This window comes from Pristiophorus japonicus, chromosome 14 (genome assembly GCF_044704955.1).
Source record: "Pristiophorus japonicus isolate sPriJap1 chromosome 14, sPriJap1.hap1, whole genome shotgun sequence".
In the NCBI taxonomy this organism is placed as follows: domain Eukaryota; kingdom Metazoa; phylum Chordata; class Chondrichthyes; family Pristiophoridae; genus Pristiophorus; species Pristiophorus japonicus.
Genome location: NC_091990.1, coordinates 103,584,420 through 103,694,360, shown reverse-complemented (window position 1 = coordinate 103,694,360; position 109,941 = coordinate 103,584,420). Strand labels below are relative to the sequence as shown.

The 109,941-nt window shown below is 49.4% G+C and overlaps 1 protein-coding gene across 2 annotated transcripts; it reads left to right on the top strand.

Annotated features, from left to right (window-relative positions):
* Window positions 1-33,808: 33,808 nt before the first annotated feature.
* Window positions 33,809-106,610, top strand: ric8a (RIC8 guanine nucleotide exchange factor A). 2 transcript variants are annotated; one of them, XM_070899426.1, is made up of 9 exons: window positions 33,809-33,936; window positions 41,826-41,873; window positions 78,301-78,915; window positions 98,403-98,497; window positions 100,750-100,900; window positions 102,567-102,662; window positions 102,935-103,079; window positions 104,643-104,787; window positions 106,461-106,610. In XM_070899426.1, exons 1-9 carry the CDS (start codon window positions 33,853-33,855, stop codon window positions 106,585-106,587), a joined length of 1,506 nt encoding a protein of 501 aa, XP_070755527.1. In that variant the 5' UTR covers window positions 33,809-33,852; the 3' UTR covers window positions 106,588-106,610. The 2 variants fall into 2 exon arrangements, with proteins under 2 accessions (XP_070755527.1, XP_070755528.1); XM_070899427.1 differs by lacking the exon at window positions 33,809-33,936 and adding an exon at window positions 35,160-35,277.
* Window positions 106,611-109,941: the final 3,331 nt, after the last annotated feature.

The window sequence follows — 109,941 nt, the reverse complement described above, 5'->3', positions numbered from 1 at the left end:
TTATTGGGGGCTGGGGTTTGGTCATCTTATTGGGGGGAGGAGTGTCTTATCACATTATTGGGGAGGGGGAGTGTCTGGTCAGAATAATGAGGGAGGGGTGTCTGGTCATATTATTGGGAGGGGGGACTGGTCATACTTTGGGGGCGAGGAATCTCTTATCATATTATTGAGGGAGGTGGTGTCTGATCATATTTTGGGGGGAGGGGGTTTCTTGTCATATTATTGGGGGATTTGATCATATTATTGAGGGAGGGGTGTCTGATCATATTATTGGGGGAGGGGAGTGTATGGTCATATTATGGGGAGGGGGAGTGTCTGGCCATATTATTGCGGGGGGGTTGGTCATATTATGGGACGGGAGTGTCTGGTCATCTTATTGGGGGAGGAGGTGTCTGGTCGTATTGGGAGAGGGAATCTGGTCACATTATTAAGGGATGGGGAGTGTCTGGTCATATTATTGAGGGAGGGGGTCTGCTCATATTATTGGGGGACGGGGAGTGTCTGGTCATATTATTGGGGGAGGGGTAGTGTCTGGTCATATTTTTGGAGGAAGGGAGAGTCAAAGGTCACATTATTGGGGGAAGGGTGTCATATTATTGGGGGAGCAGGAGCGTCTAGTCATATTATTGGGGGAGGGGGGTGTCTGATCATATTATTGGGAGAGGGAATCTGGAATATTATTGGGGGAGGGGAGTGTCCGGTCATATTATTGGGAGAGGGAATCTGGTCATATTATTGGGGGAGGGGGGTGTCTGATCATATTATTGGGGGGGTGTCAGGTCATATTATTGTGGGGGAGAGCATCTGGTCATATTATTGAGGGAGGTGGTGGCTGGTCATATTATTGGGGGAGGGTTTTTTTGTCATCTTATTGGGGGAGGGGGGTGTCCGGTCATATTATTGAGGGGGCAGAAGAGTCTAGTCATATTATTGGGGGAGGGGGAGTATCGCGTCATATTGTTGGGGGAGGTGGTGTCTGGTCATATTATAGAGGGAGCAGTTGAGTCTGGTTATATTGGATGGGGGGAGTGTCTGGTCATGTTATTAGGGGAGGGAGGTGCCTGGTCATATTATTGCGGGAGCGGGGTGTCTGGTCATATTGGTGGAGGGGTTGCCTGGTCATATTATTGGGGTAGGGGGTGTCTGGTCATATTATTGGGGGAGGGATTGTCTGGTCATGTTATTGCGGGGGGATGTCTGAACATATTATTGGGGGTGGGGGAGTGTCTCTTCATATTATTGGGGAAGTGGTCTGCTCATTTTTTGGGCGGAGGGGGAGAGTCTGATCATATTATTGGGTGAGGTGTTGGCTTGTCATATTGGGGGGGGGGTTTCTGGTCATATTATGGGGGGATTGGATGTCTGGTCATATTGGAGGAGTGGGTGTCTGTTCATATTAATCGGGGAGGGAGGGTCTGGTGATATTATTGGGGGGGTGCCTGGTGTTATTATTGGGGAGGGGTGTGTCTGGTCATATTATTAGAGGGGGTCTGGTCATATTATTGGGGGAATCGCAGTGCCTGGTCATATTATTGGGGGAGGGGGAGTGCCTCTTCATATTATTGGGGGAAGGGCTGGTCATATCATTGGGGTAGGGGGGTTCTGGTCATGTTATTAGGGGAGGGATTATCTGGTCATATTATTGGGGGAGGGGGAGTGTCTCGTCATATTTTGGGGGGAGGGATGTCTGGCCATATTATTGATAAAGGATGGTGCCTGTTCATATTATTGGGGGAGGGGTGGCTGGTCACATTATTGCAGGGGGGGGGGGGAAGTGTCTGGTCATATTATTGAGGGAGGGGATATCTGCTCATATTGGGGGAGGGGGAGTGTCTGGTCATATTATTGGGGGAGGGGATGTCTGCTCATATTATTGGGGAAGGGGAGCATCTGATCATTTTATTGGAGGAGGGGGTGTCTGTCCATATTATTGGGTAGGGGTCTGGTCATATTATTGGTGGAGATGGAGTGTCTGGTTCTATTATTGGGGGAAGATGTGGCTGGTCATATTATTGGGGGAGGGGGTTAGGTCATGTTATTGGGGAAGGTATCTGGTCATTTTTTGGGGCGAGGAGGGGGGCCTGGTCATATTATTGGGCAGGGCTGTTTGATCATATTATTGGGGAAAGTGGGTGTCTGCTCATATTATTGGGGAGGGGAATGTCTGGTCATATTATTGGGGGAGTGGGAGTATCTCTTCATATTATTGGGGGAGGGGTAGTGTCTGGCCATATTATTCGGACAGAGGTTGTCTGGTCACATTATTGGGGCCAGGTTGCTCATATTATTGAGGGAAGGGGACTGTGTGGTCATATTGTTGGGTGTGGGATAGTGCCTGGTCATTTTATTGGGGAGGGGGTGTGTCTGATCATATTGGGGGAGGGGGTGTCTGGTCATATTTTTGGGGGGGTCTGTTCATATTATTGGGGGAGGTGGTGTGTCTGATCATATTATTGGGGGAGGGGGTGACTGCTCATATTATTGGGGGAGGTGGAGTGTTGGGTCATATTATTGGGGGAGAGGAAGTGTTTGGTCATATTATTAGGGGAGGGGAAGTGCCTGATCATATTCTTGGGAGGGGGTCTGGTCATATTATTGGGAGGGGGGGCTCTGGTCATATTAATGGGGGAAGGGTGTGTTTGGTCATATTATTGGGGGAGGGCGTGTCTGCTCATATTATTAGGTGGGGGAATCTGGTCATATGATTGGGGAGGGGTGGCTGGAGATATTATTGGGGGAGGGTTTGTGTGATCACATTATTGGGGGCGGGGATTTGGTCATATTATTGGGGGAGGGGGTGTTTGGTCATATTATTGACGGAGGGAAGTGTCTGGTCATGTTATTGCGGGGGGGGGATGTCTGAACATATTGGGGTTGGGGGAGTATCTCTTCATATTATTGGGGAAGGGGTCTGCTCATTTTTTGGGCGGAGGAGGAGAGTCTGGTCATATTATTGGGTGAGGTGTTGGCTTGTCATATTGGGGGGGCTTCTGGTCATATTATGGGGGAGTGGGTGTCTGGTCATATTATTGGGGGATTGGATGTCTGGCCATATTATTGGAGGAGTGAGTGTCTGTTCATATTAATCGGGGAGGGAGGGTCTGGTGATATTATTGGTGGGGGTGCCTGGTCATATTATTAGAGGAGATCTGGTCATATTATTGGGGGAATCGCAGTGTCTGGTCATATTATTGGGGGAGGGGGAGTGCCTCTTCATATTATTGCGGGAGGTGCTGGTCATATCATTGGGGAAGGGGGGGGTGTCTGGTCATGTTATTAGGGGAGGGGTTATCTGGTCATATTATTGGGGGAGGATGAGTGTCTCATCATATTTTGGTGGGAGGGATGTCTGGCCATATTATTGATAAAGGGGGATGCCTGTTCATATTATTTGGGGAGGGGTGGCTGGTCACATTATTGCGGGAGTCGGGGGGAAAGTGTCTGCTCATATTATTGGGGGAGGGGATGTCTGCTCATATTATTGGGGGAGGGGGTGTGTCTGGTCATATTATTGGGGGAGGGGATGTCTGCTCGTATCATTGGGGAAGGGGAGCATCTGATCATTTTAATGGAGGAGGGGTTGTCTGTCCATATTATTGGGTAGGGGTCTGGTCATATTATTCGGGAGGGGTGTCTGGTCATATTATTGGTGGAGGGGGAGTGTCTGGTCATATTATTGGGGGAAGAGGTGGCTGGTCATATTATTGGGGGGGGGCGGTTTAGGTCATGTTATTGGGGAAGGGGTCTGGTCATTTTTTGGGGCAAGGGGGGGGCCTGGTCATATTATTGGGCGGGGCTGTTTGGTCATATTATTGGGGAAAGGGGGTGTCTGCTCATATTATTGGGGAGGGGAGTGTCTGGTCATATTATTGGGGGAGGGGGAGTATCTCTTCATATTATTGGGGGAGGGGTAGTGTCTGGCCATATTATTCGGGCAGAGGTTGTCTGGTCACATTATTGGATTGCTCATATTGAGGGAAGGGGAGTGTCTGGCCATATTGTTGGGGGTGGGATAGTGTCTGGTAATTTTATAGGGGGGTGGGTGTCTGATCATATTGGGGGAGGGGGTGTCTGGTCATATTTTTGGGGGGGTCTGGTCATATTATTGGGGGAGGTGGTGTGTCTGATCATATTATTGGGGAAGGGGTTGACTGCTCATATTATTGGGGAAGGTGGAGTGTTGGGTCATATTATTGGGGGAGAAGGAGTGTTTGGTCATATTATTAGGGGAGGAGAAGTGCCTGATCATATTATTGGGAGGGGGGGTCTGGTCATATTAATGGGGGAAGGGTGTGTTTGGTCATATTATTGGATGAGGGCGTGTCTGCTCATATTGGGTGGGGTCTGGTCATATTTTTTTTTGGGGGGGCGGGTGTCTGTTGATATTATTAGGGGCGGGGAAGTGATTGGTCATATTATTGGGGAGGGGGTGTCTGTCCATATTATTGAGAGGGGGGGGTCTGGTCATATTAATGGGGTAAGGGTGTGTTTGGTCATATTATTGGGGGAGGGAAGTTTCTGGTCATATTATTGGGGGATTGGATGTTTGGTCATATTATTGGAGGAGTGGGTGTCTGTTCATATTCATCGGGGAGGGAGGGTCTGGTGATATTATTGGGGGGGTGCCTGGTCATATTATTGGGGAGGGGTGTGTCTGGTCATATTATTAGAGGGGGTCTGGTCATATTATTGGGGGAATCGCAGTGTCTGGTCATATTATTGGGGGACAGGAGTGCCTCTTCACATTATTGGGGGAGGGGCTGGTCATATCATTGGGGGAGGGGGGGTCTCGTCATGTTATTAGGGGAGGGGTTATCTGGTCATATTATTTGGGGAGGTGGAGTGTCTCGTCATATTTTGGGGTGAGGGATGTCTGGCCATATTATTGATAAAGCGGGGTGCCTGTTCATGTTATTGGGGGAGGGGTGGCTGGTCACATTATTGGGGGAGGAGATGTCTGCTCATATTATTGGGGGAGGGGGAGTGTCTGGTCATATTATTGGGGGAGGGGATGTCTGCTCATATTATTGGGGAAGGGGAGCATCTGATCATTTTATTGGAGGGAGTGGGTGTCTGTCCATATTATTGGGTAGGGGTCTGGTCATATTATTGGGGGGTGTCTGGTCATATTATTGGTGGAGATGGAGTGTCTGGTCCTATTATTGGGGGAAGATGTGGCTGGTCATATTATTGGGAGGGGGTTAGGTCATGTTATTGCGGAAAGGGGTCTGGTCAGTTTTTGGGGCGGGGGGAGGGTGCCTGGTCATATTATTGGGCAGGGCTGTTTGATCATATTATTGGGGAAAGTGGGTGTCTGCTCATATTATTGGGGAGGGGAGTGTCTGGTCATATTATTGGGGGAGGGGGAGTATCTCTTCATATTATTGGGGGAGGGGTAGTGTCTGGCCATATTATTCGGGCAGAGGTTGTCTGGTCACATTATTGGGGCCAGGTTGCTCATATTATTGAGGGAAGGGGAGTGTCTGGTCATATTGTTGGGGTGGGATCGTGTCTGGATATTTTATTGGGGAGGGTGGTGTCTGGTCATATTGGGGGAGGGGGTGTCTGGTCATATATTATTGGGGGAGGTGGTGTGTCTGGTCATATTATTGGGGGAGGGGGTGACTGCTCATATTATTGGGGGAGGTGGTGTGTCTGATCATATTATTGGGGGAGGTGGTGTGTCTGATCATATTATTGGGGGAGGTGGTATGTCTGATCATATTATTGGGGGAGGGGGTGACTGCTCATATTATTGGGGGAGGTGGAGTGTTGGGTCATATTATTGGGGGAAAGGGAGTGTTTGGTCATATTATTAGGGGAGGGGATGTGCCTGATCATATTCTTGGGAGGGGGTCTGGTCATATTTTTTCGGGGGGCGGGTGTCTGGTCATATTATTAAGGGCGGGTAAGTGATTGGTCATATTATTGGTGAGGGGGTGTCTGTCCATACTATTGGGAGGTGGGGGTCTGGTCATATTAATGGGGGAAGGGTGTGTTTGGTCATATTATTGGGGGAGGGAGGTGTCTTTTCATATTATTGGGGGAGAGAAGTATCTGGTCATTATTGAGGGGGGGTGTCTTGTCATATTATTGGGGGAGGGGTGTCTGGTCATATTGGGGGAGGGGCAGTGTCTGGTCATATTATTGGGGGAGGGGATGTCTGCTCATATTGGGGGTGGGGCTGGTCATATCATTGGGGGAGGGGGGTTCTGGTCACATTATTGGGGGCTGGGGTTTGGTCATCTTATTGGGGGGAGGAGTGTCTTGTCACATTATTGGGGAGGGGGAGTGTCTGGTCAGAATAATGAGGGAGGGGTGTCTGGTCATATTATTGGGAGGGGGGTCTGGTCATATTTTGGGGGCGAGGAATCTCTGATCATATTATTGAGGGAGGTGGTGTCTGATCATATTTTGGGGGGAGGGGGTTTCTTGTCATATTATTGGGGGATGTGGTCATAATATTGAGGGAGGGGTGTCTGATCATATTATTGGGGGAGGGGATGTCTGGTCATATTATTGGGGCTGTGTCTGGTCATATTATTGGAGGAGGGAGAGTCTGGTCATATTATTGGGGGAGGAGTTGTCTGGACATATTATTGGGGGAGGTGAGTGTATGGTCATATTATGGGAGAGGGGGAGTGTCTGGCCATATTATTGCGGGAGGCGGAGTGTCTGTCATATCATTGTGCGAGGGAGGTGTCTTGTCATATTATTGGGGGAGGGAAGTATCTGGTCATATTATTGGGGAATTGGATGTTTGGTCATATTATTGGAGGAGTGGGTGTCTGTTCATATTTATCGGGGAGGGAGGGTCTGGTGATATTATTGGGGGGGTGTGCCTGGTCATATTATTGGGGAGGGGTGTGTCTGGTCATATTATTAGAGGGGGTCTGGTCATATTATTGGGGGAATCGCAGTGTCTGGTCATATTATTGGGGGAGGGGGAGTGCCTCTTCATATTATTGGGGGAGGGGCTGGTCATATCATTGGGGGAGGGGGGTCTGGTCATGTTATTAGGGGAGGGGTTATCTGGTCATATTATTGGGGGAGGGGGAGTGACTCGTCATATTTTGGGGTGAGGGATGTCTGGCCATATTATTGATAAAGGGGGGTGCCTGTTCATATTATTGGGAGAGGGGTGGCTGGTCATATTGGGGGAGGGGGAGTGTCTGGTCATATTATTGGGGAAGGGGAGCATCTGATCATTTTATTGGAGGAGGGGGTGTCTGTCCATATTATTGGGTAGGGGTCTGGTTATATTATTTGGGGGGGTGTCTGGTCATATTATTGGTGGAGATCGAGTGTCTGGTCATATTATTGGGGGGGGGGTTAGGCCATGTTATTGCGGAAAGGGGTCTGGTCATTTTTTGGGACGGGGGGGAGCCTGGTCATATTATTGGGCAGGGCTGTTTGATCATATTATTGGGGAAAGTGGGTGTCTGCTCATATTATTGGGGAGGGGAGTGTCTGGTCATATTATTGGGGGAGGGGGAGTATCTCTTCATATTATTGGAGGAGGGGTAGTGTCTGGCCATATTATTCGGGCAGAGGTTGTCTGGTCACATTATTGGGGCCAGGTTGCTCATATTATTGAGGGAAGGGGAGTGTCTGGTCATATTGTTGGGGGTGGGATCGTGTCTGGTCATTTTATTGGGGAGGGTGGTGTCTGGTCATATTGGGGGAGGGGGTGTCTGGTCATGTTTTTGGGGGGGGTCTGGTCATATTGGGGGAGGTGGTGTATCTGATCATATTATTGGGGGAGGTGGTGTGTCTGATCATATTATTGGGGGAGGTGGTGTGTCTGATCATATTATTGGGGGAGGGGGTGACTGCTCATATTATTGGGGGAGGTGGAGTGTTGGGTCATATTATTGGGGGAGAGGGAGTGTTTGGTCATATTATTAGGGGAGGGGATGTGCCTGATCATATTCTTGGGAGGGGGTCTGGTCATATTTTTTCGGGGGGCGGGTGTCTGGTCATATTATTAGGGGTGGGTAAGTGATTGGTCATATTATTGGGGAGGGGGTGTCTGTCCATACTATTGGGAGGGGGGGGTCTGGTCATATTAATGGGGGAAGGGTGTGTTTGGTCATATTATTGGGGGAGGGCGTGTCTGCTCATATTATTGGGTGGGGAATCTGGTCATATGATTGGGGAGGGGTGGCTGGTGATATTAATGGGGGAGGCGGAGTGTCTGGTCATATCATTGTGCGAGGGAGGTGTCTTTTCATATTATTGGGGGAGAGAAGTATCTGGTCATTATTGAGGGGGGGGGTGTCTGGTCATATTGGGAGAGGGGCAGTGTCTGGTCATATTATTGGGGGAGGGGATGTCTGCTCATATTGGGGGAGGGGCTGGTCATATCATTGGGGGAGGGGGGTTCTGGTCACATTATTGGGGGCTGGGGTTTGGTCATCTTATTGGGGGGAGGAGTGTCTTGTCACATTATTGGGGAGGGAGAGTGTCTGGTCAGAATAATGAGGGAGGGGTGTCTGGTCATATTATTGGGAGGGGGGTCTGGTCATATTTTGGGGGCGAGGAATCTCTGATCATATTATTGAGGGAGGTGGTGTCTGATCATATTTTGGGGGGAGGGGGTTTCTTGTCATATTATTGGGGGATGTGGTCATAATATTGAGGGAGGGGTGTCTGATCATATTATTGGGGGAGGGGATGTCTGGTCATATTATTGGGGCTGTGTCTGGTCATATCTTTGGGGGAGGGGATGTCTGGTCATATTATTGGGGCTGTGTCTGGTCATATTATTGGAGGAGGGAGAGTCTGGTCATATTATTGGGGGAGGAGTTGTCTGGACATATTATTGGGGGAGGTGAGTGTATGGTCATATTATGGGGGAGGGGGAGTGTCTGGCCATATTATTGCGGGAGCGGAATGTCTGGTCATATCATTGTGCGAGGGAGGTGTCTTGTCATATTATTGGGGGAGGGAAGTATCTGGTCATATTATTGGGGGATTGGATGTTTGGTCATATTATTGGAGGAGTGGGTGTCTGTTCATATTTATCGGGGAGGGAGGGTCTGGTGATATTATTGGGGGGGGGTGCCTGGTCATATTATTGGGGAGGGGTGTGTCTGGTCATATTATTAGAGGGGGTCTGGTCATATTATTGGGGGAATCGCAGTGTCTGGTCATATTATTGGGGGAGGGGAAGTGCCTCTTCATATTATTGGGGGAGGGGCTGGTCATATCATTGGGGAAGGGGGGGTCTGGTCATGTTATTAGGGGAGGGGTTATCTGGTCATATTATTGGGGGAGGGGGAGTGTCTCGTCATATTTTGGGGTGAGGGATGTCTGGCCATATTATTGATAAAGGGGGGTGCCTGTTCATATTATTGCGAGAGGGGTGGCTGGTCACATTATTGCGGGGGGGGGGGGAAGTGTCTGGTCATATTATTGGGGGAGGGGATGTCTGCTCATATTGGGGGAGGGGGAGTGTCTGGTCATATTATTGGGGAAGGGGAGCATCTGATCATTTTATTGGAGGAGGGGGTGTCTGTCCATATTATTGGGTAGGGGTCTGGTCATATTATTTGGGGGGTGTCTGGTCATATTATTGGTGGAGATGGAGTGTCTGGTCATATTATTGGCGGAAGATGTGGCTGGTCATATTATTGGGGGGGGGGGGGTTAGGCCATGTTATTGCGGAAAGGGGTCTGGTCATTTTTTGGGACGGTGGGGGGGCCTGGTCATATTATTGGGCAGGGCTGTTTGATCATATTATTGGGGAAAGTGGGTGTCTGCTCGTATTATTGGGGAGGGGAGTGTCTGGTCATATTATTGGGGGAGGGGGAGTATCTCTTCATATTATTGGGGGAGGGGTAGTGTCTGGCCATATTATTCGGGCAGAGGTTGTCTGGTCACATTATTGGGGCCAGGTTGCTCATATTATTGAGGGAAGGGGAGTATCTGGTCATATTGTTGGGGGTGGGATCGTGTCTGGTCATTTTATTGGGGAGGGTGGTGTCTGGTCATATTGGGGGAGGGGGTGTCTGGTCATGTTTTTGGGGGGGTCTGGTCATATTGGGGGAGGTGGTGTATCTGATCATATTATTGGGGGAGGGGGTGACTGCTCATATTATTGGGGGAGGTGGAGTGTTGGGTCATATTATTGGGGGAGGGGAAGTGCCCGATCATATTCTTGGGAGGGGGTCTGGTCATATTTTTGTGGGGGGGCGGGTGTCTGGTCATATTATTAAGGGCGGGTAAGTGATTGGTCATATTATTGGGGAGGGGGTGTCTGTCCATACTATTGGGATGGGGGGGGTCTGGTCATATTAATGGGGGAAGGGTGTGTTTGGTCATATTATTGGGGGAAGGCGTGTCTGCTCATATTATTGGGTGGGGGAATTTGGTCATATGATTGGGGAGGGGTGGCTGGTGATATTAATGGGGGAGGGTTTGTGTGGTCACATTATTGGGGGCGGGGATTTGGTCATATTATTGGGGGAGAGGTGTGTCTGATCATATTATTGGGGAGGGGGTGTGTCTGATCATATCGGGGGAGGGGGTGACTGCTCATATTATTGGGGAGGGGGAGTGTTTGGTCATATTATTGGGGGAGGGGTTGTCTGGTCATATGATTGGTGGAGGAGTGTCTGGTCATATTATTGGGGGAGGGGTTTCCTGGTTACATTATTAGCGGGGAGGAGTTGGTCATATTATTGCGGGGGGTAGTGTCTGGTCATATTATTAGGGGAGCGGAAGCGCCTGGTCATATTATTGGGGGAGGGGTTGTCTGGTCATATTTTGGGGGGAGGGCGAGTGTCTGGTGATAATATTGGGGAGGGGGGTGTTTGGTCATATCATTGGGGAAGTGGGGGGAGTGTCTGGTCATATTATTGGGGGAGGGGAGTGTCTGGTCATATTATTGGGGGGAGTGTCTGGTCATATTATTGGAGGAGGTGGTGTCTGGTGACATTATTGGAGGAGGGGTGTCTGGTCATTATTCGGAGAGTGGGCTGTCTGGTCATATTATTGGGAGCAGTTGGTCATATTATTGAGGGAGAGGGAGAGTTTGGTGATATTATTGGGGGGTGATGTCTAGCCATATTATTGGGGGAGGGGGGTCTGTCCATATTATTGGGGGAGGCGGAGTGTCTGGTCATATCATTGTGCGAGGGAGGTGTCTTGTCATATTATTGGGAGAGAGAAGTATCTGGTCATTATTGGGGGGGGCGGGTGTCTGGTCATATTATTGGGGGAGGGGTGCCTGCTCATATTGGGGGAGGCGGAGTGTCTGGTCATATTATTGGGGGAGGGGATGTCTGCTCATATTGGGGGAGGGGCTGGTCATATCATTGGGGGAGGGGGGTTCTGGTCACATTATTGGGGGCTGGGGTTTGGTCATCTTATTGGGGGGAGGAGTGTCTTGTCACATTATTGGGGAGGGGGAGTGTCTGGTCAGAATAATGAGGGAGGGGTGTCTGGTCATATTGGGAGGGGGTCTGGTCATATTTTGAGGGCGAGGAATCTCTGATCATATTATTGAGGGAGGTGGTGTCTGATCATATTTTGGGGGGAGGAGGTTTCTTGTCATATTATTGGGGGATCTGGTCATAATATTGAGGGATGGGGTGTCTGATCATATTATTGGGGGAGGGGATGTCTGGTCATATTATTGGGGCTGTGTCTGGTCATATTTTTGGGGGAGTGTCTGTCAGGTCATATTATTGGAGGAGGGAGAGTCTGGTCATATTATTGGGGGAGGAGTTGTCTGGACATATTATTGGGGGAGGGGAGTGTATGGTCATATTATGGGGGAGGGGAAGTGTCTGGCCATATTATGGGGAGTTGGTCATATTATGGGGCGGGGGTGTGTCTGGTCATCTTATTGGGGGAGGAGGTGTCTGGTCATATTATTGGGAGAGGGAATCTGGTCACATTATTAAGGGATGTGGAGTTGCCGGTCATATTATTGAGGGAGGGGGTCTGCTCATATTGGGGGACGGGGAGTGTCTGGTCATATTATTGGGGGAGGTTAGAATCAAAGGTCACATTATTGGGGGAAGGGTGTCATATTATTGGGGGAGCGGGAGCGGTCTAGTCATATTATTGGGGGAGGGGGCTGTATGGTCACATTATTGGGGGAGGGGTAGTGCCTGGCCATATTATTGGGTGAGGGAATCTGGTCATATTATTGGGGGAGGGGAGTGTCTGGTCATATTATTGGGGGAGGGGGCTGTATGGTCATATTATTGGGGAGGGGTGGTGTCTGGTCATATTATTGGGAGAGGGAATCTGGAATATTATTGGGGGAGGGGAGTGTCTGGTCATATTATTGGGAGAGTGAATCTGGTCATATTATTGGGGAAGGGGGGTGTCTGGTCATATTATTGGGTGAGCGGGGTGTCTGGTCATATTATTGGGGGAGGGAGGTGTCTGGTCATATTATTGGGGGGGTGTCAGGTCATATTATTGTGGGAGGAGTGTCTGGTCATATTATTGGGGGAGTGGGGAGTGTCTGGTCATATTGTGGGAGGGAGTGTCTGGTCATATTATTGGAGGGGTCCTGGTCATATTATTGGAGGAAGAGAAGTGCCTGGTCATATTATTGGGGGCGGGGTGTGTCTGGTCATATTATTGGGGGAGGGGTCTGGTCATATTATTTGGGGAGGCCGTGTCTCTCCATTTTATTGTGGAAGAGGAAGTGTGATCATATTATTGGGGGAGGTGTTGTCTGGTCATGTTATATGGGGAGGGAGGTGTCTGGTAATATTATTGGCGGAGGGGGCGGGTGTGTTGTCTGGTCATATTGCGGGAGCGCGGTGTCCGGTCTTATTGGGGGAGGGGGTGTTTGGTCATATTATTGGCGGAGGGAAGTGTCTGGTCATATTATTGGGGGAGGGTGAGTGTCTGGTTGTATTATTAGTGGGGGGAGAGTGTCTGGTCATATTATTCGGGGGGCGTGGTGGGGTCTGCTCATATTATGGGAGGGACTGTCTGGTCATATTATTGAGGGAGGGGGGGTGTCTGGTCATATTATTCGGGGGGGACGTCTGGTCATATTGTCGGAGGGACTGTCTGGTCATATTATTCAGGGGAGGGGTCTGGTCATATTAGGGGGAGGGAGTGTCTGGTCATATTATTGGAGGGGGCCTGGTTATATTATTGGAGGAGGTGAAGTGTCTGGTCATATTATTTGAGGGGGTGGGGGCGGGGTCTGGTCATATTAAATGGGGAGGCCGTGTCTTGCCATTTTATTGTGGGAGAAGAGTATGATCATATTATTGGGGGAGGGTGTAATGTCATTGGAGGAGTGGGGGGTGTCCGGTCATATTATTATGAATATCTATTGCACGTAATATATAGTTCCACCTAACCTCAGTGGTGGGAAAATTATTGCAAAAAATCCTGAAAGACAGGATAAATCTACATTTGGAAAGGCAGGGATTAATTAGGGACAGTCAGCACGGATTTGTTAAGGGAAGATCGTGTTTGACTAACCTGATTGAATTTTTTGAGGAGGTAACCAAGAAGGTTGATGAGGGTAGTGCGTACGATGTAGTATATATGGACTTTAGCAAAGCTTTTGATAAGGTCCCATATGGTAGACTGGTCAAGAAGGTTAAAGCCCATGGGATCCAGGGCAAAATGGCATGTTGGATCCAAAATTGGCTTGGAGGTAGGAAGCAAAGGGTAATGATTGATGGATGTTTTTGTGACTGGAAGGATGTTCCCAGTGGGGTTGTGCAGGGCTCAGTATTGGGTCCCTTGATTTTTGTGGTAGATATAATCAATTTAGATTTGAATATAGGGAATATGATTAAGAAGTTTGCAGACAACACAAATTGGCTGTGTGATTGATAATGAAGAAGAAAGTCATGGGCTGCAGGAGGATATCAATCTATTGGTCAGGTGGGCAGAGTAGTGGCAAAAGGAATTTAATTCAGAGAAGTGTGAGGTGATGCACTTTGGGAGGGCTAATAGTGTAGATGAACAAAGGGACCTTGGAGTGCTTGACCACAGAATTCTTTTTGGGAAAAAATTAAAACATTAAATCATTAAATCGTGTCCCCCCGATCTGGGGGGCTTGACCACAGATCCCTGAAAGTAGCAGGCCAGGTGGATAAGGTAGTTAAGAAGGCATACGGAATGCTTACCTTTATTGGCCGAGGCATAGGATATAAGAGCAGGGAGGTTATGCTTAAATTGTATAATACTTTGGTTGGGCCACAGCTGGAGTATTGTGTGCAGTTCTGGTCGTTGTATTATAGGAAGGACATGATTGCACTAGAGAGGGTGCAGAGGAGATTTACTAGGATGCTGCCTGGAATGGAGAATCTTAGTTATGAGGACAGATTGGATAGGCTGGGTTTGTTCTCATTGGAACAGAGGAGGTTGAGAGGAGACCTCATTGAGGTGTACAAAATATTAAGGGGCCTGGACATAGTGGATAGTAAGGGCCTATTTCCATTGGTGGAGGGGTCTATTATGAGGGGGCATAGTTTTGATGCCAGTTCGTTAGATATATTCAAGAGGGAGTTAGATATGGTCATTACGGCTAAAGGGATCAAGGGATATGGAGGGAAAGCAGGAAAGCGGTACTGAGGTGAATGATCAGCCATGATCTCATTGAATGGCGGTGCAGGCTTGAAGGGCCGAATGGCCTACTCCTGCACCTATTTTCTATGTTTCTATGTTTCCATGAGGTGGTCTCTGGTCATATTATTGGGGGGTGCTGGGCATATTTTTTGGGTGGGGGGGGCAGAGTGTCTGGTCACATTCTTGGGGAATGGGGTGTCTGGTCATTTTATTGTTGGAGCGGGAGTGTTTGGTCATATTAATGATGGATGGGCTTCCTGCTCATGTTATTGGAGGAAGTGGTGTCTGATCATATTATTGAGGGGGGGGGGGGGGTGTCTGGTCATATTATTGAGGGGGGGGTGTATGTCTGGTCATATTATTGAGGGGGGGCGTGTGTGACTGGTCATATTATTGAGGGGGGGCGTGTGTCTGGTCATATTATTTGGGAGTGAGTGTCTGGTCATATTGGGGGAGGGAGTGTCTGGTCGTATTATTGGGGGAGGGGGAGTGTCGCATCATATTTTTGGGGGAGGGGATGGCTGGTCATATTAATGAGTGAGGTGTTGGCTTGTCCTATTGGGGGAGTGTCTGGTCATATTATTGGGCGAGGGGTGTGTCTGGTCATCTTATTGCGGGAGTGTCTGATCATATTATTGGGGGAGGGGGAGTGTCTGGTCATATTATTGGGGGAGGCGGTGTCTGCTCATATTGGGGGAGTGGCTGGTCATATGATTTGGGGAGGGGTGTCTGGTCATATTATTGGAGGAGGGGGAGTGTCTGGTCATATTTGGGGAGGGGGTGTCTGTCCATGTTATTGGGGGGAGTTTGGTCATATTATTGGGGGAGGGGGTTGTCTGGTCATGTTATTGGGGGAGGAGGGTGGCTGGTCATGTTATTAGGGGAGGAAGGTGTCTGGTAATATTATTGGCGGGGGCGGGGTTGTCTGGTCATATTGCGGCAGGGGTGTGTCCGGTCACACTGGGCGAGGGGGGATCTGGTCATAATATTGGGGAGGGTGTCGTGTCATATTATTGGGGGGATCAGGTCATATTATTGGGGAGGGGATGTCTGGTTATATTATTGGGGGGGATCTGGTCATATTATTGGGGGAGGGGAAGTGTCTGGTCATATTATTGGAGGAGGAGAAGTGTCTGGTCATATTATTTGTGGGGGGGTCGGTTTGGTCACATTATTGGGGGCGGGGTCTGGTCATATTATTTGGGGAGGCCGTGTCTCGCCATTTTATTGTGGGAGAGAGAGTGGCTGGTCATATTAATGAGGGAGGGGCTGTCTGGTCATATTATTGAGGGAGGTGGTGGCTGGTCATATTATTGGGGGAGGGTTTTTTTGTCATCTTATTGGGGGAGGGGGGTGTCCGGTCATATTATTGAGGGGGCAGAAGAGTCTGGTCATATTATTGAGGGAGGAGGAGTATCGCGTCATATTGTTGGGGGAGGTGGTGTCTGGTCATATTATAGAGGGAGCAGTAGAGTCTGGTTATATTGGATGGGGGGAGTGTCTGGTCATGTTATTAGGGGAGGGAGGTGCCTGGTCATATTATTGCGGGAGGGGTGTGTCTGGTCATATTGGTGGAGGGGTTGCCTGGTCATATTATTGGGGTAGGGGGTGTCTGGTCATATTATTGGGGGAGGGGTTGTCTGGTCATGTTAAGGATAAGGGGAAAGCCATTTAGGACCGAGATGAGGAGGAATTTCTTCACCCAGAGAGTGGTGAACCTGTGGAATTCTCTACCACAGAAAGTTGTTGAGGCCAATTCACTAAGTATATTCAAAAAGGAGTTAGATGGAGTCCTTACTACTAGGGGAATCAAGGGGTATGGTGAGAAAGCAGGAATGGGGTACTGAAGTTGCATGTTCAGCCATGAACTCATTGAATGGCGGTGCAGGCTAGAAGGGCCGAATGGCCTACTCCTGCACCTATTTTCTATGTTTCTATGTTATTGCGGGGGGATGTCTGAACATATTATTGGGGGTGGGGGAGTGTCTCTTCATATTATTGGGGAAGGGGTCTGCTCATTTTTTGGGCGGAGGGGGAGAGTCTGGTCATATTATTGGGTGAGGTGTTGGCTTGTCATATTGGGGGTGGTTTCTGGTCATATTATGGGGGAGGGGGTGTCTGGTCATATTATTGGAGGAGTGGGTGTCTGTTCATATTAATCGGGGAGGGAGGGTCTGGTGATATTATTGGGGGGGGGGTGTGTCTGGTCATATTATTAGAGGGGGTCTGGTCATATTATTGGGGGAATCGCAGTGCCTGGTCATATTATTGGGGGAGGGGGAGTGCCTCTTCACATTATTGGGGGAAGGGCTGGTCATTTCATTGGGGTAGGGGTTTCTGGTCAAGTTATTAGGGGAGGGGTTATCTGGTCATATTATTGGGGGAGGGGAAGTGTCTCGTCATATTTTGGGGGGTGGGATGTCTGGCCATATTATTGATAAAGGGGGGTGTCTGTTCATATTGGGGGAGGGGTGGCTGGTCACATTATTGCGGGGGGGGGGAAGCGTCTGGTCATATTATTGGGGGAGGGGATATCTGCTCATATTATTGGGGGAGGGGAGCATCTGATCATTTTATTCAAGGAGGGGGTGTCTGTCCATATTATTGGGTAGGGGTCTGGTCATATTATTTGGGAGGGTGTCTGGTCATATTATTGGTGGAGATGGAGTGTCTGGTCATATTATTGGGGGAAGATGTGGCTGGTCATATTTTTTGGGGGGGGGGTTAGCTCATGTTATTGGGGAAGGGGTCTGGTCATTTTTGGGGGCGAGGGGGGTGCCTGGTCATATTATTGGGCAGGGCTGTTTGATCATATTATTGGGGAAAGTGGGTGTCTGCTCATATTATTGGGAGGGGAGTGCCTAGTCACATTATTGGGGCCAGGTTGCTCATATTATTGAGGGAAGGGGAGTGTCTGGTCATATTGTTGGGGGTGGGATAGTGTCTGGTCATTTTATTGGGGTGAGGGGTGTCTGGTCATATTGGGGTAGGGGGTGTCTGGTCATATTTTTTGGGGGGTCTGGTCATATTATTGGGGGAGGTGGAGTGTTGGGTCATATTATTGGGGGAGAGGGAGTGTTTGGTCATATTATTAGGGGAGGGGAAGTGCCTGATCATATTCTTGGGAGGGGGTCTGGTCATATTTTTTGGGGGGGCGGGTGTCTGGTCATATTATTAGGGGCGGGGAAGTGATTGGTCATATTATTGGGGAGGGGGTGTCTGTCCATATTATTGGGAGTGGGGTGGTCTGGTCATATTAATGGGGGAAGGGTGGCTGGTGATATTATTGGGGGAGGGTTTGTGTGGTCACATTATTGGGGGCGGGGATTTGGTCATATTATTGGGGGAGGGGGTGTTTGGTCATATTATTGGCGGAGGGAAGTGTCTAGTCATGTTATTGGGGGAGGGGTAGTATCTGGTCACATTATTGGCGGAAGGGGAATGTCTGGTCATATTGGGGGAGGGGAGCGTCTGGTCATATTATTGGGGGAGGGGTGTCTGGTCATATTATTGGGGGAGGGGTTGTCTGGTCATATGATTGGTGGAGGAGTGTCTGGTCATATTATTGGGGGAGGGGTTGCCTGGTCACATTATTAGGGGGGAGGAGTTAGTCATATTATTGGGGAGTGGGTGGTGTCTGGTCATATTATTGGGGGAGGGGTTGTCTGGTCATATTTTGGGGGGAGGGCGAGTGTCTGGTGATAATATTGGGGAGGGGGGTGTTTGGTCATATCATTGGGGAAGTTGGGGGAGTGTCTGGTCATATTATTGGGGGAGGGGAGTGTCTGGTCATATTATTGGGGATGGGTGTCTGGTCATAATATTGGAGGAGTGGGCTGTCTGGTCATATTGGGAGCAGTTGGTCATATTATTGGGAGAGAGGGAGGGTCTGGTCATATTACTGGGGGTGGGGGAGAGTTTGGTGATATTATTGGGGGGTGGTGTCTGGCCATATTATTGGGGGAGCGGGGGTCTGTCCATATTATTGGGGGAGGCGGAGTGTCTGGTCATATCATTGTGCGAGGGAGGTGTCTTGTCATATTATTGGGGGAGGGAAGTATCTGGTCATATTATTGGGGGGGTGTCTGCTCATATTGGGGGAGGGGCTTGTCATATCATTGGGAGAGGGGGGTTCTGGTCACATTATTGGGGGCTGGGGTTTGGTCATCTAATTGGGGGGAGGAGTGTCTTGTCACATTATTGCGGGGGCGGGTGTCTGGTCAGAATAATGAGGGAGGGGTGTCTGGTCATATTATTGGGAGGGGGGTCTGGTCATACTTTGGGGGCGAGGAATCTCTGATCATATTATTGATGGAGGTGGTGTCTGATCATATTTTGGGGGGAGGGGGTTTCTTGTCATATTATTGGGGGATCTGATCATATTATTGAGGGAGGGGTGTTTGATCATATTATTGGGGGAGGGGGTGTCTGGTCATATTATTGGGGCTGTGTCTGGTCATATTTTTTGGGGAGGGTCTGTCTCGTCATATTATTGGAGGAGGGAGAGTCTGGTCATATTATTGGGGGAGGAGTTGTCTGGACATGTTATTGGGGGAGTGGAGTGTATGGTCATATGGGGAGGGGGAGTGTCTGGCCATACTATTGTGGGGGGGTTGGTCATATTATGGGACGGGGGTGTCTGGTCATCTTATTGGGGGAGGAGGTGTCTGGTCATATTATTGGGAGAGGGAATCTGGTCACATTATTAAGGGATGTGGAGTTGCCGGTCATATTAAGGGAGGGGGTCTGCTCATATTATTGGGGGACGGGGAGTGTCTGGTCATATTATTGGGGGAGGGGTAGTGTCTGGTCATATTATTGGGGGAGGGGTAGTGTCTGGTCATATTATTGGAGGAGGGGAGAGTCAAAGGTCACATTATTGGGGGAAGGGTGTCATATTATTGGGGGAGCGGGAGCATCTAGTCATATTTTGGGGGGTGGGCGTGTGTCTGGTGATAATATTGGGGAGGGGGTGTTTGGTCATATCATTGGGGAAGTGGGGTGAGTGTCTGGTCATATTATTGGGGGAGGGGAGTGTCTGGTCATATTATTGGGGAGGGATGTCTGGTCATATTATTGGGGGAGTGGTCTGTCTGGTCATATTATTGGGAGCAGTTGGTCATATTATTGGGGGAGAGGGAGGGTCTGGTCATATTACTGGGGGAGGGGGAGAGTTTGGTGATATTATTGGGGGGTGGTGTCTGGCAATATTATTGGGGGAGCGGGGGTCTGTCCATATTATTGGGGGAGGCGGAGTGTCTGATCATATTGTGCGAGGGAGGTGTCTTGTCATATTATTGGGGGAGGGAAGTATCTGGTCATATTATTGGGGGGGGTGTCTGGTCATATTATTGGGGGAGGGGATGTCTGCTCATATTGGGGGAGGGGCTGGTCATATCATTGGGGGAGGGGGGTTCTGGTCACATTATTGGGGGCTGGGGTTTGGTCATCTTATTGGGGGGAGGAGTGTCTTGTCACATTATTGAGGAGGGGGGAGTGTCTGGTCAGAATAATGAGGGAGGGGTGTCTGGTCATATTATTGGGAGGGGGGTCTGGTCATACTTTGGGGGCGAGGAATCTCTGATCATATTATTGATGGAGGTGGTGTCTGATCATATTTTGGGGGGAGGGGTTTCTTGTCATATTATTGGGGGATCTGATCATATTATTGAGGGAGGGGTGTCTGGTCATATTATTGAGGTTGTTTCTGGTCATATATTTGGGGGAGGGTCTGTCTGGTCATATTATTGGAGGAGGGAGAGTCTGGTCATATTATTGGGGGAGGAGTTGTGTCTGGCCATATTATTGCGGGGGGCTTGGTCATATTATGGGACGGGAAGTCTGGTCATCTTATTGGGGGAGGAGGTGTCTGGTCATATTATTGGGAGAGGGAATCTGGTCACATTATTAAGGGATGGGGAGTGTCCGGTCATATTATTGAGGGAGGGGGTCTGCTCACATTATTGGGGGACGGGGAGTGCCTGGTCATATTATTGGGGGAGGGTAGTGTCTGGTCATATTATTGGAGGAGGGGAGAGTCAAAGGTCACATTATTGGGGGAAGGGTGTCATATTATTGGGGGAGCGGGAGCGTCTAGTCATATTATTGGGGGAGGGGGTGTCTGGTCATATTATTGGGGGAGGGGGCTGTATGGTCATATTATTGGGGGAGGGGTAGTGTCTGGTCATATTATTGGGAGAGGGTATCTGGAATATTATTGGGAGAGGGGAGTGTCTGGTCATATTATTGGGAGAGGGAATCTGGTCATATTATTGGGGGAGTGGGGTGTCTGGTCATATTATTGGGGGAGGGGGGTGTCTGGTCATATTATTGAGGGAGGGGGTCTGCTCACATTATTGGGGGACGGGGAGTGTCTGGTCATATTATTGGGGGAGGGTAGTGTCTGGTCATATTATTGGGGGAGGGGGCTGTATGGTCATATTATTGGGGGAGGGGTAGTGTCTGGTCATATTATTGGGAGAGGGTATCTGGAATATTATTGGGAGAGGGGAGTGTCTGGTCATATTATTGGGAGAGGGAATCTGGTCATATTATTGGGGGAGTGGGGTGTCTGGTCATATTATTGGGGGAGGGGGGTGTCTGGTCATATTATTGAGGGGGAGAGCATCTGGTCATATTATTGAGGGAGTGGGTGTCTGGTCATATTATTGTGGGAGGGGGCGTGTCTCGCATATTATTGGGGGAGTGGGGAGTGTCTGGTCATATTGTGGGAGGGATTGTCTGGTCATTATTTGAGGGAGCCTGGTCATATTATTGGAGGAAGAGAAGTGCCTGGTCATATTATTGGGGCGGGGGGGTGTCTGGTCACATTACTGGGGGAGGGGTCTGGTCATATTATTTGGGGAGGCCGTGTCTCGCCATTTTATTGTGGAAGAGGGAGTGTGGTCATATTATTGGGGGAGGGGTTGTCTGGTCATGGTATTAGGGGAGGGAGGTGTCTGGTAATATTATTGGCGGGGGGGCGGGTGCGGCGTTGTCTGGTCATATTACGGGAGCGCAGTGTCCGGTCTTATTGGTCGAGGGAGTGTCTGGTCATATTAATGGGGGAGGGTGAGTGTCTGGTTATATTATTGGTGGTGGGGGAGTGTCTGGTCATTTTATTCGGAGGCGGGGGCGTCTGGTCATATTGTGGGAGGTACTGTCTGGTCATATTGGGGGAGGGGGTAAACATAGAAACATAGAAAATAGGTGCAGGAGCAGGCCATTCAGCCCTTCTAGCCTGCACCGCCATTCAATGAGTTCATGGCTGAATATGAAACTTCAGTACCCCCTTCCTGCTTTCTCGCCATAACCCTTGATCCCCCGAGTAGTAAGGACTTCATCTAACTCCCTTTTGAATATATTTAGTGAATTGGCCTCAACTACTTTCTGTGGTAGAGAATTCCACAGGTTCACCACTCTCTGGGTGAAGAAGTTTCTCCTCATCTCGGTCCTAAATGGCTTACCCCTTATCCTCAGACTGTGACCCCTGGTTCTGGACTTCCCCAACATTGGGAACATTCTTTCTGCATCTAACCTGTCTAAACCCGTCAGAATTTTAAATGTTTCTATGAGGTCCCCTCTCATTCTTCTGAACTCCAGTGAATACAAGGTAGTGTCTGGTCATATTATTGGAGGGGGCATGGTCATATTATTGGTGGAGGAGAAGTGTCTGGTCATATTATTGGGGAAGGGGGCATGTCTGGTCATATTATTGGGGGACGGGATGTCTGGTCATATTATTGGAGGAGTGGGTGTCCGGGCATATTATTTGAGGAGGGGGAGTGCCTGGTCACATTATTAGGGGACGGGATGTCTGGTCAGATTATTGGAGGAGTGGGAGCAGGAGTGTCTGGTCATATTATTCGGGGGAGTGGTCTGGTCATATTAGGGGGAGGGAGTGTCTGGTCATATTATTGGAGGGGGCCTGGTCACATTATTGGAGGAGGAGAAGTGTCTGGTCATATTATTTGGGTGGGGGGCGGGGTCTGGTCATATTATTTGGGGAGGCCGTGTCTTGCCATTTTATTGTGGGAGAGGGAGTGTGGTCATATTATTGGGGGAGGGTGTTTTGTCATCTTAGTGGGGGGGTGTCCGGTCATATTATTATGAGGTGGTTTCTGGTCATATTATTGGGGGGTGCTGGGCATATTTTTTTTTTGCGGGGGAGGGCGGAGTGTCTGGTCACATTCTTGGGGAATGGGGTGTCTGGTCATTTTATTGTTGGAGCGGGAGTGTCTGGTCATATTAATGATGGATGGGCTGTCTGCTCATGTTATTGGAGGAGGGGTTGTCTGGTCATATTATTGAGGGGGGCGTGTGTGTCCGGTTATCTTATTGAGGCGGGGGGGGTGTGTGTCTGGTCATATTATTTGGGAGTGGGTGTCTGGTCATATTGGGGGAGGGAGTGTCTGGTCGTATTATTGGGGGAGGGGGAGTGTCGCATCATATTGTTGGGGGAGGGAATGGCTGGTCATATTACTGGGTGAGGTGTTGGCTTGTCAAATTGGGGGAGTGTCTGGTCATATTATTGGGGGAGGGGGAGTGTCTGGTCATATTATTGGGGGAGGCGGTGTCTGCACATATTGGGGGAGGGGCTGGTCATATAATTTGGAAAGGGGTGTCTGGTCATATTATTGGTGGAGGGGGAGTGTCTGGTCATATTTGGGGAGGGGGTGTCTGTCCATGTTATTGGGGGGAGTATGGTCATATTATTGGGGGAGGGGGTTGTCTGGTCATGTTATTGGGGGAGGGGGTGGCTGGTCATGTTATTAGGGGAGGGAGGTGTCTAGTAATATTATTGGGGGGTGGGGGGGAGTTGTCTGGTCATATTGCGGCAGGGGTGTGTCCGGTCACATTGGGCGAGGGGGTGTCTGGTCATAATATTGGAGAGGGTGCCGTGTCATATTATTGGGGGGAACTGGTCATATTATTGGGGAGGGGAGTGTCTGGTTATATTATTGGGGAGGGATCTGGTCATATTATTGGGGGACGGGATGTCTGGTCATATTATTGGGGGAGGGGGAGTGTCTGGTCATATTATTGGAGGGGACCTGGTCATATTATTGAAGAAGGAGAAATATCTGGTCATATTATTTGGGGGGGGGGGGGGGGGAGCGGTTTGGTCACATTATTGAGGGCGGGGTCTGGTCATATTATTTGGGGAGGCCGTGTCTCGCCATTTTATTGTGGGAGAGGGAGTGGCTGGTCATATTAATGAGGGAGGGGCTGTCTGGTCATATTATTGAGGGAGGGTTTTTTTGTCATCTTATTGGGGGAGGGTGGTGTCCGGTCATATTATTATGGGGTGGTCTCTGGTCATATTATTGGGGGGTGCTGGGCATATTTTTATGCGGTGGGCGCATTGTCTGTTCACATTCTTGGGGAATGGGGTGTCTGGTCATTTTATTGTAGGAGCGGGAGTGTCTGGTCATATTAATGAGGGAGGGGCTGTCTGGTCATATTATTGAAGGGGGTGTGTGTCTGGTCATATTATTCAGGAGTGGGTGTCTGGTCATATTGGGGGAGAGAGTGTCTGGTCATATAATTGGGGAGGGCGGGTGTCACATCATATTGTTGGAGGAGGGGATGGCTGGTCATATTATTGAGGGGGCAGAAGAGTCTGGTCATATTATTGGGGGATAGGGAGTGTCGCGTCATATTGTTGGGGGAGTTGGTGTCTGGTCATATTATAGAGGGAGCAGGAGAGTCTGGTTATATTGGATGGGGGAGTGTCTGGTCATATTATTGGGGAAGGGGTCTGGTCATTTTATTGGGGGAGGGGAAGTGTTTGGTCATGTTATTAGGGGAGGGAGGTGTCTGGTCATATTATTGCGGGAAGGAGGGGGGTGCCTGGTCATATTGGGGGAGGGGTTGTCTGGTCATATTATTGGGCGAGGGGTTGTCTGGTCAAATTATTGGGGGAGGCGGAGTGTCCGGTCATATTATTGGGGTAGGGGGTGTCTGGTCATATTATTGGGGGAAGGGTTGTCTGGTCATTTTAATGCGGGGGGATGTCTGATCATATTATTGGGGGAGGGGGGAGTGTCTCTTCATATTATTGGGGAAGAGGTCTGCTCATTTTTTGGGGGTAGGGGGAGGGTCTGGTCATATTATTGGGTGAGGTGTTGGCTTGTCATATTGGGAGGGTTTCTGGTCATATTATGGGGGAAGGGGTGTCTGGTCATATTATTGGGGGATTGGATGTCTGGTCATATTATTGGAGGAGTGAGTGTCTGTTCATATTAATCGGGGAGGAAGGGTCTGGTGATATTATTGGGGGGGTGTCTGGTCATGTTATTAGGGGAGTTGCTGTGTGGTCATATTATTGCAGGAGGTGGGTGTCTGCTCATATTGGGCGAGGGGCTGGTCATATCATTGGACGAGGGGGTGTCTCGTCATATTATTGGGGGAGTCGCAGTGTCCGGTCATATTATTGGGGGAGGGGGAGTGTCTCTTCATATTATTGGGGGAGGGAGGTGTCTGGTTATATTATTGGGTGGGATCTGGTCATATTAGGGAGGTGGTGTCTGGTCATATTATTGGGGGAGGGGTTATCTGGTCATGTTATTAGGGGAGGGGTTATCTGGTCATATTATTGGGGGAGGGGGAGTGTCTCGTCATATTTTGGGGGAAGGGATGTCTGGCCATATTATTGATAAAGGATGGTGCCTGTTCATATTATTGGGGGAGGGGTGGCTGGTCACATTATTGCGGGAGGGGGGGGAAGTGTCTGGTCATATTATTGGGGGAGGGGATATCTGCTCATATTATTGGGTGAGGGGGAGTATCTGGTCATATTATTGGGGGAGGGGATGTCTGCTCATATTATTGGGGGAGGGGAGCGTCTGATCAATTTATTGGAGGAGGGGGTGTCTGTCCATATTATTGGGTAGGGGTCTGGTCATATTATTGGGGGGGTGTCTGGTCATATTATTGGTGGAGATGGACTGTCTGGTCATATTATTGCGGGAAGATGTGGCTGGTCATATTATTGGGGGGGAGGGTTAGGTCATGTTATTGGGGAAGGGGTCTGGTCATTTTTTGGGGCGAGGGGGGGCCTGGTTATATTATTGGGAAGGGCTGTTTGGTCATATTATTGGGGAAAGTGGGTGTCTGCTCATATTATTGGGGAGGGGAGTGTCTGGTTATATTATTGGGGGAGGGGGAGTATCTCTTCATATTATTGGGGGAGGGGTAGAGTCTGGCCATATTATTCGGGCAGAGGTTGTCTGGTCACATTATTGGGGCCGGGTTGCTCATATTATTGAGGGAAGGGGAGTGTCAGGTCATATTGTTGGGGGTGTGATAGTGTCTGGTCATTTTATTGGGGAGGGGGGTGTCTGGTCATATTGGGGGAGGGGGTGTCTGGTCATATTTTTTTGGGGGTGTCTGGTCATATTATTGGGGGAGGTGGTGTGTCTGATCATATTATTAGGGGCGGGAAGTGCCTGATCATATTCTTGGGGGGGCGGGTCTGGTCATATTTTTTTGGGGGGGCGGGTGTCTGGTCATATTATTAGGGGCGGGGAAGTGACTGGTCATATTATTGGGGGAGTGGGTGTCTGTCCATATTATTGGGGGGGGGGGTGCCTGGTCATATTATAGAAACATAGAAACATAGAAAATAGGTGCAGGAGTAGGCCATTCGGCCCTTCTAGCCTGCACCGCCATTCAATGAGTTCATGGCTGAACATTCAACTTCAGTACCCCATTCCTGCTTTCTCGCCATACCCCTTGATCCCCCTAGTAGTAAGGACCTCATCTATTATTGGGGGGATCTGGTCATATTATTGGGGAGGGTGTGTCTGGTCATATTATTGGGGGAGAGGTTGTCTGGTCATATTAATGGGGGAAGGGTGTGTTTGGTCATATTATTGGGGGAGGGCGTGTCTGCTCATATTATTGGGTGGGGGAATCTGGTCATATGATTGGGGAGGGGTGACTGGTGATATTATTGGGGGAGGGGTTGCCTGGTCACATTATAAAGGGTGAGGAGTTGGTCATATTATTGGGGGGGGGGTGGTAGGTCATATTATTAGGGGAAGGGTGTGCTTGGTCATATTATTGGGGGAGGGGTTGTCTGGTCATATTAATGGGGGAAGGGTGTGTTTGGTCATATTATTGGGGGAGGGCATGTCTGCTCTTATTTGGGGAGGGGGGGTACCTGTTCATGTTATTGGGGGAGGGGGTGTGTCTGGTCATATTTTGGGAGGAGGGCGAGTGTCTGGTCATAATATTAGGGAGGGGGTGTTTGGTCATATCATTGGGGAAGTGTCTGGTCATATTATTGGGGGGGTGTCTGATCATATTATTGGAGGAGGGGGTGTCTGGTCATATTATTGGGGGAGTGGGCTGTCTGGTCATATTATTGGAGGAGGGGTGTCTGGTCATATTATTTGGGGAGTGGGCTATCTGGTCATATTATTGGAGGAGGGGGTGTCTGGTCATATTATTGGGGGAGTGGGCTGTCTGGTCATATTATTGGGGGAGGGGTGTCTGGTCATATTATTGGGGGAGTGGGCTGTCTGGTCATATTATTGGGGGAGTGGGCTGTCTGGTCATATTATTGGGAGCGGTTGGTCATATTATTGGGGGAGAGGGAGGGTCTGGTCATATTACTGGGGGAGGGGGAGAGTTTGGTGATATTATTGGGGGGGTGGTGTCTGGCCATATTATTGGGGGAGGGGGAGTCTGTCCATATTATTGGGGGAGGCGGAGTGTCTGGTCGTATCAATGTGCGAGGGAGATGTCTTGTCATATTATTGGGGGAGGAAGGTATCTGGTCATATTATTGGGGGGGGCGGGTGTCTGTTCATATTGGGGAAGGGGTTGTCTTGTCATTTTATTTGGGGAGGGGGAGTCTGCTCATATTGGATGAGGGGGAGTGTCTGGTCATATTGTTGGGGGAGGGGGAGTGTGTGTTCATATTATTCGGCGAGGGGTGTGTCTGGTCCTTTTATTGGGGAAGGGGGAGAGTCTGGTCATATTATTGGAGGAGGGGGTGTCCGGTCATATTATTGGAGGAGGGGGAGCGGGAGTGTCTGGTCATATTATTGGGGGAGGGGGGAGTTTATGGTCATATTATTGGGAAGGTGGGGGTTGGTCATATTATTGGGGGGGAGGTCTGCTTATATTATTGGGGGAGGGCGATGTCTGGTCATATTAATGGAGGAGAAGGAGTGTCTGGTCATATTATTGTGGGGGGCGGGGGTGTGGTTTGGTCATATTATTGGGAGGTCTGGTCATATTATTTGGGGAGGCGGTGTCTTGTCATATGATTGGGGGAGGGGATGTCTGGTCACATTGGGGGCGGGGGTTTGGTCATCTTATTGGGGGAGGGGGAGTGTCTGGTCAGAATACTGAGGTTGGGGGGGGTGCCTGGTTATATTATTGGGTTGGGGGTCTGGTCATATTTTGGGGGCGAGGAATCTCTGATCATATTATTGCGGGGGGGGGCGGTTCTTGTCATATTATTGGGGGATCTGGTCATATTATTGAGGGAGGGGTGTCTGATCATATTATTGGGGGACGGTCTGTCTGGTCATATTATTGGGGGAGGAGTTGTCTGGACATATTATTGGGCGGGGTGTTTGGTCATATTATTGGGGGAGGGGAATGTATGGTCATATTATTTAGGGAGAGTGGGTGACTGGTCATATGATTGGGGGAAGGGTTGTATGGTGATATTATTGGGTGAGGGGATGTCTGGTCTTATTGTTGGGGAGGGGGAGTGTCTGGCCATATTATTGGGGGTTGGGGTTGGTCATATTATGGGGGAGTGGGTGTCTAGTCATCCCATTGCAGGAGGGGAGTGTCTGATCATATTATTGGGGAAAGGGGGTGTCTAGTTATATTATTGTGGGGGCAGTGTCTGGTCATATTATTGAGGGAATGGGTGTCTGGTCATATTATTGGGGGAGAGGTGTGTCTGGTCATATTGTTGGGGGAGGCGGAGTGTGTGTTCATATTATTCGGCGAGGGGTGTGTCTGGTCCTTTTATTGGGGAAGGGGGAGAGTCTGGTCATATTATTGGAGGAGGGGGTGTCCGGTCATATTATTGGAGGAGGGGGAGCGGGGAGTGTCTGATCATATTATTGGGGGAAGGGAGTGTCTGGTCATATTATTGGGGGAGGAGGAGTGTCTGGTCATATTATTGGGGGATGGGTGGGCCTGATCATATTATTGGGGGAGGAGGAGTGTCTGGTCATATTATTTCGGGAGGGTGGTTGGCTGGTCATTTTATTGGGGGAGGGGAAGTGTCTGGTCATATTATTCGGGAGGGGGAGTGTCTGGTCATATTATTGGGGAGGGGGGGGATGTCTGGTCATATTATTGGGGGACGGGTGGGTCTGGTCATATTATTGGTGAAGGGAGAGTCTGGGTATTGAATTGACCTGAGGTTGGAAGGGATTCCCCCGCTGGGCAGGGTGCTCACTGCGTCACGTTTCCTGTGGTGTTGAGCAGCGGGTGATATTGCCTGCACCAACACACAGCCCCGGAACCCAAATGTGTCCCAGAGCCATACTCAGAAACAGAGAACATTCACAATTGGATTCTCAAAGAAATTTGAGTGATCCATTAATGTGCAGCTTCCATTGTTCTTGAGATGTCTAATTCCGATTATTCTTGTCGGGGGTGAAAGAGCTAGCTGCTGTTTGTACTAGACCAGTTGTTGGAGAATGGCAGGTGCTGTACAGACAACCCAGGCAGATGTGAAGGTCTAAAAGCTAAAGACTGCGGTTGTTGGAATTGGATCTAAAAATAGAGAATGCTCGATACACTCAGCAGGTCAGACAGCACCTGTGGAGAGTGAAACAGAGTTAACGTTTCAGGTCGATGATGTGAAGGTCCCATTGTCTGACAGTAAACATTCTCTCTGGAAAAATCCCGAACTCTTCAGATCAAAACTCAATTAAGGACAAGTTTTCCCTCAGAAAACTCCGATTTGATTTTAATTTTATTCAGTCACAAAGTACAAGTTTAGGAGGGAATATTTTCCGGCTGCTGAAGCTCGTGGCCCAGGATAGAACTGGAGCTGGGGAATGGAATACCCATTCAGTTCCATATTACCAGATTTGTGTAATGTATGTGCCAAGCATAATTGTTCAGAAGACATTTCAGAATTATCGAATACTCCAGTGGAGAAATAGATCATTCGTCCCATCAAATCTGTACTGTTGCTTTTTATCAGTTGAACCCCTCAGACTAATCTCGCTCTCCCCTCACTTACCCTACCCTTTAATATCCCGCCCAATAACAACAACTTGTACTTATATAGCGCCTTTAACATAGTAAAACGTCCCAAGGCGCTTCACAGGAGTGTTATAAGACAAAAGACACCAAGCCACATAAGAAGAAATTAGGGCAGATGACCAAAAGCCTTGTCAAAGAGTGAGGTTTTAAGGAGTGTCTTAAAGGACGAAACAGAGGTAGACAGGCGGAGAGGTTTAGGGAGGGAATTCCTGAGTTTAGGGCCCAGGCAGCTCAAGTGATGCTCAAGAGAGCAGAATTTGAGGAGCACCGATATCTCGGGGAGGGGGTGGGGGGCAGTGGGGGGTTGTGAGGCTGAAGGAGATTACAGAGATAGGGAGGGGTGAGTCCATGGGGGGGATTTGAAAATAAGGATGAGAATTTTGAAATTGAGGCGTTGCTTAACCGGGAGCCAATGTAGGTCAGTGAGCACAGGGGTGATGGGTGAGCTGGAGTTGGTGCGAGTTAGACATGGGCAGCAGAGTTTTAGAGCAACTCTAGTTTACGTGGGTCGAATGTAGGAGGCCAGCCACGAGTGCGTTGGAATAGTCAAGTCTAGAGGTAACAAAGGCATGGATGAGGGTTTCAACAGCGGATGAACAGAGGTAAGGGTGGAGACGGGCGATGTTACTCCCCGCACCCTTTAATATCCCACCCAGTCTAATCCCACTCTCCCCCTCTTTTCCCGCACCCTTTAATATCCCACCCAGTCTAATCCCACTCTCCCCTCACTCCCTGTACCCTTTAATATCCCACCCAGTCTAATCCCACTCTCCCCTCACTTGCCATACCCTTTAATATCCCTCCCAGTCAAATCCCTCTCTCCCTATTCTCTGTACCTATTAATAAAGAGCATGAACTGACATGTGAAACTAGTAGAGGTTGCACAGTTTGGTGGGGTTGAGATCAGAGTGAGTTGTAAACAAGAACTTTGAATTCAATAAACTGTGGGAAAGATGAGGGGATGCCTTATTGAGGTAAAGAAAATCTCGAAGGGCCTAGATCGATGGTTAGCAGAGGGGTCAATAATCAGGGGGCATAGATTTAAAATAATTGTTCGGAGGTTTAGGGGGGATTTGAGGGGAATTCCCTCCCCCCCCTCTCCCAGAGGGTGGTGGGGGTCTGGAGCTCACTGCCTCTCATGGGGGAATCTAGAACTAGAGGGCATAGTTTAAGAATAAGGGGTCGCCCATTTAGATCTGAGATGAGGAGGAATTTCTTCTTTCAGAGAGTCGTAAACCTGCGGAATTCCCTGCCCCAGAGAGCTGTGGAGGCTGGGTCATTGAATATATTTAAGGTGGAGATAGACAGATTTTTGAGCGGTAAGTGAGTGAAGGGTTATGGGGAGGGAAGTGGAGCTGAGCCCAAGATCAGATCAATCATGATCTTATTGAATGGCAGAGCAGCCTCGAGGGGCCAAATGGCCAACTCCTGCTCCAAATTCTTAAGTTCTTATGCCTGAAAGGGTGATAGAGGCGGAAACTGTCACCACTTTAAAAAAAGTACTTGGATGTGCACTTGAAGTGCCGTAGCCTACAGAGCTACGGACCAAGAGCTGGAAAGTGGGATTAGGCTGGATAGTTCTTTGTCAGCTGGCGCAGACACATGAGAACATAAGAAATAAGAGCAGGAGTAGGCCGTTTGCCCCCTCGAGCCTGCTCTGCCATTCAGTAAGATCATGGCTGATCTGATAATGGACTCAACTCCACTTCCCTGCCCGCTCCCCATAACCCTGTACTCCCTTATTGCTCAAAAATCTGTCTATCTCCGCCTTAAATATATTCAATGACCCAGCCTCCACAGCTCTCTGGGGCAGAGAATTCCATCGATTTACAACCCTCTGAGAGAAGAAATTCCTCCTCATCTCAGTTTTAAATGGGCGGCCCCTTATTCTTAGACTGAGTCCTTTAGTTTTAGTTTTCCCTATGAATGGAAATATTCTCTCTACATCCACCTTATTGAGCCCCCTCATTATCTTATAAGTTTCAATAAGATCACCTCTCATTCTACTGAACTCCAATGAGTATAGGCCCAACCTACTCAACCTATCTTCATAAGTCAACCCCCTCATCTCTAGAATCAACCAAGTGAACCTTCTCTGAACAGTCTCCAATGCAAGTATATCCTTCCTTAAATACGGAGACCAAAACTGTACGCAGTATTCCAGATGTGGCCTTACCAATACCCTGTACAGTTGTAGCAGGTCTTCTCTGCTTTTATACTCGATCTCCCTTGCAATAAAAGCCAGCATTCCATTTGCCTTTCTGATCACTTGCTGTACCTGCATACTAACTTTTTGTGTTTCATGCACAAGGACTCCCAGGTCTCTCTGTACTGCAGCATTTTGCAATTTTTCTCCATTTAAAGTGAATAACCTCACATTTTTTTTCCCACATTATACTCCATCTGCCAAATTTTTGCCCACTCACTCAGCCTGTCTATATCGCTTTGCAGATTTTTTGTGTCCTCCTCACAATTTGCTTCCCCATCCATCTTTTATCATCAGCAAACTTGGCTACATTACACTCGGTGTGCAAAATCAAAGCACATGGTATTGGGGGTAATATACTGACGTGGATAGAGAACTGGTTGGCAGACAGGAAGCAGAGAGTTGGGATAAACGGGTCCTTTTCAGAATGGCAGGCAGTGACTAGTGGAGTGCCGCTAGGCTCAGTGCTGGCACCCCAGCTCATTACAATATACATTAATGATTTAGATGAAGGAATTGAGTGTAATATCTCCAAGTTTGCAGATGACACTAAAACTGGGTGGTGGTGTGAGCTGTGAGGGGGATGCTACGAGGCTGCAGGGTGACTTGGATAGGTTAGGTGAGTGGGTAAATGCATGGCAGATGCAGAATAATGTGGATAAATGTGAGATTATCCACTTTGGGGGCAAAAACGCAAAGACAGAATATTATCTGAATGGCGGCAGATTAGGAAAAGGGGAGGTGCAACGAGACCTGGGTGTCATGGTTCATCAGTCACTGAAAGTTGGCATACAGGTACAGCAGGCGGAGAAGAAGGCAAATGATATGTTGGCCTTCATAGCTAGGGGATTTGAGTATAGGAGCAGGGAGGTCTTACTGCAGTTGTACAGAGCCTTGGTGAGGCCTCACCTGGAATATTGTGTTCAGTTTTGGTCTCCTAATCTGAGGAAGGACGTTCTTGCTATTGAGGGAGTGCAGCGAAGATTCCCAGGATGGCTGGACTGACATATGAGGAGAGACTGGATCAACTGGGCCTTTGTACATTGGAGTTTAGAAGGATGAGAGGGGATCTCATAGAAACGTATAAGATTCTGACGGGACGGGACAGGTTAGATGCGGGTAGAATGTTCCCGATGTTGGGGAAGTCCAGAACTAGGGGACACAGTCTTCGGATAAGGGGTAGGCCATTTAGGACTGAGATAAGGAGAAACTTCTTCACTCAGAGAGTTTTTAACCTGTGGAATTCCCTGCCGCAGAGAGTTGTTGATGCCAGTTCATTGGATATATTCAAGAGGGAGCTAAAGGTATCAAGGGGTATGGAGAGAAAGCAGGAAAGGAGTACTGAGGGAATGATCAGCCATGATCTTATTGAATGGTGGTGCAGGCTCGAAGGGCCGAATGGCCTATTCCTGCACCTATTTTCTTTGTTTCTATGGTCCCTTCATCCAAGTCATGAATATAGATTATAAATAGTTGAGGCCCCAGCACCGATCCCTGCGGCACCCCACTAGTCACTGTTTGCCAACCGGAAAATGACCCACACAGGATTTGCACACAGCAAGATCCCACAAACAGCAATGTGACAATGGGCAGACTGGGGCCAGGAGTGATGGGCACCAGAGACTGTGCCCTGGGTCCGGAGAGACTGGAGAAATTCACTGCCACAATTTGAATAATTTTAATAAACATGAAATATTATTTTGCTCCAATTTCAGCCCTGGGGGCACTGGCACAGGGGGCGGGGCCAGAGACTGTGGGCGGGGCTGTGAGGGGCGGGGCGTGCAGCGCGCGGGGAGCAGGCAGTGCGCGTCCGGAGCGGACCGGCCATGGAGCTGAGCCGGGTGATGGAGCGGCTGGAGGGCGGCGATCAGGACTCTGCGCTCCGGGCGCTGCAGCTTCACAACATCGAGGTGAGAAGGTCGGGGCCGGGAGGAGGTCGGGGCCACGGCCCCACCCGCTCCCCCGGCAAAACACACAAACCAAACCCGCACTGCGGCCCTCAGTCCGGGCCCGGGGTCCGCGGCGGGGCTTCCGTCAGTCCGTGAGAGCCGGTCACTGTGCCCCCGCCCCCCCGTCCGTCACACTGGGCCCTGCCCCCCACCCCCTTCCGTCACACTGGGCCCTGCCCCCCCCCCCTTCCGTCACACTGGGCCCTGCCCCCCCCCCCCCCTTCCGTCACACTGGGCCCTGCCCCCCCCCTTCCCTTCCGTCACACTGGGCCCTGCCCCCCCCCCTTCCGTCACACTGGGCCCTGCCCCGCCCCCCCTTCCGTCACACTGGGCCCTGCCCCCCCCTTCCGTCACACTGGGCCCTGCCCCCCCCCCCCCCTCCGTCACACTGGGCCCTGCCCCCCCCCCCCCCCCCCTCCGTCACACTGGGCCCTGCCCCCCCTCCGTCACACTGGGCCCCCGCCCCCCCCGTCCGTCACACTGGGCCCTGCCCCCCCCCTTCCGTCACACTGGGCCCTGCCCCCCCCCCTTCCGTCACACTGGGCCCTGCCCCCCCCCCTTCCGTCACACTGGGCCCTGCCCCCCCCCCTTCCGTCACACTGGGCCCTGCCCCCCCCCCTTCCGTCACACTGGGCCCTGCCCCCCCCCCCCTTCCGTCACACTGGGCCCTGCCCCCCCCCCCCTTCCGTCAGACTGGGCCCTGCCCCCCCCCCTTCCGTCACACTGGGCCCCTGCCCCACCGTCCGTTACACTGGGCCCTGCCCCCCCCCCCCTTCCGTCACACTGGGCCCTGCCCCCCCCCCCCCCTTCCGTCACACTGGGCCCTGCCCCCCCCCTTTCCGTCACACTGGGCCCCGCCCCCCCCCAGCCCTGCCTCCGGGACCCGGGGACACTGGGCCCTGCCCTCCGGGGCACTGGCCCTGCCTCCCGAACAGTTCCCCCCTCTCCCCGCCCCACGGACACTGCCCCCGGGGCACTGGCCCTGCCTCCCGAACCCTTCCCCTCTCTCCCTCTCCCCCCGGACCCTTCCCCTCTCTCTCCCCACCCCCCCGGACCCTGCCCCTGCGTCCGGGGCACTGCCACCCACCCCGCCCCCTCCCCCGGGCCCCGGACCCAGGGCACGGCTCTAGATGTGACGGGGTAAATTTCCCACCGGACACCTCGACCACCTCGTTCGCACCAACTGGTTCCCGGCTCCCATTGAACCATGAGCGTCCACGGGCCCCCAGACCTGTCATAGTGTGAAGCACCTTGAGTATGGAGGTAGACTGCATGAGTAGGGACTCTGCACTTTACAGAAGGGTAGGCTTAGTGTTCAACATAAGGCCTACGAGCAGGTGTAGGCCATTTGGCCCCTTGGGCATGCTCCACCATTCAATAAGATCACGGCTGATCTTCGACCTCAACTTCATACTTTCGTGCAACAAAAGAATTGCATTTTTATTCCTTGATTCCCCTCAAGCACAAAAATCTTATCGATTTCAGCTTTGAATATGGTCAAAGACTGAGCTTCCACATCTCTGTACTAAATGGCCGACCCCTTATCCTGAGACTGTGCCCCCTGGTTCTAGACTCTCCAGCCAGGGGAAACAGCCACTCATCATCTACCCTGTCAATCCCCCTCAGAATCTAGTATGTTTCAATGAGATCACCTTTCATTCTTCAAAACTCCAGAGAGTATAGGCCCAATCTACTCAATCTCTCCTCATAGGACAAGCCTCTCATCCCAGGAATCAATCTAGTGAACCTTTGTTGCACCATCTCTAAAGCAAGTATATCCTTCCTTAAATAAGGAGACCAAAACTGAAGAGAGTTCCAGGTGTGCTCTCACCAAAGCCCTGTACAATTTGCAGACACTTTGTGTTCGCCTCACTACTTACTGTCCCACCTAGCTTTGTATCGTCAGCAAACTTGGATACATTACACTCAGTCCCTTCATCTAAGTCATTAATATAGATTCTAAATAGCTGAGGCCCCAGCACTGATCCCTGCGGCACCCCACTAGTTATCGCCTGCCAACCCGAAAGTGACCCGTTTATCTCTACTCTCAGTTTTCTGTCCGTTAGCCAATCCTCTATCTGTGCTAATATATAACAACAGCAACAACTTGTATTTATATAGCGCCTTTAACGTAGTAAAACGTCTCGAGGCGCTTCACAGGAGAATTATAAGACCAAAAATTTGACACTGAGCTGCATTAGGAGATATTAAGGTATGTGACCAAATGCTTGGACAGAGAGGTAGGTTTTAAGAAGCATCTTAAAGAAGGAGAGCAAGGTAGAGAGGTGGCAACAGAAGGAACAGCCATCAATGGTTGAGTGATTATAATGAGGGATGCTCAAGAGGGCAGAATTCGAGTAGCGCAGACATCTCGGGGTGGGTGTGGGGCTGGAGGAGATTACAGAGATAGGGAGGGGCGAGGGCCATGGACGGATTTGAAAACAAGGATGAGAATTTTGAAATCGAGCCTTTGCTTAACTGGGAGCCAATGTAGGTCAGCGAGCGCAGGGCTGATGGGTGAACGGGACTTGGTGCGAGTTAGGACACTGGCAGCCGAGTTTTGAATCAACTCTAGTTTACATATGGTAGAATGTGGGAGGCCAGCCAGGAGTGCGTTGGAATAGTCAAGTGTAGAGGTAACAAAGGCACGGATGAGGGCTTCAGCAGCGGATGAGCTGAGGCAGGGGCGGAGACGGGCGATGTTACGAAGGTGGAAAGCGGTGGTTTTAGTTATGCTGCGGCTATGTGGTCGAGATCTCATTTCAGGGTCAAATATGACACCTTGGTTGCGAACAGTGCAGTTCAGCCTCAGACAGATGCTGGGGACAGGGATGGAGTCGGTGACTAGGAAATGCAGATTGTGGCGAGGAGGAGTGGGTTGATAGGGGAGCGGGGTCCAGGGTGGGGGGGGGCTGATAGGGGTTGGGGGGGGTGATAGGGGAGCGGGGTCCGGGGGGGGGGGTGATAGGAGAGCGGGGTCCGGGGGGGGGTGATAGGGGAGCGGGGTCCGGGGGGGGTGATCGGGGTCCGGGGGGGTTAATAGGGGAGCGGGGTCTGGGGGGGGGGGCTGATAGGGGAGCGTGATTGGGGGGGGGTTGCCGATCGGGGGATGATGGAGGAGCAGGCGGGTGGGGAGGGGGTTAATCGCGGAGTGATGGGAGAGCGGGGTCTGAGGGGAGGGAGGGGGTTGGTGATGGGGGAGCAGGGTCCGGGGGGGGGGGGAGGGTGTGGTGTGATGGGGAGCGGGGGGGGCGGGGTGATGGGTGTATCTTGGGACAGCTGGACCTGTGCAGAAGATGCACTCAGGATTCCGACGTGTATTTGAAGTGAAGCAGAGTGTAATATTTGGGCGGAGACTGCCCTGCGGGATTGAAACATGAAATTAATTTGAGCTATTCCTGTGACCTCAGGTTTGTTTTCCTGCACACTTCCAGCTGTTTGGCAATCTATTCATTGTCTGCCGTCAATCTATGCAGCCTTTTACGAAGCGTTAATTTCCCACCCCCAACAGCACCATGGCTGTTAAATCAATAGCAAAATCCATTTCCCTCTCGTGTAGCGGTGTTGCGAGCGAGGACGGTGGGGGCGGGGAGGGGGATGTGGGTGGGGGTGGGGGGGAGGGTGTGTGAGGGGAGTGTGTGTGGGGTGAGGGGTGCGTGAGGGGGTATGTGGGGTGGGGTGTGAGGGGAGTGTGGGTGGGGGAGGGAGGGAGAGAAATGTGTGGGGTGCGAAGGGGAGATTGGGCAAGCAGGAGGGTGGCTGAGAAGTTTAGCATGATGACAAAGGCATGGAAACACCCTACTGGAGCTGACCCACACCCACCTCATTCCTGCCCATTGTGGCTCGGCGGCAAATCCTGCCTAATAACGTTCCTGTGAAGCACCTTGGGACACTTTACTCCATTAAAGGCGCTGAAAAAATGCAAGTTGTTGTTGTTCAGTGGGTGGCATTTTCTTTGTGTGCTTGGCTTTCATTTGCTTTCCGACAGTCTGAAGTTTACAGCGCCCATCGTCCCTACATCCCTCCAGCACTCCGACCACGCTGCTCTGTGCTCTGATCTCCGTGTCATTAAGAACAGGTTTGCCACGGTTCTGACGATGGTGAGGTGCGGGTAAATCCACGCTAGGCCAGTCCTGCCGAGGCTGCTCCGCTCAGTACTGGGTGATCGACGCTCCTTGTGCAGTCTGCAGCGGGGACACTTTGGACAGTAATGCATTTATAGCCCAGGAACTTGCATCAAATTCCAGATTCCCACAATATCTAACACAGGCATGCTGAAAGTAACGGCAGCACAATTCTTGCAGCCTGAACACCAGTTATACCTGGAGCATGCAGTGGACTGTGAAGCACCTTGGAATGTTTTACTCCGTTAATGGTGCTATATAAATGCAAGTTGTTTTAAAAAATATATTCTCTGGATGTCGCTGGCAAGCCCAGCATTTATTGCCCATCCTTAATCGCCCTGAGAAAGTGTGTGGGGGGTGGCGGCGGGAGGGGGATGGGGGGGGGAAGTGGAGCTGGTGAGCCGTCTTCTTGAACCGATGATTTCTTGCTGGGCCATTTCGGAGGGCAGTTAAGAACTTAAGAACATAAGAACAAGGAACAGGAGTAGACCATCTAGCCCCTCGAGCCTTCACCGCCATTTAACAAGATCATGGCTGATCTGGCCGTGGACTCAGTTCCACTTACCCGCCCGCTCCCCGTAACCCTTAATTCCCTTATTGGTTAAAAATCTATCTATCTGTGATTTGAATATATTCAATGAATTAGCCTCAACTGCTTCCCTGGGCAGAGAATTCCACAGATTCACAACCCTCTGGGAGAAGAAATTCCTTCTCAACTCGGTTTTAAATTGGCTCCCCCGTATTTTGAGGCTGTGCCCCCTAGTTCTAGTCTCCCCTACCAGTGGAAACAACCTCTCTGCCTCTATCTTGTCGATCCCTTTCATTATTTTAAATGTTTCTATAAGATCACCCCTCATCCTTCTGAACTCCAACGAGTAAAGACCCAGTCTACTCAATCTATCATCATAAGGTAACCCTCTCATCTCCGGAATCAGCCTAGTGAATCATCTCTGTACCCCCTCCAAAGCTAGTATATCCTTAAGTAAGGTGACCAAAACTGCACGCAGTACTCCAGGTCCGGACTCACCAATACCCTATACAGTTGCAGCAGGACCTCCCTGCTTTTGTACTCCATCCCTCTCGCAATGAAGGCCAACATTCCATTCGCCTTCCTGATTACCTGCTGCACCTGCAAACTAACTTTTTTTTTGGGGATTCATGCACAAGGAAACCAAATTTTAATTTGATTTTACGTTTTAAAGTTTAATTTGTTTTAATTGCCGGTGCTTTTAGTGTCCCCCTTCCCTTTTATAGGGGGCACTGGGGAAAATTGTGAATTTAGTGCCCAAAAAAAAAACCAAAAAAAGAAAAAAACAAAAAAAAACAAAAAAAAGGGGGAAAAAAAAAAAGGGCCTTGTAAATGTCTGGAGTGTCACCCAGGTCGGGTGGCACAGTTTAATGTTTTATGTTTTGCAGGTGAACTCCAAAAAGAGTTTCATGCACAAGGAGGCACCGGAGGGACTGGAGTGCATCATCACGCCCGGCAACCAAATTTTAATTTGATTTTATGTTTTTAAGTTAATTTGTTTTAATTGCCGGTGCTTTTAGTGTCCCCCTCCCCTTTTATAGGGGGCACGTGGAGAAAAAATATGTTTTTTGTGCCCAAAAAAAAAACCACAAAAAAATAAAAGGGCCTGTAAATGTTTGGTGTTTCCCCCAGATAGGGGGGGGGGGGGGGCACGGTTTAATGTTTTTTGTTTACTCCCAAAAAGAGTCATGCGTAAGGACCCCCAGGTCCCTCTGCACCGCAGCATGTTGTAATTTTTCCCCATTCAAATAATATTCCCTTTTCCTGTTTTTTTTCAAGGTGGATGACCTCACATTTTCCGACATTGTATTCCATCTGCCAAACCTTAGCCCATTCGCTTAACCTATCTAAATCTCTTTGCAGTCTCTCTGTGTCCTCTACACAACCTGCTTTCCCACTAATCTTTGTGTCATCTGCAAATTTTGTTGCACTACACTCTGTCCCCTCTTCCAGGTCATCTATGTATATTGTAAACAGTTGTGGTTCCAGCACCGATCTCTGTGGCACACCACTAACCACTGATTTCCAACCCGAAAAGGACCCATTTATCCCGACTCTGCTTTCTGTTAGCCAGCCAATTCTCTATCCATGCTAATACATTTCCTCTGACTCCGCGTACCTTCATCTTCTGCAGTGTGGCACCTTATCGAATGCCTTTTGGAAATCTAAATACACCACATCCGTCGGTACACCTCTATCCACCATGCTCGTGATATCCTCAAAGAATTCCAGTAAATTAATTAAACATGATTTCCCCTTCATGAATCCATGTTGTGTCTGCTTGATTGCACTATTCCTATCTAGATGTCCCGCTATTTCTTCCTTAATGATAGCTTCAAGCATTTTCCCCACTACAGATGTTAAACTAACCGGCCTGTAGTTACCTGCCTTTTGTCTGCCCCCTTTTTTAAACAGAGGCGTTACATTAGATGCTTTCCAATCTGCCGGTACCTCCCCAGAGTCCAGAGAATTTTGGTAGATTATAACAAATGCATCTGCTGTAACTTCCACCATCTCTTTTAATACCCTGGGATGCATTTCATCAGGACCAGGGGACTTGTCTACCTTGAGTCCCATTAGCCTGTCCAGCACTACCCCCCTAGTGATAGTGATTGTCTCAAGGTCCTCCCTTCCCACATTCCTGTGACCAGCAATTTTTGGCATGGTTTCTGTGTCTTCCACTGTGAAGACCGAAGCAAAATAATTGTTTAAGGTTTCAGCCATTTCCACATTTTCCATTATTAAATCCCCCTTCTGATCTTCTCAGGGACCAACATTTACTTTAGAGGCAACCATGTGGGTGTGGTCCTGAGTCACATGTAGGCCCAGAACGGGTAAGGGCAGCAGGCTTCCTGCCCCAAGGGACATTAGTGGATCAGATGAGTTTTTACACCAATCCGACAGCATCATAGTCACTGTTACTGATCCCAGCTTATTTTGGGAGGAAGTGGAAGGGTTGATGCTGTTTTGCCCTTTCCAGCCCACGTTTGGGGTGGGGGAAGTGTTTGGGGTGGGGAAGTGGTTGGAGAAGGGTTTGGGTTGGGGGAAGGGGCTGGGGTGGGGGTACTTATCTGAGGAAGGATATACTTGCCTTGGAGGTGGTGCAACAGAGGTTCACTGGACTGATTCCTGGGATGAGAGGGCTGTCCTATGAGGAGAGATTGAGTAGATTGGGCCGAAACTCATTGCAGTTTAGAAGAATGAGAGAAGATCTCATTGAAACATATAAGATTCTGAGTGGTATTGACAGGGTAGATGCTGAGAGGATGTTTCCTCTGGCTGAGGGAGTCTAGAACCAGGGGGCACAGTCTCATGATAAGGGGTCGGCCATTTAGGACCAGGATGAGGAAAAATTTCTTCACTCAGAGGGCAGTTAATCTTTGGAATTCTCTACCCCAGAGGGCCATGCTCAGTCATTGAGTATATTCAAGGTTGAGATTGATAGATTTTTGGACTCGAGGGGAATCAAGGGATATGGTGATCGGGCGGGAAAGTGGAGTTGAGGTCGAAGATTATCCATGATCTTATTGAATGGCGGAGCAGGCTTGAGGGGCCGCATGGTCGACTCCTGCTCCTAATTCTTATGTTTCTTGGACTAAATGTAATACCAAAGAATCAAAGATAGGTTTATAATTATTTATCTGTATATTTGTTGCAATAATGAAAATGAATTGCGATATCTGGTCTTTCCCTTTCAGAATTCTCAACGTTTCCTGTTCGATGTGGAGGAGAGAGAGCAAAGACGGGTAGGTGCAGAGAGGACTGAGGGCACGGGAGGGGGTGATTGGGGGGGGGAGGTGCGCAGGGTGATGGGGAGGAGGTGCGTGAGGGGGGGGGGTTGCAGGGTGAGGAGGGGGGGTGGGTGCAGGGTGAGGAGGGGGGGTGGGTGCAGGGTGAGGAGGGGGGGCGGGTGCAGGGTGAGGAGGGGGGGGGCGGGTGCAGGGTGAGGAGGGGGCCGGTGCAGGTTGAGGAGTGGGGGCTGCAGGGTGAGGAGGGGGGGTGCAGGATGAGAGGGGTGCAGGGTGAGGGGGGGTGCAGGGTGAGGCGGGGTGCAGTGAGCGGAGGGAGGGGGGTGCGGGGCGGGGAGGGGGGGATGCAGGGTGAGGGAGGGGGGGATGCAGGGTGAGGGAGGGGGGGATGCAGGGTGAGGGAGGGGGGGATGCAGGGTGAGGGAGGGGGGGGTGCAGGGTGAGGGTGAGGGGGGGTTCAGGGTGAGGGTGAGGGGGGGTTCAGGGTGAGGAGGGGGGGGGACCTGTGAGGGGAATCGGGGGCGACAAGTGGGGAGATTTTGTACAGTTTGGTGGCAGGATTACTGCAACTGTTTAGAAAGAGTCCCAAGCCATTGCAAGGCCCCAGCAGGGTTCAGAAAATGAGCTTTTATTGATGTCAATAATCCACAGGATCTCCGAGCAAGTGAAAGGTAAAAACACACAGCTTCCCCCGTCAGGGTGTCCAGGGGCTGCCTGATTAATCATCCACTATCCTGGGTCCAGGACTGCTGGGACGGGGGAGAGGAGCGCTGTGGTGGGGAGTGGGGGAGGAGCGCTGGAGGCGGGGGGAAGGAGGGGGGAGCACTGGGGGTAAGGGGAGTGAGGAGTGCTGGGGGGGGAGAGGGGGAGGAGCGCCAGGGAAGGGGAGGAGCGCTGGAGGGGGGTGGGGGGTCGTGGGGAGCACTGGGGTTAAGGGGGGTGAGGAGCGCTGGGGAGAAGGGGAGGTTTGGTGGGGGAGGTGCGGGGGTAAGGAGGAGCACTCGTGGTGAGGGTGTATTTGCCACCAGTTGAAGCAACAGTAACCAGGCAAGCTTTAAAATCTAGCCATGTGCCCTATCAGTAGATACACAACTAATCTCCACTCCTGTCCCTTTAAGCAGGCGGATTTTCACACCCACCTTTAAATGAGATTTTGTCCCTTTTTAGGGAAGAGTGAGATTAATTTGAAGATGATTTATTTTTCCTGTCGGTTAATTGTTAGTGTTGAAGACGTAATCGGCCAAAATTGTTTGGAGGAGGGGGGCAAGGAGTGGATTGAGGGGTCCAGGAGTTGGTTGAGGGGTCGAGGAGTCAGGCGAGGGGCAGGGCAAGGGAGTGGGGCGAGGAGTGGGGTGGGGGGCGAGGGGCGTGCGAGGGAGGCGAGGAGCATGTGAGGGTGTGAGGAGTGAGGCGAGGGGCGTGTGAGGAGCAGTGGGGCGAGGGGCGTGCGAGGGGGTCAAGGAATGGGGCGAGGGGCGTGCGTGAGGACGGACGTCACTTGCTGGAGGAGGTTCTTCTATTGTCAGCTGAACTGACTGCGTTAATTTAGCTCCCTTGTGCTGTCGGTTAGGAAACCCTGCTGCCCCCGTCCCCAGTTACAATGGCACGTGCCGTTTAAAGCAACAGCAGCATTTTGTTTTCACTTTGTTACAGAGTGATGTAAATCCCTTCAGAATCCATCGTGTTGTCATTGCATGGAAAGCTTTCCTCCATAACAAGCTCACTGGGCCAAGTTCATCCTTGAAATCAAAACATTCAAACCATCAACAGAAATAATTGGGCGAGGGGAGAGAATGTTTGGTTGAATTATGTAAAAACATTTTAAAGTACAGCCAATAAAAACAGTCAAATAATCATCACATTTGTACCAATAGAATCATACAATAATTACAGCACAGAAGGAGACCATTCGGCCCATCGAGCCCGTGGCAGAATAGTGGCTAGAAACAGTAATCTCCCCGATCCCACCCACCCACGTACCCAGCATATCCTCCAACCCCACTTCCCCACACCCTCCCCATCTCCCAACCCCACCTCCCCACGATCTCCCCATCTCCCAACCCCACCTCCCCACGTCCTCCCCATCTCCACACCCCACCTCCCCACGTTCTCCCCATCTCCACCTCCCCACGTCCTCCCCATCTCCACCTCCCCACATCCTCCCCATCTCCACCTCCCCACCTTCTCCCCGTATCCCTCAACCTCACCTACCCACCTCCCCATATCCCTCAACCTCACCTACACATCTCCCCAAATCCCTCAACCTCACCTACACACCTCCCCATATCCCTCAACCCCACCCACCTACCTTCTCACCATATTTTTATGTCAGATACAGAGAGCTAAATACTTCAGAAAGCCGAGAGGAGTATAGAAAGTGCAAGGGTGAAATGAAAAAGGAAATTAGGAAAGCAAAGAGAAGCAAGGGAGAAAATAGCAGAGGCTCTGACCATCATTTTCCAATCCTCTCTAGCTACAGGTGTGATGTCAGAGAGCTGGAGGACTGCTAATGTTGTACCTTTGTTTCAAAAGGGAGAAAGGGATAGACCGAGTAATTACTGGCTAGTTAGCCTAACCTCGGTGGTGGCAAATTGTTGGAAAAAATTCTCTAGGACAAGATAAATCTTTATTTGGAAAGACATGGATTAATCAAGGACAGTCAGCATGGATTTGTTAAGGGAAGGTCGTGTCTGACTAACTTGATTGAATTTTTCAAGGAGTTAACCAGGAGGGTCGATGAGGGCAGTGCGTGCATTTGATGTAGTATATATGGATTTTAGCAAGGCTTTATATAAGGTCCCACAAGGCAGATTTGTCAGGAAAGTAAAAGCCCATGGGATCCAGGGCAAAGTGGTGAGTTGGATCCAAAATTGGCTCAGAGGCAGGAAAAAAAGGGTAATGGTTGATGGGTGTTTTTGTGACTGGAAGGCTATATCCAGTGGGGTTCCACAGGGCTCAGTGCTGGGTCCCTTGCTTTTTGTGGTATATATCAATGGTTACGACTTGAATGTCGGGTTATGATTAAAAAGTTTGCAGATGATGCAAATATTGGCTGTGTGGTTGATAATGAAGAAGAAAGCTGCGGACTACAGGAAGATACCAATGTACTGGTTAGGTGGATAAGACAGTGGCAAATGGAATTCAATCCTGAGAAGTGTGAGGTAATACATTTGTGGAGGGCGAACAAGGCAAGGGAATACACATTACATCGTAGGTTACTGAGAAGTGTAGAGGATCAGAAGGACCTTGGGAGTGCATGTTCACAGATCCCTGAAAGCCAGGTAGATAAGGTGGTTAAGAAGGCATAAGGAACACTTACCTTTATGAGACGAGGCATAGAATACAAGAGTCGGGAGGTTATGCTTCAAGCGTATAAAACACTGGTTAGGCCACAGCTGGTGTACTACGTGCAGTTCTGGTCAACACATTACAGGAAAGATGTGATTGCACTGGAGAGGGTATTGAGGAGATTTACAAGGATGTTAGCATCATAGAAATTTACAGCACCGAAGGAGGCCATTTCGGCCCATTGTGTCCATGCCGGCCGACCAAAAGCTATCCAGCCGAATCCCACTTTCCAGCTCTTGGTCTGTAGCCCTGCAGGTTACGGCACTCCCCACCCCTCTGGGTGAAGACAATTTCCCTCATATCTCCTCTAAACCTCCCCCAATTACTTTAAATCTATGCCCACTGGTTGTTGACCCCTCTGTCAAGGGAAACAGGTCCTTCCTATCCACTCTATCCGGGCCCCTCATAATTTTTATAGACCTCAATCAGATCTCCCCCTCAGCCTCCTCTGTTCCAAAGAAAACAGACCTAGCATCTCCAATTTTTCCTCATAGCCAAAATTCTCCAGTCCAGGCAACATTCTTGTAAATCTCCTGTGCACCCTTTCCAGTGCAATCACATCTTTCCTGTAATGTGGTGACAAGAACTGCACGCAGTACTCCAGCTGTGGCCTAACCAGTGTTTTATACAGTTTTATACAGTTCAAGCATAACGTCCTTGCTCTTGTATTCCATGCCCTGATTAATAAAGGCAAGTATTCCATATGCCTTCTTAAACACCTTATCTACCTGCTACCTTCAGGGATCTGTGTACCTGCACACTTCTCAGTGTTGTAAGGGGTGGTTTGCAGGGGGTCAGCTTTCCCTTCTGACCTTATGAGCGGTTCCGAATCGTTCCCATACCCTTGGTTCTAGACAATGGAATTATGAAGGGACGGTGACAGACTTGGACAGACAATCGGTTTCAAGGTAGGAAGCAGGTATGGCTTTATTGTGTTTAAAAAGAAGTAAAAGGCACACCTTTAATAACACACACAGACCAATACACACTGAGGGGTACAACACATTGAATAAAATGTCAAATTGCAGCCTGGGGGCAAAAGAATACAGCTTAAACTCTAAATGGGGTAAAGAGGAGAATGCAGATACATTTACACAAGTTATCCCAGCCTCCCTCCTCCACTTCCCCTAACTAACTAAGTTATAGCTCTGTGGGTTCAGGGGCCATGCTCACCAATCCCCTTTTTGACAGTTGCCGGTGAATCGCGGTTTCGGGGTTCGCTGCACTTGGCCTTCTAGGCGAGCCGTACCCCGGTCGGAGGAGAGGACTTCGGACTGCGTAGTCTTCGGTTGGGGTGCGTCCGTTGATGCGCTAAGTTGCGTTTTGGATGTATGGGGTAAGTACCCACTTTCTTTGGTTAGGAATAGTTTAGTTAGTCCCTTTTGGTAATTTCTCACCCGTTGGTCGTTCCGAAGTAGATTGTAGAGTGGAAATAAGTGTTGATTCTTCGTTTTTTGCTGAGTTGGTTTTGGTTGGTCGTTTCGCTGGTTGTGGTGGCCCGGGTTGTCAATTTGGTTGCTGACAACCTTCCGTTTCGTGGGCCTCGTGCTCGGTCGGTCCTTGATGAATTCTTGTAGTTTCCTTCACTACTCCATTTCTTCACTCCCCACCTCCGGCTGCTTGTGTCTGTCTGTGTTTGAGTCTGTGTTCTGCTGTTCGAGTCTGTGTCCTGCTTTCTGTGTTCTGTTCCTTGGTAAAACTGGGAATAGATATCTCCCACCAAATCTAGCCCAGCTAACTGAAACTTGATTAAGTGGTTTTAATCTGGCGTTAATAGGCTTTTCGAAGTTGATGAGCTCTCCATTGTGCTAGTCTGGCCTGAGCCAGATATTTCTATGCCTGTTGAAAAGGTGTTGGAATATATATGTGGCATTGTTTATTGCTAATGTTTTCAAGGGGCAAGTTTCGAGGGTATACAGTTCCCAGACAATTTGATTAGTTCCAATGCCCAAACTGGCCCTTTAGATATTGACCCCACCCCTTTTCTTGCAGACCCAACATACACCTTTTAAAAATCCCAAATTCGATTAAAGTTCGTAGTTTCTTCCATGTGCACTTTAGGATTTCAAACTTTCTGGTAGATAGTTCCAAATTAAATTCCCTTTCCTATGAGTCCAAACACTGGGGGGGGGGGGAAGTCTCCATGAATGCACCCCCTTTTATCCCCTGCAGGCCTCGTCTGCCCCTTTAAAATTCATTTGTGTCCCAAAGTTTTCCTTCCATTTTAAAAGTCCAGAAAGGGATTCTTCTCCTCTGCAGGGGAAAGGTACCTGGCATCTTTGCGAGATAATTGGTAAATTCTACATTCCCCCCTGTGATACCATATCACTTATGGTATCATTCTTCGAGGTGAGCAAAGTTCCTGACTCCCAAGAGATAACCTTCCCCGTAAATTAGCTAAACTAATACCCAAAATGCATTACACTTATGCAACATCACCATAGATGCACACTTTTCCCTTTACAGGGAGAAACTTTTTACATTTATACCCTCCCAGCTTGGAGGGGGTTCAATTACTACAATTGCATTTCAGCATAGTTACATTTCATTTCAGTTACATTATATTCACCAGCATATAGGCAACGTACAACCACATTACAGAAGGAAAAAAAACATAGATTAAAACTAAACAACATCAATTGGTCTCCTGAGGTTTGTCCATCACCCGGTGATGTCTAGATCCTGCACTTGAGAACTGCTCTCAGGCTGGCTGACACACAAGATTAACTCAAAATAATCACCTCAATATTACTGCAACATTAACCTCAATTCTAAACTAAACCTTAAAATGTAAAATGGTGCAGTCAGCTACCTTAAACTAAAATTAGAGCTATATACAACCGCCACCGTCTCCGGGTGGCCTGGTTAGTTCCTGTCAGGCCCATGCCTTGTGCGGCCTGATAGCTGCCTGGATGCTAGGGTTTCCCCGCAGCCGGTGAGCTGGAGACCCTTGTCTCTGGGACAGCTCGTTGCTACTGCTCCTGTGAGACCCTCACCGCTGGAGGCGGCTGGCTGGTGGTCCCTACTCTGAGCGGCATCTGTACTTCTGACCTTCGGCCTTTCCTGTCGGGCTGCCCTTCTCCTAGGGTAGAATCGTTGAGGCTCAGATGCCGGTGACCACGGTATCTTTGGCCGTGGTGTACGGAGGGTCCTTCTCAGGGCTTGGGTTACTGGAGGTGCGTCCGAATCCCAAACAATGGGTGAGATAGCCCCTCCAGTACTGCAATTCACCGCCCCTATCGGCACGGTTTCTGAGCCTGCCACATTCCCTGTGGGCCCTCCACCATCGGGGGCGGCCAACGGAGGGTCCCTGTCCTGAGGACGGTTCACCCCTTCCGGCTGCCCTCTGTGGTTGGCTGACCCTGGGTTGTACAGCTTGCACTGGTTGATGTGGAACCACTTAGTACGGCGGGGCAGCTTTATGGCATAGACCATTGGGCTTGCCTTGTCCACAATGCTGTATGGCCCCATATATAATGCTTCAAAAACCCCGACCCGGGCATAGTTCCTCACCATGACCTGATCCCCTATCTCCCATTCGTGGTGTTTGCTGGGTTCTAGCAGCAATCGGTTCCCCTGATGCTGTCTGCCCATGTTACTAGCAGCCTGCCAGTGAATCTGTTTGAGGTGTTCAAACAGGTTCCTGACAAACTGGTCCCGGTTCACCTCTCTGAGCTGACCTTCTGTGAGCACCGGGGCTAGGACATGGGTGGGGGTCCGCATGATCCGGCCAGTCATGAGCTCGTATGGGGAATACCCGGTGCTCTTTGACTGACTGGCTCGGATCCCCATTAGGACCAACGGTAAGACCTCCACCCACTTTTGGGGTGAGTCTCTCGTTTCCTTCCGCAGACTTTCTTTAATGGTGCGGTTTAAACGCTCCACAATACCCGATGACTGTGGGTTGTGGGCAACGTGCCATTTCCCCTCAATGCCGAGCACCTTAAGGGTTGTCTGCATTACCTGCCCGGTGAAATGGCTCCCCTGGTCCGACTCCACATACTGTGGGAGTCCCCATCGGGAGAACACTTCCCTCACTCGAATCTTAGCTGTCCCTAGTGCGGTGGCTGTTCGGTAGGGGAAGGCTTCAACCCATTTTGAGAACACGTCCACCAGGACTAGGCAGTATTTGTAGCCTCCCTGGGCGGTGGGTAGGGGCCCGATGTAGTCAATTTGGATTGACTGCCATGGTCCCTCTACCCTTCTGACATGTCCTAGGGACACCTTCCTTTTCTGGGGGTCAGGGTTGTTCGCAGCACACACCAGGCAGTTCGCACAGAACTCGCGGACGTCCTCCCTGAGTCCCGGCCATCATCCTGCTTGTTCCACCCGTTGCCAGGTGGTTTCAGGCCCGGGGTGTCCCACTCCTGGACCCTCATGGGCCAGTTTTAGGAATTCCCTCTGGTGCTGCTGTGGCACGACCCATTGTCCCTCTTTAAACAGCATGCCTTCCTTAATGGTAATGGCTGCTGTGCCGTACGGACCTTCTACTCTCTCTCCTCTAGCTAGCACGTTCAGGACAGCTTTCAGGACTGGGTCCTGTAGCTGAACTGTTTTTAAGTCCGGGGCCAAAGCTGTCCCTGTACTCTCTGCTGCCCTGTTCTTATTCTTGACCGCTGCTATGCGGCCGGTGTCATAGGGGTCCCAGAACTTTCCCGTGCGGGCACCTTCTTTGGCCAGTTTGTCAGCTTGTTGGTTTCCCTCTGCACGGGGTTCGGTTTTTGAATGGGCCTTCACCTTATGTATGTAGACCTTTCCTTCTTCCCCCACCGCTGTCATGATTTTCTCCAGCAGGGGCTTGATTGCCAGGGGTCTCCCATCAGCGGACGTGTATCCGCGACGGGACCAGATAGCCAGGTACTCCGTACATGAATTGCAGGTGAACATACTGTCCGAGCAAATCTTGTACGGGGTAGGGAATTCCTCGGGGTGGGTCACCACGTACATTACGGCGGACAGTTCAGCATGCTGGGCGCTCATGGTGCTGGGGAGCTTGATTGCCAGGTCAATACCTGCCCTTGGGTCATAGACTCTGCACCCAGTGAGTCGTTCGCCAGCAGATACTGTGCTGGACCCATCCACGTAGATGTCCCAGCCTGTAGGGTGTAATCCCGCCCGAAGGCCAATGTTTACCTCCCATACCCCTTCTATGGAGCACCTGTGGGCTTTCCCTGGATAGATTAGGTTGGCTGCGAGCCTTCTACTCTGAGGTCCATCTGGGAGAGGAGCAGGGTCCAGCGAGCAATGCGGGCACTACTCACCGTCCTGTCCTTAATCCTCCCATCTAGGAGCATCTGAGTAGGTGTGTGGTGGGTTAGGAGTGTTAGAGGAGACCCTCCCGTGAAGATCAAGGATCTTTTCACTGCCCAATGTGTGGCTAGGAGGTGTTTCTCACAGTTGGAGTACCCCTTCTCCACATCTGTGAGGATCCTGGAGGAGTAAACCACCGGTCTCAACTGGCCGTGCCGCTCTTGAAGCAGCACTGAGCTCAAACTGTCCCCGCTGGCTGCCACCTCCAGGAAAAACTCCTTTCCTACATCTATCGCTCCTAAGGCTGGCGCGGTCTGCAAGTCCTTCTTGAGCTGATTAAATGCTGCCTCGCAGCCCTCATCCCAGTCCCACTCTACACCCTTGTGTAGGAGCCTGAGCAGAGGGGCTGCAGTGGCTGCATAATCCTCAATGAAGTCTCTGCAGTACCCAGTGAGCCCTAGAAAGGATCTTACCCCTGTCACTGTGTTGGGGGCTGGTAACTCCTGTACTGCCTCCCTTCTAGCCTTGTCTATGGCCCTTTCCCCAGCGCGCACAGTCAGCCCCAGGAATTTGACTTCCTTCTGGCCGATCTGTGCCTTCTTGGGGTTTACTTTAAACCCTTCTTCTTTTAGCAGCTCCAGCAGCTCAGCCAGCAGTGGGCCATGCTCCTCCCCCTGATCGGTGAACAGGAGCAGGTCGTCCACATACTGCACCAACTGCTGGGGTCTGCTAAAGCCCTTTAAACAGTTCGCCATGCATTGGTGAAAAATGCTGGGACTATTGTGGAAGCCTTGGGGAAGACAGTTCCACGTGTATTGTTGGCCCTTAAAGGTAAAGGCGAACTTGTACTGGTCCTCCCGTTTTAAAGGAATGGACCAGAACCCATTTGAAATATCCAGCACCGTGAAAGTGGTCGCAGATGCTGGAATACTACCTATGAGATCCGCTACGGCTGCTACAGTGGGTGCACAGGCAGGGATATTCTTATTTAGTACTAGATAGTCCACGGTGGCCCTCCATGAGTTGTCCGGTTTCTTAACCGGCCACAGTGGAGAGTTCACATGGGTAGCTATCGGTCTTAACACCCCTTGCTCTACCAGTGATCCCAGTGCCGTTGTCAGGTCTGCCTCTGCCTCCCTGGGGAAGTTATATTGCTTTTGTGGTCGGGTCATGGGGTTCCCTTTTATACTAACTTCCACCCCCGTTACCCTACCACAGTCATGTTTGTGGGTGGCAAATGCTGCAAGGTATGCCCGTACATATGCCTGGTACTCCACTGGGGTGTTACTGACCAGTAATTCCAAGTCATAACCCTCCTTTGGCTTCACGGTACACAATGTTCCCTTGGCCCCTTTTTCTGGGATCACCGCCACCTCACCTTCCCTGTCAGTCACTATGGCTCCCCATAGACAGTGGTTCCTGAGATCCACTAGGATCTGGTGGCCAATGATAAAATCAGCCCCCAGGATCCCTTTTCCCTTCTGCTCCCATTTCATCAGGACACACTTCCATTTGGTTTTGAGTGTCCCTAACTGAGCGGGATGGAAAATGAACCAGTTTGCTCATTGCCTGTGAACCCCACTAGACTGTACGGGACCCCGTTCGATAGAGGTGAGGTAGCTGGGTTATTTGCATATACAAGGGTGCTGGAAGCACCGGTATCTAGCAGGTAGGTCCCTTTCACTTTCTCCACCTCCATCATAACGCACGGTCTCTTCCAGGCATCGTACTCTAGGGAACACAGGCTGCGCTGGCTTTATTCATGCATCTGGGTGGGTTGGAGCAGAGGGTTTTACCGTACCGGCTACTGGAGCGGTTGCGATAGCTACTGCTCCCTGTCCGTTTATGAGTGTCTGTAGGGCGGCTACGAGTGTCTCATATGTGTCGGGTGTTCCTGCCCCGGCCTTACGGGCTGGGGCTGAAGTGGCCTTTCCCTTAGTCTCTTTCCAGGGGTTCCTACAATCCTTCCTCCAGTGCCCACTTTTCCCACACCCAAAACACTCGCCCCCTTTGTGGGGAGGGTTCCCACCTTCCTGATGCCACTCTCTCTTGCCTTGGCTGGGTTTAATCTCATGGACCCTCCCTTTAGAGGAGGGCTCCTCTGTCCCTCTACTGTTCCGGTAAGCCAGGGTCAACTGCCTGACCACTGTCTCCTCGGTGGTTCTGGGATCTCTTGGATCGAACCAGACCTCGGCTTTTGCCTTTACTCCAGGTAAGCTGTTTGCCACCAGGCTGCGGAGCCAGTGAGCCAGCTCGTTAGGGTTCAGGTGGGCCAGGTCAAGGACCCCACTACAGGCCCTTTCGTAGACCGGCCACAACCTGTCGGCGAAAGCCTGTGGAGTCTCCCCATAGAGTTGCACTGTTTTCTCCACCCGGGAGAAAGGACTCCCGTCGTTCATACCCATGGCCTCTAGAACCTCCTCCTTAACCGTAGCGTAGGTATTTTGCCCCTTTCTGCTGTCTGCAGAGAGGGAATGGCACAGCTTGGTATCTAGCGAGAAGAGCAACAGCTTAGCCTGCTCTGAATCATCGCACCCGTTAATATCCCCTGTGTGTTCCACTTCCAGGAAGTGTACCGAGGGATCCCCCTGTTGGGTGAGCTTACTTAGGTGGCCTATCATAGCCCTCAGGTTGTGGGGGACTACGAAGTTGCTTTCTAGGGGTCCTGCTGCCCCATTGGCATCAGGCGGGCCAAACCTCTGCTGCTGGGTCGGGTGCATTGGCCCTGGTTCCGGCCCTTCTTGTATTGGCTCGCTCTCTTCCCCCTGCTGCCAAGCCGAGTTAAAACTCGGGGCTGCCGGTGTTGGTAGTTTGCAATCCTTGCCTGCCCCGCACTCTGGCTGACACACCTGCTGCTCCGGGCCGTTCCCGGGCACTACAGGCGGTGACTCAGGGGTTTCTCCTTGCCCAACCAGGTGTTCCTGGGCTAAACCCGGGTTTAATAGACACACCATGCCTTTAGCCCGGGATAGAGCAAGGTTCAAGCTTTGGATCTGCTGCTGGCAGGGGCCGTGGTCTCCTGCCTCAAATTCCCTGGTACTGACTACCTTATAGGCTACCTGAATGTCTCTCACCCTCTCCCCGTACTTTTTAACTTGCTTGGCTAGGCAGGAATTCTCTTCCCGCAATGCCCGTTCGCTATTCTTGGCTTCAATAATCTGACACTGTAAAAGGTCCAGTTGGGTTTTGTACCTTTCTTTAGTGAGCTCTCTACTTTCTTTTAACTGTCCCACCTCTGTCCACAGCCTTTCCCCGACTGTGGCCCTTGTGCTGGACCTCTCTTCTGCCTGTCTCAATACTCCCTTTAATTTCTCATTCTCCTCATCTAGAAGCCGGATCTGTTGCTGAAGGCAAATTAGCCAAATGGCCTTCTCTATCGACCTTTTATGGTCCTTGCTCTCGGTCCATTGAGCTGCAGCATCTTCTGGACGCTCAGCATACAATAGATCGAGTACCCACTCCTTAGCCACATTTACCCTCTTAAACACATACGAGGAAATCCCCTCTTCCATTTTGCTTCGTTTCCTGAAACCATTCTCTCTCTTATCACGTTTCTTGTACCAGTGTCCCATCTGGGTCGCCATTATGTAAGGGGTGGTTTGCAGGGGGTCAGCTTTCCCTTCTGACCTTATATGAGCGGTTCCGAATCGCTCCCACAACCTCGGTTCTAGACAATGGAATTATGAAGGGACGGTGACAGACTTGGACAGACAATCGGTTTCAAGGTAGGAAGCAGGTATGGCTTTATTGTGTTTAAAAAGAAGTAAAAGGCACACCTTTAATAACACACACAGACCAATACACACTGAGGGGTACAACACATTGAATAAAATGTCAAATTGCAGCCTGGGGGGAAAAGAATACAGCTTAAACTCTAAATGGGGTAAAGAGGAGAATGCAGATACATTTACACAAGTTATTCCAGCCTCCCTCCTCCACTTCCCCTAACTAACTAAGTTATAGCTCTGTGGGTTCAGGGGCCATGCTCACCAATCCCCTTTTTGACAGTTACCGGTGAATCGCGGTTTCGGGGTTCACTGCACTTGGCCTTCTAGGCGAGCCGTACCCCGGTCGGAGGAGAGGACTTCGGACTGCGTAGTCTTCGGTTGGGGTGCGTCCGTTGATACGCTAAGTTGCGTTTTGGATGTATGGGGTAAGTACCTACTTTCTTTGGTTAGGAATAGTTTAGTTAGTCCCTTTTGGTAATTTCTCACCCGTTGGTCGTTCCGAAGTAGATTGTAGAGTGGAAATAAGTGTTGATTCTTCGTTTTTTGCTGAGTTGGTTTTGGTTGGTCGTTTCGCTGGTTGTGGTGGCCCGGGTTGTCAATTTGGTTGCTGACAACCTTCCGTTTCATGGGCCTCGTGCTCGGTCGATCCTTGATGATTTCTTGTAGTTTCCTTCACTACTCCATTTCTTCACTCCCCACCTCCGGCTGCTTGTGTCTGTCTGTGTTTGAGTCTGTGTTCTGCTGTTCGAGTCTGTGTCCTGCTTTCTGTGTTCTGTTCCTTGGTAAAACTGGGAATAGATATCTCCCACCAAATCTAGCCCAGCTAACTGAAACTTGATTAAGTGGTTTTAATCTGGCGTTAATAGGCTTTTCGAAGTTGATGAGCTCTCCATTGTGCTAGTCTGGCCTGAGCCAAATATTTCTATGCCTGTTGAAAAGGTGTTGGAATATATATGTGGCATTGTTTATTGCTAATGTTTTCAAGGGGCAAGTTTCGAGGGTATACAGTTCCCAGACAATTTGATTAGTTCCAATGCCCAAACTGGCCCTTTAGATATTGACCCCACCCCTTTTCTTGCAGACCCAACATACACCTTTTAAAAATCCCAAATTCGATGAAAGTTCGTAGATTCTTCCATGTGCACTTTAGGATTTCAAACTTTCTGGTAGATAGTTCCAAATTAAATTCCCTTTCCTATGAGTCCAAACACTGGGGAGGGAGGTCTCCATGAATGCACCCCCTTTTATCCCCTGCAGGCCTCGTCTGCCCCTTTAAAATTCATTTGTGTCCCAAAGTTTTCCTTCCATTTTAAAAGTCCAGAAAGGGATTCTTCTCCTCTGCAGGGGAAAGGCACCTGGAATCTTTGCGATATATTGGTAAATTCTACAGTGTCGTACCATTTAATATGTATTCCCTTGCCTTGTTCGATCTCCTCAAATGCATTATCTCACACTTATTCGGATTGAATTCCATTTGCCACTGTTCTGTCCACCTGGCCAAGTACATTGATATCTTCCTGCAGTCCGCAGCTTTCTTCTTCATTATCAACCACACAGCTATTTTAGTGTCATCCGCAAACTTCTTAATCATATCCCCAGCATTTAAGTCCAAGTCATTGGTATATACCACAAAAAGCAAGGGACCCAGCACTGAGCCCTGCGGAACCCCATTGGAAACAGCCATCCAGTCACAAAAACACCCATCAACCATTACCCTTTGCTTCCTGCCTCTGAGCCAATTTTGGATCCAACTTGCCACTCTGCCCTGGATCCCATGGGCTTTAACCTTCGTGGCCAGTCTGTCATGTGGGACCTTATCAAAAGCTTTGCTAAAATCCATGTAAACTATATCATATGCACTGCCCTCATCGACCCTCCTGGTTACCTGCTTGAAAAATTCAATCGTTAGTCAGACATAAGAACATAAGAACATAAGAATTAGGAACAGGAGTAGGCCATCTAGCCCCTCGAGCTTGCTCCGCCATTCAACAAAATCATGGCTGATCTGGCCGTGGACTCAGCTCCACTTACCCGCCCGCTCCCCATAACCCTTAATTCCCTTATTGGTTAAAAATCTATCTATCTGTGACTTGAATACATTCAATGAGCTAGCCTCAACTGCTTCCTTGGGCAGAGAATTCCACAGATTCACAACCCTCTGGGAGAAGAAATTCCTTCTCAACTCGGTTTTAAATTGGCTCCCCCGTATTTTGAGGCTGTGCCCCCTAATTCTAGTCTCCCCGACCAGTGGAAACAACCTCTCTGCCTTTATCGTGTCTATCCCTTTCATTATTTTAAATGTTTCTATAAGATCACCCCTCATCCTTCTGAACTCCAACGAATAAAGACCCAGTCTACTCAATCTATCATCATAAGGTAACCCTCTCATCTCTGGAATCAGCCTAGTGAATCGTCTCTGTATCCCCATCAAAGCCAGTATATCCTTCCTTAAGTAAGGTGACCAAAACTGCATGCAGTACTCCAGGTGTGGCCTCATCAATACCCTGTACAGTTGCAGCAGGACCTCCCTGCTTTTGTACTCCATCCCTCTCGCAATGAAGGCCAACATTCCATTCGCCTTCCTGATTACCTGCTGCACCTGCAAACTAACTTTTTGGGATTCATGCACAAGGACCCCCAGGTCCCTCTGCACTGCAACATGTTATAATTTCTCCCCATTCAAATAATATTCCCTTTTACTGTTTTTTTTCCCCCAAGGTGGATGACCTCACACTTTCCGACATTGTATTCCATCTGCCAAACCTTAGCCCATTCGCTTAACCTATCTAAATCTCTTTGCAGCCTCTCTGTGTCCTCTACACAACCTGCTTTCCCACTAATCTTTGTGTCATCTGCAAATTTTGTTACACTACACTCTGTCCCCTCTTCCAGGTCATCTATGTATATTGTAAACAGTTGTGGTCCCAGCACCGATCTCTGTGGCACACCACTAACCACCGATTTCCAACCCGAAAAGGACCCATTTATCCCGACTCTCTGCTTTCTGTGAGCCAGCCAATTCTCTATCCGTGCTAATACATTTCCACTGACTCCGCATACCTTTATCTTCTGCAGTAACCTTTTGTGTGGCACCTTACCGAATGCCTTTTGGAAATCTAAATACACCACATCCATCGGTACACCTCTATCCACCATGCTCGTAATATCCTCAAAGAATTCCAGTAAATTAGTTCAACATGATTTCCCCTTCATAAATCCATGCTGCATCTGCTTGATTGCACTATTCCTATCTAGATGTCCCGCTATTTCTTCCTTAATGATAGTTTCAAGCATTTTCCCCACTACAGATGTTAAACTAACCGGCCTATAATTACCTGCCTTTTGTCTGCCCCCTTTTTTAAACAGAGGCATTACATTAGCTGCTTTCCAATCCGTTGGTACCTCCCCAGAGTCCAGAGAATTTTGGTAGATTATAACGAATGCATCTGCTATAACTTCTGCCATCTCTTTTAATACCCTGGAATGCATTTCATCAGGACCAGGGGACTTGTCTACCTTGAGTCCCATTAGCCTGTCCAGCACTACCTCCCTAGTGATAGTGATTGTCTCAAGGTCCTCCCTTCCCACATTCCTGTGACCAGCAATTTCTGGCAACCAGCAATTTCTGGCATGGTTTCTGTGTCTTCCACTGTGAAGACCGAAGCAAAATAATTGTTTAAGGTCTCAGCCATTTCCACATTTCCCATTATTAAATCCCCCTTCTCATCTTCTAAGGGACCAACATTTACTTTCGTCACTCTTTTCCATTTTATATATCTGTAAAAGCTTTTACGATCCGTTTTTATGTTTTGCGCAAGTTTACCTTCGTAATCTATCTTTCCTTTCTTTATTGCTTTCTTAGTCATTCTTTGCTGTTTAAAATTTTCCCAATCATCTATTTTCCCACTAATCTTGGCCACCTTATACGCATTGGTTTTTACTTTATTTCCTTGGTTATCCACGGCTGGTTATCCCTTCTCTTACCACCCTTCTTTTTCACTGGAATATATTTTTGTTGAGCACTATGAAAGAGCTCCTTAAAAGTCCTCCACTGTTCCTCAATTGTGCCACCGTTTAATCTGTGTTTCCAGTCTACTTCAGCCAACTCTGCCCTCATCCCACTGTAGTCCCCTTTGTTTAAGCATAGTACGCTCGTTTGAGACACTACTTCCTCACCCTCAATCTTTATTACAAATTCAACCATACTGTGATCACTCATTCCGAGAGGATCTTTTACTAGGAGATCGTTTATTATTCCTGTCTCATTACACAGGACCAGATCTAAGATAGCTTGCTCCCTTGTAGGTTCTGTAACATAATGTTCTAAGAAACAATCCCGTATGCATTCTATGAATTCCTCCTCCACGCTACCCCGTGCGATTTGATTTGACCGATCGATATGTAGGTTAAAATCCCCCATGATCCCTTGATAAATCCATGCTGACTGTCCTTGATTAATCCATTTCTTTCCAAATGAAGATTTATCCTGTCCCTCAGAATTTTTTTCAAATAATTTTCCCACCACTGAGGTTAGGCTGTAATTACTCGGTCTATCCCTTTCTCCATTTTTAAACAACTGTACAATGTTAGCAGTCCTCCAGTCCTCTGGCACCACACCTGTAGCCAGAGAAGATTGGAAAATGATGGTCCGAGACTCTGTTATTTCCTCTTGCTTCTCTTAACAGCCTGGGATACATTTCATTGGGCCTGGGAATTTATCCACTTTCAAAGCTGCTACGCCCCTTAATACTTCCTCTCTCACTATGTTTATCTTGTCTATATTTCACACTCCTCCTCCCTCATTGCAAAGTCTGCATCGCCCCTCTCTTTTGTGAAAATGGATGCAAAGTATTCATTAAGAATCCTACCCACTTCTTCCGCTTCCACACACACATTTCCTTTGTGAAATTTATGGTTTCCGATAGGCCCCACTCTTTCTCGAGTTATCCTCTTGCTCTTAATGTATTTATAAAATATCTTTGGGTATTCCCTGATTTTACTTGCCAACATTCTTTCATGCTCTCTCTTTGCTTTCCTGATATCTTTTTTAATTTCACCCTTGCACTTATACTCCTCTAGAGTTTCTGCAGTATTGAGTTCTCGGTATCTTTTATAAGCTTCCTTTTTTTTTCTTTATCTTGCCCTGTATAGAAACATAGAAAATAAGAGCAGTAGTAGGCCATTCGGCCCTTTGAGTCTGCACCGCCATTCAATATGTTCATGGCTGATCCTCTATCTCAACACCATATTCCTGCTTTTTGCCCATACCCTTTGATGCCCTTTGTTTCTAGAAATCTATTTATCTCCCTCTTAAATATATTCAGTCACTTGGCCTCCACAGCCTTTTGTGGTAGAGAATTCCACAGGTTCACCACCCTCTGAGTGAAAAAATTTCTCCTCATTTCGGTCCTAAATTTCCTACCCAGTATCCTGAGACTGTGACCCCTTGTTGTAGACTTCCCAGCCAGGGGAAACATTCTCCCCGCATCCAGTCTATCCAACCCAGTCAGAATTTTATATGTTTCAATGAGATCCCCTCTCATTCTTCTCAACTCTAGTGAATACAGGCCTAGTCGACCCAATCTCTCCTCAGACGACAGTCCTGCCATCCCAGGAATCAGTCTGGTGAACCTTTGTTGCACTCCCTCTATGGCAAGTATATCCTTTCTTAGGTAAGGAGACCAAAACTGCACACAATACTCCAGGTGCCATCTCACCAAGACCCTGTATAACTGTAGTAAGACATCCTTGCTCCTGTACTCAAAACCTCTTGCAATGAAGGCCAACATACCATTTGCCTTCCTAACTGTTTGCTGCACCTGCAGGTTTGCTTTCAATGACTGGTGTACAACGACACCCAGGTCCCTCTGCACATCGACACTTGCCAAGCCATCACCATTTAACTAATACTTTGTCCTTAGGTTTTTCTTACCAAAGTGGATAACTTCACATTTATCCACGTTACACTGCATCTGCCATGTGTTTGCCCACTTACTCAACCTATCTAAATCGCCTTGCAGTGTCTTTGCATCCTCCTCACAACTCACAATCCCACCTAGTTTTGTGTTGTCAGCAAACTTGGAAATATTACATTTGGTTCCCTCATCCAAATCATTTATATATATATTGTGAATAGCTGGGGCCCAAGCACTGATCCCTGTGGTACCCCACTAGTCACTGCCCGCCACCCCGAAAAAGACCCGTTTATTCCTACTCTCTGTTTTACTATCAGTTAACCAATTTTCAATCCATGCCAATACATTACCCCCAATCCTATGTGCTTTAATTTTGCACACTAACCTCTTATGTGGGACTTTATCAAAGGCCTTCTGAAAATCCAAATACACTACATCCACTGGTTCTTCCTTATCTATTCTGTCAGTTATACCATCAAAAAATCTCCAGTAGGTTTGTCAAACATGATTTTCCTTTCATGAATCCATGTTGACTTTGTTTAATCCTGTTGATATTATCTAAATGTGCCATTATCACATCCTTTAATATAGACTCCAGCATTTTCCCTATTACTGATGTCGGGTGAACTGGTCTGTAGTTCCCCGTTTTCTCTCTCCCTCCTTTTTTAAATAAGTGGGGTTACATTTGCCACCCTCCAATTTGCTGGAACTGTTCCATAATCTATAGCATTTTGGAAGATGACAACCAATGCACCTACTATTTTCATGGCTACCTCTTTTAGTACTCTGGGATGCAGATCATCAGGCCCTGGTGATTTATCTGCCTTCAATCCCATTAGTTTCTCCAGCACTATTTTCTTACTAATAATCATTTCCTTTAATTCCTCTTGCTCACTCGACCCTTGGTTCCCAAGCATTTCTGAGATGTTATTTGTGTCCTCTTCGTGAAGACAGAACCGAAGTGTTTATTTAATGGTTCTGCCATTTCCTTGTTCTCCATTACAAATTCTTGACATCCAGGGGGCTCTAGATTTGTTAGCCCCACCCTTTTTTTTCGGGAACATACTTGCTCTGTACCCTCAGGATCCCCCCTTGACTGCCTCCCACTGCTCTGACACTGATTTACCATCAAGTAGCCATTTCCAGTTCAAATCCCAGCTCAGCACAATTTGCTTCACCCCAATTGAGAACTTTTATTCCTGGTCCCCCGTTGTCCTTTTCCATATCTACCCTTAATCTTACTGAATTATGATCACTAGCACCAAAATGCTCCCCCACTGACACCCCTTCCACCTGCCCCTCTTCATTCCCCAAAACCAAGCCCAGAGCCGCCCCCTCCCTTGTTGGGCTTGTTACATGCTGGCTAAAGAAGCTCTCCTGAGTGCATTTTAGGAATTCCGCACCCTCTGTACCATTCACACTACCTTTTTCCCAGTTAATATTCGGGTAGTTGAAATACCCCACTATTACAGCTCTATAGTTTTTGCTCTTCACAGCAATTTTCCCACATATTTGTTCTTCTACCTTCCTCTGACTGCTTGAGGGTCTATAGTACACTCCCAGTAGTGTGATCACCCCTTTTTTGTTCTTTAATTCAACCCATATGGCCTCATTTGATGACCCCTCTAACATATCATCCCTTCTCAGGGATGTTTCTTTAATTAATACTGCGACCTCCCCTCCTTTTTTACCCCCCTCTCTATCCCGTCTGAAAACCCTGTAACCAGGAATGTTGAGCTGCCATACCTGCCCTTCTTTCAGCCATGTCTCAGTAATAGCTATAATATCGTACTCCCAAGTGTCAGTCTGTGCTCTCAGCTCATCTGCCTTATTCCCTATACTCCTTGCATTGATGTATAATACCATTTAGTATTGCCAAACTCCCTTGTCTATTTTCCAGCTATTGGGTCCTCTGTCTTCCAAATTCACTTTCTATTTCTACTTCTCTGCTGCCCAATTCCAGCTTTGCTTCCCGCCCAACTGAATCTATTCTCTGGTTCCTATCCCCCTGCTAAGCTAGTTTAAACCCTCCCCAACAGCACTAGCAACCCCCCCCCCCCTCCCCCAGGAGGATACCGGTCCCAGCTCTGTGGAGATGCAACCAGTCCGGCTTGTACAGGTCCCACCTCCCCAGAAGCAGTCCCAATGCTTCAAGAATCTAAAGCCCTCCTGCCTGCCCAATCTCTCCAGCCATCTTCTCCATCCTTCTATTTCTGTACTCACTAGCACGTGGCACTGGCAGTAATAGATTACTACCTTTGAGGTCCTGCTTTTTAATCTCTCTCCGAGCTCCCTAAACCCTGCCTGCAGGACCTTATCTCTCTTTCTACCTATGTCATTGGTACCGATATGGACCACGACCGCTGGTTGTGTTCACCCTCTCCCCCCAGAATTCCCTGCAGCCGCTCGGTGACATCCTTGACCCTGGCACCAGGGAGGCAACAGGCAATCCTGGAGTCATGTCTGTGGCCACAGAAATGCCAGTCTGCCCCCCTGACTATTGAAGCCCTTCTCCGAGTGAAGAAGTTTCTCCTCATCTCGGTCCTAAATGGCTTACCTCTTCCTTAGACTGTGACCCCTGGTTTTGGACTTCCCCAACATCGGGAACATTCTTCCTGCATCTAACCTGTCCAGTCCCGTCGGAATTTTATATGTTTCTATGAAATCCCCTCTCATTCATCTAAATTCCAGTGAATACAGGCCCTGTCAATCCAGTCTCTCCTCATATGTCAGTCCTGCCATCCTGGGAATCAGTCTGGTGAACCTTTGCTGCCCTCCCTCAATAGCAAGAATGTCCTTCCTCAGATTGGGACACCAAAACTGAACACAATATTCCAACTGAGGCCTCACCAAGGCCCTGTATAACTGCAGTAAGACCTCCCTGCTCGTTTACTCAAATCCCCTAGCTATGAAGGCCAACATCCCATTTGCTTTCTTCACCGCCTGCTGCAACTGCATGCCAACCTTCAATGACTGATGTACCATGACACCCAGGTCTCGTTGCACCTCCCCTTTTCCTAATCTGCCGCCATTCAGATAATATTCTGCCTTCATGTTTTTGCCACCAAACTGGATAAACTCACATTTATGCACATTATACTGCATCTGCCATGCATTTGCCCACTCACCTAACCTGTCCAAGTCACCCTGCAGCCTCTTAGCATATGGCAGGGGGATGGGAACCTATGCAGGGAGACAGAGGGAAGTAGAAAGGGGGCAGAAGCAAAAGATAGAAAGAAGAAAAGTAAAAGTGGAGTGCAGAGAAACCCAAGGCAAAAATCAAAAAGGGTCACATTACAGCAAAATCGTAAAGGGGCAAAGGGTGTTAAAAAGACAAGCCTGAAGGCTCTGTGCCTCAATGCGAGGAGTATTCGGAATAAGGTGGATGAATTAACTGCGCAGATAGCAGTTAACGGATATGATGTAATTGGCATCATGGAGACATGGCTCCAGGGTGACCAAGGCTGGGAACTCAACATCCAGGGGTATTCAACATTTAGGAAGGATAGACAGAAAGGAAAAGGAGGTGGGGTGGCGTTGCTGGTTAAAGAGGAAATTAATGCAATTGTAAGGAAGGTCATTAGCCTGGATGATGTGGAATCTGTATGGGTGGAACTTCGGAATAACAAAGGGCAGAAAACGTTAGTGGGAGTTGTGTACAGACCACCAAACAGTAGTAATGAGGATGGGGACAGCGTCAAACAAGAAATTAGGGATGCGTGCAATAAAGGTACAGCAGTTATCATGGGCGACTTCAATCTACATATTGACTGGGCTAACCAAACTGGTAGCAATGTGATGGAGGAGGATTTCCTGGAGTGTATTCGGGATGGTATTTTGGACCAATATGTTGAGGAACCAACTAGAGGGTTGACCATCCTAGACTGGGTGAAGTGTAATGAGAAAGGACTAATTAACAATCTTGTTGTGCGAGGCCCCTTGGGGAAGAGTGACCATAATATGGTAGAATTCTTTATTAAGATGGAGAGTGACACCGTTAATTCAGAGACTAGGGTCCTGAACTTGGGGAAAGGTAACTTCGATGGTATGAGACGTTAATTGGCTAGAAAAGACTGGCGAATGATACTTAAAGGATTGACGGTGGATAGGCAATGGCAAACATTTAAAGATCACATGGATGAACTTCAACACTTGTACATCCCTGTCTGGAGTAAAAATAAAACGGGGAAGGTGGCTCAACCGTGGCTAACAAGGGAAATTAAGGATAGTGTTAAATCCAAGGAAGAGGCACATAAATTGGCCAGAAAAAGCAGCAAACCTGAGGACTGGGAGAATTTTGTAATACAGCAGAGGAGGACAAAGGGTTTAATTAGGAGGGGCAAAATAGAATGAGAGGGGAAGCCTGCTTGGAACATAAAATCTGACTACAAAAGCTTCTATAGATATGTGAAGAGAAAAAGATTGGTGAAAACAAACATAGGTCCATTGCAGTCAGATTCAGGTGAATTTATAATGGAGAATAAAGAAATGGTGGACCAGTTAAACAAATACTTTGGTTATGTTTTCACGAAGGAAGACACAAATAACCTTCCGGAAATATTAATGGACCGAGGGTCTAGTGAGAAGGAGGAACTGAAGGATATCCATATGAAGCAGGAAATTGTGTTCGGGAAATTGATGGGATTGAAGCTCGATAAATCCCCGGGGCATGATAGTCTGCAACCCAGAGTACTTAAGGAAGTGGCCATAGAAATAGTGGATGCATTGGTGATCATTTTCCAACAGTCTATTGACTCTGGATCAGTTCCTATGGACTGGAGGGTAGCGAATGTAACACCACTGTTTAAAAAAGGAGGGAGAGAGAAAATGGGTAATTATAGACCGGTTAGCCTGACATCAGTAGTGGGAAAAATGTTGGAATCAATTATTAAAGATGAAATAGCAGCGCATTTGGAAAGCAGTGACAGGATCGGTCCAAGTCAGCATGGATTTATGAAAGGGAAATCATGCTTGACAAATCTTCGAGAATTTTTGGAGGATGTAACTAGTAGAGTGGACTCGGGAGAACCACTGGATGTGGTGTATTTGGACTTTCAAAAGGCTTTTGACAAGGTCCCACACAAGAGATTGGTGTGCAAAATTAAAGCACATTGTATTGGGGGTAATGTACTGGTGTGGATAGAGAACTGGTTGGCAGACAGGAAGCAGAGAGTCGGGATAAACGGGTTCTTTTCAGAATGGCAGGCAGTGACTACTGGGGTGCTGCAGGGCTCAGTGCTGGGACCCCAGCTCTTTACAATATACATTAATGATTTAGATGAAGGAATTGAATGCAATATCTCCAAGTTTGCAGATGACACTAAGCTGGGTGGCGGTGTGAGCTGTGAGGAGGATGCTAAGGGGCTGCAGGGTGACTTGGACAGGTTAGGGGAGTGGGCAAATGCATGGCAGATGCAGTATAATGTGGATAAATGTGAGGTTATCCACTTTGGGGGCAAAAACACAAAGGCAGAATATTATCTGAATGGCTGCAGATTAAGAAAGGGGGAGGTGCAACGAGACCTGGGTGTCATGGTTCATCAGTCATTGAAAGTTGGCATGCAGGTACAGCAGATGGTGAAGAAGGCAAATGGTATGTTGGTCTTCATAGCTAAGGGATTTGAGTATAGGAGCAGGGAGGTCTTACTGCAGTTGTGCAGGGCCTTGGTGAGGCCCCACCTGGAATATTGTGTTCAGTTTTGGTCTCCTAATCTGAGGAAAGACATTCTTGCTATTGAGAGAGTGCAGTGAGGGTTCACCAAACTGATTCCCACAATGGCAGGACTGACATATGAGGAGAGACTGGATCGACTGGGCCTTTATACACTGGAGTTTAGAAGGATGAGAGGGGATCTCATCGAAACTTATAAGATTCGAAGATTCTAACGGGACTGGACAGGTTCGATGCGGGAAGAATGTTCCCGATGATGGGGAAGTCCAGAACCAGGGGACACAGTCTTAGGGTAAGGAGTAGGCCATTTAGGGCTGAGATGAGGAGAAACTTCTTCACACAGAGAGTTGTTAACCTGTGGAATTCCCTACTGCAGAGAGTTGTTAATGCCAGTTCACTGGATATATTCAAGAGAGAGTTAGATATGGCTCTTACGGCTAAAGGGATCAAGCGCTATGGAGAGAAAGCAGGAAAGGAGTACTGAGGGAATGATCAGACATGATCTTATTGAATGGTGGTGCAGGCTCGAGGGACCCAATGGCCTACTCCTGCACCTATTTTCTATGTTTCCTCACAGCTCACAAAGCCACCCAGTTTAGTGTCATCTGCAAATCATTGACGTATATTGTAAACAGCTGGGGTCCCAGCACTGAGCCCTGTGGCACCCCACTAGTCACTGCCTGCCATTCTGAAAAGGACCCGTTTATCCCGACTCTCTGCTTCCTGTCTGCCAACCAGTTCTCTATCCACGTCAATACATTACCCCCAATACTTTAATTTTGCACATTCATCTCTTGTGTGAGACCTTGTCAAAAGTCTTTTGAAAATCCAAATACACCACATCCAGTGGTTCTCCCTTGTCCATTCTACTAGTTACATCCTCCAAAAATTCTCGAAGATTTGTCAAGCATGATTTCCCTTTCATAAATCCATGCTGACTTGGACCGATCCTGTCACTGCTTTCCAAATGCGCTGCTATTTCATCTTTAATAATTGATTCCAACATTTCCCCACTACTGATGTCAGGCTAACCGGTCTATAATTCCCTGTTTTCTCTCTCCCTCCTTTTTTAAAAAGTAAGGTTACATTAGCTATCCTCCAATCCATAGGAACTGATCCAGAGTTGATAGATTGTTGGAAAATGATCACAAATGCATCCACTATTTCTAGGGCCACTTCCTTAAGTACTCTGGGATGCAGACTATCAGGCCCTGGGGATTTATTGGCCTTCAGTCCCTTCAATTCCCTAACACCATTTCCTGACTAATAAGGATTTCCCTCAGTTCCCACTTCTCGCTAGACCCTCGGTCCCCTAGTATTTTCGGGAGGTTATTTGTGTCTTCCTTAGTGAAGACAGAACCAAAGTATTTGTTAATTGGTCTGCCATTTCAGTTTGTGTTGATTCAGCTTTTTGGGCCCCAAGCTCTGGAACTCCCTCCCTAAACCTCTCCGTCGCTCTACCTCTTTTTCCTCCTTTAAGACTCTCCTTAAAACCTACCTCTTACCTGCCTTAATTTCTTCTTTTGTGGCTCAGTGTCAAATGTATCTGTTTTGTCTTGTAACACTGCTGTGAAGCACCTTGGGATGTTTTACAATGCTGAAGGCGCTATATAAATATAAGTTATTATTATTCATTCAAATGCAAATCGGATCGAGTTCTTCAAGAAATGATATTTCCGGACACAGTATGTGAGTAATGTGGAGCGTGACGTGTGGTGAGTGCTGCGAGCTCGGGAGGAACAGGTGACCTTGGACCTCAGGTTCTCAAAGCTCTCCCCCACTGGGGCTTTCCTCACCTCGTGTCTGGGTCTGTTGTAGACTCATTGATAGAGAATGATTGGTCAACAACTCCATTATCGTTGTACCATGCGACTCCCAGTGTGGGAGAAGGCGAGCTCACTGGACCTAGGTCTTTCTTCATCCAGCAAGTCCTCTGTTCCTGTGTTCAGGGTTTTGCTCGCTGAGCTAGCCTCCAACCCCTCTCTCCAGCGCAATCCTTATCTTGTGTTATTGAGAGCACTATAGTCATTGCTCTTTGAGTGAAGGTTTATGGGAGTGGGCAGGGAAGTGGAGCTGAGCCCATGATCTGATCAGCCATGGTCTTATTTAATGGCGGAGCAGGCTCGAAGGGCCAAATGGCCTCCTTCTGCTCCTATTTCTTATGTTATTGTTTCCGCCCCTTTTCTACATTCTCTTCCTCCCCTCTCCATTCTGATTGTAAAAACTCCTCACAGTCTCCGACTCGAACTCGTTCTTCGAAGCTGTGGATCTCCTCACCTTGCTCCGGTTCCTCGCATTCTTCCATTTGCAGGGCTTTGAAAATCTAAACTTGTCCATTAGTCATCGTTTCTCGATCTATCTGCTCATCTTTCTGATTCCATTCCACCTCGCCGGTGACCTGCAACTGCACCTTGCTTTTAAATGTAAGGTTCTCAGTAAAATAAAGTCTCCAAAACGGATCAGGTCGCCGTTTAAGAGAATGAGGCAGCTTTCTGATCCCATAACAAGGGCCCTAACAGGTGATTCATTCTGAGGTCAGAAACACAGACTGAGCTGGCATTCTGCGATTGTACCGCATTCTCCTTCCAAGATTCAAACTGTTGTACATTTGTAATTCAATTCGCACTGGCCCATCCCTTCACACTTCGCACACACAATCTGTCGTGGTTGAAAGTGAAATCACTTAAAGGATATCACAGGCAGGACAAGGTATGTTCTTGATTCTAAAGTGAGTGGAATATTTGTTCCTGATCTATAGTGAGTGTGATTACATTGGCCTGTTTCTGTGCCGTATATCCATTCAGCCCAACCAGTCCATGCCGGCATTTATGCTCCACTCGAGCCTATGCCCATCTTTCCTCATCTAAATCCATCAGCATAACCCTCTATTCCCTCCTTCCTCATATGCTTGTCCAGCCTTCCCTTAAATGCATCGATACTGTTTGCTTCAACCAGTCCCTGTGGTAGCGAGTTCCACATTCTCGCCATTCTCTGGGTAAAGAAGTTTCTTCTGAATTCCCTATTGGATTTCTTGGTAACTATCTTATATTGATGGCCTCTAGTTTTGCTCTTCCCCACAAGTGGAAACATTCTCTCTGTATCCAAACCTTTCATAATTTTAAAGACCTCTATTAGGTCACCCCTCAGCCTTCTTTTTTCAAGAGCAAGGACCCAGCCTGTTCATCCTTTCCTGATAGTTATACTCGCGCATTTCTGTTATCATCCTTGTAAATCTTCTCTGCACCCTCTCCAATGCCTCTATAGTGAGTGGAATGTATATTACTGATCCTATAGTGAGTGGAATGTATATTACTGATCCTATAGTGAGTGAAATGTATATTAATCCTGATCGTAATCCTGACCGACGGATCCATTGCAGACCCAATCCATGTTCGGACCGGGGTCAAGCAGAGCTGCGTCATTGCGCCAACCCTCTTCTCAATCTTCCTCGCTGCAATGCTCCACCTCGCACTCAACAAGCTCCCCGCTGGAGTGGAGCTAAACTACAGAACCAGTGGGAACCTTCGTCATCTCCAGGCCAGATCCAAGACCTAAGTGGAGGAAGTGCATCTGGGAAGGCGCTGAGCACCTTGAGTCTCGTCGCCGAGAGCATGCACAAAACAAGCGCAGGCAGCGGAAGGAGCGTGTGGCAAACCAGACCCACCCACCCTTTCCTTCAACCACTCTCTGTCCCACCTGTGACAGAGAATGTAATTCCCGTATTGGACTGTTCAGTCATCTAAGAACTCACTTTTCGAGCGGAAGCAAGTCTTCCTCGATTTTGAGGGAACTGCCTATGATGACTGATCGTACAGTGAGTGGAATGTCGTTGAAACACGGACAACACTTGCGTTTGCGCACATTCAGAGACTGAACTCCAAGTCATAGTCAACATCTTCACTGAGGCATACGAAAGCATGGGCCTTACACTAAACATCCGTAAGACAAAGGTCCTCCACCAACCTGACCCTGCCACACAGCACTGCCCCGCAGTCATAAAGATCCACGGCGCGGCCCTGGACAATGTAGACCACTTTCCATACCTTGGGAGCCTATTATCAGCAAAGGCAAACATCGACGACAAGATTCAACACTGCCTCCAGTGCGCCAGCGCAGCCTTCAGCCACCTGAGGAAGAGAGTGTTTGAAGACCAGGCCCTCAAATCTGCCACCAAGCTCATGGTCTACAGGGCTGTAGTGACACCCGCCCTCCTGTATGGCTCAGAGACGTGGACATATACAGTAGACACCTCAAATTACTGGAGAAATACCACCAACGATGTCTCTGCAAGATCCTGCAAATCCCCTGGGAGGACAGACGCACCAACGTTAGCGTCCTCGACCAGGCCAACATCCCCAGCATTGAAGCACTGACCCCACTCGACCAGCACCGTAGGGCGGGCCACATTCTTCGCATGCCTGACACGAGACTCCCAAAGCAAGCGCTCTACTCGGAACTCCTACATGGCAAGCGAGCCCCAGGTGGGCAGAGGAAATGTTACAAGGACACCCTCAAAGCCTCCTTGATGAAATGCAACATTCCCACTACACCTGGGAATCCCTGGCCAAAGACCGCCCTAAGTGGAGGAAGTGCATCTGGGAGGGCGCTGAGCACCTTGAGTCTCGTTGCCGAGAGCATGCAGAAAATAAGCGCAGGCAGTGGAAGGAGTGTGTGGCAAACTAGTCCCACCCACCCTATCCTTCAACGACTGAGTCAGACCTGTGACAGAGATTGTAATTCCCGTATTGGACTGTTCAGTCACCTAAGAACTCACTTTTAGAGTGGAAGCAAGTCTTCCTCAATTTCGAGGGACTGCCTATGATGACTGATCGTACAGTGAGTGGAATGTATATTATTGATCGTATAGTGAGTGGCATTTACAATCTATATTAACGACTTGGAAGAAAGGACCGAGTGTAACGTAGCCAAGTTTGCTGACAATACAAAGATGGGAGGAAAAGCAATGTGTGAGGATGACACAAAAAATCTGCAGAAGGACATAGACAGGCTAAGTGAGTGGGCAAAAATTTGGCAGATGGAGTATAATGCTGGAAAATGTGAGGTTATGCACTTTGGCAGAAAAAAAATCAAAGAGCAAGTTATTACTTAAATGGAGAAAGATTGCAAAGTGCTGCAGTACAGCGGGACCTGGAGGTACTTGTGCATGAAACACAAAAGGATAGTATGCAGGTACAGCAAGTGATCAGGAAGGCCAGTGGTACCTTGGCCTTTATTGCAAAGGGGATGGAATATAAAAGCATGGAAGTCTTGCTACAACTATACAGGGTATTGGTGAGGCCACGTCTGGAATACTGCATGCAGTTTTGATTTCCATATTTACGGAAGGATATACTTGCTTTGGAGGCAGTTCGTAGAAGGTTCACTAGGTTGATTCTGGGTAAGAGTGGGTTGACTTATAGGAAAGATTGAGTAGGTTGGGTCTCGATTCGTTGGAATGAGAGGTGAACTTATCGAAACGCTTGACAAGGTGGATGCAGAGAGGATGTTTCCACTGATGGGGGAGACTAGAACTAGAGGGCATGATCTTCGAATAAGGGGCCGCCCATTTAAAACTGAGATGAGGAGAAATTTCTTTTGAGGGTTGTAAATCTGTGGAATTCACTGCCTCAGAGAGCTGTGAAAGTTGGGACATTGAATAAATTTAAGACAGAGATAGACAGTTTCTTAAACGATAAGGGGTTATGGGAAGCGGGCAGGGAAGTGGACCTGAGTCCATGATCAGATCAGCCATGATCTTATTGAATGGCGGAGCAGGCTACTATGGCCTACTCCTGCTCCTATTTTTTATGTTCTTATGAATGTATATTACTGATCCTACAGTGAATGGAATGTATATTACTGATCGTATAGTGTGTGGAATGTATATAACTGATCCTATAGTGAGTGGAATGTATATTAGTGACCGTATAGTGCGTGGAATGTCGTACAGCGAATGAAATGTATAATTCTGATCGTATTGTGAATGGAATGTATATTATTGATCCTATAGTGAGTGGAAAGTATATTAATGATCGTTCAGTGAGTGGAATGTATATTACTGATCCTTATCGTGAGAGCCATTTCCCTCGGGCAGTAAGTTTGGAAATGTCTGCCAGGTGTTGCTGTGAGCTTCTGATCCACACAGGAAAGGTTGGGAATATTTGGGAATGGGAGTTGGGAAAGGTTCAGAATGGGGGTTGGGAATGGGAGCTGGGAAAGGTTGGGAATGGGAGCTGAGAAAGGTTGGTGATGGGAGCTGGGAAAGGTTGGGAATGATTGGGAATGGGAGCTGGGGAGGGTTGGGAATGATTAGGAATGGGAGCTGGGGAGGGTTGGGAATGGGAGCTGGGGAGTGATGCAAATGGAGCTTGGGAGGGTTGGGAATGGGAGCTGGAGAGGGTTGGGAATGATTGGGAATGGGAGCTGGGGAGGGTTGGGAATGGGAGCTGGAGAGTGTTGCGAATGGGAGCTTGGGAGGGTTGGGAATGGGAGCTGGAGAGTGTTGGGAATGGGAGCTGGAGAGTGTTGCGAATGGGAGCTTGGGAGGGTTGGGAATGGGAGCTGGGAACAGCTGCAGGAATGATCTGGCATGGATTGAAGTGCCAGAGCCTATGTTGCCAGAATTTCTCTGCTGTCCTGAAGAGATTTGTAAGATTAAAGCTGCCTAGCCCTTGATCCCCTCTCAGCCTCCAGGCCTCGTCCTGCAGCTATCTTGAAGTAATTCGGGCTTAATCCCCTTGAATCTCCAGGAATACCTCGGGTTCAATCTCTGACCTCTGCCTGCACAGAGCAAAAGTGTTGAGGCAGGTTTATTGGGCGATAGGAGATCGCGTCTTACTGGCACCAGGCCGGTGAAATATAATTCACTTTTGATATGCTCAGAGTCGACAGGCTGATGTGGAGTGAGCCATGATTGGAAGATTTAATGGTGGGCAGGTGGATAATTAACTGCTCTTTCACATTAATTTCGACCTTGTGACTTATAGTTCTTCACGCACTTGCAAGATATATAACATTTCTTGCTGTTGGTAATATTTGCAAAAAAACCTAATAATCGGATTGAATTTTGAAGTAATTGACATAAAAATGAAGAAAGAAAGACTTACATTTCTATAGCGCCTTTCACTTCCTCAGGACGTCCCAAAGCGATTGTCAGTGAATGAAGTACTTTTGTAGTGTAGTCACTGTTGTAATGTGGGAAACGCGGCCGTCAATTTGCGCACAGCAAGCTCCCACAAACAGCAACGTGATGATGAGCAGATAATCTATTTTTTTAGTGATGTTGGTTGAGGGATATATATTGGCCCCAGGACACCGGGGAGAACTCCCCTGCTCTTTTTTGAAATAGTGCCATGGGATCTTTGAAGTCCACCTGAGAGAGCAGGCGGGGCCTCGGTTTGACGGCCCCCCGATGTGCAGCACTCCCTCAGTACTGCCCCTCTGACAGTGCAGCGCTCCCTCAGTACTGCCCCTCTGACAGTGCAGCGCTCCCTCAGTACTGCCCCTCTGACAGTGCAGCGCTCCCTCAGTACTGCCCCTCCGACAGTGGAGTGCTCCCTCAGTACTGCCCCCTGAAAGATAGGGCTTTAGCTGAACATCTGATCTGAAAGACAGCACCTCCGACAGGAGTAGGCATTCAACCCCTCTAGCCTGTTCTGACATTCAACTAGAGCATGGCTGATCTGTACCTCAACTCCATTGACTTGCCTTTGCTCCATAGCCCTTGGCTCCCTTACCCAACGAAAATCTAGCAATCTTAGTTTTGAACTTTTCACTTGACCCCCCCAGCCTCAACAGCTTTTTTTGGGTGGTGGGGGGGAGAGAGTTCCAGATTCCCACTGCCCTTTGTGTGAAGAAGTGCTTTCTGACATCAACCCCGAAAGGCCTGGCTCTAATCTTAAGGTTGTGTTATCTCGTCCTAGATTCCCACACCAAACCCTATTGTCATTTTAATCACCCCAGTTAGATTGTTGTTGTGAGAATTAATGAGGATTCCCCATCATTTCTGGAGGTAGCTTTGGTACGGTCTCCGAATGAAGTTACAGAATGGAGCAGGATGGGAGAAAAAGAAAGAAATCAAGAAATCTTTTACGTCCACCTAACGTCTCATCCGAAAGACGGCCCCTCCGGTGTGCAGCTTTGTGATCAGGAGTCCAGGATCTTGCTGGGCTGTGCGCCTGGTCGGAGAACAGCAGCAGATTTTGTTTACAGCTGGGGCGAGGCCCGCGGAGAGATAGCGCTGTTTGTTGTGAATGTATTTAAGGCTCTGTTGCTGGTCTCGAGGGTTTGGTACCTGTTTGTGTGATGTCAGTGCAGTGGGACATGGACTCACCGTAACCTGCCTATTGGGAGAGGGGATTCCGCCAGGTACAACTGTCATCATTAGCACGTTAATCCGACAACACCTCTCCACAATCGCACAATAACCATCGCTGCTCTCACCGAGGCTGAGAGAGAAATACAGGTCGCCACTTTACCAATAGTAGACCACCAGTAGTTTAGATTCTAGAGTAACTTTCAAACGGCAATTGGATAAATAGTTGAAGGGGAGAAATGTGCTGGGCTATAGGGAAAGACCAGGGGGAGTGGGACTAATCGGATTGCTCTTTCACAGAGCTGGCACAGGCTCGATGGGCCGAATGGCCTGTGCTGTATCATTCTGTGGTCCGAGGAATGAAGGAGGGAGTTCGATGAGATGTTTTCACTGAGTGTTATTAGAACAGGGAATGTCACACCATAGGGGGCTATTGAGGCACAGACTGGAACATTTTTTTAAAGGGAATTGGGTAAGGATTTGAAAAGGAAAAATATAAATGTAGACAGGAAAAGGGAGGCGGGAAACGTTCGCAGCAGGACAGTTGTGATAGGCCGAAAGGCCTCTTTCAGTGCTGTATATTCTGTGATTCTTTGAAGTGTGACAGACCCACTCAAAATTTAAATCTAGATAGATTGGGGCCGAAATTGCCTCTCTCCATAAGGCCTGTTACCGCCGCAAATCGGCGGCCACACTGCCCAGTGGAGTGGCCACCGACTTTTTGTGGAATGGCCGCTGACACCCAAATTGCTCTTCCGAGCTTTCCCGCTGGTCCGGCCGAAACCCTCCCTGGTGGCCCAGTGGACCGAAGTTTTTAAATCGCGAAAGCTCTCTCCTTTTCAGTGAAGGGCAGAGCCGTGGTAATGCGGCGCCGTGATAAAGTCATCGCAGCGGTCACTCCGCACCGCCCCTCAGGTGTACTCATCGCCCTGTATCCGCCCCTCTGGTGTACTCACCACCCCGTATCCGCCCCTCTGGTGTACACACCGCCCCGTATCCGGCCCTCTGGTGTACTCACCACCCCGTATCCGCCCCTCTCGTGTACTCACCGCCCCGTATCCGCCCCTCTCGTGTACTCACCGCCCCTTATCCGCCCCTCTCGTGTACTCACCGCCCCGTATCCGGCCCTCTCGTGTACATACCGCCCCGTATCCGCCCCTCTGGTGAACACACCGCCCCTCTCGTGTACACACCGCCCCGTATCCGCCCCTATCGTGTACACACCGCCCCGTATCCGCCCCTCTCGTGTACTCACCGCCCCGTATCCGCCGCTCTCGTGTAGTCACCGACCCGTATCCGCCCCTCTCGTGTAGTCACCGCCCCTCTCGTGAACTCACCGCCCCGTGTCCGCCCCTCTCGTGTACTCACCGCCCCGTGTCCGCCCCTCTCGTGTACTCACCGCCCCGTGTCCGTCCCTCTCGTGTACTCACCGCCCCTCTCGTGTACACTCCGCCCCTCTCGTGTACACTCCGCCCCTCTCGTGTACACACCGCCCCGTGTCCGCCCCTCTCGTGTACACACCGGCCGTGTCCGTCCCTCTCGTGTACTCACCGCCCCTCTCGTGTACACTCCGCCCCTCTCGTGTACACTCCGCCCCTCGCGTGTACACACCGCCCCGTGTCCGCCCCTCTCGTGTACACACCGGCCGTATCCGCCCCTCTCGTGTACTCACCGCCCCTCTCGTGTACTCACCGCCCCTCTCGTGTACACTCCGCCCCTCTCGTGTACACACCGCCCCGTGTCCGCCCCTCTCGTGTACACACCGGCCGTGTCCGTCCCTCTCGTGTACTCACCGCCCCTCTCGTGTACACTCCGCCCCTCTCGTGTACACTCCGCCCCTCGCGTGTACACACCGCCCCGTGTCCGCCCCTCTCGTGTACACACCGGCCGTATCCGCCCCTCTCGTGTACTCACCGCCCCTCTCGTGTACTCACCGCCCCTCTCGTGTACACTCCGCCCCGTGTCCGCCCCTCTCGTGTACACACCGCCCCCTATCCGCCCCTCTCGTGTACACACCGCCCCGTATCCGCCCCTCTCGTGTACTCACCGCCCCGTATCCGCCCCTCTCGTGTACTCACCGCCCCGTATCCGCCCCTCTCGTGTACTCACCGCCCCGTATCCGCCCCTCTCGTGTACTCACCGCCCCGTATCCGCCCCTCTCGTGTACTCACCGCCCCGTATCCGCCCCTCTCGTGTCCACACCGCCCCGTATCCGCCCCTCTCGTGTCCACACCGCCCCGTGTCCGCCCCTCTCGTGTCCACACCGGCCCGTGTCCGCCCCTCTCGTGTCCACACCGGCCCGTGTCCGCCCCTCTCGTGTACACACCGGCCCGTGTCCGCCCCTCTGGTGTACACACCGGCCCGTGTCCGCCCCTCTGGTGTACACACCGCCCCGTGTCCGCCCCTCTGGTGTACACACCGCCCCGTGTCCGCCCCTCTGGTGTACACACCGCCCCGTGTCCGCCCCTCTGGTGTACACACCGCCCCGTGTCCGCCCCTCTGGTGTACACACCGCCCCGTGTCCGCCCCTCTGGTGTACACACCGCCCCGTGTCCGCCCCTCTGGTGTACACACCGCCCCGTGTCCGCCCCTCTGGTGTACACACCGCCCCGTGTCCGCCCCTCTGGTGTACACACCGCCTCGTGTCCGCCCCTCTGGTGTACACACCGCCCCGTGTCCGTCCCTCTGGTGTACACACCGCCCCGTGTCCGCCCCTCTGGTGTACACACCGCCCCGTGTCCGCCCCTCTGGTGTACACACCGCCCCGTGTCCGCCCCTCTGGTGTACACACCGCCCCGTGTCCGCCCCTCTGGTGTACACACCGCCCCGTGTCCGCCCCTCTGGTGTACACACCGCCCCGTGTCCGCCCTTCTGGTGTACACACCGCCCCGTGTCCGCCCCTCTGGTGTACACACCGCCCCGTGTCCGCCCCTCTGGTGTACACACCGCCCCGTGTCCGCCCCTCTGGTGTACACACCGCCCCGTGTCCGCCCCTCTGGTGTACACACCGCCCCGTGTCCGCCCCTCTGGTGTACACACCGCCCCGTGTCCGCCCCTCTGGTGTACACACCGCCCCGTGTCCGCCCCTCTGGTGTACACACCGCCCCGTGTCCGCCCCTCTGGTGTACACACCGCCCCGTGTCCGCCCCTCTCGTGTACTCACCGCTCGTTATCCGCCACTCTCGTGTACTCACCGCCCCGTATCAGCCCTTCTCGTGTCCACACCGCCCCGTGTACGCCCCTCTCGTGTCCACACCGCCCCGTGTACGCCCCTCTCGTGTCCACACCGCCCCGTGTACGCCCCTCTCGTGTCCACACCGCCCCGTGTACGCCCCTCTCGTGTCCACACCGCCCCGTATCCGCTCCTCTCGAGTACACACCGCCCCGTATCCGCTCCTCTCGCGTACACACCGCCCCGTATCCGCCCCTCTCGCGTACACACAGCCCCGTATCCGCCCCTCTCGCGTACACACTGCCCCGTATCCGCCCCTCTCGCGTACTCACCGCCCCGTATCCGCCCCTCTCGCGTACTCACCGCCCCGTATCCGCCCCTCTCGTGTACTCACCGCATCCATTAAGAGTGACTTCTGAATCCAAATATTAAAAAAAACAACAAAGAGCGGAATTTCGTTCAAGAGGCGACCTCAACCACAGCTGCGGTAAAAATAATTGAAACAGGGTGCGGGTTGCAATTTCGGCCTGCTTATGCTTACAAAGCGAGGTTAATTATCCCATGTAGCAGCCACCCCTTTCATTATGGGCTGCCTTGTGATGGCCACAGTGCAATATAACAAAGATATGGAAAGAGAGATTTTAGAAATGTTAAACCGATGTCCCGTCTGCCCTCCCAGGTGGATGTAAAAGATCCCACGGCACTATTTCAAAGAAGAGCAGGGGAGTTCTCCCCGGTGTCCTGGCCAATATTTATCCCTCAATCAACATAACAGAAACAGATTATCTGGTCATTATCGCATTGCTGTTTATGGAATCTTGCTGTGCACAAATTGGCTGCTGCGTTTCCTATGTTACAACAGTGACTACATTTCAAGAAGTGCTTCATTGGCTGTAAAGCACTTTGAGATCCGGTGGTCATGAAAGGTGCTATAGAAATGCAAGCCTTTTTTTCCCCAACAGAAATATCTCGAATTGTGAACCATCTCCTCACCTGATTTTTTTTCCCGTTCACTTGTGTTTGCAGAAACTGGGCAAGATGGTGATGAAGTTCCTGGAGCGGGATTTGCAGCCGGCGTGCCAACTGGCCTGTTTGGGAACGGTGCGCATTCTATCCCGGGACAAGACCAACCTGAGGCCGTTCACCACCAGGGGGGCCATGCGGAGCTTGGCCAAGCATGCTGGCATTGAGTATTGTGAAGAACGCGTGGATGGGATGCCTGACCTTGACGTGATAGTCGAGGCTCTGAAATGCCTCTGCAACGTGGTGTTCAACAGCCCGGCCGCGCAGGAGATCAGCGCAGAAAGCCGCATGGTGGTTGGCCTCTCTGAGCGGGTCAAACTCTACAACGAGAAGAACCTGACGCACGACATCAAATTCTTCGACTGCCGCCTGCTCTTCCTCTTCACCGCCCTGCGGGTGGACATCCGTAAGCAGCTGGGCCACGAGCTGCGTGGGGTCAGTCTGCTGACCGATGCTCTGGAGAGCACGCTTAGCGTCCGCTGGTCAGACACGTACGAGGTGGTCACCGACGACCGTGACGGAATCCCGCTGGCCCGTGAGCAGACCGACTGCGCAATGGAGATCTTGAAAGTCCTCTTCAACATCACTTTTGACTTGAACAAAAGAGAAGTGGATGAGGTGATGCCTTTGGCTGCTTTCCCCAATGATTGTTCTCTTCTGCGGTGCCCCTGATAAGGGTCAGAATTCATACTTACAGGTTAATTAACCACAGCCAATGCAGAGTTATAAACGGCAATGGTGGGAAGCGGTGTTCCACCGGGATCGGGGCCGGGACCACTGGGATCGGGACCACCGGGATCGGGGCCTGGACCACTGGGATCGGGACCACGACCACTGGGATTGGGACCACCGGGATTGGGGCCTGGACAACTGGGATTGAGACCACTGAGATCGGGACCACCGGGATCGGACCGGGACCACTGGGATCGGGACCACCGGGATCGGGACCTGGATCACTGGGATCGGGATCACCGGGATCGGGGTGGAACCATAGGGACCGGAACCACTGGGATTGGGACCACCGGGATCGGGACCACCGGGATCGGGACCACCGGAATCGGGACCACCGGGATCGGGACCACCAGGGCCAGGACCACAGGGATCGGGGCCACAGGGACTTCCGGGATCCAGGCTGGAACCACCGGGATCGGGACCACTGGGATCGAGATCACCGGGATCGAGGCTGGGTCTACCGGGATCGGGACCATGGGGATCGGGACCATGGGGATCGGGGCTAGGTCTACTGTTGGCCACCATTTCTGTGAACCATTTGGACTCAGGAATTGGAAGTACAATTTCAACATTTGCAGATGACATCAAATTGGGGGGTGTAGTTAATACACAGGAGGACTGCGACACAATACAGGACGACGGTAAAAAGCTTGCAGAATGGGTGTACAATTGGCAAATTAACTTCAATATAGATAAGAGTGAGGTGGTGCGTTTTAGTACCAGGAATAAGGAGGCCACATACGTCTTGGAAAATAAGTGTGTAAATGGGGTAGAGGAACAGAGGGATCTGGGGAACAGATACACACATCACGAAAAGATACTTGTCCAAATCCCTTTTGAAAGCCACAATGTATCTGCCTCCTCCACCCTTTCAGGAACTGCATTCCAGATTCTAACCACGTGCCGCGCCGCGCTAACGTGTCACAATGTCCCCCTCCTTCAGTTAAAGGGGAGGGCTGCTGCAAACTCTGCAACCACTTTAGTGGCAAACACTGGGCCACCAGGGAGGGTTTTGGCCGGGCCAGCGGCCTGGCACCCAAGAGGAGAGTGTCAGGCTGCCTGTTGGCAGCCCGGCTGAACCCGTGGACGTAATTGTCGGCCCGACCTGGCAGGCGGCCGTCAATAAAAAATAAAATGGAGACGCCGGCAGCGTGACCTCTCCTTTAAAGGTGGGGAAGGCCTCTCCACCATTCCCCCCTCTCAGAGGCAGTAATAGAGCTTATAGAGGGGGGCTATTTTGACCCCAAGGTGTTCAGGAACGATGGGGCAGGAAAGATAGGAGGTGGGGTGGCAGTATTGGTTAAGGAGAATATTACAGTGCTGGAGAGAGAGGATGTCCTGGAAGGGTCAAGGACAGAATCTATTGGTTAGAGTTGAAAAATAATACAGGTGCCATTACATTTCTAGGTATATTCTATAGGCTGCCAACTAGTGGGAAGGATATAGAGGAGCAAATTTGCTGGGAAATTACAGAGGTGCAAAAACTATAGAGTAGTAATAATCGGGGACTTCAACTATCCTAATAAAGATTGGGATAGTAACAGTGTAAAGGGCAGAGAGGGGGAGGAATTTTTGAAGTGTGTTCAGGAGAACTTTCTTGATCAGTACGTTTAAGAACATAATGAGGAAAACATAGAAAATAGGTGCAGGAGTAGGCCATTTGGCCCTTCGAACCTGCACCGCCATTCAATAAGATCATGGCTGATCATTCCTTCAGTACCCCTTTGCTGCTTTCTCTCCATACCCGTTGATCCCTTTAGCCGTAAGGGCCATATCTAACTCCCTCTTGAATATATATCCAATGAACTGGCATCAACAACTCTCTGCTGCAGGGAATTCCACGGGTTAACAACTCTCTGAGTGAAGAAGTTTCTCCTCATCTCAGTCCTAAATGGCCTACCCCTTATCCTAAGACTATGTCCCCTGGTTCTCGACTTCCCCAACATCGGGAACGTTCTTCTCGGATCTAACCTGTCCAGTCCCGTCAGAAAATTTAAACATTTCTATCAGATCCCCTCGCATCCTTCTAAACTCCAGTGAATAAAGGCCAGTTGATCCAGTCTCTCCTCATATGATAGTCCAGCCATCCCTGGAATCAGTCTGGTGAACCTTCGCTGCACTCCCTCAATAGCAAGAACGTCCTTCCTCAGACTAAGAGACCAAAACTGAACACAATATTCCAGGTGAGGCCTCACTAAGGCCCTGTACAACTGCAGTAAGACTTCCCTGCTCCTATACTCAAATCCCCTAGCTATGAAGGCCAACATACCATTTGCCTTCTTCACTGCCTGCTGTACCTGCATGCCAACTTTCAATGACTGATGAACCATGACACCCAGGTCTCGTTGCACCTCCCCTTTTCCTAATCTGCCACCATTCAGATAATCTGCCTTTGTGTTTTTGCCCCCAAAATGGATAACCTCACATTTATCCACATTATTCTGCATCTACCTTGCATTTGCCCACTCACCTAACATGTCCAAGTCACCCTGCAGCCTCTTAGTGTCCTCCTCACAGCTCACACTGCCACCCAGTTTAGTGTCTTCTGCAAACTTGGAGATATTGCACTCAATTCCTTCATCTAAATCGTTAATGTATATTGTAAAGAGCTGGGGTCTCAGCACTGAGCCCTGCGGCACCCCACTGGTCACTGCCTGCCATTCTGAAAAGGACCCGTTTATCTCGACTCTGCTTCCTGACTGCCAACTAGTTCTCTATCCACGTCAGTACATTACCCCCAATACCATGTGCTTTGATTTTGCACACCAATCTCTTGTGCGGGACCTTGTCAAAAGCCTTTTGAAGGTCCAAATACACCGCATCCACTAGTTCTCCCTTGTCCACTCTGCTAGTTACATCCTCAAAAAATTCCAGAAGATTCGTCAAGCATGATTTCCCTCTCATAAATCCATGCTGACTTGGACCGATCCTGTCACTGCTTTCCAAATGCGCTGCTATTTCATCCTTAATTACCCGTTTTCTCTCTCCCTCCTTTTTTAAAAAGTGGTGTTACATTAGCTACCCCCCAGTCCATAGGAACTGATCCAGAGTCGATAGACTGCTGGAAAATGATCACCAATGCATCCACTATTTCTAGGGCCACTTCCTTAAGTATTCTGGGATGCAAACTATCAGGCCCCGGGGATTTATCGGCCTTCAATCCCATCAATTTCCCTAACACAATTTCCCGCCTAATAAAGATATCCTTCAGTTCCTCCTTCTCACTAGACCCACTATCCCTTAGTACATTCGGAAGGTTATTTGTGTCTTCCTTCGTGAAGACAGAACCGAAGTATTTGTTCAATTGGTCTGCCATTTCTTTGTTCCCCATTATAAATTCACCTGAATCCGACTGCAAGGGATCTACGTTTGTCTTCACGAATCTTTTTCTCTTCACATATTTGTAGAAGCTTTTGCAGTCAGCTTTTATGTTCCCTGCAAGCTTCCTCTCTCACTCTATTTTCCCCCTATTAATTAAACCCTTAGTCCTCCTCTGTTGAATTCTAAATTTCTCTCAGTCCTCAGGTTTGTTGCTTTTTCTAGCCCATTTATATGCCTCTTCCTTGGTTTTAACACTATTCTTAATTTCCCTTGTTAGCCACGGTTGAGCCACCTTCCCTGTTTTATTTTTACTCCAGACAGGGATGTACAATTGCTGAAGTTTATCCATGTGATCTTTAAATGTTTGCCATTGCTTATCCACCATCAACCCTTTAAGTATCATTCTCCAGTCTATTCTAGCCAATTCACGCCTCATACCGTCGAAGTTACCATTCCTTAAGTTCAGGACACTAGTCTCTGAATTAACTGTGTCACTCTCCATCTTAATAAGGAATTCTACCATATTATGGTCACTCTTCCCCAAGGGGCCTCACACAACAAGATTGCTAATTAGTCCTTTCTCATTACACATCACCCAGTCTTGGATGGCCAGCTCTCTAGTTGGTTCCTCGACATATTGGTCTAGAACACCATCCCTAATACACTCCAGGAAATCCTCCTCCACTGCATTGCTACCAGTTTGGTTAGCCCCAATCAATATGTAGATTAAAGTCGCCCATGATAATTGCTGTACCTTTATTGCACACATCCCTTATTTCTTGTTTGATGCTGTCCCCAACCTCATTGCTGGATCTGGTTCTGGGGAATGAGGTGGGTCAAGTAGAGCATGTGTCAGTAGGGGAACATTTAGGGAACAGTAATCACAGTATCATAGGTTTAGATTAGCTATGGAAAAGGGCAGGGAGCAATCTTGAGTAAAAGTACTTACCGGTAATTGGAGGAAGGCCAATTTCAATGGGTTGCGAATGGATCTGGCTTGGGTAAACTGGAATCAAAGATTGGCAGGCAAAATTGTAATCGAACAATGGGCTGCATTGTACATTCCCACAAGGGGGAAAGGTAGGGCAACCAAAGCCAGAGCTCCCTGGATGACGAAAGAGATAGAGAGTAACATGAAGCAGAAAAAGGGGGGCGTATGACAGATGTCGGGTTGAGAATTCAAGTGAGAACCAGGTTGAATACAGAAATTTCAGAGGGGAAAAAATAAATGAGGGGCAAAGAGAAGGGATGAGAATAGGTTGGCTGCACGGATTTGTTAAGGGAGGTCGTGTCTGATTAACTTAATTGAATTTTTCAAGGAGATAACCAGGAGGGTTGATGAGGGCAAAGTGTATGATGTAATTTATATGGATTTTAACAAAGCTTTTGATAAGGTCCCACATGGCAGACTGGTCACGAAAGTAAAAGCCCATGGGATCCAGGGCAAAGTGGCAAGTTGGATCCAAAATTGGCTCAGAGGCAGAAAACAAAGGGTAATGGTCGATGGGAGTTTTTGTGACTGGAAGGATGTTTCCAATGGGGTTCCGCAGGGCTCAGTACTAGGTCCCTTGCTTTTTGTGATACACATCATTGATCGAGACTGGAATGTAGAGAGTATGATTAAGAAGTTTGCAGATGATACTAAAATCGGCTGTGTGGTTGATAATGAAGAAGAAAGCTGCGGACTGCAGGAAGTGGTATGTGGGAAATCCTGGATGCTTCGCGCAGCCGGGGTGACCACATGTGCAGGATGTGTCCCCAGCTGCACCAACTCGAGCTCTGTGTTTTGGAGCTTGAGCGGCGGCTGGAGTCACCTGCGGTGCATCCGCGAGACTGAGAGCAACGTGGATAGCACGTTTCTAGAGGTGGTCACCCCACAGCTTAAGAGTGTGCAGGTAGAGAGGGAGTGGGTGACCGACGGACAGAAGAGGAGGACTAGGCAGATAGTGCAGGAGTCCCCTGAGTCCATCTCGCTCTCCAACCTGTACTCTGTTCTGAATACCGGTGGGGGCGATGGTGCCTCTGGGGAATGCAGCCAGAGCCAAGACCACGACACCGCGGTTGGCTCAGCTGCACGGGGGGGGTGGCGGAAGAAGAAGAATAATGGAAGAGCTATAGTGATAGGGGATTCACTAGTCTGGAACACACAGGCGTTTCTGCAGTCGCAGACGTGACTCCAGGATGGTATGTTGCCTCCCTGGTGCCAGGGTCAAGGATGTCACTGAGCGGCTGCAGGGCATTCTGGGGGGAGAGAGAACAGCCAGAGGTCGTGGTCCATATCGGGACCAATGACATAGGTAGAAAGAGGGATGAGGTCCTGCAGGCAGAGTTTAGGGAGCTAGGAGAGAGATTAAAAAGCAGGACCTCAAAGGTCTCCTATTAGTAGTGAGTACAGAAATAGGAGGGTAGAGCAGATGAATATGCGGCTGGAGAGATGGTGCAGGCGGGAGGGCTTAAGATTCCTGAGGCATTGGGGCTGTTTCTGGGGGAGGTGGGACCTGTACAAGCCGGACGGGTTGCACCTCAACAGAGCTGGGACTAATATCCTCGCGGAGGGGTTTGCTAGTGCTGTTGGGGAGAGTTTAAACTAGCTTGGCAGGGGGATAGGAACCAGAGAATAGATTCAGTAGGGAGGGGAGTAAAGCTGGAATTAGAAAGCAAAAATGAAGAAATTGAGTTTGAAGGACAGAGGAAGCAAGCAGGTAAAAAGGGTTTAAAAAAAACAAATTTAAAAGCTCTTTGTCTAAATGCACGTAGCATTCGTAACAAAATAGATGAGTTGACGGCACAAATTGAGACAAATGGGTATGATCTGATAGCCATTACAGAGGCGTAGTTGCAAGGTGACCAAGACTGGGAATTAAATATTCAGGGGTATTTGACAATTCGGAAGGACAGACAGAAAGGAAAAGTAGGTGGGGTAGCTCTGTTGATAAAGGATGGAATCAATGCAATAGTGAGAAACGATATATTCTCAAATGACCAGGATGTTGAAACAGTTTGGGTGGAAATAAGGAATAATAAGGGGAAAAAGTCACTTGTGGGCGTAGTCTATAGGCCCCCTAACAGTAGCAACTCTGTTGGTCGGAGTATAAACCAAGAAATAGTGGGGGCTTGTAAAAAGGGAACAGCAATAATCATGGGTGATTTTAACCTTCATATTGATTTGACAAATCAAATTGGTCAAGGTAGCCTTGAGGGAGAGTTCATAGAGTGCATAAGGGACGGGTTCCTTAAGCAGTATGTAACGGAACCAACCAGGGAGCAGGCTATCTTAGATCTGGTCCTGTGTAATGAGACAGGATTAATAAACAATCTCCTAATAAAGGATCCCTTGAAATGAGTGATCATAGCATGATTGCATTTCAAATTCAGATGGATGAGAAAGTTGGATCTCTAACCAGTGCACTAAGCTTAAATAAAGGAGACTATGACGGTATGAGGGCAGAGTTGGGTAAAGTGGACTGGGAAAATAGAATCAAGTGTAGGACAGTTGATGAACAATGGTGTACATTTAAGGAGATATTTCATAACTCTCAAGAAAAATATATTCCAGTGAGGAGGAAAGGGTATAAAAGAAAAGATAGCCATCCATGGCTAACTAAAGAAATAAAGGACGATATCCAATTAAAAACAAGAGCTTACAAAGTGGCCAAAACTAGTGGGAGGACAGAAGATTGGAAAGCTTTTAAAAGCCAGCAAAGAATGACTAAAAAAATGATTAAAAGAAGATAGACTATAAAAGTAAACTAGCACAAAATATAAAAACAGATAGCAAGAGTTTCTACAGGTATATAAAAAGGAAAAGAGCGGCTAAAGTAAATGTTGGTCCCTTGGAGGACGATTCCGGGGAATTAGTAATGGGGAACACGGAGATGGCAGAAATGCTAAACAAATATTTTGTATCAGTCTTTACAGTAGAGGACACTAAAAATATCCCAACAGTGGATAGTCAAGGGGCTATAGAGGGGGGGGGGGGGGGGGGGGGAGTAACTTGCCACAATCACAATCATAATCACTAAGGAGGTGGTACTTGGTAAGGTAATGGGACTAAAGGCAGATAAATCCCCTAGAACTGATGGCTTACATCCTAGGGTGTTAAGAGAAGTAGCGGCAGGGATAATCCAGAAGGCTGTAAAGTGCCTAAACGAAAGATGAGGTGCTGTTCCTCGAGCTTGCGTTGAGCTTCATTGAACAGAGGAGGAGTCTGAGGGCGGAGATATCAGTGGGAGTGGAGTGGGGAATTAAAGTGACAGGCAACCGGAAGCTCAGGGTCACACTTGTGGACTGAACAGAGGTGCTTAGCAAAGCGTTCACCCAATCTACACTTGGTCTCCCCAATGTAGAGGAGACCATCGTGACCAGTGAATACAGTATACTAAATTGAAAGATGTACAAGTAAATCGCTGTTTCACCTGGAAGGAGTATTTGGGGCCCTGGACAGTGGGAAGGGAGGAGGTAAAAGGGCAGGTGTTACATCTCCTGCGCTTGTACGGGAAGGTGCGATGGGAGAGGGTGCTAGGGGTGACTGCGAAATGGACCAGAGTGTCGCGGAAGGAGTGGTCCCTTCGGAACACTGAGAGGGAAGGGGAAGATGTGATTGGTGGTGGGATCAGGCTGGAGGTGGCGGAAATGGCAGAGGATGATCCGTAGAATGTGGAGGCTGGTGGGGTGAAAGATACGGACAAGGGGAACTCTGTCATGGTTCTGAGAGGGAGGGGAAGGGGTGAGAGTAGAGGTGCGGGAAATAGAACGGACACGGGTTGAGGGCGATGTTAACTACGGCGGAGGGGAAAATTGCACACTATTTATTTTGTAAATGTGCCAAAGTTGAATGTGCTTGCTGTGGTGTAAAACAAAAAAGTCAACTTTCCTGAAAGAGTTGTGCTGCACCTCAAAGGCCTCCCATGTATTTTTGCAACCAATGACTATGTGAAAATTGCTCATTTAGTTTTGTTCAAAAATCTTTTGCATATAGACAAGTTGTCTCACTGTAGTCACCTTTGAACCATGTTATTGTAATAATCAAAATTGTGCCCAGACTCTCTCTTCTCCCCTCCTTACCACCCTGGGCAGCCATTAGGGTCAGGGAGCAAGTCACTTGTCTACCCTCTTGCCTGTAGATCTTGCCAGCAGTAGGTCGGGGCCATAAAAGGAGCGGCGAGCAGCGGCCTGGGAGTAACGTGGAGGCCACTACAAGGTACACAGCGCGAGCTGGTGCAGGAGGGCAACGGCAGCGAAGAGTGACGTGAGCAAGGTCCAGGTCGGTGATTGGCGCATGGGCAGGCGCAGCAGGAGCGACAAGGTCATGGCGAAGGAGCGGCGAGAGACTATATGGAGGGACATGATCGGGGCCCAGGAGAGGCGTGAGTTCGGGCCCAGGGGCAGCACGGGCCAGCCCACACTGATATGTATGCGCACTGGGTCCGTGCATCACAGCAGGTTTCCAGTTGTCTTGGGTAATCCTTGCCACTGGACCAAGTCCTAGCTCTGTCAAGCCCATGTGATGGCTGGTGTGCAACGGCCATCACATGTTAAAAAAATCCACGCACAGGCATCTTCCACCCTTCAGGATGTAGTTTGGGTTCTTCTTTCGAAACACCTGTGAACTCATCCTTTTCTTTTGGCGTGGAAGCAAGTCATCCTCCTTTCGATGATGATGATGTAATTTACCAAAATTTCCTGGATTCTAGGGAGATCCCAGCAGATTGGAAAACTGCAAATGTAACGCCCCTATTTAAAAAAGGAGGCAGACAAAAATCAGGAAACTACAGACCAGTTAGTCTAACATCTGTGGTTGGGAAAATGTTGGAGTCCATTATTAAAGAAGCAGTAGCAGGACATTTGGAAAAGCATAATTCAGTCAGGCAGAGTCAGCATGGATTTATGAAGAGGAAGTCATGTTTGACAAATTTGCTGGAATTCTTTGAGGATGTAACGAACAGGGTGGATAAAGGGGAACCAGTGGATGTGGTGTATTTGGACTTCCAGAAGGCATTTGACAAGGTGCCACAAAAAAGGTTACTGCACAAGATAAAAGTTTACGGGGTTGGAGGTAATATATTAGCATGGATAGAGGATTGGCTAACTAACAAAAAACAGACAGTCGGGATAAATGGTTCATTCTCGGGTTGGCAATCAGTAACTAGTGGAGTGCCGCAGGTATCCGTGCTGGGACCCCAACTATTTACAATCTATATTAACGACTTAGAAGAAGGGACCGAGTGTAACGTAGCCAAGTTTGCTGACGATACGACAATGGGAGGAAAAGCACCGGAGATGAGGGGGTTGACTTATGAGGAAAGGTTGAGTAGATTGGGCCTCTAGTCATTGAAATTCAGAAGAATGAGAGGTGATCTTATCGAAACGTATAAGATTATGAGGGGGCTTGACAAGATGGATTCAGAGAGGATGTTTCCACTAATAAGGGAGACTCGAACTAGGGGGCATAATCTTAGAATAAGGGGCCGCCCATTTAAAACAGATGAAGAGGAATTTCTTCTCTGAGGGTTGTAAATCTGTGGAATTCGCTGCCTCAGAGAGCTGTGGAAGCTGGGTCATTGAATAAATTTAAGACAGAGATAGACAGTTTCTTAAATGATAAGGGAATAAGGGGTTATGGGGAACGGGCGCAGGGAAGTAGACCTGAGTCCATGATCGGATCAGTCATGATCGTATTAAATGGCGGAGCAGGCTCAAGGGGCCGTATGGCCTACTCCTGCTCCTGCTCCTATTTCTCACGTTCTTATGTTCTTTTATCAATCAACTGGTCACGTGGATAGAATAGTGGCAAATAGAATTTAATCCAGAGAAGTATGAGGTAATGCATTTGGGGAGAGCTAACAAGGAAAGGGAATACACATTAAATGGTAGGCTACTGAGCAGTGTAGAGGAACAAAGAGATCTTGGAGTGCATGTCGACAGATCCCTGAAATTAGCAGGCCAGGTAGATAAAGTGGTTAAGGCATACGGAATGCTTGCCTTTATTAGCCGAGGCATAGAATACAAGAGCAGGGAGGTTATGCTTAAACTGTTTAAAACACTGGTTCGGCCACAGCTGGAGTACTGTGGGCAGATCTGGTGTCCGCTTTACAGGAAGGGCATTATTGCACTGGAGAGGGTGCAGAGGAGATTCACGAGGATGTTGCCGGGAGAGGAGAATTTAAGCTATGAGGACAGATTGGATAGGCTGAATTTGTTTTCCTTGGAACAGAGGAGGCTGAGGGGAGACCTCATTGAGATGTATAAATTATGAGGGGTCTAGATATAGTGGATAGAAAGGGCCTATTTCCCTTAGCAGTGGGGTCAACAACCAGGGGACATAAATTTAAAGTAATTGGTCGAAGGTTTCGAGGAGATTTGAGGGGAAATTTCTTCACACATCGGGTTGTGGGGGTCTGGAACTCACTGCCTGAAACCCTCACTACATTTTAAAAAGTACTTGCATGTGCACTTAAAGAGCCATAACCTACAGGGCTGCAAACCTAGAGCTGGAAAGTGCGAATAGGATGGATAGCTTCTTGGCCGGCATGGACACGATGGGCCGAAATGGCCTCCTTCCGTGCTCTGGACTTCTATGATTCTACGATTCTATGAAATTAAAAGGGAATCCAAACAGCTTCTATTGGCATATAAATAGTAAAAGGGTAGTAGGAGGAGAGGTGGGGTTGATTGGGAATAAATCCAACTATTTACAATCTATATTAACGACTTGGAAGAAGGGACTGAGTGTAACGTAGCCAAGTTTGCTGACGATACAAAGATGGGAGGAAAAGCAATGTGTGAGGAGGACACACAAAACCTGCAAAAGGACATAGACAGGCTAAGTGAGTGGGCAAAAATTTGGCAGATGGAGTATAATGTTGGAAAGTGCGAGGTCATGCACTTTGGCAGAAAACAATCGAAGAGCAAGTTATTATTTAAATGGAGAAAAATTGCAAAGTGCTGCAGTACAGCGGTACCTGGGAGTCTTGGTATATGAAACACAAAAGGTTAGTATGCAGGTACAGCAAGTGATCGGGAAGGCCAATGGAATCTTGGCCTTTATTGCAAAGGGGATGGAGTATAAAAGCAGGGAAGTCTTGCTACAGTTATACAGGGTATTGGTGAGGCCACACCTGGAATATTGCGTACAGTTTTGGTTTCCATATTTAAGAAAGGATATACTTGCTTTGGAGGCAGTACAGAAAAGGTTCACTAGGTTGATTCTGGAGATGAGGGGATTGACTTATGAGGAAAGGTTGAGTAGGTTGGGACTATTGCAATTCAGAAGAATGAGAGGTGATCGTATCGAAACGTATAAGATTATGAGGGGGCTTGACAAGGTGGATGCAGAGAGGATGCTTCCACTGATGGGGGAGACTAGAACTCGGGGACATAATCTTAGAATAAGGGGCCGCCCATTTAAAACTGAGATGAGGAGAAATTTCTTCCCTGAGGGTTGTGGATCTGTGGAATTTGCTGCCACAGAGAGCTGTGGAAGCTGTCTCATTGAATTAATTTTAGACCGAGATAGACAGTTTGTTAACCGATAAGGTTATGGGGAGCGGGCAGGGAAGTAGACCTGAGTCCATGTTTGGATCAGCCATGATCGTATTAAATGGCGGAGCAGTCTCAAGAGGCCAAATGGCCTACTCCTGCTCCTATTTCTTATGTTCTTATGTAAAATGGAGACCTACGCATGGAGGCAGAGAGTATGGCTGAGGTACTAAATGAGTACTTTGCATTTGGCTTTACCAAGGAAGAAGATGCTGCCAAAATCCTAGAAAAAAAGGAGGTAGTGGAGATACTGGATGGGATAGGAGGAGGTACTGGAAGCTGTACTTAAAGTAGATAAGTCTCCAGGGCCAGATGGGAAGCATCCTAGAATGCTGAGGAAGTAAGAGTGGAAATTGCAGAGATACTGGCCATAATCTTCCAATCCTCCTTAGACACTGGGGTGGTGCCAGAGGACTGGAGAATTGCAAATGGTACACCATTGTTCAAAAGGAGTAAAGATAAACCCAGCAACTACAGGCCAGTCAGTTTAACCTTGGTAGTGTTGTGTATGGAGAAAGAGTCAGACTGAACACTGAGCTCAAAGTAAAGTGTGACCGTAGTCTTTTATTGCAGGTCTCCAGAGTGCCTCTCCAACCTGTGAAGCCTCCTTAAATACCTGTGCTCCCAAGGGATTATGGGATGAGCCCACTGGTGGCTGTACAGAGTAAATACAAGTTTATATATATAACAACACCCCCACCCCCCGCCTCCAAAGTCAATAGTGTAACTGTTTACAATGTGAGTCGATCTGGAGCCCTTCTTGCCCTGGTTGATCGTCTCGGTGTGAAAGCTGGTGTTGTTGAATCATTTGTTGGGTCCTTGCTGGGCTGCTGTGGATGATGGATTCTGCTTCGTGGTCAGCTGTGGTACAGTTGCCACTGGTGTGTATGTTGGGGGATCAAAAAAGGTAGGGTCCAAGGTGAGTTGCTCAGGATAGTCCGTGAATCTGAGTTTGATTTGGTCCAAGTGTTTCTGGTGAATGAGTCCATTTGAAAGTTTGACCCGAAACACCATGCTCCCCTCTTTGGCCACGACAGTGCCGGGAAGCCACTTGCGACCTTGTCCATAGTTCAACACAAATACAGGATCATTGATTTCAATATCGCGTGACACATTTGCGCTGTCATGGTATGCACTTTGTTGAAGCTGCCTGCTCTCTATTTGTTCATGTAGATCAGGGTGAACTAACGAGAGTCTTGTCTTAAGTGCCCTTTTCATGAGCAGTTCAGCAGGTGGGATCCCAGTGAGTGAGTGGGGTCTCGTGTGGTAGCTAAGCAGGACTCGGGATGGCGAGTCTGCAATGAGCCTTCAATTAACCTCTTCAAGCCTTGCTTGATAGTTTGCACTGCTCTCTCTGCCTGACCATTGGACGCTGGTTTAAACGGGGCAGATGTGACATGTTTGATCCCGTTACGGATCATGAATTCTTCGAACTCAGCACTGGTAAAACATGGCCCGTTGTCGCTCACCAGGACATCGGATAGGCCTTGTGTGGCAAACATGGCCCGCGGGCTTTCAGCAGTGGCAGCGGACATGCTAGCTGACATTATCTCACATTCAATCCACTTGGGAGTACGCGTCTACAACCACAAGGAACATTTTACCCAAGAACAGGCCTGCATAGTCAACATGTACCCTATACCGCGGTTTGGAGGGCCAAGACCATAAATTTAGCGGCGCCTCCCTAGGTGCATTGCTTAACTGCGAGCATGTATTACATCTGTGAACGCAGGACTCTTAAGTCCGCATCGATACCGGGCCACCACACATGGGATCTGGCTATCGCTTTCTTCATTACGATGCCTGGGTGGGTACTGTGGAGGTCATTGATGAAGGTGTCTCTGCCCTTCTTGGGGACCAGTACTCGATTGCCCCACAGAAGGCAGTCTGCCTGTATAGACATTTCATCTTTGCACCGCTGGAACGGCTTTATCTCTTCCTGCATTTCCACTGGGACACTAGACCAGCTCCCGTGAAGCACAGAGCTTTTGACTAGAGATAATAAGGGGTCCTGGCTTGTCCAGGTTTTAATCTGCCGGGCAGTGATGGGTGATTGCTCACTCTCAAATGCTCCCATAACCATGACTAGATCTGCGGGCTGCCCGTGGTGGGCAATGGCAGCCTACTGAGAGCATCAGCGCAGTTTTCTGTGCCTGGTCTGTGGCGGATGGCGTAGTTGTATGCGGACAACGTGAGCGCCCATCTCTGGATGCGGACTGATGCGTTGGTATTTATCCCTTTACTCTCGGAGAAAAGGGATATAAGTGGCTTATGGTCAGTTTCCAATTCGAATTTTAGCCCAAACAGGTATTGATGCATTCTCTTTACCCCATGGACACACGCTAACGCTTCTTTCTCAATCATGCTGTAGGCTCTCTCAGCCTTAGACAGACTCCTGGATGCATAAGCAACCGATTGCAGTTTCCCGAACTCATTAGCTTGTTGCAATACACACCCAACGCCATATGACGACGCATCACATGCTAGTACCAAATGCTTACATGGATCATACAACACAAGCAATTTGTTTGAGCATAACAATTTTCTCACTTTTACAAAGGCATTTTCTTGGCTTTTGTCCCAAACCCATTCGTCCCCTTTTCATAGTGAGATATGCAGTGGTTCTAACAGTGTGCTGAGACCCAGTAAGAAGTTACCTAAGTAGTTCAGGAGTCCCAGAAACGACCGCAGCTCCGTCACGTTCTGAGGCCTCAGTGCGTTCTCGATTGCCTCTGTCTTCGCGTTGGTGGGCCTGATGCCATTCGTCTCAATCCTCCTTCCCAGGAACTCCACTTCAGGCGCCAGGAAAACGCACTTCGAGCATTTTAACCTGAGCCCCACGCGGTTGAGTCAACGAAGAACCTCCTCCAAGTTCTGCAGATGCGCGACTGTGTTCCGACCTGTGACCAAGATGTTGTCCTGGAAGACCATGGTGTGCGGGACTGACTTCAGTCAGCTTTCCATGTTTCTCTGGAATATCGGCGCCGCCGATCGGATTCCAAACGGGCATATGTTATAAACAAAAAGACCTTTGTGCGTGTTGATGCAGGTGAGGGCCTTCTTTGATTCCTCCAGTTCCTGCGTCATGTAGGCTGAAGTCAGATCCAGCTTCGTGAACGCCTTTCCTCCCGCCAGCATTGCAAAGAGGTCGTCGGCCTTTGGTAGTGGGTATTGGTCCTGCAGGGAGAAACGATTGATAGTTACTTTGTAATGCCACAGATTCTGACGGTCCCGCCTCCCTTGAGGACTGGGACGATAGGACTGGCCCACTCATTGAACTTGATCGGGGAAATGATGCCCTCTCTTTGCAGCCAGTCTAGCTCGATCTCTACCCTTTCTCTCATCATGGACGGTACTGCTCTCGCCTTGTGATGGATGGGTCGCGCCCCGGAATTAGGTGGATCTGCACTTTTGATCCTTGGAATTTCCCGATGCCTGGTTTGAACAGCGAAGGAAATTTGTTTAAGACCTGGGCACACGAAGTGTCGTCAGGGGGCGATAGCGCTTGGATGTCATCCCAGTTCCAGCATATCTTTCCCAGCCAGCTCCTGCCAAGCGGCGTGGGACCATTGCCCGGTACCACCCAGAATGGTAGCTTGTGCATCGCTCCATCGTAGGAGACCTTGACGGTAGCACTGCCGATTACAGGAATCAGTTCTTTCGTGTAAGATAAGACTGGCCTTGAGGCCTTGTTGCTCCACAACCTTTCGAAAGTCTTTTTGCCCATGATGGACTGGCTCGCGCCGTGTCCAGCTCCATTGATACCGGGACTCCATTTAGTTCAACATTCAGCATTATCGAGGGACAATGCGTGGTGAATGTGTGCAACCCATGTACCTCTGCCTACTCAATCTGAGGTTCTGGTTCATTGTGATCCTCCGTGGATCTGTCTTTCTCTGCAACATGTTGGTTTACAGGTTTAACAGGGTTTACAGGTTTAACAGGCTTTACAGCTTGCCTGCACACTCATTGGAGGTGTCCCATTGTTCCACAGCCCTTGCAAACGTATCCTTTGTATCGGCATGAATGGAAACGATAATCACCCCCGCAGCACCAACAGGGTGTTAATGGCCTTGCATTCATCACCTTTGATGGTGGACTCTGAGACATCGGCGGACATGCAGCTGCAGGTATGTGTGACCTGCCCTGTACGTTACGATTTGAAAACAACATCACTTTGTTCACTGTACTTGTAGCAGCACTTGTGTGCTGAGAGATTTGCTTCGTATTGTCACTGGTGGCAATGAACCGCCTGGGCTACCGCTATGGCCCTTACTCAAGGTTGGGGTCTCTACAGTCAAAAGTTTGCGAAGTATGGTTTCGTGGCCAATGCCAAGTACGAAAAAATCTCTGAGCATGTGCTCCAAATGTCCTTCAAATTCACAATGTCCTGCACGGCGTCTTAGCTCGGCGACATAACTCGCCACTTCCTGGCCTTCAGACCTTTTGTAGGTGTAGAACCGGCACCTCGCCATCAGAACGCTTTCCTTCGGGTTCAAATGCTCCCGGACCAGTGTGCACAAATCATCGTATGATTTCTCCGTGGGTTTCGCTGGAGTAAGCAGATTCTTCATGAGGCCATACGTTGGTGCCCCACAGACGGTGAGGAGGATAGCCCTTCGTTTGGTAGCGCTCTCTTCCCCATCTAGCTCGTTGGCCACAAAGTATTGGTCGAGTTGCTCCACAAAAGTTTCCCAATCATCTCCCTCCGAGAATTTCTCCAGGATGCCCACTGTTCTCTGCATCTTTGGGTTCGCTATCTATATCTCGTCGCCAGTTGTTGTGTATGGAGAAAGAGTCAGACTGAACACTGTGAGCTCAAAGTAAAGTGTGACCTTAGTCTTTTATTGCAGGTCTCCAGAGTGCCTCTCCAACCTGTGAAGCCTCCTTTAAATACCTGTGCTCCCAAGGGATTATGGGATCCCTTGGGACTCCAGGGGATGAGCCCTCTGGTGGCTGTACAGAGTAAATACAAGTGTACATATATAACAGGTAGTGGGGAAGCTTTTAGAAACAGTGATTAGGGACAAACTTAACAGTCACTTGAACAAGTGTGGATTAATTAGGAAAGCCAGCACGGATTTGTTGAAGGCAAATTGTGTTTAACTAACTTGATTGAGTTTTTTGATGAGGTAACAGAGAAGGTTGATGCGGGCAATGTGGTTGATGTGGTGTACATGGATTTCCAAACGGCCACATAAGAGGTTTGCCAACAAAGTTGAAGCCCATGGAATAAAAGGGACAGTGGCAGCATGGATACGGAATTGGCTAAGTGACAGGAAACAGAGAGTAGTGGTGAACGGTTGTTTTTCAGACTGGTGGATGGTATACAGTGGTGTTCCCCAGGGGTCAGTACTAGGACCACTGCTTTTCTTGATATATATTAATGACTTGGACGCGGGTGGTAGATGAAATTTAACACCAAAAAGTGCGAAGTGATACATTTTGGTGGGAAGAACAAGGAGAAGCAATATAAACTAAAGGGTGCATGAACAGAGACCTGGGGGTATATGTGCACCAACCATGAAGGTGGCAGAACAGGTTGAGAAAGCGGTTAAAAAAGCATATGGGATCCTGGGCTTCATAAATAGAGGCATAGAGTACAAAAGCAAGGAAGTTATGATGAACCTTTCTAAAACACTGGTTCGGCCTCAACTGGAGTATTGTGTCCAATTCTGGGCGCCGCACTTTAGGAAGGATGTGAAGGCCTTAGAGAGGGTGTAGAAACGATTTATGAGAATGGTTCCAGGGATGAGGGACTTCAGTTGCGTGGACAGACTGGAGAAGCTGGGGTTGTTCTCCTTGGAGTAGAGAAGGCTGAGAGGAGGTTTGATAGAGGTGTTCAAAATCATGAGGGGTCTGAACAGAGTAGATAGAGAGAAACTGTTTCCATTGGCAGAAGGGTCGAGAACCAGAGGACACAGATTTAAGGTGATTGGTTCTTTTGCCAAAGGTGACATGAGGAAAAACGGTTTAACGCAGCGAGTGGTTAAGATCCTGTGCAGGGCCGGCCTGCCTGCCTGCGGTGTCTATGTACATGTCGTCACTTAGTTGAGTGGGCTGCCCCGACCGGTGTAAGAACACCACCGCAGGTCAGGGCTATCAATAGAGCTGGAGAGCCGGGCCCTGGAACATCGTGGGTGAGTGCGGTGAATGAGGGTACGGGGTCCAGAAGAGCCAAGGGCCCAGAGGCAGCACAGTCCTGCCCACAATGCGATATGTGTGGGTACTAGATCCATGCAGCAGAGCTGGTCTCCAGCCGTCCTGGTTAACCCCTGCCACTGGATAAAGGCCTAGCTCTGTCAAGCCCGTGTGGTGGCTGATGTGCAACGGTCACCACATGTTAAAAAAAATCCACGCACAGGCATCTTCCAACCCCTCAATTGGAGTTCAGCACTGGAACATCGGGTCCTTCATTGAAACACCTGTGAACTCTTGTGGAAGCAAGTCATCCTCGTTCGAGGGACCGCCTATGATGATGATGATGATGGTTAGGATCTGGAATGCACGGCCTGAAAGGGTGGTAGAGGCAGACTCAATCTTGGTTTTCAAAAGATAATTGGATACGTACCTGAAGGAAAAAAAATGTGCAGGGCTACGTGGAAAGGGTGGGGGAGTGGCTGAAGTGCTCTTGCAGAGAGCCGGCACAGGCTCGACAGGCCGAAAGGTCTCCTTCTGTGCTTTAACCATTCTATGATTCTATATGCTGATAGGGTGAGATGGAGGAGGCACGGACCAGTTGGGCCAAATGGCCTGTTTCTGTGCTGTAAATACTGTGTAAATCGAGTCTGACAACCTGATATTGGCCAGGACTCCTCTGCTCTTTTTCAAATAATGCCAAGGATCTTTAATATCCAGCTGAGAGGGCAGACAACACATCACGCTTAGCTAAACATCACATCCGAAAGACGGCACCTCCGACAGTGAAGCACTCTCTTCGTACTGCACCCCCAACAGTGCAACACTCCCTCAGTACTGCCCCTCCGACAGTGCAGCGTCCCTCAGTACTGCCCTTCCGACAGTGCGGCACTCCCTCAGTACTGCCCCTCCGACAGTGCGGCGCTCCCTCAGTACTGCCCCTCCGACAGTGCAGCACTCCCTCAGTACTACCCCTCCGACAGTGCAGCGCTCCCTCAGTACTGTTCCTCCCACAGTGCAGCACTCCCTCAGTACTGCCCCTCCGACAGTGTGGCCCTCCCTCAGTACTGCCCCTCCGAGGAATCACTTTAGCCACTGTCCCCAAGCCTGTCACTGATTTCTATCAAATGTCATAATAATTACAGATGAAGGAGGCCATTCGGCCCATCTTAATAAATCCACCCGGAGAGACCCAGATGTTCCACATTGTTTTTTCAGTGATCCCAGGGTTTCAGCCTCTGGTACTCTCTGGAAATCACTCTTTGTGAGGCTGGATCGTGGTGATCTTGTCGAAAGTGACTATAATATTTCGAGTGGTGCCTGTGTGGATCAGAGATGTTTGGCTGCGGTTTAACCCGAATTCTTTCCGCTGGCAGGAGGACGCTGTACTCTATCGCCACCTTGTTGCCATCCTGCGACACTGCCTCCTGGTCGAAGCGGATGGCGAGGATCGAACGGAAGAACTCCACAGGTAGGGTTGGCAGCATGTGGTGACTGCACCCCCAATCCCCCCGTCCAGAACCTACCCTGCTTCTCCAACCTCACCCCACTCTGAAACCTCACTGCCGTCTTCAAAGAGGGAGCTGGGTCTAATCCAGGGAACCACAGGACCAGCTCGCCTCATGTCTGGGGTGGAATATAATTAAAAAATAGTCAGTGTGGCTTTCTAAAGGGAAGGCCAGGTTTAACCAAACTTAGTGAGTTCTTTATAGAAGTGACAGAAGGCACAGGGAGGTTAATGCCATAGATGGTACCAGGGATGGGGGACTTCAGTTGCATGGAGAGACTGGAGAAGCTGGGATTGTTCTCGTTAGAGCAGAGAAAGTTAAGGGAAGACTTAACCGAGGTGTTCAAAATCATGAAGGATTTTGACAGAGTAAATAAGGAGAAACAGTTTCCAGTGGCAGGGGGGGTCGGTAACCAGAGGACACAGATTGAAGATAATTTGCAATAGAACCAGAGGGGAGATGAGGAGGAATGTATTCACAAAGGGTGGTTATGACCTGGAACGCACTGCCTGAAAGGGTGGAATCAAATTCCATAAGCCTTTCAAAAGGCAAGCTAATTAGCAGGGCTGCGGGGAACGAGCAGGGGGAATGGGACTAACGGGATCACTCTTTCACAGAGCTGGCACATGCACGATGGGCCGAATGGCCTCCTTCTGTGCTGTGATTCTATGATTCTCAATTTTATGCATGGACTTTCTGAAGGCTTTTGATCAGCTGCCACACAAGAGACTCGTGACAAAGGTCAGAGTGTGTGGGGTCAGGTGTTGGGAGCAGAATGGATGCAAAACAGAAAAAGGCTGTCAACATCAGTCTTGAAAGTTCCAATTGACCCCCAGCATCCACAGCCTGTTGGGGAGAGTTCCAGATTCCCACTGCCCTTTGTGTGAAGAAATGCTTTCTGACATCACCCCTGAACGGCCTGGTTCTAATTTTAAGGTTCTGGACTCTTTCCACCCCCCCCCACCAGGGGAAATAATTTCTTTGTATTGACCCTGTATCATGTCCCTTTATTATTTTAAACATCGATATAAAATCATCCTCAACCTTTTAAACTCAAGGGATTACAAGCCAGATTTATGCAACCAGAGTTGTGTACAGGGGTAGCACAACTGCTCCCCTGGGTACTGCAGGCCTCGAGATAAAGTGCACCATTCCATTAGATTTTTTTAATTACTTTTTGTACCGGTTCACTAGTTTTTAGTAATTTGTTTACCTGAATACTCAAATCTCTTTGCTCATTCACAGTTCCTGATCTCTCACCAAGGAAAGTACTCTGATCTATCTAGCCCCACAACCCTCCCACATCTCTGTGTTCTCCAATTCTGGCTGCTTGAGCATCCCCCGATTTTAATCGCTCCACCATTGGTGGCCGTGCCTTCAGCTGCCGAGGCCTCAAGCTCTGGAACTCCCTGCCTAAACCTCTCCGCCTCGCTACCTCTCTCCTCGATTAAAACCTTAAAACTTATCACTTGCTGCCCTAATATCGCCTTATGCGGCTTGGTGTCAAAATCTTGTTTTATAACATTCCTGTGAAACACCTTGGAATGTTTTACTACGTTAAAGGCGCTATATAATACAAATTTTTGTTGTAGAGTGGGCGTGAGCGGGGGGCTGTGGGTGTGAGCGGGAGCTGTGGGTGTGAGCTGGTGGTGAGCGTGGGGTGTGGGCGTGAGCTGGTGGTGAGCGGGGGGTGTGGGTGTGGGCGGGGGGCTGTGTGTGTGAGCTGGGCGTGTGTGGGTGTGAGCGGGGGATGTGGGTGTGAGCTGGTGGTGAGCGGGGGGTGTGGGTGTGAGCAGGGGGGTGAGCTGGGTATAGGTTTGATCGGGGGGTGTGGGGGTGAGCAGGGGGGTGAGCTGGGTGTAGGTATGATCGGGGGTTGTGGGTGTGAGCTGGGTGTGGGCGGGTGTGGGTGTGAGCTGGGTGTGTGCGGGGGGGATGGGTGTGTGTGTGCGGGGGGGATGGGTGTGTGTGTGTGCGGGGGGGATGGGTGTGTGTGGGTGTGAGCAGGGGGGTGAGCTGGGTGTAGGTGTGATCGGGGGTTGTGGGTATGAGCTGGGTGTGTGCGGGGAGATGTGTGTGTGCGGGGGGGATGGGTGTGTGTGTGCGGGGGGGATGGGTGTGTGTGGGTGTGAGCGGGAGCGGTGAGCTGGGTGTAGGTGTGATCGGGGGGTGTGGGGTGTGCCGACCTGCCACTTACTGCTGTTTGTTCCCACAGTCACACAGTGAATCTGTTGGGGAATCTGCCCCTGATGTGTTTGGACGTCCTGCTCACCCCCAAAGTCCAGCTGGGCTCCGTCGAGTATCTGGGAATGAATATGGATGCCGTCAATTTGCTCCTCGATTTCCTGGAGAAGAGATTAGACCGGGTGAGCCTTGGAACACCGAAATCCATCAAAATACTGGGCTGGATTCCAGGAAGTAGCATTCGCGACGCAGAGCACCTAGTGTTGGGAGAGGGGATCGGGGCGGGGATTGGGATCGTGGAGAGCGGATCTCCTCTCCTCTCCATCTCCCTAGAAAGCTGCAGCTATTCGACCCTCTCGCTGGCTGCAGCTGCGACCAATGCTGGGACTTTGCTCATTCACAGTTTACACAGTGAGCTCTGCGGGAGAGACTCACATTCACTCACTCACACACACACACACACACACAAACTCTCACTCTCACTCTCACAGTCGCTCTTACTCGCACACTTACACTCACAATCACTCGCTCACAATCACTCCCTCACTCACAATCACTCACTCACACAATCACTCGCTCTTGCGCTCGCTCTCTCTCTCTCTCTCTCTCTCGCTCTCTCTCTCTCTCGCTCTCGCTCTTGCTCTCTCGCTCTCGCTCTCTCTCACTCATCCTCACTCTCACACATACTCACACACTCACTCTCACACATACATTCACAGTCACAGTCACACTCCCTCTTACTCACGCACTCACACACTTACACTCTCAGTCTCTCACTTGCACTCAAATTCTCACACTTGCACTCTCAGTCACACACATAATCAGACTGGGGTTACAAATGCACAAAAGCACAAAGTAACGACGCAAGTTAATAAGGCCATAAAAACGAACCAGGTACTGGGGTTCATTTCTCGAGGGATAGAATTGAAATGCGAGAAGTTATGTTAAACTTGTACTGAACCATTGTTAGTCCACACTTGGAGTATGGGAACAGCTCTGATCTTCATATCATAGAAAGGATATCGAGGCACTGGAGAATGTGCAATAAAGATTCACTAGAATGATACCAGAACTGAGAGGTTATATCAGGACAGACTGAACAGGCTGGGTCTCTTCTCTAGAAGAGAGAAGGCCGAGGGGAGACCTGATCGAGGATTTTGAGATTATGAAAGGGCTGGATAGGGTAGATGTAGAGATGTTTTCATTTGTGGGGGAGACCAGAACTAGGCGCCATCAATAGAAGACAGTCACTAAAAAGTCCAATAGGGAATTCAGGAGAAGCATGTACCACAGAGAGTGTTTGAGGCAAATATAGATGCATTTAAGGGGAAGCTGGATAAACACATGAGGGAGAAAGGAATCGAAGAATATGTTGATGGGGTGAGATGATGAGGGGTGGAGGAGGCCCATGTGGAACATAAACACCGGCACGGACCCGTTGGGCCGAATGGCCTGTTTCTGTGCTGTAGACTTGCTGTAAATTACTGTAGTGAGGAACAAATTATAAAAGGTTTCTGATGCCTGAAATTGGCACGAATCCAGGATAGTTCCTGAGAGGTAGACTCCCTCCCCGTCTCCTGCTCCAGCTCAGTGGATCGATGCTGCTCTCTGTACCGCAGCAAGAGAGGTGTTTGAGAGTATGAAAGGGTTCGAGGAACGGAGAGTAGAGAGGTGGAAGGGCAAGATTGTTTCACAAGGAGCCTGAGGCCTTTTGTCAGCAAGCTGTTGGAAAAGTAGTGAGCTGGGAGTGGGTCAGGCAATCCCTGACTGCAGTGGTTCTCTCGGTGAGTGTAAAGGGTTTCTGTCCATCGGTCCTCCTCAATCACCGAGGATTTCTCTTTCCTTCAGGGTCACAAGCTGAAGGAGACACTCACCCCGGCCCTCAACCTGCTAATTGAGAGTGCCCGGGCACACCGCGAGACCAGGAAATTCCTCCGAACACGGGTAAGATTCCCTCTGGACAATAAAATAATGGCGTGATGGGGACCGCCCCCCTGACCCCGCCGCCCCGACCCCGCCGTGTGTGCTGCGCGCGTGTGTATTATGCTACATGTGCGTGTGTTACACGAATGTGCGTTACATGAGTGTGTGTGTGTTACACGTGTGTACTGACTGCAGACTGAGGCTGTTTCGCCCTGGCTCTGTCGGTGAATGCATGGTCTGTGTGCAGTTTGTTCACGTCACTAACATCGCTGGGGATTGGCTTGGTCCTCCAGGTACTCCCTCCGCTCCGTGATGTACAAACACGACCCGAGGAGGGAAACCTGCTCCGGAACAAACTGGTTCGGCTGATGACTCACATTGACACGGATGTTAAGCACTGTGCAGCCGAGCTCCTCTTCGTGCTGTGTAAGGAGAGCGGTAAGTGTCACATCGCTGCTGAACCACCTCGTATACAAACCTTGGCCTGTGCTCCCGCGAGGTTAGAAGATTAAGGGGTCTAATCAAGGTGTTTAAAATGATTAAAGGATTTGAGAGAGTTGATAGGGTGAAACTATTTCTTCTGGTAGTAAGTGTAGAACAAGGGGGCATAACCTTAAAATTAGAGCCAGGCCGTTCAGGGGTGATGTCAGGAAGCACTTCTTCACACAAAAGGCAGTGGGAATCTGGAACTCTCTCCCCCAAAAAGCTGTGGATGCTGGGAATCAATTGGAGCTTTGAAAACTAAGATTGATCGCTATTTGTTGGGTAAGGGTATGCAGGATGGAGTTAAGGCACAGATCAGCCATGATCTAATAGAATGGCGGAACAGGCTCGAGGGGCTGAATGGCCTCTTCCTTTTCCTATCTGCCCCGCCCAGTGACACTCTACTGCAGTTGGCTGTTGATGAGGGATCTCAGTGTGGGGTTATCAACCCTCCAGGATTGTCCTGCAGTCTAGCATTAAAAACATTGTATTTTAAAAAAATGTTCTTTAGTTGATTAATTATAAAAAATATTGGAGATGAGGAAAAAGAATATTTGACCAGCACAAGAATCATGTAATCGGCTAATAGAGTCTGTGTGCTTCCTAATCGGTGTTGGGACGGAACACTGCCAGGATTGACATGTCAGTTGACCAATGGTGGGAGGCTGGGGACGGGGCTGTGCAAGATTTGACATGTTGGGTGACCAATGGCAGGTTTCTGGGGGGCGGGGAACCATGAGGATTGACATATCGGATTACGAATGGCGGGAGGTTGAGGATGGGGCTCCGTCAGGATTGATGTATCAGGTGACCAATAGCAGGAGGCTGGGGCGGGTCTCCCAGGATTGACGTATTGGTTGTGCAATGGTGGGAGGATGGGGATGGGTCTCTGAGGATTGACGTGCTGAATGACCAATAGTGGGGGCTTGGGGGCGGGGCTGTGCCAGGATTGACGCGCTGGATGACCAATGGTGGGAGCCTGGGGGCGGGGCTGGTTGGAGGCGCCGCGTCAGGTGATGAAACCTCCAGGAATGTGTCCAAACACAGGTGGCGGCCCTGGCGTGTGTTCACTGTGCGAGCAGAGCCTGGTCCCACAGCACAATGGATAGCGGCCTCCAGCGCCGGGGACCCTCACGGCCCAGTGCCCCCCTCTACTGAGGCTCCGAGCCAGTGCCAGGCCCGCTCACAACAGCTCCCTCATCCCCTTCATTCAAATTTAACTAAAATAGATATTTGAGATTGTGCCCGTTTGAAGTTGACTCGAAGACTGTGGAGGGTTTATTGGTGAATGTGTTGGCTTGAAAGGTGGAAAGGGCTGGCCTGTGCTGGGTCAGTGGCTGGAGTCTCTGACTGACCCCTTGCTATGATGATGCTCAGTTCTGAGCTGCTCCATCTCTCAGGCTAGCAGGCCTGGAGTTGGGCGAACCATGAGCTGATGATCTGAGCTGCTGACTGGGCCGACTTGCCTCCGGTCAGACTGCCCGCTATCTAACTGCTGCCCTCTGTATTCTCATTCAGTGGCAAGGTTTGTGAAATACACTGGCTACGGGAATGCAGCGGGTCTGCTCGCTGCCCGAGGGCTGATGGGAGGCCGCAGAGCGGAGGGGACGTACTCCGAGGATGAAGACACCGACACCGAAGAATATAAAGAAGCCAAACCCAAGTGAGTCAGTGTCCATTCAATAATAGCTTGTATTTATATAGCGCCTTTAACGGGGTAAAACGTCCCAAGGCGCTTCACAGGAGCGTTATCAGATAGAATTTGACACCGAGCCACATAAGGGGATATTAGGACAAGTTGGTCAAAGAGGTAGGGTTTAAGGAGCATTTTAAAGGAGGAGAGGTTTAGGCAGGGAGATCCAAAGCTTGGGGCCTAGGCAGCTGAAGGCACGGCCACCAATGGTTGAACGATCAGGGGAGAATTTGAGAAGAGCAGCCATCTCGTGGAGGGGGTGGGGGGGTGGTTGTGGGGCTGGAGGAGGTTACAGAGATAGGGAGGGGGCGAGGCCATGGAGGGATTAGAAATCAAGGATGAGAATTCTTAGTTTTCTGATGAATTGTTCTTCATAACGCGGGTGAAATTGGCACCTATTCCGGGTGTGAAGACAGAAAACGGCTCATTAAATTCACAAGCCCAGGCGGAAAAGACAATCCCAAACTCAATTTAACCCGAATTCCACAACTCCCCTCCTACACTCCCTGTCTGTCAGCGGTCACCGCCCTGTGACTTGGGGCACATTCCATCAGGGGTTTATGGAGTGGTCAGAGAGTGACCGCCGATCCCGCCCGCTGACATGGCCACTAGTTAATCTGCACAGGGTGGTGACCTTGCAGCACTGGGAGCTGTGATTGGCTAATCACCGGGTGACCCCAGCCTGTGAGGATCCTGGGTGAGCGCAGTGGAGAATCGGATGGTCCAATAATAGGGGTGTGTCTTGGTGTTCAGGTGAGCGGGGGTTTTCAGTGTCGAAGCTTGCACAGTGGTGCAGTGGTTCTGTTACTGCACAAACAATCTGGAGAACCTCAGTCCAAATCCTACCAGGGCAGGTTGAGAATTTAAATTCAGTTTAAAAAATAAATAAATAAATCTGGAAATAAAAAGCTGGGCTCAGTAAAAGTGAGCATGAAACTTCCGATTGTTGTAAAAACCCAACTCATTCACTGATGTTCTTTAGGGAAGGAAATCTGCCCTTACCTGGTCTGGCCTATATGTGACTCCAGACCCGCAGCAACGCGGTTGACTCTGAACTGCCCTCTGAAATGGCCCCTCAGTTTATATTAAACCCACCACCATTGGTTGGAGAATGCAACTCTCAACCACCATCTCTGGTAGCCTGGGATGGGCAATAAATACCAACCTTGCCAGCGACGCCCACATCCCGAGAATGAACATTTTTAAAAATTCTAATTTGAGATAAGAAAAAATGAATTTCAAAATGCAGCCTGGGCGGTGGTGGGCCAGCTCTGTGGACTATCTGAGTAGTTCTTGCAGAGAGCCGGCACGGGCTCGATGGGCCGAATGGCCTTCCGTGCTGTAACCATTCTCTGATTCTATGAATCACCAATCAATGGTGCTGATCTCGGCTCACATGGAGCGAGGTATCAGGGCTGGCAGCACCGGGGCGGAGAGCGCGAGGGAGAGAGCGGAAGTGAACGAGGGAGTGCGGGAGGGAGAGCGGAAGTGCGGGAGGGAGCGAGGGTGTGAGCGGGAGGAAGCGAGGGTTTGAGCGAGGGAGGGAGTGCGGGGGCGAATGAGGGAGGGAGAGCGGGAAGGAGGGAGCAAGGGAGTTTTCACATCACTCAATCTCTGAAACCTTTGCCCTGTGTGCGTTGCAGTATAAATCCAGTGACGGGACGAGTCGAGGAGCGGGCGGTGAATCCCATGGACGGAATGACTGATGAGCAGAAGGAATATGAAGCGATGAAACTATTTAACATGTTCGATAAGCTCTCCAGGTATTAGTGACGCAGTAACCTGTCCGCCTGCTCAGGGAATGTGTTAATATTGCAGGAGAATGTTACACTTTAAATAAAGCTGGTGTTGGGGGTAAAATGTACAGCAGCCCCAAACCGACTGAATGCCAAAACAGAGGCAGAAGAAACCGTGTGAGGTGTGAATGGAGTGTCAAGCTGCCCTGTACTTTATAGAATCTGATCCAACCGTTCCCGGTATATTAACATCTGGGGTCTTCGAATCATAGAATGGTTACAGCAGGGAAGGCCATTCGGCACATCGAGCCCGTGCCGAGACTCAGCGAGTCTCACTACCCTGCCCTTTCCCCGAAGCCCTGTAATTTTTTTTTCCGTTTGGATACTTATCCAATTCCCTTTTGAAAGCTGTGGTTAAATCTGCCTCCACCACCCTCTCAGGCAGTGCATTCCAGATCCTAACCACTCGCTGCATGAAAAGGTTCTTTCTTACATCGTCTTTGGTTCTTTTGCCAATCACCTTAAATCTGTGTCCTCTGGTTCTCGACCCTTCCGCCAATGGGAACAGTTTCTCTCGATCTACTCTGTCCAGACCCCTCATGATTTTGAACACCTCTATCAAATCTCTCCATCTTCTCTGCTCTAAGGAGAACAACCTCAGCTTCTCCAGTCTATCCACATAAGCTGAAGTCCCTCATCCCTTGAATCATTCTTGTAAATCTTTTCTGCATCCTCTTAAGGGCCTTCACATCCTTCCTAAAGTGCGGTGCCCAGAATTGGACACAATACTCCAGTTTGGTTCGAGCCAGTGTTTTATAAAGGTTCATCATGACTTCCACACTTTTGTACGCTATTTCTGAAGCCCAGGATCCCGTAAGCCTATTTAACTGCTTTCTCAACCTGCCCCGCCACCTTCATAAGAACATAAGAAATAGAAGGAGTCGGCCATTTGGCCCCTCGAGCCTGCTCCGCCATTCAATAAGATCATGGCTGATCAGATCATGGACTCAGCTCCACTTCCCTGCCCACTCCCTATAACCCTTTACTCCCATATCGCTCAAAAATCTGTCTATCTCCGCCTTAAATATATTCAATGACCCAGCCTCCACAGCTCTCTGGGGCAGAGAATTCCATAAACTCTCTGAGAGAAGAAATTCCTCCTCATCTCAGTTTTAAATGGGCGGCCCCTTATTCTGAGTCTATGGGCCCGAGTTTGGTCAAACCTAAGTTCCACCCATGTACCGTCGAAAGGACCGCTAAGATCCTGACGATACCTTGGGCAGAAGTTTGGTGGAAAAATGGGGAGGGAAAAAGCCCGTTGGAAAAAATGGGCCTTACACGCCAATTCTGGGCGGCAGCGGGCGGTAGGTCGGATTCTGGGCAGCAAATGTGATCCTCGGCAAAGTAATGCTGAGGATAAGAGTCGGGCCCAGGGAGGGGGGTACGGGAACAAAAAAACATTTTCAACAAATGGGGGGAAAAAACTTTTACAAATCCTTCAGAGGACACGATCCACCCAAATTGCTGCAAAAGAAATGAAGAAAACCAGTTTACTAACCCGCTTTTGCAGCTTTTCATACTTACCGTTCAGGTAAGACCTGCCTCCACGTGGCGATCTCTTCTGCTGCTGGAGCGAAGGACCGCCCGAACCAATCTGGGGAGGGAGCGGGTGGGAGAACTTTTGTCGGCGTTGCACGCCGGCGCACGCTCCCCGCCGGCGTGAGGGCCTCACCAAACTCGCTCGGAGGGCAGACCGCCCAGAAAACATCGAGACCGGTGAGAAAACTCGGCGGCAGCCGGCTGTGTGTCTACCAAATTCGGGCCCCATGTCCCCTAGTTTTAGTTTCCCCGATGAATGGAAATATCCTCTCTGCACCCACCTTGTCGAGCCCCCTCATAATATTGAAACACATAAGATCACCTCTCATTCTTCTGAACTCCAGTGTGTATAGGCTCAACCTATCTTCATAAGTCAACCCCCTCATCTCCGGAATCAACCTAGTGAACCTTCTCTGAACAGCCTCCAATGCAAGTATATCCTTCCTTAAATATGGAAACCAAAACTGTACGCAGTGCTCTAGGTGTGGTCTCACCAATATCCTGTATAGTTAACATAAGAACATAACATAAGAAATAGGAGCAGGAGTAGGCCATACGGCCCCTCGAGCCGGCTATGCCATTTAATACGATCATGGCTGATCCGATCATGGACTCAGCTCAACTTCCCTGCCCACTCTCCATAACCCCTTATTCCCTTATCGTTGAAGAAACTAGGACATTATTCAATGTCCTAGCTTCCACAGCTCTCCGAGGCAGCGAATTCCACAGATCCACAACCGTCTGAGAGAAGAAATTTCTCCTCATCTCAGTTTTAAATGGGCGGCCCCTTATTCTACGATTATGCACCCTAGTTCTAGTCTCCCCCATCAGTGGAAACATCCTCTCTGCATCCACCTTGTCAAGTCCCCTCATAATCATATACGTTTCGATAAGAATACCTCTCATTCTTCTGAATTCCAATGAGTAGAGGCCCAACCTACTCAATCTTTCCTCATAAGTCAACCCCCTCATCTTCGAAATCAACCTTGTGAACCTTTTCTAAACTGCCTCCGAAGCAAGTAGATCCTTTCGTAAATATGGAAACCAAAACTGTACGCAGTATTCCAGGTGTAGCCTCACAAATACCCTGTACAACTGTAGCAAGACTTCCCTGCTTTTATACTCCTTCCCCTTTGCAATAAAGGCCAAGATCTCATTGACCTTCCTGATCACTTGCTGTACCTGCATACTAACCTTTTGTGTTTCATGCACAAGTACCCCCAGGTGGCGCTATACTGCAGAACTTTGCAATCTTTCTCCATTTAAATAATAATTTGCTCTTTGATTTTTTTTTCTGCCAAAGTGCCTCATACTTTGCAACATTATACTCCATTTGCCAAATTTTTGCCTACTCACTTAGCCTGTCAATGCCCTTTTGCAGATTTTTTGTGTCCTCACACATTGCTTTTCCTCCCATCTTTGTATCGTCAGCAGACTTGGCTACGTTACACTCGGTCCTTTCTTCCAAGTCATTAATATAGATTGTAAATATTTGAGGCCCCAGCACTGATCCCTGCGGCACCCCACTAGTTACTGTTTGGCAACCGGAAAATGACTCATTTATCCCGACTCTGTTTTCTGTTAGTTAGTCAATCCTCTATCCATGCTAATGTATTACACTTAACCCCGTGAACTTTTATCTTGTGCAGTAATCTTTTATGTGGCACCTTCAACGATTTATGCACACATACCCCCAGGTCTCTCTGTTCGTGCACCCCCTTTAGGATTGTACCATTTAGTTTATGTCCCCTCCTCATTCTTTCTACCAAAATGCATCACTTTACACTTT

Coding starts and splice junctions, on each gene's coding strand:
- ric8a (XM_070899426.1), top strand. CDS start 33,853: ATGGAGCTGAGCCGGGTGATGGAGCGGCTGGAGGGCGGCGATCAGGAC. Junction 41,874..78,300: donor AGGAGAGAGAGCAAAGACGG/GTAGGTGCAGAG, acceptor TTGTGTTTGCAG/AAACTGGGCAAGATGGTGAT. Junction 104,788..106,460: donor TATAAAGAAGCCAAACCCAA/GTGAGTCAGTGT, acceptor TGTGCGTTGCAG/TATAAATCCAGTGACGGGAC.